The 101887-nt window shown below is 38.6% G+C and overlaps 2 protein-coding genes across 14 annotated transcripts; one reads left to right on the top strand and one right to left on the bottom strand.

Moving 5' to 3' along the window:
* Window positions 1–6308: 6308 nt before the first annotated feature.
* On the bottom strand, window positions 6309–81959 carry LOC129765401 (uncharacterized). 11 transcript variants are annotated; one of them, XM_055765697.1, is made up of 17 exons: window positions 81822–81959; window positions 50017–50297; window positions 30320–30529; window positions 30134–30256; window positions 29785–30063; window positions 29520–29726; window positions 29346–29456; window positions 29181–29284; window positions 28685–29064; window positions 28303–28445; window positions 22766–22859; window positions 14185–14360; window positions 13741–14050; window positions 7692–7956; window positions 7479–7631; window positions 7326–7400; window positions 6309–7138 (listed from the first exon to the last, which is right to left on the bottom strand). In XM_055765697.1, the coding sequence occupies exons 2-16, from the start codon at window positions 50278–50280 to the stop codon at window positions 7373–7375; spliced, it is 2847 nt and encodes a 948-aa protein (XP_055621672.1). In that variant the 5' UTR covers window positions 50281–50297; window positions 81822–81959; the 3' UTR covers window positions 6309–7138; window positions 7326–7372. The 11 variants fall into 11 exon arrangements, with proteins under 11 accessions (XP_055621672.1, XP_055621667.1, XP_055621674.1 ...); XM_055765692.1 differs by having other exon boundaries at window positions 50017–50610; window positions 81822–81935; XM_055765699.1 differs by having other exon boundaries at window positions 81760–81829.
* LOC129765406 (uncharacterized) lies at window positions 65875–68369 on the top strand. 3 transcript variants are annotated; one of them, XM_055765712.1, is made up of 6 exons: window positions 65875–66038; window positions 66096–66155; window positions 66210–66592; window positions 66647–68114; window positions 68172–68231; window positions 68286–68369. In XM_055765712.1, exons 3-4 carry the CDS (start codon window positions 66346–66348, stop codon window positions 67855–67857), a joined length of 1458 nt encoding a protein of 485 aa, XP_055621687.1. In that variant the 5' UTR covers window positions 65875–66038; window positions 66096–66155; window positions 66210–66345; the 3' UTR covers window positions 67858–68114; window positions 68172–68231; window positions 68286–68369. The 3 variants fall into 3 exon arrangements, with proteins under 3 accessions (XP_055621687.1, XP_055621685.1, XP_055621686.1); XM_055765710.1 differs by having other exon boundaries at window positions 66210–68114; XM_055765711.1 differs by lacking the exons at window positions 68172–68231; window positions 68286–68369 and having other exon boundaries at window positions 66210–68164.
* Window positions 81960–101887: the final 19928 nt, after the last annotated feature.

Consider the following 101887-nt stretch of genomic DNA (forward strand, 5'->3'; position numbering starts at 1 on the left):
AGATTATTAATTGATGATCTATTCTTGCCCTCGCCAGAGCAATACGCAAGAAAATTGGTATCGTTATTATTGAGTTATGGTACTTCTCATCATTGAGCTGGAATATTCACCTACCCCCGGGCTTCTTGAATGCCAGGGGGGATTAGGCTCTGTGGTATCATTTTTTTTAAATTTTATTTATTTATTTTTTCTTCGTAATAGTGTCTGCAAAATCATCATTTTTTAATTGTGGTGATTCAAGAACCATCGCACTATATTACATGTTCCAAGAATCACCACTTTCTGCAGAACCGCAAACTGATCTGTTACTTGCAGCTCCTCCAAAGACTGCGTGAGAGAGTGGGGAACTAAACCAGTTGCTGAGATTTCCACTGGTATAATGTGGATGCCCTGTAAATGCCACATTTGTCTTAGTTCTTCTGAAAAGAGTTCACCTCGCACCAGCCACGTGTTCGATAATGTTTTGTTGATATGCGCTTGCTCTAAACGATGGGGGTGCGTCCCATGAAGTTCGTTTTGCTTCCACGACGTTATTTTTTCTTCAGTAGTCTGCATATTGCCGCTTAGCTCGTACTGCTCATGCGCCAGATGCAGGGCGCTGAATTCGTGGTCCGCCTCACAAACAGCGCGATAGATATCGTGACGGGTCTGACTTTCTTCGAAGTATCTCCGCAACTGCAGGATCTGGGAAACGCAAAGCGCTTTGATGTCAATGACACCTCTTCCTCCTTCAACACGTGGCAAGGTGAATCTGTCTATGGACGACTTTGGATGGTGCATGTGGTGCTTAGTGAACGTTACGCTCATCGTTCTTTCAATGGCTTCTAAATCGGTTTTTGTCCACTTCAGCACTCCAAAAACTGTACGTGAGTAAGGGAACGGCAAACGTGTTGACGGCTTGATCTTTTTGCCGCCGCAGAGGTTTGTTCTCAAAACCTGGTTGATTCTTATCAAGAATTGTTCCTGGAGTTCCTTCTTGATTTTTGTATGACAAATCCCAGGTATTTATAGGATTCGCCCTCCACCAAATTTTGAATCACCTCACTCTCGTTTATGCGGAATCCTCCAGTCTCCACCAATCGTTCACGATGGAGCTGTACTGATTTACACTTTTCTATTCCGATTTTTTGTTGTGTTTGTCGTTATTATTATTATATAGAGTTATGGCACTTCTCAGCATTGAGCTGGAATATTCACCTACCCCCGGGCTTCTTAAATGCCAACGGGGGATTAGGCTCTGTGGTATCTTTTTTTTTTCTTTTTTTCTCTTTATAATAGTGTCTGCACAATCATCGTGTTCTAATTATGGTGATTCAGGAACCGTCGCACTATGTTACATGTTCCAAGAATCACCGCTTTCTGCATAACCGCAAGCTGCTCTGTTACTTGCAGCTCCTCCAATGACTGCGTGAGAGAGTGTGGAACTAAACCAGTAGCAGAGATCACTACTGGTATAATACGGATGCCTTTCAAATGCCACATTTGTTTTAGTTCTTCTGCCAAGTCGTGATACTTGGTTATCTTGGCAGCAAACGTAGATTGTAGATTGTGATCTAACGGTACAGCAATGTCTATTATCAGCACTTCTTTCTTATTTTTATCGTAGACCACAATATCAGGGCGATTAGCTGGTATTCGGACATCCGTAATAATCTCGCGATCCCAGTACAACTTGTAGCAGCTATTTTCCAAAACCGGATCCGGAATATACTTGTAGTAGGGTACCAACTGATTTACCAAGTTGCGTTTTGATGCTAGCTGTTGATGAACAATCTTGGCAACCGAGTTGTGACGATTGAGATAAGCTGATTCGGCTAGCGCTCCACAGCCGGCTATGACGTGTTCTATCGTCTCTCCTACTTTATTGCACTTTCTGCAACAGTCAACAACGTTTTCGTGCAAGATGTACTTCCGGTAGTTTTTGGTCGCTATTATCCGGTCCTGGATGGCTACCATAAACCCTTCTGTTTCAGAAAAGAGTTCACCTCGCACCAGCCACGTGTTCGATAATACTTTGTCGATATGCGCTTGCTCTAAACGATGGGGGTGTGTCCCATGAAGTTCCTTTTGCTTCCATGATGTTATTTTTTCTTCTATGGTCTGCAAATTGCAGCTAAGTTCGTACTGCTCCTGCGCCAGATGCAGGGCACTGAATCCACGGTCCGCTTCACAGACAGCGCGATAGATATCGTGACGGGTCTGACTTTCCACGAAGTAACTCCGCAACTGCTGGATCTGGGAACTGCAAAGCGCTCTAATGTCAGTGACACCTCTTCCTCCTTCAACACGTGGCAAGGTGAATCTTTCTATGGACGACTTTGGATGGTGCATACGGTGCTTTGTGAACGTCACTCTCATTGCTCTTTCTATTGTTTCTAAATCGGTTTTCGTCCACTTCAGCACCCCGAAACTGTACGTGAGTAAAGGAACGGCAAACGTATTGACGGCTTTGATTTTTTTGCCGCCGCAGAGGTTTGTTTTCAAAACCTGGTTGATTCTGATCAAGAATTGTTCCTGGAGTTCCTTCTTGATTTTTGTGTGACAAATCCCTTTCAATTGCAGAAATCCCAGGTACTTATAGGATTCGCCTTCCACCAAATCTTGAATCACTTCACTCTCGTTAATGCGGCATCCTTCAGTCTCCACCAATCGTCCACGGTGGAGCTGTACTGCCTTACACTTTTCGATTCCGAGTTCCATCCGCACATCGGAACTAAAGTCGCTAACACACTGTAGAAGACTATGTAGCGCTTCTGTTGATTCCGCAAACAGTTTCAAGTCGTCCATATAGAAGGTATGGTTTATTGTCGTTGTTCTGTTGATATGGTAGCCATGGCTGCTTCGGTTGAGTGCTCTGCTCAAGGGGTTCATCGCAAGGCAAAACCACAAAGGACTGAATGTGTCACCTTGGAATATTCCCCTGCGAATATTGAGAGTTCTGGATCTCAACATAGTTGTTCCGTCGGTGATACTAAGCGAGGTGCTCCAGTTTACCATTGCGTGTTCCATAAACCTGATGACGCCATCATGTATCTTGTACATTTTTAGTACCTTTATCAGGTACGTATGCGGTACTGAGTCGTATGCTTTTTTATAGTCAATGTACGCCATACTCAGGTTCCTTCTGTTTCGGCTTGCTTGTCCGACGATGACTGCATCGATAACGACTTGATCTTTGCAGCCCCGCGTGTTCTGTTTACAGCCTTTCTGTTCTTCTGTTAATATTTCGTTAACTTCGCAATGGTTTTGTATCTTTTTATTAATCACCGACGTAAGTAGCTTGTACAGGCTCGTTAGACATGTTATTGGCCTGTACTTCGCCGCATTCGCTGTGTCTTGATCCTTTGGCATCAGATGAGTAATTCCCCTGGTCACGAACTCCGGTGTTGTTTGGGGATTTTCTAATACCTTATTGAAGCACTCTGCCATTCGCCCATGAGTTGAAGAAAACTTTATGTACCAGAAATTGTGCACGAAATCTGGTCCTGGCGCAGCCCAATTCCTGGAATATCGAATGGCTTCGTTGATATCATGGGCGGTTACCATAACGGCAGGCATTGCTTCAAGTCCGTTTCCATATTCCTCTTCTTCTGCCAGCCACATCCTGTTACTTCGGTGTTGAATAGGGTTCTCCCATAAGCCTGACCAAAACTGGGTAACTTCGTCAATCTCAGGAAGACCACCATCGTAATTATTGCGTTTCTTTTTGATGCGGCTGTAGAACTCCCTTTCGTTCATACTGAACATACGATTATCCGCATGCCTTTTCGTACATTCCGTATAACGTCTTAACCTTTTTGATAGAGCACTCAACCGTTGTACATGGGTGTCGAGGATCTCAATGATGCGGTTTTCATTAAGATCAGAGAGCTCTGCCGGCTTCACAATTTCAGCAACTCCACGAATCAGCTTTCGCGATCGACTTCCCCTCTTGTACTGCGTTAGTCGACCGATTTTTACTCGGAGCGTTTGGATACGACCTTCCAGGCGTCTCATCCAAGCAGGTTTCGGTTTTTTGGAGAGTACGCGGTTCTGTCTATCGTCTTGGTGAAAGGTGCGCATTCCTAACGTCCGTACAACAGCTACAGTTCCACAATAAACGATAAATTGCAGCTCCTCTAGATTCTGTACCACTTCCAGGTACACAGGTAGTACTTCCTGGTCGAGTACTTGGACGGCACTCGTTAGTCGGTGGGAATACTGCAACTTCGGAATCTTGTGTCGGGCTAAGGGGTCCGTTCCGTAAAACTGGGTCACTGCTGCATCCATGTGGAAAGCCAATTCGTTCTTTAATTGACCTCGTTGTTGATCCTCTGCCGGCTCTTGTCCTCTAGGCTCATCCACTGGATCCGGTGGTGGTGCAATAGATTCGCGTCTTTCACTAGCGAACGATGCACTCAGCCTAGCAGAGCTCCTTCTCGACATATCGCTCAATCTTCCACTCTCTCTACGCAGTTCTCGTTGCACTTCCAACTTGATGGCCTCTATTTCAGCCGGGGACAGCATGTTGTGTGACAAAATCGCTCGTCTCCGTGTGTAGAGCTTATTCCGATCTAGTTGGCCGGCAAATCGTGGGAACTGCTCGTTGAACATTTCCAGCATTCTTGGTCTGCCGGACATGTCCGTCTCCAATCTTGTGCAGACATAATAGCAACGAATCACGAATTCATTCATCTCTCTCGTCCACATGATTCGTTGCCGTTGGCGGCCTGTCAATGTGAGCGACTGACGTCGTCCAATCGCAGCATCATTTGCAGGTGCAGCATTGCCATTGTGATTTCTTGTGCTGCGGGTTCTGTTTAGCGTTCGGTTTACGGGCTGAGCCCGATGACTAGGGGTCCGCTCTTGCACCAATTCCTCTAGCCGCTGGCCGCTCGCATGTACGCCCGTTCCAGGACCAGCTCCAGTCCGGGGGCCCTCCTCAGGCGATCGCATTACTATAATTCTCCGATTTCTCAATTGCATTATTGGTAGTTTTCCTTTTCCCGGGAAAACACGGGTTGGCACAGGTTGCTTCTTAGAGTCCTCAACCTGCCTGAAGGACGGTATCTCAGCCGTTCCTAACCTGGAATACAGACGCTGTTGTGGGCCGCTCCTAACATGGAGAACAGACGCTACACTAGTCCCCCTTCCCTGTTTGCATACGACCCAAGGTCCCACCGGGGTTGGTTACCCGATCTTTCCAAGGGTTGCTCGCATCTCAGCTAGTACCTCGTGAAGGTAGGGATCGGAGTTCCTGGGCAGAGGCTGAAGGTCGCAATGGGAACTACGATACACGTGCACCAGGCTTAACTAACCTTATTATTATTATTATTATTATTATTATTATCATTTATTGGAGGGAAAAGCCCACAAAGTGGACGCAAAACCTCATCTTTTAGGTATCAACAAACTACATAAAATCCTACAGATATATTTACTTAAACCTAATCTTAAACTAAACGCGAACACATTAAAAAAGGTCTGGATAAAAAAACAAGCAATTAATTAGAAGAATACCGTAAAACAAATTCTTAAGCCTAACACGGAACACATTGAAATCGAAACAATTGCAACACTTATTGAACGCCTTGCACATGCCGGTTATCGGCTCATTTGCACCGTAGTACGTACGAAAGACTGGGACGTTTAAAAAATAGTAAGAACGTAGATTCACGCGTCTGATGTTGAAGTTTAGTTGTTGCAATAATGCACCACAATGAATATCAGACCGCAACAGACGAGCGATAAATATAGATTGCGAAACGTCGTGGCGAACGCTTAGTAACTGTAGGTCCATTAAAATGCATCATTTAGGATCGAGTGATCTCGGATCGATTCTTAGAAGATCGATCTTTTCCATTCCGGTTTCCGATTTTTTGATCGATCTTTTGTACTCGAGAAAATCGCAGCACTCGTATCGGGAAAATGTGCTTCCATTTGTCTTCTTCTTCTTCTTCTTTGTTTTTAGGAGGCTTTAAACTTTGTAGTTCATTCGCCTCTATTCCATTTGTAAAACAGAATATGATACATGATCGTGTTTCTACAAATTTAGCCAGTGTTGTTTGTTTGACACAAAGACTGAATACTCATAAACTACTATTCAAATATTGAAAATTTATTCCACCAAATGTCGATAGTCATTGTACTCAACACAATAATAGTCCTTTGAATATCTCAAGAGTGGTATTTTTCAGGGATTAGTTTTCAGAGCACGTTCTAGACAGAGAGTAAGCTGGATTGGCATCAACTGGATGGAAAATTATCCGGATAATTATCAAATCTCACCACTCGTGATTTCTTTCATTCTACTTCTAACAAAAGATCAATTTTGAATAATATTACCAATTGCACTTTGTTTTTGAAATCATAACTTAGATACATTGTTGACTTTTCGCAAATACGACTTTTTCAGCCACAATTTCGTGAAAGACTTTCTCTTGGAGAGTTGCGTTCTTACCTAATGACTTAACATCGATATATGCTTTAATTTTTTTTTCCATTTTATTTATAGTAAGTGTAGTAGAAGAGCAGCGCGGAAGCTTCAGTAGATGTTGAAATACCTAACAATGAAACACAACATGAATGCGTATGTTTTGCGCTATGCCTGTTCGTCTCACAACCTTGTCCAGAGAGATTTCTTGTGTGGGTTTCCCCCTCACGTTATATCCTATTGACGAGAATAAATAGAATTTTCAGCTGCAGAAGGCTTGTTTGTATCACCAAGTCATCTTTCCAGAGGACTTTTTTTTCTCTCTTATGTACATAACTTTCTGGAGCGATTAGAATTAACTTCGATCTTTTCATGTAAGCATATATTGTATAAAGGCAACTTTTTTTCTTTTTATAACTTTTAATTTTTTTTTTGTAATATTTTGATTCAAAGACTGGTCGGTGATTAAAATTGTACGATGCGCAAAATTTCGAAAGTTCTCATAATGTTAAAATTCGGATTTGTCTAGCTATTATGCTGCATAATAAGGTTTGTTCATGAATATGCAGCAGCTTCTCCACATTTCTTTTTTTTTTTTGATTGCGTGTTAACAGCTGTTCCTGTGATGATGCGCTCTGTTTCGCGATTTTGCAGCTTTTTTAAATGCTTATTGTGTGTGGCTGTAGGCAAACGTCTATTTTGATTTAGTGAAAAGGCCATTTCAACCTAAAAATAAAACGATCAAGTAAGACAATGTTGGAATAAAGCGGCGAAATTGCAATAACGCAAACGAAACAATCAGCTTGCTGTAAGATTAACTGCTTTGCTTTAAACAACTGTGTTAGAAATATTTCCATGCAAAAACGCAACGACCTAAATGAAAAAAAAACAGCAAACCACGCTCAAAACTTACTTGGAAATCGGTTCAGTTCGATAAAAGAATGAAAATCTAAGAAAAATCTACTCTCTAAGAACGGGCAACGCTGATCTTGGGTGTCGAAAAAGATAGTGATTGGGAACGGAAAAATTTTAGTCCATATCTAGGAGATCTGAGGAAAATACTTACAGCTGCACAGAGAGAATCTTCGGATTCGGGCAGGCTTGGGGCGTCCGCACATGACATGGCTTGTGGCACTGGATCAGGCAATCGCGACACTCGTATCCTTGTTTACCAGGGCGGCGTGCGATACCACGATTGCACACATGGCACAGCACTCCTCTGGAAGGCAAAATCGAAGTTAAGTCAAATGCGTCATTCTAACACGTTTGAATTACTCACCCCTTAATGTGCTTGGCGATGAACGTATGGTCGTTGTACACGTGTAGTTTAGTACCCTTGCGCTTCCACGCCTTCTGCCGAAGGGCAACCTCTATTGGAACCAGATAATGTCTCACTACATTATTTTCCAACGTCTCCAGCAGCAGGGTTGACTCCTCGTGCAGGAAAGTTCGGCCACTGGAATTCGATAGGCCCGATATAGCGGAGGAGTCCGAGATTGACGACTTCCGTGAGAGATTCTTGATGTTGGGGAAGATGTTGGATCCTGCAGATGAACGCTAATGAGATTATTCAAGTTTGATTATCGAGTTGAACGTAATGTCAAGCCCAGAATGAATTGATTCATCTTGGCTTATTTCGTAGTTTCGTCTAGGCTCAGCTTTTTAGTTGTAAAAGGTACACACCTTAGGGTCACTACTTATGTTGTATGTTAAACTTAACATTAAAAAAGCATTTAACAAATCACAATATAGTTAGGCTGACCAAATAGTTCAGGTATGAAAACGGGACACATAAACCAAAAAAATATCTTTTGATAATTTTCGAAGAATTTAACTGAGTTGAATCTTCAAAGAAATATCTAACATTCTTAGATGTACCTCATTGTTCTCTACAATGACGGAATATTTACATGATGAAGCGACGTTGTGAAGAAGAATCATAAAATTTGTTACGTTCCCGATCGATGTCCTTTTTAAACGGATTTATTTAGCTTGCCCTGTAACATGTTTGTATGTTTGTATGTTTGTATTTTTGTATGTTTGTATGTTTGTATGTTTGTATGTTTGTATGTTTGTATGTTTGTATGTTTGTATGTTTGTATGTTTGTATGTTTGTATGTTTGTATGTTTGTATGTTTGTATGTTTGTATGTTTGTATGTTTGTATGTTTGTATGTTTGTATGTTTGTATGTTTGTATGTTTGTATGTTTGTATGTTTGTATGTTTGTATGTTTGTATGTTTGTATGTTTGTATGTTTGTATGTTTGTATGTTTGTATGTTTGTATGTTTGTATGTTTGTATGTTTGTATGTTTGTATGTTTGTATGTTTGTATGTTTGTATGTTTGTATGTTTGTATGTTTGTATGTTTGTATGTTTGTATGTTTGTATGTTTGTATGTTTGTATGTTTGTATGTTTGTATGTTTGTATGTTTGTATGTTTGTATGTTTGTATGTTTGTATGTTTGTATGTTTGTATGTTTGTATGTTTGTATGTTTGTATGTTTGTATGTTTGTATGTTTGTATGTTTGTATGTTTGTATGTTTGTATGTTTGTATGTTTGTATGTTTGTATGTTTGTATGTTTGTATGTTTGTATGTTTGTATGTTTGTATGTTTGTATGTTTGTATGTTTGTATGTTTGTATGTTTGGATCACATATTTCATAAAAACCTCATCAATATGGTTATCAAATGAGAGGAATTGACTAGTTGAATACAGTTATAATTTATGGAAAATGCAAATCCGAGATGGTTTCCACTACAAAATGTCGGACTACATATTTTCTCAAAACTCCATTAATATGGGTATCAAATGAAAGGGCTTGACTAGTAGAATAACTGTGTTCTGAAATTTGGAACACACCTTTATCTCTGTAGTCCTTATAAAACTGCGTATTTCATGATCTCGAAAATCCAAGATGGCTGCCACTACTGCCACTAGAGGGGTGATAACTGCTAACTGCTACTTGCCTAATTATTTTCTAGCTATAATAAGTTATTAATTTATTTGGGTTCACGTGCTAGTTGCAAAACTCCCTTCAACTAGTATTGCATTTGCTTTAATCTTGATTATGATGAAGCAGTGCTACTTTTTTCGAGGTTGTTGAAATTAACAGAAAGAGTTTATTTCGTTTATTTAGTCATCAAGAAAGTAAATGTCGTTCTGTAATTTTGTATGTGATTTGGTTTCACTTGCCATAGCAAAACTTTCTCCACTAAGGATGATAACTAAGGAAAATGGTAGAATGGTTATTTCTAAAATTTCATAGCAATATAAATATTCGCAGTTATAAACAAGCGACTTGAAATAAACTACAGCGTAGTTCTATGTCAACAATGCGGTTGTCTCTTATATTTTTTCATGTAGGACTATGTCTTTCATTAAGGGGGCCAAATCAGAAAGCAGATTACGATATTTTGGAATAAAATCAACGTTAATAACTACTTTCGCTACGAATGAATTTTAATGATTTGCACACCAATCGAATCGGAAATTTTGTTTTTGGATTTTTTTTTTTGAAATTTGTTTGGAAAGATTTGGTTGATGTAAAAAATAGTGATTCTCTAATCCTAGGTAATGAATTACCGAAACTTGGAAGCACACTTTTCTTTTTGTTGAGAGGTTTTACACGATACATAGGAAGAAAGGAAGAAAAAGTGAACAGTGCAATTTTGTTCGATAGGTGAATTCGAGCGTTGTTTTCGGGTTAAAATTGGCGCCAAACTGCAGCGTATTTCAAATCGGATGCTTTTAGCAACCAGTTTTCGCATGTGTTTTATTGGGAACCTCATCGAGAAGGGTCTAAGTGCTTTCGATTATGCTTTGCGCTTCAAACTTATTTCGTAGTAAGCTGAAGGGATGCAGAAGAAAATGCTTAAACTACGGTAGGCAACACTTTAGACTTCTCGGAGTTGGAAGAAATTTTCTAAGTTTCTGGTGCAATAAGATATTGCCACATGGAAAATGAAAAACGCAGAGAAAGCTGTGCATTGTTTCCACGTTAAAGTGGCTTCAAAGTCCAGCGTGTTTAAAGCCGGATATAATAAAGCTGTTCTTCGGCGAAAACTAAAGATGAAAGTTTGTTCCGCAACGCTTGTTCTCGCCGGTAATAATTTTGTAATCTTGAACACCACCCTTCTAAACTTTTTTTAACCTTGTGGCAACTATTTAAAATCACAATTTTCATTATCAATTTTCATTGCGATTGATTGGTAAAAGGGCATATCCAATCTTTTCTCGAAATTGTTGAGAAATCAATTAACTATTTAGGAAAAATAACGCACACCGTTAAAAAATCTTACTCAAAAATTTAAGTTTTCGTAGTGTAAAACATGACCGCATGTTATTTCTCCAAAATAGTCCATTTATTTCCCAACAACTTTGCCGTACATCATGTTTTGAGCAGACATCTGGCAAAAAATGGTCAATGGTTCTAGACACGAAGAGTGTCGGGGCAGCAGTCGGCTGATTTGGCGTGGAATTGCTCTATAATCTGTTAGCTTCACGAATTTTTACACTTTAAAAATTTGTTTTCCATTTCTGTAAACATTTGCATCTTCCGATTTGCAACTGGCAGGGATTCTTTGTTTCATATTTTTATCTCAAAAATTATAATTCCTTCAACCATCGTCGACTTATTAATCAAAATATGTTGATCTATTTGAACCGGTTTTTTTTACTAATGCTACTTTGAACATCTGACCATTTAGAAATGAACTTTTTCATAATCCATATATTCTATTGAGATTCTCCAAGATTAGCCTTCTATTATCCAATGCATTCCAACGCAGTATAATTTTTTTTATATTAAAAAAAATAGCATACTATGTTTGTCCTGAATCAACTAGAGTTTTAAGAACAATTTGTACCTTACTAGTCAAATTGCATAAATTGTTCTCTTTATACTCAAAATACGGTACAGACTGATAAAAAGACGGGACAATACGAAATGGTCGAAAAAATGGTACTGTCCCGTTAAAAACGGTACGTTTGGTCAGCCTAAATATAGTATAGCCGTTATGAATTAAAGCTCGAAACGTTTAAAATCCGGTATCACTGTTCATTTAATAGTAGTGGACTTAAAACAGACTAAATTGAACGATGACGGACTTGCACTGTTATTGTTTTGTTTATATTCTAATAGCGAATTCGTTTTTGAAACTGAAACTGTTTAGTGCCGAACTGACTCTGTAATAAAAAAAAAGTTTTCAGGTTCACGAATGAGGAGGTTTGTTGGTTTGCGTTATATAGTCTGATTTGTTTATATTTGCGATGACAAATGTACAGTGTCGACGTCTGGTGGCGATATTAGTGCTTGAGAGGTAAATTATTCTCTATCAGATCAGAAGTGCAGTACAGTGTAAAAATATATAAAGTTTGAATGAACATTTCTACTTCATATTGTTTGATTACCTAAAACATGTAGTCCTGACACTCACTTAACTATTTGTCGATGCATTTCCTGTTTGTTTCACAAATAATTACTATTATAATATAAAATCATCATCAGACACAGTTTTCGTTCAATATGTTTTTGCAATTTCGGAAAAAAACCTCTTATTTCATCGCAAAAAATAAATATTCGATACGTTAAAGTAAATTTTCATTCATAATATTGATTTCAAAAGCATGTTCATTTCACCTGAATATCCATCATTATTTTCGTCTCCCACGAAGCTTAATGCCGTCTACGCGAATATACTCTTCAAAATCCGAATCTGAATTGGAATATGATTCCAATTCTACAAAAGCAAAAGCAGCAGGTTTTCCATTTTCATAGTCTTTATTTTTAAATTTTCCAAAACAATACTCGGAACTTGACAGTTCAGTATAGTTGTATTGGTGAACCCCAGTGCCAACACGTAAAACATCTCAGTGCGAAACTAACAGCTTTCGGGTTGAACCTAGTGCGAAACTAGGTTGAAATTGAGTAAAAAACCGTTTTGACAGCAGTTAGTTTGGCACTGGGGTTGAAACTGAACAAAAACGAATTCGCTATAATGCTGTTGCGCGCATCTACGGGTGATAGCTTAGCTACCACCAGTGAGCACAGCGGTGTTTGAGTTGCCGCGGTCGTTAAAGATGTCCATGGTCCCAACACGAATTGTTTGGAAACCCTGTATCTTTCGACGGTAAGAAATTCGATTACATTGCTCGGTTTTGTTCTGGAAAAGTTGTGCAGAATGGAAGCCGAGAGAAGAAATTTGATTTTGAACATCCACATTAAAAATTCGGCGTGGTCAGGTACTAAAATCGCGAAATTGCTGAAAGTGGGTAAATCGACCGTGTATGATGTGCTGACACGCCTCCGTTTCCTGTTGTACTCGGATGGATCAGAGGACGCGTCGTAGTGGAAGCTGGGGTTGAAGGTAATTAAGGCAAACTCGGAACTCCCGGATACTGACATCGCCAAAAAGCATAACCTTAACCAAAGTACCATCCGAAGAGTCCTTATGCGAGAAGGTTATCGTAATTTCCTTGCATTCAAACAGGACGATGGAGCAAAAATTGGTGGCCAAAAAACGCGCTCGAAAGTTGTACAACATAGTTCCGACGAATTACGAAGGATGCATGTTGACGGATGAAGAAATGTACGTGGAGATGGATTTTGGACAGCTTCCGGGCCTGAAATTCAATAATACAACTGTCAGAGGATATGTCACCAGTAAATTCAAGTTCACTTTCGCTGATAAATTTTCCAGGAAGTTCTTGATTTGGCAAGGGATTTGCAGCTGAGGACAGAAAACCAAGGTTCTCGTCACAAACAAAACTCCAAAATGTATAGAGAAGAGTGCCTGTAGAAATGTCTTCTCCCGTTTATTAATGTTCACAAAGGTCCGGTGAAGTTTTGCCCACATTCAGCGAGCTGCCACTACAGTTGAGAGGTGCTTCAGTGGTAGCGTGACAATGGGGTCGATTACATTGAAAAAGACCTCAATCCTCCCAATCACCCCCATTTCCACCCAATCGGGTAATTGTCAGGTGGAAATTGAAGAAGAATGCCAAAGTGGCTCGGGATGCTGCAGACATGAAGAGATCGTCAAATGGCCGCTGAGGTTGATAAACAGAGAGTCCTAATTTTTATGGAGGGTATCCGAAGAAAAGTACGAAAACTTATCAAAGCTGTAACAGAATAATTTTTCCAATATTTTTTCTCTGAAGAGAACAATAAATTATCTGTCTTTTGTTATAAAAAACACTTTTTTTGTACCTTTAACCAATCCCGTGATACTACTAGTTTAAAAATTCCGGATCCTAAATGTGTCAAGCCTTACATGGGAAGCATTTGGAAATCTATGCGCACTGCCATATCATTGTGAACCTTACGTTGATCTGCTGATGATCCACGACTCAGCGTCGACGAAGCACTGTGGATTTGCCCGGGATAGGAGGGGTTGTACTGTGGGTTATCCATCGATTTGGACTTCTTGGACAGTGAGAGTTTGTTCTTGAGCGTGCCGAAGATGGTGCGTGGCTTCGCCTTGCTGACGTTCTCCGGGACACTGCTGCTGAAGCTGGAGTTGAAGGTTTGCGAAGCGGATGACAGCGCTGGCGATACCGGTGTGGACTCGGATTGCTGCTTAGTGCCGTTCAAGCCATAGTCGGATACTGGAGGGGGCTTCAGGAAGGATTTGTTCTGGGGATGACATGAGAAAGAAGTTCGGCTGGTGTTACTGCGCATCATTAGCACACTCATGCTGTTGTGTGGTAAGGGTTTTTGTTTTTCGTTTGGATCGATTGCCAATATACTGCCCTACACCAAACACATACCAATCGATTAGTATCCGCCGCCAGGAAACGTTTGTTACGATCGCTGAAGCTGACGCTGCTAGTGAGGCCGGGTTTGGCTGGTGATGTCGGTGCCGATGCAATTTGCTTTCCAGCACTCGGTAGGGTGGCATATTGGGGATGGTTGGTGGTCGCAGTGCCGGTGTTTTCGGTTCCATCTGTGAATTGGAAGAAATGAGATAACAACCATTAATAGTTCAGGGGATTTCAGCAGATGTCTGCTAGGAACAAGCACGGGAATCAATGCAAACAGTTTATAGCTTTGGATAAAACAAGCAAAAATGAATGCCATGTAAGATATCTATGTAAAGCACTAACTTAAATCCTGAAGTGGTTCGAATATACAAAATACTTTTAACTCTTTGCAAACCCTGGGTATCCAACAAGATTTTCTTTGTATGTTCGAAAATGTTTATGTGGCAAAAAATGAAGGAAACAACGTATTTTGTAGTGAGTTTTTGTCCTTTTGTGATAGGAAACTTAAGCGAACGGAACTTGACACACAGTATGCTCGATCGGTAGAGAATCATCCCAAAATCCACGTTTATTCGAAAATACGCGTAAGAAAATAATGCGGCTTGGAGAGAAGAAGAAGAGAAGCCCAACTAGCGAGGTGGTTGGACCAGGTGGATCAAGACTTGAGAAGAATTTGTGCCGCCATAAATTGGAGAACTGGACCGAGTTTATTGGCGGAACATTTTGAAGAAAATCTGATCCCTCAATAGGATGTAGTATCATTATAAATAAATAAAAATACTCAAGTTGTGCTCCTGGATGCGATCAAAACATGTGGCATGCAGAGGCGGTGAAGTTGAGTTATACACTGACTGGAAGATAAGTGATTCCATTGTACTTCGTTGTATCGGTGATGCGATTACATGAGCGATGCGAATTCATCCAAACATCCAAAACGCCGATGGGTTTCGCTTCAGATTTGCTTGAGCTCGTTGAACGTATTCTTCGTAGCTGAACAACAACAATACGTTGTAGTTCGATTTCATTAATCTGAGACACGGTACTCTTGTGCTAAAAAGATGAAGCCAGTCGGTAGTAGACAGTACGTTGTTCAGCGAATCAAAGCTGCTTAACCTGAAATTCAGTTCAGGAGGAAGAGACACATAGTTAGAGATGGCCAAACTGTAGAGGGCATCCAGGTTTGGGATCAAGGGTCTATGATGATGATCGACTCCAATAACGGGACCGGAGACTCAAAGATTGTTGATGAAAGCCAGAATCGAGAAGTCTGCCGTTCAAATTTGAAAGTGAAATCATTTGATTTGATCATCAAATCCGCTTCGCAAACTCTGTAGCGCGTGAATATGCGACATGTATAGATCCGGACTGGAGAGGAGGCGCAAATCAATAGATTCTATATGTAGCGATCAGTGCAGCAGATTGATGCGCCCAGCCACTTGTTCAAGATGGTCATAGTCCGCGAGCGGTTCTACAGCACATGATTATCTGGATTTGACTGCAATAAGTACACTACCTCCTCTGGAAAACATGCGGATAGCTCGATTGTGGTCACAACGAAAGAACTGAAAACCTGACGAGGGTTCACAACCCGGAAGGTCCGCTCGGAGCCAGGTTTTGATGAGAACTAAATAGTGCGTCGTAGTCACTAGTCGAGAGCATCAATCGATGAACAATTGTCTATTGTCTATTTGTCAAGTGTTTTTCAGTAAACTTTTGCTATGAACTCCTATAGTAATTGGTTTATTTGTGAGGACCCAAGAAATAAAAATTCAATTTTTAATAGACTGCTTTTTGAAAACAAAGAAGATTGCTCGTTTCATTTCCTGCCCTTAGGAGGTAGGTCATTAAGGGTGCCGAATCAGAAAACATATCACGGTTTTATGAAATAGATTTAACATTATTAACGCATTCAAAAGCTTCAAAATTATTTCCATCAGCATCCTTTTAGACTTTCAGACTTCAGAGATTTCAGACTTTCATATCAGACTTTTTAGCACGTCCCCTGATTTCCTGACAAACACTAAATTTTACCTAATTTTTCAGAAATGATCGTGATTTTTCCTGATCTCTGCACTTTTTCCTTCATCAGAATGATAATTATCCGAAATACTGGGATCCACGTCAAATTTTTCCTGATCGGGAATGAAATTTTCATAATAGCTCCTCGGACCGCACATGTGTAATGCTTACATTAAATCAAATTCTTCAGTTACAAAACTGTACCTAGGTTCTTTATCAGTATGTATGATTGTAATAAATCGACTGAAGAAGCTTCTCCACAGTGAAAATCACACAAATACGTACAAACTTTTCGAGACTTTACAAAACAGTGTTAGATAATTTCATGAAACCATTAAGTTTGAGGAACAAAATCCTTGTATGATATGTATGTTCGAGGAGCCGAGATATTAATGAAGGAATAAGTTTCAGAGTGCAATATCACTGAAGAGAAACTTTTTCAATTTAAAGTCAAAATAATGAGGTTGTATAAAGTATTTGTTCGTCATATTTAGAGTAGAATCAACTTCAATTGTGAGATTATAGTAAATATATCTATAATTGAATCAAGATTAAGAGTAGAATCAATATCAATGGTGAGACTATAGTAAATATATCAAGTCAAAATAATGAGGTTGTATAAAGTATTTGTTCGTCATATTTAGAGTAGAATCAACTTCAATTGTGAGATTATAGTAAATATATCTATAATTGAATCAAGATTAAGAGTAGAATCAATATCAATGGTGAGACTATAGTAAATATATCAATATCAAACAACATGAAAATTGAAAAAAATCTATAATTCATGCACTGCTGATATGCTTCCCTCATTTGGTGAGTGAAGATTCATCCCAAAGTATGGACGACGAATTCAAAGAGATTCTGATAACTGATTTCTCTGAAATTCATTGTAGTGATGCTTTAGGTTTTTGGGAGAGAATATAAACGATCAAAAGAACTCTGCGAAATTCTCTTATTGCCAAAAACTTTATCTCTATGTTCGGCCTAAAATATACATTGAACAGTTTTCGACGAGAAAACAAACATGTTCTCGAAATATAGATCTTTTGAGCTGAGTGAAAGATGACGATAGATTGTAGAACAAAATAATAAGATTGTAGAATGTGGAATAAAATTGAATAAAATTAAGTCTATCTATAAAAATGGTACTTTTATTTTTCCATAAATCGGCACGAGCTTTCCGGACAACTATGAGCTATCCTGATTTTTTGCTGTTCTTATTTTCATTCTTCCTGATTTTCAAAAATTATAGTTGACAACCCTGCTCACAACATGTGTATCGGGTGCGAGTATAAAAAAAATTTAATTAGCCATTTTCCGTGAGTTCAGCGTGTAAAAAAAAATTATTCGAATTTCCATTCTAAAAAAAATATTCGCGATTGCAGAGCAGAAATTGGTTAACATGAAACCAATAATTGCATACAATGTACTCTTGGAAGTGAACTTTAGTTTTGTTTTTCTTCCAGAATCAAAACAAAAATGTAGGGGGAACTTAGGGTAAGATGCACCGTGTCGGTAAAACGCATCACCATGGAAAATCATGGAAAGAACAGTAATTGGCAGAATATTTCTGTGTTTATAACATTCATATTTTCATTATAAATACTATTATAAATACCGAAAACCTCGTCTAGTTTCATAAAATAGCAATGTATAAAAATTTACATGATTTCATGCAACTTTGGTCGCTTCTAAGACTTTTGAAGCGTGATAAAACTAATTTGAATTATGCAAACTTCAATTCTTTCTCAAATGTTACCAGAACTATCGATTGAATAAACAAAAGTTAAAAACTTATTTTTTATATTAAAATGCGACTTTCTGATCATTCTCATAATGGGGCACATCGCTTCAGTATGGAGATTGAAAAAGAGCTTGTTATTGTCAGTGTTACTATATCACTCAGATAGTCTCTGCAATATTTTTATGACTATATGCTTTTTGAAAAGCATAAAACCTTTTTCTTTTTTTTTTATCCAAATGAAAGGCTTCGATGTCATTTCATTAGCTTAATCCTTTATAAGGCCGTGGAAACTGGGCAACGAATCGACTCCAACTTCAGAGAACATAATTTGTACATAAGGAAAAACATATATTTACCTTTGATAAAAAAATAAACTAAAAAAACAGTTGAAAAATTGGTGGCAATATAGTTGCTACTGCCCGTTAATCCCAAAAACACTGTTTGCCGTTGCCTTGTGAACTCAATTTATTACGCCTTTGATTATGCAAAAATCAAAACAATATTTCTAGTGCAGCGAAAAATATTTTTTTTATATACATTTACTAAGAAAAAAAAAATTTTATTAATCATCAAATACTCCATTTATTGACGTAGAACTACGTCTTTGATTTCTATATAAGGGGGTCACTCCACGAAATTGAAAATGAGGCATGTAACGATTCATTAAGGGATTTCAAACGCATATTACGCGAAATCGTTATTGCGATGTGTTATGTTATATACAACAGTAAGTTACATTTAATGCGACATTTAGCTTATTGGACAGACCTGTAATGCGACACGTTTAATTGGACATTTTGACCTCTATTTGGACATTTTTGGACAGGAAATTTACCCAGCAATTATTTTGTTGAAACCATGAATAGTTAAAGAAAATGTTAACAATTTGACGATTGAAATGGGTATGTTATTTCGATGTTACTTGCCACACGTTCTCCCCCACAACGTAACGAGTCGGCCGGCTACGCACCATCTTTTTGCCTACATTCGGGCGTTAGCTCACAATGTGAATCGATGCGCATTATGAATTATTCTCCATATGCCGATAACAGGCATCTATCAGTTGGCAGAGTCAGTGAAGGGATGATCTTGGAAATATCTTGGGGATGATCTTGGATGATTTTACTCTATTCTCCTCAAAAATTTGATGAGGGCCTGACTCAAAAAGTTGAACGTTGATAGAAATTTTATTAGATTGATATTAAGGGTGTTGTCCAATCAATTCGCGATCAATTCACTTTTCATCATTGCTACTATGAATAAGCAGAACTTAACAACCGATGAAATCACTTCAGTACAGCAGCTACATGAATTTCCCAAAAATTAATCATGTTCATAGGATACTAAATATACATCACCTGACTATGAAGTTATAGCAACTCTCTACCAACAATGTTCCGGATAACATGGCAACGTAGGAGGAAATGCTATTTTCATCCATACTATATTTCTGTACTTTTAGATTTATTAGAGCTAGGTTTATATCTATGTAATTCTAACCTATTTAGACTTGTGTTCAAAAATGCACTGATAAATGATGACTCGCTTTCCTTTTCTGCATAATTAAATGAATAGAATAAAGGGTGATAATAGCTTTAATGGTATTCTGTGTACATTTTTGAACATCGATATAAAAAAAAAAGTGTCGAGTTCCTCGAGTCCATGTTAGTATGTGGCATCAGATTCTACCTCATCCTACCCGTTTAAAGGATATAAGTTAATAATATAAGGTCCAGACCCATCGACTTTTTTGTTGAAAACCTGCATGATCTTACACAGTAGATCCTAAATAGAACGTTTCCATTAAAAAACCTATGAACTTGTTGCTTTTCTAACGAATTTCAACAGAATTTTCCGCCGGTGCGGTTTTGTTACATTAAAATGACTCCCACATTATTATCGTAGATTTTTAGCAGCCCTAAAAAAATGGAGTATTCCCAGATACCTTTAGAAGTCTTAGGTTAAACAAAATATTGAAATAATAGTTCAAGTGCAACGGAAAAAATATTTTTTTCTGGGTGGCAATATAGTTTGCCACGGTCTAATGAAAGGTTAAGAGACGTTTCGGTACAATAAATTTTGTTTGCAACACAAAATTTCCTACAATAATTTGACCAATAGAATTATTCATATGGAAAATCGCAGAGCAAAAAAAAGTTAACTTGTTCCTAATGACTCTGTAAATGAGCTAAATGACAAACGTGACATCAAGACCACTGATAAGATTACCCATTTAAAAATAAATTGAAAAATATTAGGCGGGATTGGTCAGTTTCTTCATTTGGGAAGCGAAGTGTTGTTGTTGTGTCACTGGTTGGCCGAATTTGAATAGTGAAAACTTTCCAAATAGGAACAGAAAAGCCAATTAATCACATGCTGCTCCAGAAAAAGGCAGCAATCTCTTCTGAAGGCACCTCTTTTGATAAATTTTTCTGGTTCATGTTGCCAGAACTTATTATTATTTATTATTATAGTTATTTTTGCAGTCGTCACAAGCAATCGGTGTTGAACTCAACTTTTGCTCTAGGAATATGTAAAAAGTAGCCCAAAAATGACTGATTCCCGAGCGAAACTGCAGTTTTTGTATATTCGAGACGTTTGTGCACATCTAACAGTATTTGAAGATTTGGTACAGAGATCGGGTTTCACAGTTCGTCACAGTTTGACTCCTCTGCTGTTCTTTGAAATACTCATGATAAATGACGAAGTGAACAATTTTGCTGGGCGTTGGCAATAAAGTTTGACAGAAGCTGAATGCAATGGCGTTCATTTGACAGAATAAGAAAAAAATCAACAAGTGCGTCAGAAGAAGACAAACGCATTCGATGCCACGGCAAGTAGAATACTTGTGTAGCCGTTTGATTACGAAGTTGGAGAGTATTGATCATTCGAATTTCGCATTCTCTCTATCATTTGAGTGATGTTCAGCTGCTGAAAGTAATTTATTCGGAGATATGCGTTTTGCGTACAGGAGAGACGAAACGTTTGGACTCTATTCAATACAACTCATTAAACAGAGTTTACACACCATACACAAACTTAATGTGTTTTGTTTACAAACAAAATCCAATAGACTTTCAAGATGGCGGCTGAGCGGTATTGGCTCGTATTGTCTTGAAGCGAAGCTGAGAAAACACGAACCTTTACCAAGAACAAAAACAACATCCAAACCGAGCGTACAACAACGAGAGGGTGATATTACATCAGGTTGACTGATCGTCTTTTGAAAGAATCAGAATTGAACAGAGCGTTGAGTTATAACCAGCAATATTTAAAAAAATTGACATAATTTTATATCGATCAGAAATGGAATGTTAGTTGTGAAAGCGTTAGAAATTCAACAACAAAAAAATACACACAAAACAGAAAAAGAAATGCGCCGTGTTAGGTATAATTAGTGCCCAAGCTGTGCTTTTAAAGAAATATCTTTACTCACATATCGCAACATAACGAGCACATCATTTAATTCAGAGCAATGGGAATAATGACCTGCTATCAAATACCATTTAGAATGAAAACAACCTGTAGCTTTGTTTTTTCTTCAAGCAACTATCAAAGATCATATGTATTTGTATTCTTTGGTTCTGGCGGTTACAAATTATTCATTCGCCGTAAAATTACAACAATTTCTAATCCAACATCTAAAGAAATGTACAACTCAGGTCCAGGAAAGTTCGAGTCATTTTATACTACAATAGAAATATTAAATATTAGAGTAGTTGCACAACACATTGAAACTGTCAAAAAAATTGCTTCTCGAAGACTAATTGGAGAAGTAACCAAAGTCCACTTCTCTCCAACTGGCCATTGAAAAGCCTCAGATCACGAATAATACACAATGAATCATACGTTGCTTTTCTCTGTTAATAACAAGATACGGCTGATTTCTTCCAAAAAATAAAAAAAAACAAAATCTCGCCATATAAAACAAATAAATACCTCCCAAGTCGTCGGCGCTTCGCACTTTCTTTTACAATCATTATGTCTTTTTTTTTAGATAATTATGGAAAGTTTACAAAAAAAAAAACGAACAAACAAAATCTGTGAATAACATTTTCGTTCTTCTGTTTTTGTTTTCTCATTGCCGTTAGCTACAATCATTCTAACAAATCATGGCATTTTTAGTATTCTGAAACAATAATAGAAAGATAAGAAGAAAATTATATGAGGATTATGTGAGAAAATATAATTTCTTAGCATTTGTTTTCCAGTGCAATGAGGTGCTAACAGAGGCAGATTGGAACATAAAACTGCTACACTAGGATGCTATCATATGATATCAGGGGGAAACACCATCGGTGAACATGATGATTGCGGGCTGTTACGAACGACAGATAGGATGAGTTTTCATTAATTAATTGCATGCGCTAGCTGCGAGCTGTTGCAAAATCGCGTTCCGGATCGTGTACGTGTTCAGGAAAATACGTTTCACCTTTAAAATTGGTTAGATTTAATATCTAAAACTTTATGTTTAGCGTGATTTTCAAATTATTTTTTTTAGAACTAAAAAAAAACGTAAAATTAAATATATTTAGAAATCCGTGAAACAACAAATAATAATTATAACTCATTCGATGCATCCGATAGCTTCGTCGGTTGAATATCGCGATATAAATATAAATGGAGTAAAAAGAAGTATGTTTTATTCGTCTTTTAGTGAAATTTGAATGTATGGAAAACTGTTGTACAGAGTAAAATTTTCCTCGAGATATTCTTTTTGACTAATTGATATATTGTTTGTCTACCATTGTCGTCCGAAAGCGGATGGCGCGTTTGTTAGGAAGATGATGCTGTTACATAAGAGTTAAACCTGCGACTTACCTCTGGCGAAGTTTGTTTCCCCATTGGTTCGGAAGGACTGCTGCATGAATTGTCGTCGAGGAGCCGGTGCTGGAGGAGCGTCGATGAACACAAACTAGAGAAAGAAATTTAAGTTAGTTAAAAGTTGGACCATAATTGTTCATTTTCTTGGAATGTTACTTCCCAATACGCGGTTCGATTTCGATCGTGATTATATATTTTTTGCGAATAATTGTATCTAGACGCTAACTTTTGTATGACAACATCATCAGAAACAAAATAGAGAATAAGTTTGCTTCGATTTCAGGGCAACATCCTGAAACAGATGTTTGGAGAAAGCCGGACAAAAGGTGAAGGCAACGATTGGATTGAGTATCGAGCAGAGTCAATAGCACCTAATGAAGGAATGTATCAGCGATAGAAGTCTGGGATGCACTTAAGACGTATCAAGAAAAAAACAATAGTTTCATCACAGTTGGCGTTTTTAGAGGCGAATGAACTTCCAAGTTTAAAGCCTCTTAAAAACAAAGAAAGAAAGAAGAACAGTTGGTGTTACTGATTCGACTTAGTGATTCGAAGCTGGGAAAATCGGGAAATATTAAGAAACAATTACTGGTAATGGATGTGTTATTCGACAAATTGCAAACTGCTAGCGTAGATCTGACGGGTAAACTGGAAATCACCATGCTGCTGCGGAGCAAGTTTGGATGCTCGACCGGACGCTAATATTACTATGGAGTTGGTTGGATCAAAGATCATAAACGGTTGGAGCGGAGTAGAAAGTCGCCGTCGAAAGAACAGGTACCCAAGATGAAGAAAGTGAACGGGGAAAAACTTGCTAATGGGTGTTCAATTAAAAATGAGAATGATTTCACTAACTTTCTGTAAAAAAAAGTAAAGAGCGTAAATTTTTTTTTCTCACCGAGAGAATTGCTCTCTGGACTCCCTAGAAACGGGTTGCTCGTTTTTTTCGCTCGCATGTTGTCAGTTCGATCAAAGACAAGTGGCGGTGTACACTTCTTCGAAACGCATGAAAGTTTTTTTTGATGAACTTGGGATCAGAATTTGATCGTTCAGATTGTCTTCAGCCATTTGATTGCGATTAAATTTTCGAAGAAAATTGAACTTTCTGCACTAGTCGTGCTACGACTTTTTCATGCCCTAAAAAATAACCAAAATAAAATTCGCCTGCGAATAACGGATCTATAAGGTAGCATGTCCGAAAAAGAACCTGGAACTATTGAGAAGCAGAGCAGAGGGTCCAAAGCCCCTAAGAAGGATGGTTGCTGTTATCTATGGTTCTTATGCAAAGAAAGAAATCTATGAACCACTAAAAGAGGAATTCTTCCTGTGACCTTCTCGGATTGAAAAATATATCGTCTATTCGAGGAATATTTAAGGGGCTTCTCGGCAACTTTCTCAAGTTGTCAATACTAACCTCGGTAGCCACGATTGGATTTTTTTTGTTTTTGGAATGTTACAATAGTGATGAATAAAAATATCTAGTTCAAGAGTTTTTAAAGGAGTGAGTTTTTCTCAGTGACCTTCTCAGGTCAAAATGGATATAATTTTAAAATATCGTTCGCCGAATAGTTGAAAGTTCGCGTTTGCAGAATCGCATCATTCACCACAGTGAATCATGATTCTTCTTACCCATTCTCACAATGAGTAAGATTTTTCCTTCCATGATAATGGCAAGGGAACTACGCTGTAGAGGCGACCCTACTGGCCGCGAATATCATACTAACATTCCTTCCCTTTCATTGGTGACTGTAAGGACGTGGCCGGCGTCGGGCTCTCTCAAACTTGAATGACGATTTTCGAGCATTCCTTTTATTTTGTAGATTTTTTCGTCAGTTGAAGAGTAGGATGGTCGTCTTGACGTGGCAAATCGTTCATCTTTTCTCGGTCGTCTTTGAATGCATTATACCATTCATACACTCGTGTTTTTAACATAGTTGAGTCACCAAAAGTATTCTGCAACATTGTTAACGTATAGGTACAATAAATTTAGTTGGCAACGCAAAATTTCACACAAAATCTTTGACCAATAGAAGTATCCATATAAAAAAATATTTCTATTTAATATTTTGGTTGTTCAATACTAATTTCTCGATATACAAATACAATCGATAAACATTCGAAAAACAAACGTGGAACTTCGTGACTCTCGTATTCTATAGAGAAATATCAGTGCTATTTTTTTTTATCCCATTTATTTATTTTAAGGCTCATTAGCATTTTAGCTGTAACAGAGCCGAATTTTAATCGTGTACATGTCACATGGTTATCATATATCTATAATTAGCACATTACACAGTTGCCATTCACCAGTATTCCTTCTATACCATTACATATGGTACATTCACACAGTAGCCATTTAGGCGTAAGAGTATTCTTTCTGTTCTTCCATTAGCCAGTTGGACCACCGGACAGCGGAGACAGTTGAATGATCATTGTTGAGTTATTTATAGAACAGCAGCCCGATGTGTCTTGCAGAGCAGAGCAGTTGTATGGATGAATCGATCTTATTTCGACCGTGGATCGATCTCCATCGCTGATGATTGTTGCGTGGACGTAGCTATTCTGTAACAACACAAAGATGGTCAATGAGGGTCCTGAGTTTTGAACTCACGATCGATCGCTTACTAAGCGAACGCGCAACCAATGTGGCTACGGAGACCCCCTAGCTATCTATATCAGTGCTATCAACACAGTGATATTTTGAATTTAAAACACAGATATATCGCCTCATTTAATCACGGACTGGCAGATCACGCTTAACTCTTCAATAGGGCTTATCTGTTTTGAACGATTCTCTTCAACGACATTCTCTACCGTTAATAACTCAACGGTAAGAGCTTTTTTTTTGTGTTTGACATTCAGGAGTGTAGAGAGAAACCACATTTATCAAACTATATGGGAAAACTGGCACAAAATCTGTTTGTAAGGCCGCGGTTATTGAAAGAGAAAGTCAATGAAGTGAATGATCAAAACAGATAGGTTCTTTTTGAAAAGTTAAGCGTGAAATGTACTTATAGCTCCTCACCGAATTGCAGAATTCAAAAATAATATGATGAAAATTGATGAAATCTTTGCACATTTTCCATCATATAGATCATGAACCATGTTGAACCAATTGAACCATGTCTGTGTTAACCGTTCAGATTTCACGATTCAATCAGAATCGACTTTTGCATTCTGAGACCCGTTCGAACCAAATTTAACCTTCCCTTGACGCAAAACAAACGTGAAAATAATTCATCCTTATTTGTGAAGCAATTTACTCTCTAGCAGATTAACAGACTGTAAATAATTTTTTTTGTGCACTCGTGGCCGAGTGGTTAGCGTCTCACATTATCATGCCGGGTGTTCGGGTTCGATTCCCGTTCTGGCCGGGGGATTTTTCGTCAAAGAAATTTTCTCGACTTGCACTATGGTCATGCGTATTCTAGAGCTTGCCTCTCGGAATACATTCAAGGCGTGTTATTTGGCATAAGAAATCTCAATTAAGCATTTATAAATTACGCTACTTAATGCATACGTTGAGACGGCAAAAGTTCCACAGGGAACGTTAACTCCATTCAAGAGAATAAGAAGAATAAGAATAAGAAGAAGAAATAAATTTTAAATTACTAAAATTTGAACGAAAATTATTACTCGATTTTATTTGAATACTTAGAAGACATAGTCCTGATCCTAACCGTAACTGACCCTTTTATTGAAAAAATCCTGGCATTACCGCTAAAACTTTATCCATAATATGAAATCATTATCAGACACAGTTTTCATTCAAGGTTCGTTCCCACTTGCAGAGAATGTGTTACTCTGTTACATATGCTAAATTTCATTTACAAGTGTGTTTATTCCATCTATAGAGGCGAACTACAAAGTTCAAAGCCTTTTAAAAACAAAGAAAAAGAAAAAAGGAGGAAGAGAAAAACCGGGTTCTTTCCATCCAAAAATCTGTTAATATTTTTGCTTCACGAAAACGATGCTCAATTTCGTCTATGTCGAATTGCGTGGCAAGGTTGCCACATTTGTATCTCGATTGGACTTGAGTCTAAAGGATTACAGAATGCAAAAATGTAAGTAGTTTATCAGATAGACAGATCTGAAATTTGTCGACTAATCAAACTTAAAATGCGTGTATGGGGTTTTCCACACTTTTGCCGTTCAACCGATTACATTACAGTAATGTTCATTAATGTACAGTTCATAACAGCTCATTTAAGACTTCTTTTTTGTTTAAACACACGCACTGTAATATCATGACAATGCGTTGCGTATTAGCTTGTTAATAGCAAAGAATGTGTCGACGTTGCTCATGATACCGTCTCGCAAGTGACTGTATTCTTCCTCACGCCACTTTAGTTGATTGTGCCGCAGGAATCGCCGCCGTCCACTCTCTACCTTCGCGTATATGTCGACCATAAATTATTGGCACGGACGAAGAATGGCGTTGCCCTGACCATGTCAAATCATCATATGATACATATGAAAATCCATCGAGCGCACTATCTTGTTTGTTTCGTCTCCTCCAACCGCATGTTCTTAAATATTAATTCAAAAAGAGACATAAATAAAATACCTGTGGCGGGGTCTCGTTGTTTAATGTTCATGCAATATCTGTCTTGTTCCCTCAGTACGGCAGGGTGATTTTTCGGTTTCTCTTCGACTTTCACTATAGTCACACGTATTCTAGAGTATATCTCTGAATATACCAAAAAAAGCGTGCAGCTCACCGGCTGGCTTTAGGCGAATTGAGGTAACTTGCGCATGAATAGATGAAAGTTCGATGAAGCTGACGTAGCGCCATCTGTCATTTAGCAACGTAAACAAAATTGTTCTGTTTGAAAAACGTACGACGGTTAAATTATTTGAATATTGTTTGAATAATGTTTGTAACATTATATTAATGTATGACCAACTTCAAGAAAAAAAAATTCAGATTTTTCTTTGCATTGGGCCTAATCGGTAATCAGTATATGGTGATCGGAACCCTAGCGGTATTATATAGTTTATGACCTATTCTAATGCCTACCAAGTTTTTTGTGCATAATTTCATCAAAATCGGTCGAGCCGTTTTAGAGGAGTTCGAGAACAAAGACTGTGACACGAGATTTGTTTTATATATATACAGCCATTCCATATCAAACCGATATAGTGGTTCTCAGATTTTCATGGAAAGTGGTAATTTTGTTCTTCCTCGCAAAGCATTAGACCAGTATTTTTTTATTTTTTCATCAGGGGTCACCCCTGATGAAAAAATAAAAAAATACTGTTTCCATTTTATGGTGGTCCGAAAAATCAACTTTTTTGTTTTTTGAAAAAACTTATTTAAAAACTTTTTTCAAAAAATCATTACTTTCGAAGTTAGAACATAATCAGTGTGCACTTAATCCTTCATCATTCAGGCCAAAAACTAGTAGCTTATCGAAACAGGGAGTAACAGCTTCAAGTATATGTATATGGCATGCAAACGTTCAATTTATTATTTGATGACAAATGGATTTCAATACTACAGGTTGAAAATCATAGATAAAGAACAAACGTACCTCAACTGTCAATGTACCGGTAATATTTTCCGTCTCATATGGTCTTGGTTGAAGCTCTAAAGTTTGCGTCGAAGCCGGCCCATCCGCTAGCTCATCGATACCGACCAGTCCGAGGCCCAGAAATTTTTGGAAACCGCCAGATGCTGCAAATAAATATTTTCTTTTCAGTATCGAAACGATGATTTCAAGTGTACGCGTAGTTGTACATAAGCAATGTATTACGAAAATCATGCATTTTAAGTGTTCTATTTACGCTTATACGAAGTACTTTTTACATTGCAATGCGATTAGTGAATAATTAATAGAGAATTTAAATGGGTTAACGTTATTTCTAGATTAAAACAGCAAAAAAGGAAGTTAGAACAAACATCAATCCACTCACACTTAATGCGTTTTTTCTTAGGGTTATCAACAACAGTAGTAGCTGGATCAGTATGTTCATTAGTTTTATCAGTTTGTGCGTTGCTCTCGGGCTGACTACTAGCGTCATCGCCGGCTAGCGTCTCAGGGCTGTTGGAGCTTCGCTCTGGGTTAAGGTCGGTCATGTTTAGGTTGTTATCTTTAGAAGGGGTATTATTTTCATCATGCAACTCGGAAATCTGATCATCAGCAGCACTCTCGATAGCATCTAACGATGACGCCACAGGGGCGTCCACTACGGATGGCTCTAATAATGCACCAACGATAGGATTATTATCATTACCTACGGCTACAGTGTCATACACTTCGAACAGAAGCTCGGAAGAATGGTTCGACAAGTCACTACAATGATCGATAAAAAGAAAGAAAATAGTATTGGTAGAGGGAATACTGGCGCAATGGAATGGATCTTTAACTAACATGAAACGATCGAGCGATTCATTTCAACGGTTACTTACAAAAGGAAGGTCTCGTCCCAAAATGGATTCGGTCCCATTTTCCCAACCGTTTGGTGTTTTTGTGCTGGTTCGTCCATTTCAACAACACAGCATGGTTGAGAGCACTACATAATCGTAAACAATTGGTGTTTGGGTTCAGATACAATACACAAATGTTATAGATACCTGCAAGAGTCTTTCGGCTTTCACAATTTTGACTAGAAGTTTCTTTGGTGATGTAATTGTATTAGAGCTAAACGCATCATCTTGATACGAACGATAATTGTCGTTATATTGCTGAAAAAAAGACCACATCGAATGGGGTTGCTTTCCGAGAGAAGAAAAAAAACAGTAACTTACCGAATAACCTGAGTAATCGAGTGGCATCATTTCCTCTGGTTCCTCACCCATCAATCGTGGACAGGTTGAGTAGATAGAGAAATCGATCGGATATACGACGTCCCTAATGGAGGATGTCAGCAGTTCGATTATTGTATCGTTTTGCTTTTTCTCATCTTGTGCATTGGCCGTTTTCAGTGGCCCGATGGTATTGAGATGGATTTTAATCTACAAAATTTTATATACACTCATTTCACCAAACATGTCAGGTAAAGTTGCGACTCACGTCAGGGAATCCTTCCACCTTCATTTCACCCTTGAGCGCGAAAAAGTTAATGATCACGCTCATACGGGTCTTCAATCGAGAGACGGTCGCTTTGTAGTGCGAAACGTCTGTCTTCTGATTGGTCGACTTAAACGCCTTGATCTGCAGAACTGGAGTGGTTTCAAGGTCAAACATGAGTTCCACCTCATTCGGCTGCTCTGCTGGTTCACATAGAATGCTGGACATTTGAGGGGGCAGACTCTCCGGTAGTACACGAACCACTTCCACGATCATTTCATGCTGTAAAACAGTGTGATAGAGAGTCGAGTTAGTGTTGCAAGATGTCGATGGAATGCGTGTTTGCAATTACCTTTTCAACATAGGACAATAAAGCCGTATTGACAGTACCAATCCAGTCCTGCAGCAGTTTGTTTACGACGACCAGATCAGAGTAGAGCCACCTGAACAGATGAATGGCCCATTGCACTGATTGCTGTTACAACACAAATAGCTCATTATTTTCTTAGCTTCATTTTCATTAAAGCATTGTCATTACCATATCCGATCCGTTGATGTTGGACGGAGGAATTATCGTTCGTTTTTTCTGCGTTAGCTCGGGACCGGGACTTTTACGGGAAATTCGTTTCCGAGCAATTGTAGCACCACCGACACCTGATTTCTGGGCAAAGGCTGCACCTCCACTGCCACCACCAACGCGGGCGCCACCACCCAAGGCGCCATTTTTAGCTTGTGCGAGGAGAATATCCTGAAATGAAATACGTGGAATGTGAATTTATGTCGAACAAACTGTGTTTCAAATATTTTCATTGTTTTCGAGTGTTATTTTCATTACTCAAATATTATGTTTTAAATAATAGTTCTTTTTGTCATAAGACAGCATAGCACATATTTTTTTACACTTTCATGCTAGATGAATTCTTCCTCGAGTGTAATATAATTTGTATTTTCAAAGCAAATAAGTGTGGAGTACATGTTTGTCGATTTCGTAAGAAGAAAAGAAAATATATCGAAAAGATAAATAGAAAAAGATAAAATTTTACACATAAGTTTGGTCACCAAAATTACACCTTTTCATCGGATTCGCTTAGAACATTCAGAAAATAAAGCACTAGTAATTAGTGATGAATTGCTTTATTATTATTATTATCTATTAAATTTCCTCTCTCAATTCAAATACTCGCATTTTCCTTTTCTCCCCACCTATCAAATTTTGTGCAAAAAACGTTCCAAGTATCTATCCAAACTTTTTTACTCGAAAAAGTCCTACAAAAAGTGATCAATGTAAGAGTTTTAAGAAAATAATTGAATTTTCAGAAAAAAATTCTGAAAAAATATTTTTTGAAATTCTACACTGAAAAAATCCATTTCAAAAACTAAAAGTCTAATTTTTTTAAAATGGACATCTCAAATTTTAATGAAATGGTAGATAAATATTTGCCCCACAAATCTTCCATACATCGCAACTTGTGCATATTTAAGGCAAAAAAGTTTATCCAACCAAAACTTTTTCATGATTTTTTGTCGAAAATTTTCAATCTTTTTTTGGGTGTACAGTTATAGAAAAAATCAGAAAACAGGTAGAAATGGTCTGATGGTGACTCTTGGATGCAAAAGTACAGTTTTCAGCCTGTTTTTGTAGTCAAATACAATGTGTTTCAATTCAGAGAGCAACGACAGCTCTCAAACAATAGCCATCTGCCAAAAATCTCTTGATCGGTCGGTCAGGTATCGAATAGTTGTTGTAGATTTAGGTATCTATTAAGAGTTACTGTAAGTCACTATAGATATGATAATAATAAATGGATTGTAGAGATACCTAACGGATGAATAAAATGGCTCTGCAGTTGTTTGAAAATTACCAGTCGTGACCATAAATGTAAAGTGGCGGAAAAGAAATAGCATTTATTCGTTTCTGCGTAAACATCAGAATTCAACAAAGAAAAGCGTGACATTATTTAGCAACATGAGTCAAGCCGAGATCTCCAGGATTTGCAAGGATTGCAAATGCAGTGCTGGTATTAACAACCCCAAGTGTAACCGTAATAAACTACGTCGGTTAACATCAACAGTAATAGAGACGATACGTTTACTGGGATATACCCATCCGTTGGATGCTACAATGCGAATTTGTGAATCTTGTTTGGCAATGATTTGGCACAATAGGTGTGCTCCAAAGAAAAAACGAGGTATAGATGAGGATAACACCAACTAAAGCTACAGAATCCCAGTTTGCTTTGAAATATCTTTTGCATTCCGCCGTTTTTTACGTCATCGTTAAGTTCTGTTTGACGATGGTCCAATATCTTTCTATGGGGTTGATGGGAGTGTTGTGATCATTTGACACCACCATCACGTTATTCTCGGCATATCATTCCATCCCCTTTTTGACGTAGAACTACGTCTTTCATTAAGGTTGCCAAATCAGAAAACAGGTCACGTTTTTATGAAATAAAGTTAACGTTAATAACTATTTTTGCCGCGAACGGATTTTGGCGATTTACATACCAAACGAATCGGAAATTCCCTAAGATTTGTTTGATATGCTATACATTACAATCCCATGGTGTGTGAATGGTCAAAATTCATGAATACTATAAGCATTTCCTTTTTCCCATACATTTGTTCTGTCTTTTTGTGTGCTTTCCCGAACAGAGCTGTCCATAACAGGCAACTTATCGACGAGCAACGAAGGGGAAATCTTCCTAGAGGCGAATGAACTGAAAAGTTTAAACTCTCTTAAAGTCAAAAAAGAAGAAGAAGAAGGGGAAATCGTAAGACTTGAAGTCTCCGTGAAGAAAGGAAAAGAAGAAGAACGAAGAGGAATATTTGCCTAGAGTATAAACAGTGGATCTCGCTGAGGCAAAATTTCATTCGTTTCAACATCGTTGCTGGGCGAGCTGGACGGTGAGGGATCGAATGCCTTTTCAAGGCAATGGGGGTGGAGGAGTAATACGAGGAAAAAGTAAAGTTTTCCAAGGGCCTTTTTGAAGGTTAGAGACGAATGAACTGAAGAAGTTTAAATTCTCACATGTCTTAGTTTCGGATTAAGCTGTGGACGCGACCAAATTACTGGCTCGCTGATGTCTCTAGCATGTGCATCAAACTGACGCCATTGCATTAATGTTTTGAGCTATACAATTGTGTGGGGAATTGTCAAGCTAGTGATTTGGTTTCGCATGACGCTTGCAAAACTCTCTCCACAAAGGATGACAGCTAAGCTAATCTAGACTGACAATATTAACAGACAGGGCTTCTGTTGAGAAGAGCGCAAAACGGAGATAAGTGTGTGTATATTTAATTGCTTCGATAGCGGGAGAAAATTATTCACCCTAGGGTATTAATAATGAATCCCTGCTGAGGCAAATATTCAGCCTTTTCCAAGCAGTTAACATTGTTTGTTTTCTATCATCATAAAGGCTTAGTTGATGCCTTTGACATTGTATCAATGCATTGAACTGACGCTATGGTGAAGCAGGTGTTAAGGTTGTGTACCAAAAAACTATTTGGGGAAAACTAAGTTATTCAACATGTTATTATAAGTTATTAATTTATTTAGGTTCTTGTGCCAGTTGTAAAACTCCCTTCAACTAGGATTGCATTTGCGCTAACTTGGTCATAATGAAGCAATGCTACTCTTTTCGAGGTTGTTGAGATTGACAGAAAGAGTTTATTTGGTTTATTTAGTCACCAAGAAAGTAAATGTCGTTCTGGAATTTTGTATGTGATTTGGTTTCGCTTGTCAGTAGCAAAACTTTCTCCACTAAGGATGATAACTGCGCTTATCTCGAACATGTATTATTCTGCGAGGACAAGAATGAATCATCAAACAATAATCATCAAATGATTCTACAATAAAAAAATATTTCAGGGCGACCAAACTGGTAGAATGGTTATTTCTAAAATTTCGTAGCATTATAAAATAATATTCTCAGTTATAAACAAGCGACTTGAATTAAACTACAGCGTAATTCTACGTCAACGATGCGGTCGTGTCTTGGACACAAACTCCTATATTTTTCTATAATAACAGAATGCACTAACAGAATGGGTTTGTCGTGTTTGATGAGAAAAGATAACCGGCGTTTCGCCAGGTATTCCTTGACGTCTATATCCTGGTTCCGGTCGCAATGAAAATATCGCTTCCAACCGCAGATGGCCTACCAAATCAGTTATTTTTTAGGGGAACTTGGGTGGTTTCATGGTCTGGGAGATGACTGCCACCTTTGTTATTCCAGTTTCCTTGTAAAACTCCGGTCCCGCAAGCTGCTTGAAGTCCAATTTTGCCAACTTCGCTTTGTTTTTTTTTTGTTTTGCAACCATATTTTCAAGCGTTGCTCATCTTTCTTGGACGCCATTTTGAGAACTGAACCATTTTGCCATTTTGAGAGCGCCATTATCTGAACTGAGCAAACGTCAAATTCAAATAAAGAAGAATCATTCTACACGCACTTACCTACAAAATGAGTGGTGTTCATGATCTTTAAAAGCACATACAAAAGAAACGCGTCAAATTCAACGTGACTAAATTTTGATTTGTGCTCCCTTGGCCGAGTGGTTAGCGTCATAACTAACATGCCGGGTGTTCGGGTTCGATTCCCGTTCTGGTCGGGGGAATTTTTCGTCAAAGAAATTTCCTCCGACTTGCACTGTGATCACGCGTATTCTAGAGCTTGCCACTCAGAATGCATTCAAGGCGTGTTATTTGGCATAGAAATCTCAACTAAGTACTAATAAAAATTACGCAAGTAATACTACGTTGAGACGGCGAAGTTCCTCTAGGAACGTTAGTGCCATTGAAGAAGAAGAAGAAGAAATTTTGATCATTCCACTCTTTATTTTGCTCTTCATTCTCAAATGGCCTACAATTTTACGAAGCGCAGAATTGATGTCTTCTGCACTTTGTAAAAATGTAGTCCAGAACGTTTCATAGTTTTCTGAACAAAACAGGCATCTTATGTTCGGTATGCGCTAGAATTATGCCTAAACATTTATGAGTATTGTAACCGTTTGTTACAGTTGAGTTAGTTTTTTTTTACTAAATATTATGTTTTTTTTAATATTGTCACTTTTTTTTGTAAATTTGTTTAGTAAGGAATATTTTTGTAAAGTAGGGAAGTAAATACAATTAATGTCTAATTTTTGTAAAATCGGGCTTGATAGGATACAGCAAGGATTACGAGAGAGGATCGGCGATAGCGAAGGAGAAAATGGATCCCTTCTTTTCCATTCAATTGGGTATCCATGAATTGTGCCACTCTTTAAAAGGGGCAAGGGGTTTTGAAACTTTGAGACAAATTATGCGTCAGGTTTAGGGAAAACGTGATAAACGTGATAGAGGGGCTACTCTCACTCATTTTTACGTGACATATTTGAACTTGTTTGTGTTAAAGAGGCTTTAAACATTGCGATTCATTCGCCTTAACGTGTCATAATCAATTATTTGTGTTTTTAATTGTTCCCCATTGTACCCCGAAAATGTGAATGTTTTGACATAGGACTACATCTTTCATTTTTGTAAAGGGGTGTAAGTTCAAAGTTTTAAAAACGAGAGCGGAACTACTCACTAATACCAATGTGCACTTCGAGCAGTTTATTTATATTTAGAAGGCAGGAAATGTTATTACCAGCTTCGCTTATTCTCCAGTCAAATATTTGCATTGTGTGCTTTAACTGAAGCAAAATTTGCATCTAAATCAAGGTATGCTAGCAATTCTTTCTCGATCGAAAGAATTGCCAAGCCATTGGGTCGGTCTTGGTTCTTTTCAGAACGTAATTAATTTTTATTCCTTTTAAGTTGGCTGAAACTGGTGCGTACGCAGTTTCAGCCAACTTAAAAGGAATAAAAATTAATTGCCACTGTAATTGAAAGCGTCAGGAAAATTCGTACCGCCGTCTCGATGTAAGGATAAACTGCGTCGGGAGAATATCTGAGAATAATGTTCAAGATGCCTAAAGATGCCGAAGGTGTCAGGGAATAGATCTGCGTCTTGAACACTTTCACCTCTGCTACAAGTGCCTCTGTATCAACGTCTAAAGAATAATGGGTTGTGCAGTTTCCAGTTTTTTTTCGTTTTCCATGATTGAGTAGCTTTAAAATTGTCCGGGATATCAAGTTGAATACACTTATCATTTGGGTACTGAACGGCATGTTTAGATGATTCCTTCATCTCTACAGGAAATGAAATGAACTAGATTGTTACCCAGGATCCGCTTGTGAACAATTTTTCCTCCCCGTCATATTGGCACCATTGTTATAAGATTGCCCACGACAGTCAACTATATTTTGTTGTAAAGATTAATTGTTGGGATTGTTGATTCTCACAATGATTTTCTTTTTAAATTTCGTTGGGAGCATGCAATGCCTCACAGGTAGGTACGTAGTTATGGGACTTGGGCATGTATGAGTATGATTATAGGATTGAATTTACTTTCAAATTACATTCTTACGATAGATGGTTCTATTTTGTTGTGACTTTTTCTAAACCGTAACAGCGTAAAGAATTGACTCCTTCGCTCTCTGAGAAACGCGACGATAATCGATATGAATGAGCTCGAAAAATATAACAGGTCGATTCTCACTGGTCCGAACGGTGCACGGTTAGTGCAATTTTAACGATTGGTGTAAACCAGACTAGCCGTCTCTTTCATTCCAGTAAAATATGGCTCAGCTTGGCCACGGTGGGTGTTCAAGCACTGATTGCCGCAGTACACTTTATCAATTGCGGCACCTTCTTTTCTCCGGTATTTTAACCACTTTTAGCAAACGCGAAACCGACTCGAAACACCTCCACAGAATTTTCAAATAACTTATTTTTCGCGATTAAAACCACTAAAATTCTTCCATTCGCTTTCACTTCAGTTCTGATTCGTTTTTATTTGTCTACTCATTTTGTTTTCTCTTGTGTTCTGTGAGTCCTTGCGTTCGCACAGTGTGTGCGGCATGTAAAAAAATTATTGGAGCTACACTGTTATTTTATTTAAGACGCTTGTTAATAACTTCGGATATTATTTTACACATACACACTTATCTCCGCTTTGCGCTCTTCTCAACAGATTCCCCTCTCTATTATTATTTCCGGTCTCGATCAGCTTAGCTGTCATCCCTGGTGGAGATAGTTTTGGTACTGTCAAGCGAAACCAAATCACACACAACATTCATGAACAATAATTTTCTCGGTGAGCCGATGATAGCTTAGTTTGATGATTTCCCCCCACAATTGTTTAGTTCAGAACCTTGATGAATAGCGTTAGTTTAATGATTGCAATGCCAGAGACATCAGCGAGTGAGTGATTCGGTCGCGTCCACCGCTGAATCCGGTCATTACGTAAAATATGGATGACGCAAAACAAAGAAAAACAAGCGATATTCATTGCGTCGTATCTAGAACGATACTGATGTTCTTGGCAAATATTCCCGTTTGTTCTTAATCTTCTTCTTTTCTTTGTTCACCGTTTACCATTACCCTTCGTTGCTCGTTATTGACGGCAAGGATTGGGAAGCTCACAAATCGGCAGAACAAATGTATGGGGAAATGGAAATGCTTCTATTTTTCATCAATTTAAACCGTTTACACACCAGGGAATTGTAATTTATAGCATAACAAACAAATCTTAGGGAATTTCCGATTCGTTCGGTATGTAAACCGCCAAAATCCGTTAGCGGCAAAAATAGTTATTAACGTTAACTTTATTCCATAAAAACGTGACCTGTTTTCTGATTTGATACCCTTAATGAAAGTTGTGGTTCTACGTCAAAACTGGTAAGTATTTCATTTAGTGTATCTTATATTTTAGGTGTGGTGAGTGCGTCGGGTAGGTGAGTATTTACATTTTTATATAAATTTAATTTCAGGTTTCGGGTGAATATTGAAAAGTGCGCGGGAAGTGGAGGCGATTTGGCGTAGTGGTAGCATACATACCTCTCACGCAGAGATCACGAGTTCAATTCTCACTCCCGACATTCTTCCAAAATGGAAGTAAAAGTGACGAACCAGCCGAAATGTGTTAAAAGTCACTATAATAGAGAAAAAATAGTGGGCGGGAAGAAGAAGTATGCGTTCTCATAATGCAGCTTAAGAAATAACTGTCAAATATCGCATAGCATGGAGGGGCGCCCAGGCCGAGATGGAATATGAAAGGTGGGAAGATTTTTAAATCTGTGACGTCACAGATTTTGTGTATGTATGCTACTTTTCTTATAATAGTCCACTACACAGGAAAGTGTTGTTATTAAAAGTACAAATAAGCAAATGACATGAACGAACTAGTTTTTTCTCTTAAATCAATGTTCAAAGTCATAAGGGCCCAACTGACTTTTTAGCAGAAACTGAAATATCTGTATTTTTGAGGTGTGCTAAACTTAATTTCAATTCAATTTTACTTCTCGTTACGTCGACCAGAAACGTAAATGAACAAAGTCAGAGTCACAGATACTTTTGTTCCTTTGACGGATAAACATTTGACAGTGCATGGGAAAAAAGGTTGCAAGTTTTTTTTCGTGTAAAATGCACTTGAAAAATAAATTTAATTGACTCCGTATGACCTGGATTGAGACAAGTTTTCTGCTTGCTCTTAGTTTTAGACGAATGAAGTTTTCAGCACCCTCATTATGAAAAAAGTAATTACAATTGCTGACAAGAGATAAACTTCCATGAAGTTGCTCAAAAATCCAAACATAGCAGACATTAGAATACTATTTATGATATAAGGAGAAATTAAAGAAAAAATTAAACATTTTAGTGACATATTCTGTTTCTTTTTCATAATGCGAAAAATATGTTTTGGAAATATGTAATTAGTTTCTGTATATCCTTTTTCAACGTTATTCGTTGACACATTCAATTTTGAACCATTTGAGGTACTGACTGGTATGTGAACTTCCTATCTTCCTGGCTACTAATACAATCAAAGTTTAACACAACCAAAACCCGTGAACCTTCCCACCTTCTTTTCTTCATTTCGCGCCCAGGCATGTGTAGCGAAAAATCAAAAGGGTATTGATGTAGGGGAGGACGGGGTACGACGGCCACCTTAAGCATGGCGTACAATCAAACACAATGTATACTAAATTGAAGCATTTCATTGTATCAGCATCGACATTTAGGATGTTTTCCACAATCACGTTGATTTTCAGGATGTTTACTTTTTGTTTCATAATGTTGTATGATAAATGAAAAAAGATATAACAATGGTGATACTTAAATCATGTGGGGTAACGTTGGTCAGCGCTAAGGATACAAAGCCCACACGATTCTACCGTATAGAGGGTTATTGTTTCCGACAAAATTATACTACAGATCAAGTGTGACTAGAGTGGGAAGTGTTATTTCCCCTGAATTACCTATAATGTGCTTAATGCGCAACCCTTATCATAACAAAACATTATTATATGTGGCATCTGAAAACAAATCAAATTTATCATGAATGCGCCTTGGGTTCTGTAACTACCAATACAAGAAGTGTGATTTTCTCAATGAGTTCGTCAGTTACGTGCGTTCAAATGGTATCTTTCATGACAAATCACATCTCTTACAATAGTGGCCGTCTTGACCAAGGTATGAGTCGAGTAAAAGTTCCTCAATACTTCTATGAAATACTTAAAAAACCATGCCGTTTTCTATATACACACACTTAACATATGAAGGACCGCACTTTTTGGGGCAAACTTGAACGCTTCATTTGTTCGTATTCCGGGAATGTTCGGGAATGAAATCGTTTCCTTCAGTGTGGATGAGATGAAGGCGAGCCATCAGTAGGCCTTGTTAGATTCTTGGCACACCAAGGATTTTACCATCAAGTGTAGAAAACACGGTTTATTTCGCGATCCATCCGCAATAGACGGATCGCGAAACACGAGAAATCTCGTGAGCAGTCCGCAAAGTGTTAACAGACCTGTGTGTTTACTATTAGAACATTGGTTTCACGAGGCATGTACACATTCACCACTAAAACACAAAATTTCTTTTTTTTTCATACGTACATTTTATGAATCTTCCTGATGTGGAAATAACAATATTTGGTTATGCGTTCAGTTCTAACATAATAATGTATTACGTTTGTTATCAATTCTTACAGTTAAAATTTGACATGTGTGCTGGAGCACAACACTAACGTTTGACCATGTTCAAATAATTAAGGTTTTATTCTTCAGAAGTGTTACCATAGGTTGACCGAGTCGCCTTGCTAGTGGATTTGGATGATTCTTCACCTTTTCCGCATATTTCCTCCTCGTTTTATGAAGTTCTTCTTTAACCGTCGCCATACCTAAGTCTCGATGTATGACACTATTGTGGATGTACCAAGGGGCGCCAGTAATTTGTATTAGCAGTTTATTTTGCACTCTTTCGATTATTTCGATATTACTTGCTGAAGCTGTTTGCCAAAGTTGACAGCCATAATACCAAATAGGCTTCAGCATGGATTTGTATAGAAGTAGTTTGAACTCTAGTTTTAATTTCGACTTCCTCCCGATGAGCCAATGCATTTGATTTTCTCGCAACTTCAATTGCGTTTTCTTTGCTTCTATGTGTTTTTTCCAGGTTAGACGGCGGTCTAGGTGTACACCGAGATATTTAATATCAGTCGATTGAGGTACTGCAGTTCCATTGAACTTGATTTGTGGGCATGTGTCCTGATTAAGCGTGAACGTAACATGGACACATTTTGTTTCATTTACTTTTATTCTCCATTTTTGAAGCCACTTTTCCACGACCGTTATGTGTTCCTGGAGATCCCGTGAAGCAATCGTTCTTTTTTGTGACTGCTGAGAATAGCTGTGTCATCTGCGAATGTTGTAGTCATTAAGTTCCGCGCGGTCGGGAGATCAGCTGTGTAGATGAGATAGAGAACTGGTCCAAGAACACTGCCCTGAGGAACGCCAGCATATATTACTCACTCTTTCGATAGTGTTTGGTTATACCGAACATGAAACTTTCTTCCCAGTAGGTAAGAACGCATAATTTCATATACTTGTAGTAGCATATTTTTAATTTTATAGAGCAGTCCTTCGTGCCAGACTTTATCGAATGCTTGAGCTACATCAAGAAAAAGCGCTGAGCAATATCCGCGGTCTTCATATACTTTACGAATTTCTTCTATCAATCGGTGCACTTGTTCAATAGTGTCGTGTTTTGCTCGGAATCCGAATTGGTGATTCGGGATTAATCTTTCAATCTCGGGCGCTGATTTTATTAGGATAATTTTTTCAAACACTTTTGAGAAGATTGGAAGAATGCTGATAGGTCTATAAGATTCCACTTTCTGTGCGTCTTTACCTGGCTTTCCATGGTCGAAATTTTCCATGCTTGTGAGAAATATCCTATATGGGTCATTGCGTTGAAAATTCTCGTGAGATGTTGATTGCTAGGTCAGGTAGTTCCTTGATCATTTTCCGTTGATGTGGTCGATGCAAGGTGACTTTTTCACATTGATATGATTTTTGATAATATGTCTCACCAGCCGATGTTCGATTTTCATTTTGTTTTGGTTTGTAGCACCAGAAAATTCGAGCGTTTCTTGATTGGGTCCCGATTGATTCGGAGTGAAAACTTTTTGAAGATGGTTTGCAAAAGTTGCTGCTTTCTCATCGTCACTTCTGGCCCAATTAACAAAGGGCATTCCAACCGGCGGGACCTGTAACTGAGGTCGTTTTAGATTCTTAGTTGCCTTCCATAGTGAATAATTAGTATCTTGATTTGCTACAATTCAGTCAAGTAATTCTGAAATTTTTCATCTTTCTCGTCTTGTAATAGCTTTCTTAATTTACGTTGTGCCATATTGAATTGGTTTTTGGATTCTGGCGATCGTTTATTTTGCCAGATACGTCTTAGTCGTCGCTTTTCTACAACTACTGCTTTTATGTGGGAGACAGTAATAATTTGTTTTGTGTTTCTGGGTCTTTATAGGTGGGGTAGCTATCTCCGCAGCATTCTTCATGAGTACACTGAGCTGGATTAACTGGGTCCTCGATATGATGTTCGTTATCCAGAGGTAGATCGTAAATTTCTAGCGAGCAAAATAATAAATCGGTGCTCGTCGCCCTCTGAAAAGTTTATTTTTGTTGTTTTATCATAACATTCCTCCTATACACACGCCAAAACAGGTGTACATAATTACGGGTAATGCAATGAACTAAGATAATGTATTATAACTGTCCAATAGCTGATTGTTTAAATAATCTAGAAAGTGGCCATCCCCCTGGGTGGCCGTCCCCCCGTCTACTTTCTTTTCTCGTTCTATGAAGAAAAGAAGATTTTTTTCGGATTTTATTTTGCAATAGCTGTGCGAACATCTTGTACCACGACCAAGGTACAGCTCATTCAATTCGGCGAACATCCAGTCTCACATAACACTTGCGAATATCCTGTCTCGCTATCACAAGACACCTACGGATATCCTTTCTTGCTGTCGCTATTACCGGAATTTAGCACACAATCTTCTTTATAATGACTGACTCAAAGCGTGTATTTGGGAGATTTCCTTCTTTTCCAAAGGTTTATTCAAAAGAATTGATAGTCCAAATAAACAAAACACCGTATTTTCAATTAACCGATCTGACAAAATCGCCAATGTGAATTTCCGTCTAGAACAGAAATCTCCCGACGCTGAGTGAACACGTCTTTTCTATTCAAAGCAGTGTTTGGATTTCGATCAAAATCGAATGATACACAATGTGTTATGCAAGTAAACTCTCACGAACATATAACCAAATATGAGAGGATCATTCAGATACTTGTATGAATGTTAGTAATCACTTGTGTAACATTTAATGATTAAACTAAGAGAGGAACGAAGACTGTTGATTGCATATCCGATCTGTATCAAAAATCGCATACCATTTTCGAAGCCTGCATACAAGTTTGAACCGCATATATCGTCCCATTTTACTGTAGCGAAACCCACTGCACAGAAAAGTGCAAAACAATAAAAGATACAAGAAAAATTACGTCATCATTCAGTCACCATTTGCGGAGAGCAGCGAATGGGAAAAGAGATAAAACGCGAGAGTTTTTGCTTCTCACTGGAGCGGTGTTGCTAGTAAAACTATGCGGTCTATATGAATATGCATATTTCAAGGGATAGCGGCGTTAAAAATGGAAAATATAATCTGACTACCCTCCCTTAGCCTCTATCGAGCTAAATAATCATATAGTTTGCACTCTCTGAGACTTAAAAATCAGGATCTGCTATATTAGCTGAATATGAATCTTTCGCTTTGTGTGGTCCGTACGATCCTGCTGTTTCATGATGCATGGAGAGGTCGATATGCATATGTTATGGCGGGTTTACATTAGGGAGATCTATAGCTATAGATGGATTTATTCACGTGAAAATAGGTGTAAACGGGTGAGAATAAATATGATACACTTATTCGAGGTATATATAACTTGAATAAATTCAGCATATGTAAACGCTTGGGAATTTCTCACTGGTGAGAAATCACTAAAGTTGGATGCAGTTCTACTTCAGGTGAATAAATTCACCGAAGATATGAATATATTCATTATAGAAGTTCACGCTAGTGTAAACGGTTGATGCGATTTCTATAAATCTCATCATATTTATTCACATGAATATATCCCTAGTCTAAACCTTTGGATAGTTTGGGGATCATCAAGTCCGAAAAACCAATAATCAGCCGTGACGACGAGCGTGCTTTATACATGATGCGCTCGTTAACCACGCTAGAAGAAGACCGCTACCGGATAGGCATGCTATGGAAGTATGACGACGTGAGGATGCCGAACAGTAAGAGCATGGCGATGAAACGACTTCTTTGCTTAGAGCGGAGGATGGCACGGGAGCCAGAGCTAGCTAAGGCGCTCCGTCATAAGATGAACGACTATGTGGAAAAGGGATACGCTCGAAAGTTGACCCTTGAAGAACTGGAGCAGCCACGCGATCGGATTCGGTAGTTACCGGTCTTTCCGGTGTTCAACCCGAACAAGCCCGGCAAGTTGCGGATAGTTTGGGACGCGGCAGCAGAGGTAAACGGTGTATCGCTGAATGCGTTTCTTCTTAAAGGTCCCGATCAGTCGACCGGATCCCATCAGTATTGTATAAGTTTCGCGAGCACCTGGTGGCCATTGGTGGGGACATCCGAGAGATGTTCCACCAGGTGCAGATGATTGAAGACGATCAACATTGTCTACGCTTTCTCTGGCGCACCGAGGATGCGCAAGATGAGCCTGATGTTTACGTTCTAGCCGTGATGTCGTTCGGAGCCACATGTTCTCCAAGCTGTGCTCAGTTCGTTAAGAACGTGAATGCCGAGAGGTTTCGATCGCAGTTCCCAGCAGCAGTTGATGTTATCCAGAAAGCCCATTACGTGGATGACATGCTTACCAGCGTAGAGACGGAAGATGACGCAATCGAACTGGCCCAACAAGTGAAACAAATTCACTCTCATGCGGGTTTCGAAATGCGAAACTGGGTTTCTAACTCCCGCAAAGTACTCAAAGCCATGGGCGAAGAGCAAGTTTCGGAGAAATCCATGGATATCGCCTCTGAGATGGCCAACGAAAAGGTCTTGGGTATGTGGTGGTCAACGAGCTCAGATACTTTCACATACAAAATGTTTACACAACGCAATGAGAAAATTCTTCTGGAAGGAAAGCGTCCAACGAAGCGTGAATTGCTGCGGACCATGATGTCAATTTATGATCCCCTGGGAATAATTGCACATTACCTAATGTTCGTGAAAGTACTCCTTCAGGACGTGTGGAGATCAGGCGTGTCCTGGGACGAGTGTATAGCGGATCGAGAATGGGAAAAGTGGCAAACTTGGCTGCGCTTCCTCCCGAACCTGGAATCGTTGCAGATCCCACGCTGCTATCGGCTGTCTCTCTCAATTGGTCTTTGCACCAAAATCCAACTCCACACTTTCGTAGATGCCAGTGAAGAAGGCTACGCTGCAGTGTGCTACTTCCGGTTCGAGGAACGCGGTCAAGTGGAATGTGCTCTAATTGGAGCAAAAAGTCGAGTCGCTCCTCTTAAATTTACCTCCATTCCGCGTCTCGAGCTCCAGGCAGCTGTTGTTGGTTCCCGATTGGCGAGCAATATCCAACAAGGTCACACGTATAATATCAACAAACGCTATTTTTGGACGGATGCTCGCGATGTCCTATGCTGGCTCAAGTCCGACCATCGACGATACAGTCCGTTTGTGGCCTTCCGCGTTAGTGAGCTGCTAGAGTCAACTGAATTTTCCGAATGGCGGTGGGTTCCCACTCGTTTGAATGTGGCAGATGAAGCCACGAAGTGGAAGCGAGTGCCAAATTTGGACTTCGACAGCCGGTGGTTTAAAGCACCAGATTTTCTGTGGCAATCTGAAGACCGATGGCCAGAATTTCCATCGTTGGGACCCACAAATGAAGAACTTCGTCCGAAGCTGCTTCATCACACAGAAAAAAAACAATGCATTGTGACGCTGAATGATTACACTCAATGGAAAACGCTTTTACAGGTTACTGCTCGTGCGCTACGATCTTCCAAAGGCACAGTAGCAGTACGTAGTCCGGAGAGCGTTCCGCTAACACGTGATGATCTACGTGAAGCAGCAAACTATCTCTATCGGAAAGCGCAGGAAGACATCTATCCGGAAGAACGGAAGCTACTCACATACTCTAAACCAGATAATGCTAAAAAAGTTCTCCCTAAGAAAAGTCCACTGTTCAAGCTAGAACCATTTGTCGACGATGAAGGTGTATTACGGCTTCGAGGTCGCCTGAGCGCGTGCAACCTCATTGATGAAACCCAGAAACATCCCATCATTCTACCACGGCAGCATCTGGTTACTCATCTGGTGGTTAGACAGGTACATGAGGATTTCCACCACCAATGCCATCAAACCGTGCTCAATGAAATTAGAAGCAAGTTTTACGTCCCTCGTCTACGCGTAGTCTACGGAAAAGTGCGACGAAACTGTCAGGACTGCCAGATACTTCTCGCCAAGCCGGATCCACCAGCGATGGCCGACTTACCGAGAGCTCGTTTAGCAGCGTTCATCAGGCCATTCTCATACAAGGGCCTTGACTATTTCGGACCCATGCAAGTCACTGTCGGACGCCGTGTGGAAAAGCGTTGGGGTGTTTTAGCCACTTGCCTCACAACCCGTGCAGTGCACATTGAGTTAGCACATACTCTGACGACGGCTTCTTGCATTATGATTTTGCGGAACATCATGTCTCGACGCGGAGTCCCAATCGAAATAATTAGTGACCGTGGGACAAATCTGGTCGGGACGAGCAAAGAGCTAAAGAAAGCATTGGAACAGGTGGACGAAAATCACCTAATGTCCGAATTCACGACCGAAGAAACGAAATGGTCGTTTAATCCCCCAGCTTCCCCCCATATGGGAGGGAGTTGGGAAAGATTGATTCAGTCCGTAAAGAAGATCCTGATTCAAATCCTTCCAACATCGCATCACCCAACAGATGAAGTTCTCCGAAACACCCTGGTCGAGATCGAAAATATCATAAACTTTCGTCCGCTGACGTACGTTGCCGTCGACAATGAAAGTTCCCCTGCCTTAACGCCCAATGACATCCTAGTAGGTTCATCAAACGGATTAAAACCATTGGTAACCTACGACGACAGTGGATCGGCCCTTCGAGCAGCGTGGAAATCATCACAAGTGTTAGCCAATATCTTCTGGAAGAGATGGTTAGCTGAGTATCTCCCCGAAATTACGCGACGGTCAAAGTGGTTCAAACCAGCACGCCCAATTCAGGTAGGCGATGAAGTAATCATCGTTGATTCGAACTTTCCAAGGAATTGCTGGCCAAGAGGTCGCGTGATCGGTACGAAACCTTCCAATGACGGTCAGGTAAGGTCCGCTACGGTACAAACCAATTCCGGAGTGTACGAACGACCAGCGGTTAGATTAGCTGTGTTCGACGTCAGCACAGAGAAGAGTGAACCGGATAAGGATCCGGCCACCGGGGGGGCTGTTGCGTACATCCCTGATGAGAAGCAACGCGCTGACGTTTGAACTGCGAGAGCTTTGAGATCCACCTTGTTCAGGTTCTTGAAAAGCCTTTTTTGACGTTTCCTAAAACAGCTCAACTTCTTCTTCTTTTGATCGGAAAAGGACAATGCAAGTTGAACTATCCTGAAGAAACGTTATCTCTACTCACTTGATAAACTCTGTGCAATCTAATCTAACTTTGTACTATATATATGAATACGCTGAAAGGTAGTTCATGTAGATATCACGATTGAAGGCCATACTTATATAATATTTGTATTTAGGAAATATTAAGGGATCGCGGTAATTATATTATCCAGTTTGGGTACGAAGTCACGAGAAACCCACAAACGTGAGTCCTGATACAAACTATTAATTCAATGTAACCTAACCTATTATTGTAAACCTGCAGGAAAATTTTAATTATCCGTGAATAAATATTAAAATTTCGGAAATCTGTTTCATCTGTTGCTTCGCAACACACCCTTAGAGGCAAAGAAGAAAATAAGCTTTCTGACCAAAAGCGTATATGATAGCTTTGCTTGCATGCTGGTGTGCAATAAAGTGCGAGTAGTGATTCCCAATTTTTGGAATTAATCGTTCATCAGCTAATCGAATAGTTTTCAGCAGTTTGTTATTCGATACGATTAATCGACCCAAATAATCGATTAATCGATTAATCGCAACACTGAGAGAAATAATCCGTTAGACTAATATTTCTCATTTGCTAGAAAGTCATATGGGTTCGAAAAAATGTTCATTCCGCCTGAAAATCAATTATTATCCTTTACGCTCCCCTAAAGTCGTAAAGAAAGCTCAATTCGCGTTGACGGCAGTGAGCTTCGTTTATGAACTTAAGGGAGCGTCAAAGATAATGATTGATTTTCAGGATAAAACTGCAGCGGTCGTACGTTTTTTTCTCTCTGCGTTTGGATCGATTAATCGACGTAAATTATTCGTTCGCTTCGATTATTGGTTGTGCAGTATTCGTTCGATTAATAATCGATTTCTGTAGGAAGTATTCGATTAATCGATTAATCGAACGATTATCAGGGATCACTAAGTGCGAGCCGATGCAGAGTTGTCTCGTTCTCTTTTGTGTCGTGATTTGCAACACATAACAACAAAAGAATATCGCTGGGGGAAATGTTTCCTGATAGATCATATTTGAACGAACGAAAGCGATTTTTTCAATGAGTGGATCATTTGGCAAACACTGATTCAAAGTCTACATACCGAAAAAGGTCGGTATTGGTTTATCATGCTTGTTGTTCAACATCGCCCCTGAGGGTGTTGTATGAAGAGTGGGCATCGAAACGAGGGACAAAATTTTCACAAGCGTCGTTCAGTTGCTCCGCCGGCGACATCGGCATTATTGTGTGCAACTTCGGAAGAATGACGGAAATGTTCGCCAGACTAAATACTGAGACGAAGCTGATCGACCTGGAGATTTTTTATTTTTTTTTATTAAATTCGTTTATTTTTACAGGCTCAGTTACATAAGTTTAAAGGAGCCGAATTCTTAATTATATTTTTATTACTATACATAAACATTTTCTAAATCTAAGGTAAGTAAGGTAGAAAACCGATTACTCGCGGTCTACTCGAGTTTAGTAGGGTGACATATTTGTTCAGGAAAAGGATGGGATATAAGGAAATTGTTACAATAATGATAATCTCACACACTCAATTCTTAAATATATTCGTATATCTATTGTGTATTTACATTTCAACTTATTCTACTGTTTGTAGCAAGGGGACCAATTGCACGCAAAGGATATAAGGATATAAGGATAATCACACACGAACATCGATAGCTTTAAGGAAAATATAGATTTGGGACATGTAATCAAGGTCTAACCGAGCCAACACATCTCTCACCGGCACATTGGGCTGTCTTCCTCTAGCCCTGAGGGAGTTTTCTAAATTCGATCTGGCGACAAGATACAACTCGCACGACCAAACAACGTGCTCGATGTCGTGGTAACCGTGGCCACAAACACAAAGATTGCTGTCGGCAAGATTAATACGAAAGAGTAGCGCGTCTAACGAACAGTGGTTGGACATGAGTCGGGAGAAGGTGCGAATAAAGTCTCGACTCAAGTCCAGACTTTTAAACCATGGTTTGAAGCTAACCTTAGGGATAAGACCTGGAGATGAATGAGGCAAAAACCAAATGCAAGAGAGGAAGAGGCTCCAAAGACGAAAATCTATGTCTCCCACCTTCTGTTATCGTAGTCGGAAAGTGGTAACGATACACTTTTTTGCACGATTTCCCGATTTTTTTTCGACTTCTCCAAATCCTACGGTCAAATCGAGAGCGTTACCGCACAAAGGTGACCCAGTACAAGACGTTGATAAGACCGGTTGTTCTCGACGGGCATCAAACGTGGACATTGCTGGTAGAGAACCATCCAGTGTACAAACCATAAAAGTCGTAAGATCGCGGTGGGTGAGATATGCTATCAAGCTGCCAGACGTTAGCTCCGTTGAAACGGTTCTCCTCAACAACCCAGATGACGTCCGAGGGAGAGGAGCACAGCGCGTTAGATTGTTCAACCAGTCTGTGGGAGACCTTGGGATACTAAGTTACCTAAACAATTGACGGAATATATCCCATGAATGAGAAAAAGGAGGCGATTCGTGAATGCAGTACGAGAGCTCTAGTTTGCTGAAGGTTAGTTAGTAAGGTGTCGATTTTTCCCCTAATTTGGCGACGTTGAATTCCTGTCCTGGGAGATGATGACCTAGATTTCGTCATTCAACACGATACAACATGATTTGGTTAGAAGCGGTGTCTCCGTTTCCGGGCACGAATTTTCGCGATGTCATTTTGCTTTTCATTCCGGTTCGGTGTCTCCTACACTTTGTGAAGATACAGTGCAGTATGTTTTAGAAATTTCAGTACAAAACAGACTGACACCTTGCAATTTCAAGCTACTTTCCAGATATATATGTTCGACTGACATCCGAATTCTGCCTAAACTTTCTGAACCACATTGGACTACTTTTGCGACCACTCCTTTGTTTCGTTTTTATCATTACATAGGGTTACAGAAATTTTGACGATATGATTGTAAGTACTCTATGAACTGCTATGAAAATTGATAGATGAAAACAATACACTTTCAACTAGTTTTACTCACAATTTCTAATATTGTACTCACACAATTGAAAAGATAAAGTCGAATAAAGTCAAATAAGTTCATTTTTTTAATCGAATATTCCTTTCTATAGCACAAAAATAGTAACAGAAGTTTACCAACCTTTTTCGATGCGAGCACCTCCTTCGGTTCCGACAGGCGGGCTCCGACCACGGCGCCATCCTTGCTTACAGCAGCTCCTCCTCCTATTCCACCCAGCAGAAGCGCGCTTCCCGCCGTTGCCGCTCCAGCAGCTCCCGTCGTCGCGGCACTATCGGCCGTAACGGAGCTCTTTTTCACATATTTATCGTACAGAAGCTTCGAGAGGAAAACTAGCGCTATCACGACAATGATTAACGCGAATAGTATCATGACGAATGTGTCCATCGTTAGATCACCGGCTCCTTCAAAAACACAGATATAATCATCAATTTGATCGGCCAAATCTTCAGCCATAGTGGCGGGAGGACAACGACGACGTTCGCCGTTTAGTAGTGGTGGTGGTGGTAGTGGTGAATGATGTTTTTTTATAGATTTTTTTTTGTTTGAGTTTGGGTGATTCTTTATGCTTGGTTGTGGTTTTTGGGAGGATTTCTATTTTGTATGGTTACAAATGCGGGAGAAGACACGAGCTTCTTCCAGCTCGATGAATAACTTAAACTTTGCACATTATGATGATGAGGCGTTTTACTTGCTATCTAGCATTCCCTATTGAATCTAATGTTCGATAGTAATTAGTCAGAAACAAAAATAGAGCATTGTTTTTTTTTTATTCTGCAAAAACTTAATAAAGAATATTTAGCCTTACTTCCTAGGTTTGTCGCACACATACGTAACCCATTCATTCATCGCCATTTCACATTTCTAATAATTGAGCGAGGTTACTAATTGCCACTGGAATGCTTTGATTTTGTATCGATGATAGTTCAGAGGAGCGAAAGAATTAGAGTAAATTTCTTAAGTATTACGAGCATCACAAATTCAGAGAGGGTTATAATTAGCAATAACAAATGTGCCGGGAGGGAAAATGTGTGTGTGCGTATGTTTAGCTAACAGGTGCTCAAACTCTACATGCTCTCTTTATGTGTCAGCCACTGATTATAGTGCATGTTACTCATTGCTTGAGCAAATAGCGAACCCATTGTGGTGAGGTATTAAACTATTTCGAACATCGCAGTGCCACTGCACATAAGACAAGACATTCTCGGTTTTTTTTAGTGAATGGCAAAACTACAATATATATTAGATGCGTTCCGACTGTGTTGTGGTCTGTCAAATTTCGAGTTACCACTTTTCGTACACAAGACAGCTCAACTAAATTTTGCTTATCCAATAATCTTCAATCTAGTTTGCAGTTGGCATGAGTCCTCTATGGTATCCATCCCACATACATTATTCGATATTCCATGATAACGCCCACTACTCATGGTAACTGTGTGACCTTTAACTTTTTTTTTGGAAAAGTAATAGATGGAACGTTGAAAATTTGGTCAACTTAAGTTTGACGTATTTTTTTGAGTGTGCATTTGAAGAACATGAACACCCACTTTGTATCACTAAGTTGGCAAACCCGGACTTCAAGCAGCTGCCGAGACAGGAGTTTTTCCACGAAAAAAACTACGACAAATATCCTTAAAAATGATCTGTTTTTTGCTGTCTTTTGTTCTGATAGTTTCTTCTGCTGCCGCTTTTCAAATTATCTTCAATTTTAATAGTGTTGCACATTGAACAAAGTTAGATTCCTCGTAAATATTAGTGAGAAAGGTTGGATATAAATTTTTTTTGCTCTTCATTCTGGATCGTGAATATACACCCAAAGTTAATTTTCAGCACATGTTATGGCATCCCAATTTATTACATTAAATGAGCTGAAAAATAACAGAAAATGTTCTACTCCCCAAGACATGTATATCATTTGTATAATATATATGCTAGAGCCAGCGGAGCGAGCGGAACAGAAGACACATTTAAATGAAAGCATATGAAAGCTTTTCGTATAGTTTGCCAAATACACGGCCCAGACAGAGAAAGATATATTCTCGTTCATGTTCTTCATTATCCTCTTAGAAAACTCTTTCCAACTTCATTTTATGATGAGGTGTAATATTATCTCGCTTCCATATAACAGCATTGGCAGCTATATGGATAGCGTGGTCGTGTGAAATAGCTTTGCATTTCAGCCGGCCTTGGTTCGATCCTCATTGACGTCGCAAGGACTTTTTTTGGCACAATCCCAAATGAAATGAGAAAAGAAAACAGAAATAGATGTCTGCTCGCATACATACAAACCATTTTTAAGCTTTTAAAACAGCACATTATTTGCGCATTTGACTCTCCAGCACACGAAATGGCATCATTTCTGCCAATGCTAGTTTGGGTGTAGAGTTTACAGCATGGAACAAACGATTCAATCTATTGATGTGGGGCAAAACATACTCCAACAAAGCAATAGAGGATTAATCACTAAATCGTTGAGGGTAGTAAATATTCTGCAGGCAGTCCGATTTCTGTCACATTCATTCTAAATGGTGAGAACAAAATTAACTGTGGAAATCGTGAAATGCATCTCTTCACCACCGCCGCTAACAAAAGCCAGTGGGTGGCCGAAGGGTGTAGGATTTTAAGTGGCTTGAGTTCCAAAATTTCCTTAAAAAAAATCCTCAATAAATGCGGCGTTAAAATGGTCAGGTACCCTAATGTCGCTTTATTGAAATGTAAGAAATTTTACACGCGGAGAAAATCTGTACCAATCTGTACTTGTTGACGAAAATCTGTAATCTGTACCGTAAGAATCTGTACCGAAAATAACGAAAAAATCTGTGCCTTTCCAGATACATATGTACGTGTGGTTGGTACTACTGTCAGTGGTCTTAATGCCAATTTTGTGCGCGATCTGTCATTCAGAACAACAATATTTTTTCGGTGGTTTAGTGAATCACCTCACTCTGGAAAGCCAAAAGAGGCTACGAATCAAGAAATCGTAAAACAAGTGCATCGACTCGTTTTGAGCGTAAAGTGAAGTTACGCGAGATAGCTGAAGCTGTATGAATGTCAAAAGAACGAGTGGGATAGATTTTGCACGACATTGGAACTGAACATTTGGAACTGAAAAAGCTACCCGCGCGATGGGTGCTGTGTTTGCTGACCGTCGACCAAAAACAGTGGCACGTTGATGATTCAACTGCTGGTTTGGCGTTGTTGAAGCGTATGATTCTTTACCACATTTCTTCGTAGCTAAATTGGTTGCGCGTTCGCTTAGTAAGCGATCGATCGGTAGTTCAAAACTCAGGGCCCTCAATTGACCATCTATGTGTTGTTACAAAATAATTATGTCCACGCAACAATCATCAGCGATGGAGATCGATCCACGGTCGAAATAGGATCGATTCATACATACAACTGCTCTGCTCTACAAGAAACAACGGGCTGTCGTTCTATTAATAACACAACAATGATGATGTCAACGGTCTCCGCTGTCCAGTCTAACTGAACAATGGAAGAACAGAAGGAATACTCTTACGCCTAAATGGTTACTGTGTAATGTACTATTTATAGATACGACAAATACATGTGACATATACACGATTAAAATCCGGCTCTGTAACGGCTGAAATGCTAATGAACATAAATAAATAAAAAAACCATTTGGGGAACAACTCCAAATTACGAGTACTGGAATTCCTCCACTGTGACGAAGACATGAATGGTCAGCCCGCTACTACCTCGTTAGGGGAAGACTACAAGTGGCAGAACTGTTCTACCATGGGTTGCATGAAGATTATCAGTAAGTAAATGATACGTCTGAAAAAAGTATCAATTAAACAGCAGCGTTGGTAGAAATTTAATGCTTCATATTAAACTGCAGATTGACTTGAATGATGGCATATTTGAAACTTGTTGTCAGAAACAAGGATTTAATTTTCACCTAGTTCAACATGTATTTTTCAATAAACAAGGATTAATCAATGCAGTTTATTAATGCAGAACTTTGGTTTCTAAGGAGTAATAACATGAGCGTTTTTTTAATTATATGTAAATATCTTAAGTAGGCGATATTAAAAAAAGGTACTGATGCACATCGGTCTTGTAAATCCGTTGCATTAATACATTTTACTTCGCAGTAACGCATTGAAACTTAAGATTACGAGTCATATATTAATTATGAGCGCTACTCTAGAGATGCGGATCGGGACGACCGTACGATGAAACGATAGAATAACAGAGGACAAGCAGGCATCGGGACGACCGTATGGATGATAGAAAGATAATGATGAGCACGTGAATCGGGACTACCACACAAAACAAAAAAAAGATGAATTAAAATTATTTCAATGGAAGTGCGGATTGGGACGACCGTGCTGAAACGACCATAAATAGAAAGAGCAAAAAATTAAGGCTTGAGACAAAAAACTAAAAAAATAATGTTAATGTATTGAAAATTTATTTTATAAATTCAAAAAAAAACCACAATATATCATCACAGGATTGTTCCTTCTTCTCTTCAATGACGCTCTCTCCGAAATAATAAATATTTCGGAACAAATACCTCCATTAGCAAAACATAACTTGTTTCGATATTCTGTTAGTTAAACGTCATCAATTAGCTTATACACCCGAAAGGTAGTTTCCTACTACGTTGTGTGTTTCCTACTACGTTTTTGTACGTATGAGCAAAATTTCAATAACGACTCTAGGTAAATAGGCCTAGGTCATTTCATACATGTACCCACTATTTCAATAATGATTTAAACAAATTTGTACATGAGGTGTGCATGTGCAGGTGCGAGTGGCCACTTTTCCCCCCACAGGTGATCACTTTACCTCCTCACTAAAAAAATGTTAGATTTTTCAACTTTTTCAACAACTATCTTGAACAATAAGAAGTTTAGCTACAGTATTCTTTGAAAAACGGATTGTAGTGGTATGTGGACACAAGAAATGGGCATGTTCCTGCGGGTGACCACTTTTCCCCCACTTCACCTAGTTGTTAGTAGGGAGAGGTAAGAGTCAGGATTCACTGAGGTAAGAAATGTGATCATGTAAACGCGACCTATCGACCACTCAACGAAACGAAATTATATCTTCAATCAAATATGTTCAGGAAACCATAGAAAGGAAATCTGTAAAGTTCATTGAACCTGCTAAATATTCTAAATATTATTTTCGTACTTGCTTTTTATCGCGATCGAATCGCGACAGCGGAGTATTATCATTGGGAATCCTGAGAGGGTAACCGAGAGAATTCCTGTAACATTAATAAGACCGGAGGCGGAGCTATAGGAAATTCAAGAAGGTAATCAAGAGAATTCCTGTAAAGCTGCAGAAATAGCTACAATAATAGAAGGTATAAATGTCTGCCTCAGAATAAATTGTAGACATTCTAACATTCTAACTAACACTGCAGACAGTCAAGCGGTGCTTAAAGCTCTCAATGTTTTCCCGTGCTCATCACAATTTTTTTTTTGGGAATGCAAAGTTAGATAAGTTCGGTACAACTGTACTGGATTCCTGACCATTGCGGTATAGGGTCACTCTTCACTGGCCCAGAACCATTCTGTAGAATTTCTGACTGTGTTTTGAAGAGTGAACTGAAGTAATGGGCAGACCGAGAAGTGATGGCCAATTGGATGGCTGTACAATTTAACCTGTCAAAAAAAATATCACTCCGAATATTAAAGTTACTCTTTAATTGCTACGTTTTAATAAAAAAAAACTCAGCAGATCTACTGGGCTTATAACAGAGCACTGTCCGAGCAAATATATTAATTTGCCTCTAATTGCACATACCGAGGCACCACTCAGTGTCGTATTGGAGGCGATTGTGACCTGTAATTGGACACATCAACAAACGCAACACAATGCGCAAACAGAGTTTTTGATTAGAAATATAATTAGAAAAGTGTGCAAAATACATAATCCAGTAAAATGGTCGAAAACACTCCAAAAAATTGGAGAGAGCGAAACCTCGAAACATTTGCTCTGCAATTGCGGAGCTCTAACAAGACCCAAACTTCAACATCTTGAAAAAGCTACTCTGGAGTCTAAGAAGGTTTGATTAAGGCCGATCAGTATTATAAATTTCATCACACAAGTTATTCCTGATTAGCACCTATCTCACTATGGCTAAAACTTTAATCCTTCACAAATGAGCAGTAGATGAACTTGAAGCGCAGTAGAAGAAAAGGGGCATATACCATAGGGTAGAGCGGGGCTATTTGGTAATTTTTGAATAAATTTAGCTATAACTTTGTAGTACTAAGTTTTGCGTTAGAATGTTATGTACCACAATGAAATTTACCTTTTACCCTTTCAATGAAAAATAACCAGGGAATCATTTATTTGACATTTTACTTTTATTCAACGTTTAAAAAAAACAAATTAATGTAAATTTTAAATTCTCATCGTTGTGGGAAATTAGTCAGGCAATATTTTCTAGCGATGTCGTCTCTCTTCCACTATGCGGCGCACCAGAAATGCCATGTTAGAAGACATGTTTTCATTTTGAAGACATTTGATTTTGTGAAGACATTTTGAAGACATTATGAAACATGTGAAGACATTTCAGTATCATAGCGTACGTGGATTTTTAAAAGATATTATTTCCATGAAATTCTAACTATTGGCCGAAAATATCGTCAAAAAAGTAGGGCTTTAATCTCAGCGAACGAAGTGGTCTGAATACATATTGTCTCTAGAAGACATTAGTTAATTTGCGCTCGAAAATTCGAATGATTGTGTCATTGAATTTCTATTATTTTGGGCCTATACTATACATTAGATTAACCTAGATCTTTCAAACGACCACTTCACAAATCGAAGGTTTTCCGGGTACATACCTTTTCTACAATTAGTTTCATGGATATGGTTTGAGTTACAACAAAGCTGAAATAAACAAATAGAGTTATCACAGTTCCGTTTTTGTGTGAAGAACTTTCGTTCGATATTCTGGTGAAGACATTTGAAGACATTTTCTCGTACCACGTGAAGACATTTGAACTTTGTGTGAAGATCTTTCCTGCGATATTCTGGTGAAGACATTTGAAGACATTTTCTCGTACCATGTGAAGACATTTGAAAAAAATCACCTGGCATCCCTGCGGCGCACAGCCGGTTTCTTGATTGCATTTGTCTTGATGACATTTGTACCGTTCGCCCCAAAGTATATTGAAATAAACTTCTGGTATGCTACATTACTCGATGCATTATAATGAGTTCTGATATTCAATGTTCGCGTTTATTATATTTAATGAAAATGTTACAGCAAAAAAATATAAATATGACAATTATATTGCAAGTGGTTTGTGAGGTGATTGGTATCAAGTTGTCTCGTTTCAAAAACACTGGGTTTAGCAGTAAAACATATGCTTATTTGTTATACCATACCTGAAAATTTAATATGCGTTGCTCGCAAACGAGCAATTTGTGTGACCAACTAGCCCCTCTAAAGAAGAATATTCTTGAAAATTCTATAAAAATAATTAAAATCGATTTTCATTAACATTTAAAACTAATACATACAATAAAATTTTGTTTTACGTTAGAACCGGTTTTTTTCGTGACTATTAACAATTTTCAGAACCAATTTTATAATGCGCAAACAGTTAGTAAAAAGTTTTTCCAATTTGCTTATTTTAATGCATCAGCAATTCGCTAATTTCCATCCATAGATCGATAATTTTTTGGCTCAGATTCCAAGATATCGTCACTAACCAACTTACCCCTATGACCCCCGCCCTACCCTAATAGTTCAAAACAATGGACGCAATGGACCCAACAGGGGAAAAACGCACTTATGGAGGGGGTAAGACAAACAGATAATGTGATGAACGAATCGTAGAAGTTAATTGATCGCGATAGGAATAATTTTATCGAACAATATTATAAGATTATTTCGAATGTTCGTCAAATGTGGAAAAACGAAACTCGTCAAGATAATCAATTATAACTTCTGTTTTTATTCGCCTTTTCCACTTCTATACCAGGACGTCCATGTTAGAGGGTGGTTCAAATATCATAGCATAATGTGAGGGAGGTGTAATCGTAGCTGAACGAAATTTAAATGATGTATCCAAAACCTTTCATGCCGCCTTAGAAGTTCAACCAACCATCCTTTGTGGCATACCCAGTTCTGGCAACATGGACATCTTCAGTTTAGCGATCAAGTGGGCTGAGCACCCGGCACATCTTTCGCCATCTTATCAGCAGGCAGTCATCGTTCGGCTTCGGGCGGTCTCTGATTTACCCGTGGACGCTCATGGGCACACATTTTGGCGATCCTACCAGGAGCGAAGATTAAACGGGATAATCAAAGACCGCCTATGTTTTGAGAAGTGATCCTCCAGACGTTCTGCGTGAGAGTTGGGTATGACAAAAGTTGCACGATTCCCAAGTGCATCTAGTGTGATTCCAACTGTTCGTTTTTGTTTTTCATCATAAAAGTTTGTGTGCAAAGGGGCAGTGGAACCTTTCAGAGGAACAATATGAAATTGCGAGCACCGGAATTCCACCGCTGCGACGAAGTCATGGTGAGCTCGGAACTCGCTAACAGAAGACTCCAAATAGCAGAACTTTCTTACCCTGCGAGGCATGAAGTAGAGATGTGCCATCCGCTCATGAGCTGTTCCGAAGAATCGACTCTTTGAAGTGAGTTGACACGGAACAGCTCGCAAAAAAAATCAAACAGCTCTTCAGCTCACTTTGATGATGATGAAGGAGAGAAAAGAGCTGTAGAATTGAAGAGAGTGTGTGAGCTGTAAGATTCAAATGAACTGACCGTCTCTCGCTCTTCGTGTTAAGACATCAGTTTAGTTTCATTTGTCCCTCGTCTTTTCAACTGTTATATTCGCGTTGACGGCATTGAGCTTTGTTTACCAGTTTAGGGGGCGCCAAAAATAATAATTGGCTCTCAGGCAGAATGAACACGTTTTTAAAATTCAAATTATTAATGAAAATTAACTTCTGTGTATCAAATGAGTATTCTATTTCAATGAAAAACACTTTGTTTGCAGGCGGTGCAAAAATCTCATAAGATTTTTTTTTTTGAAGAAAACTTTCTATTGTAATGTAAAGCCTCAGTAAAAATGTCGGAAATGTTGTACTCGCCGAGTCTGTTGTAAACAATAGTCTGGAATACGTGTTTCAAGTAATTAATAATATGGTGTGAAAAATTTCATTTGAATTTTAACATTTTCAAACTGGCTTCGTGGCTATCGAGTTTGGGACCCAAATTGAAAGTCGGCTCTGACAACTGAGCTGAAGAGCTGTTCATAAAGAACAGCTCATTTAGATGAGCTGATATGATCAGAGCTGTTCATCATGATGAGCTGATTTGCACACCTCTAGCATGAAGACTGTCAGTAAGTAAATAATACATTCGAAGAGGTATATATTAAACAGCAGGGTTGGCAGAAATACTAATGCTCCATGTTAAACTGTACACTGAGGAAAATAATTAGTAAATGTAACGATGTTTTTTTTTTGGTAAATACTACCAATCTATAAACATTTGCTACCGTACGTACATATATGTCAAGTAGAACCATGATGTGTAAGCCCAAATATTTTTCCTGGCGAAAATGCACGTATTAGAATTATATCCTTGTTATACCTCCGTATTGCCTTATGTCAACAGTAAAAATTGTTAATACGCTCACTAGTCTTCAGAGATGACAATATTCAACTTTATTAATGTGATCGAGTGAAATATGCCAACCTCTAGTAGGGATATGGGATAGTTGGCAACATGTACAAAAAAAATTATACATTCTACTTATATTTGCTATCAAAGGTATTTGGTAATTTTCTACGGTAAAAAAGAAAATGATAAGTTAGAAAAACCGTTAGAAAAAATGAAAATTATAATTGAAATTGGAAGTAAAAATATTTGCGGATCGGAACGACCGTATGAAAAAATGAAAGTGATAAGAGTGCGGATCGGGACGACCGTGCTGCTTCAAAATGGAAGTATAATCTGGAACCCACGCTGCTTAGAAATGGAAGTAAAAATATTTGCGGATCGGGACGACCGTAAGAAAAAAATGAAAATGATAAGAGTGCGGATCAGGACGACCATGCTGTGTGAAAAAGGAAGTAAAAATATTTGCGGATCGAGACGACCGAATGAAAAAATGAAAGTGATAAGAGTGCGGATCAGAACGATCGTGATGTGTAAGAATGGAAGTAAAATTATCTGCGGATCGGAACGACCGCGCAGAACAAGCACGGGCTCGGGACGACTCTATGGAGAACAGAACTTGACTCGTTATTTTGTTAGTTAAATGTTATTGTTAAAGGTGGTTCGAATGTCTAATGTGAAGGAAAATACACTGAAAAGAAATCCACATGTATTTGTTTTTTTTTGGCTTTTTTATTCGATTCTTTTTTCGGAGAAGAGAGAAGATGTGTGGCATACACAGTTCTGGCAACACGAACATCTTCAGTTTAGCGATCAAGTGGCTGAGCATCCTGCACATCTTCTGCCATCTCATCAGCAGGCAGTCATCGTTCGGTTTCGGGCGGTCCATGATTATCCCGCGGACGCTCATGAGCACACACATCCAACCAACAAAAAAGTGGCTTACGCAATAGAGCAAAAAAAAAAACTCTTTTATCTTCAAATAGTCACAGTTGAATTCCGAACGAGTACGAGATAGGTTCCAATATTATGTCCAATCAATTTATATAAGTGTGAACAGTAGTGGGAAAAAGGTTGAAATTGTGTAAAATCCAAAAGGTGTTCTTTGAATGAAATTCTATCGCTGAAGGTGAAATTAATAAAACTACCAGTGAATTAGCGCATTTATAAAATCATTGCTACAATTTATAAAAGGTGTCCGAAGATAGCGAGAATTGCGGAGATTTTAAATAGTCTCAGATCGTAGCTGAGATCGTAAGCTGGAAAATTTTAATTCGATCTATTGGGCCGCTCTAGGAAGCCCCCATCATTTTCCAATAACATTAAATTAAAAGTGTAACTATTCAAATCAACTATTTGTTCATTTTACCCCCACTGTCCTGAGTCTGAATCGGCGGATCCTGCAGAGTCATTTGAAATTTAAAAATGATTCGATGTGAAAGAATTCTGTGAATCAACTATATCCATCTTATTCGCCAAAACGATGACTGTAACAAAAAAAGTTAATTCAATGAACTAATTAAAATTTGAATTTAATCGCACGATTGAGTGCGCTGGAGAAGAAAATATTGGAACCGAAACGAACGATACGATCTTGCGTTGTTATACTGTGATCGAACAATAGACAGCTTCTGATGCGCTACTTAAAACATTGGAATCATCTCAACCATATCGAATTGTAACCTTCAAATATGGGAGTCACATGCACAACATAAGCCCCTCGAGCGTAAATTTTAATGTTTCTCGTATGCATATCATCTTCGGTCGTTCAATAAGATTCACCCCAGATGTTAAGACGGGAATAACAACAGATGCACGGAAATAACTATCTATCGTATGACAAAAATAGATGTCTACATATATTCTTACAATAACATCTAGATCACCCACCCAAATTGACATAACCAGCGTGCTCCACTCAGACCGAGATCGATACCAATTAGCAGCTTCGATATCGGCGTCATCATCATTACCTCATTGTCGGTAGTGGCTTCGAATAGCAAAACAGCATCATACCATCTGTCGGTGGAACCGCTGGGAGTTATTTTTAAATCACACATCATCGCGCGTCACCCAGTCTGAAGTCATAAGGTCAAACACCATCGTGATTTACATACAATGGAAAGAGTGTCGTCTCGTAGCTGCCATCGATTTTTTTGGGGTTCGTTTTCATTTGTGCTAAGTGCCAACATTTGGGTTGGATGCTGCAAACGGGTCAGAATGGGGTTAAATACAAATTAGCAAAGGTCTCTATTTTTGTGTATTATGATGGCTTTTATTGATAGGGTGAGCCTCGAATCAACTTCGTCAACATATGTTCTCCTGTCGCGCTCAAAGATTCGAGGGAAACAAGTCGCACATGATAATAGTACAGTATAAACCCGATGATCCATTAATGGTAAGATCAAGCGCTAAGGTAAGGTCAGCGCTTATGCAAACACGAAAATTTTCAGCATGAAAACTATTTTTGAACAATGCAGTCATCATGAAACCACCATCTGTCAGGCCGTTAACACTAGTGGTCAGATAATGAAAGCCATGATCAAAACAAAAGAACTAGAGCCTTCCATCAATGACGAATTTAGGGAAGAATTACTATGGAACTCGCTATCGCGGATAATCGAGGTTCTGCTGTATTTGCAAAATGCTTCATCATCTGGGTTTGGAGCAATGCTCACCAAAAGCATAAGGCACTGTTGAGAGATAAAAAAGCTCATCATCGGGAAGCTCAGTACAATGCATTGATTCAACACAGCAGACAGAAGTTCGCCCTGAACAGCATTGATAGATATAATGAGCAAAGAAGCAGCATTGTCACGGCTGTTGCTGTCTTCCGGTTACTGTCAGCTTTAAAGGTTTACCACATCTCACGCGGAAACCAGTTTTCTCAATGAAGAGAGTAGTAAATGTCATACTTGATAACAAAAACAATAACATTTCCTGTCAAACATCCAAGTTAGAAAGATATATTATAAGGTGAAATAACGAATGCTGAATGTTACCATGTTGCCAACAACGGAAAGATGAAGACTTTTTTCCTTACTCAAATTACAGTATGACTTAGCAGTTCTCTGAGTCAAGGCTGAAAAACTCAACGCATGTGGACTCTTGCAAAGTTGGTATTATTACGCCACTTCAGTAACTTTTATGTCAGCCATTCCATGCCAAACCGATATGGTGGTTCTGAGATTTTCGTCAAAAGTGGTAATTTTGTTCTTTATCGCGAAATATTAAACTCGTTTTTTTTTATTTTTTCATTAGGGTACCCATTCCCATTTTAGGGTGGTCCGAAAAGTATGTTATTCAACTTTTCCCAAAAAATGACTTTTTTCAAAAATTCATAACTTTTGAACCACTGAACTGATTTAGATGATCGATATATCAAATTGAAGCCAAGAAGCTAGCTATTAAAAAATATTGAACTTAAAAAAAATGGATTTTATTTTCGTAATTATTGATTATAGTCGTTTTTTTATTGTTTTCATTGCTTTGGACTAGAGGGCGCTATATTTTTTAATATTTTTCCTTGAAAGCTGAGAAGTTTTTACATAACATATCTCGATATCAGAGATGCTTTTTTTTCATTTTTCAGTTATGATTTTTCGAAGTTAACCGGTGATCCGAAAAATCATTTTTCCCCTTTTATCCAAAAATTGCTTATTGCAAAAATTCATAACATTTGAAATACTGAACTGATTTAGATGATCGATATATTAAATTAAAGCCAATAACCTTCTTTGAAAAACATATCACACTTGCGGGAAGATTGGATTCTAGTCGCATAGGTCTGGTCAAGTCACATAAGAATATTGAACGAAGACTTAAAACATGTTAAATTTGCAAAATAATAACTCAAAAACAAAAAATTACATGTCTCTGGTTTTCGGATATATTATGTCAAAAGACTTCAGCTTTCCAGAAAAATATAAAAATATATAGCGCCCTCTAACTTTCACCGAGAAAACTACGAAAAACTAACTCAATCAATAATTATAAAAACTAAAATTTTCCGCAAAAGTAATATGTTTTCAAAGAAAACTGACTCGTAAGCTTCAATTTAATATGTCGATCATATAAATCAGTCCAGTAGTTCAAAAGTTATGAATTTTTGTGGTGGAAAAATTGTATTTTCGAACCATTGGTTAACTTTGAAAAATCATAACTCAAAAACAAAAAAAAAGCATCTTTGATATCGATATATGCTATGTAAAAAATTCTCAGCTTTCAAGAAAAAATATAAAACATATAGCGCCCCCTAGTCCAAAGCAATGAAAACAATAAAAAAACGAATACAATCAATGATTACGAAAATAAAATCCATTCATTTTGCTATTTCAATATTTTTCAATAAAAGGCTAGCACATTGGCTTCAATTTGTTATATAGATCATCTAAATCGGTTCAGTGGTTCGAAAGTTATGAGTTTTTGAAAAAATCATTTTTTGGGAAAATGTGGAAAAATTTTATTTTTCCGATTACCCTAAAATGGAAATGGGCCCTCTAATATAAAAAAAAATCGAGGGGTTGTATTCGAGACACGACCGCTTAGGACGTAGGACTAGGCCTTTTTTTTTCGTTGGTTTATCATTTTGGATATTATTTGCGAATACGTCGAAATTTCATAAATAACTCTTCAGTGAAAAGTTCCGAGGACTCTGAAAAGGTTTAATGGCTTGCGTGGTTTTGTAGAATCATTTCGAGAAGCAACGATTCTTTCTGGCTTTTGCGAGTACTATACACTAATTGGCCATATGTCTCAATTTCTTTCTTTATATCAATGCACGCATTGCACTAAGTAATTAACGAGAGGCACCTTCCGTGCATCGCCATTCAACAAGCATCAAACACGTGTCTAACAGATGCACACAGTTGGAGCGATAAGAATGAAACATCGCGAGAATGACCGTTTATGAAAAATCGTTTCTTGACTCTCGGTCAAAACTGTCAACAAAGCTAGGAGCTTGTTGCATCAGAACAGAGCCGATGCACACGAAATATTCGCTAGCGTTCACAACTCGAGGGAAAACATGAAACACAAAACGAGCAAAATAAGCGAAATAAGCGTATAAGTATTGCATCCTTCTGTGCCCGGATGCAATACTTATACGCTAGCGACAGCTTACTCACTATGCAAACGTGGAGTTTACTTCGCAAATATTCTCTTTTCGCTCTCCCCCTTCGTTGTTTCTATTCTAGCGGCTGCATAAGTTGTCCGTTATTGATAGCTCTGTTCGGGAAAGAACACAAATGGACAGAACAAAGGTATGGGGAAATGAGAATGCTTCCAATTTTCATCAATTTAAACCAAATACAGACTATGTGATTGTAATGTATAGCATATCAAACAAATCTTAGAAAATTCCCGATTCGATTGTTATGCAAATCGTTTAAATCCTCTGGAAGCAAAAATAGTTATTAACATTAACTTTATTTCATAAAAACATTTCCTGATTTTGCACCCTTAATGTAAGACGTAGTCCTACGTCAAAAAAATACGGGTCTAATGTTTTGCGATAAAGAACAAATTTACCTCTTTTGACGAAAATCTGAGAACCACTATATCGGCTTGGCATGGAATGGCTGATGGAAGAGATGTCAAATAAAATGTTTAGCATTTTTTGACATATTTTTTTATTCTATTTTCATTGAATAGATTGAATAAACTTTAATGAAAGGCAATTTATATTTGAAATTTTGTTCATCTGAGATAATGAATAATTTCAGATACAAAACATTGGTTCAAGGAATATGTAAAACGCAGGTTACTAATTTCAATTCCCAAACTCTGAATCCGGATTTTTCAGAATATATTTTTCAATTGTTTTCGAGATATTGTTTCTAAAAATTAGGCGCTTACATAAGTTAGAAAGCAAAACGTAATCTAGAATAGATCAACGTTTATGATAATATAAAAAACGAGGAATATTTAATATTTCAATATAGGACAGTAGATTCGAAGATGTATTAGCGAGAGTGCATCAAAAAGTGCATTCTCCCATGGACTAAAGCACACGAAAGATCTGTAAAAAGTTTGCCAAATTTGACGAGCTGTCATTAAGGCTGAACGGTACTTTAGGGTGATTATGTCAAATTTACCTGAAAGACAGGTACCCAAACGACATTCACCCGAATTCCAATCACCAGAATGTAACAAATACCCGAATATACTATTTACAGCTATATTGAATTAAAAACTATATTGAATTATATTTAAGCGTTATTAAAATGATCACATTTATACATTAACTTGTATCCAACAATTCGTGTATTTCGTGTGTAGTTCAAAAACGAGAGAAAATGACATTGTGTACCTTTTCTGCCATTTCATGCTAAACTGATTGCATGGAAAGCTCGAGAACCGAGAACTGTCAGCGGTACACAAACAGAAAACAAAGCGAAGGTGTATAGCAGAATAGCGGAGAAATTATTAGATTATTTGGAAAGTATAGTAGAATAGTTAGTAGAGATTGAAATTGATTTGATTAGATAGGGATTATTGAGTGACTGGCACAGTAAGTACATATAAATAAGATTTGGAAGCTGACAATAATGAATTGTAATTTGAATAGGATTGTCAGCCGAAGCATTGCCGTCACGTATTTGAATTCAAAGATAGAAGACCGAAAAATGTAAGATGAAAATGCATATTGTTATTACATGAAATAAATATTTGAAAATTGCAGTTTAAAGCTGCTTCGCAACCACAAAAAGAGTTTTTAACTCGCACTGCGATCAGCTCGGAAAATCGGCCATTGTTCTCGCTAACAAATCTTTAAAATTTTTCGGTCTTCTATCTTTGAATTCAAATACGTGACGGCAATGCTTCGGCATCGAACCATGAAGACGTGGGAACCAGTGATCGACTGCCATCGTTTTTCGAAGTGGGAGCGGTTGTTGAGAAGTACGGCATACGTTTGGCGCTTCATTGCCAACCGAAAGCGAGAGCAGAAGAAATGCGGTATCCTATCCAGTGAAGAGCTTCAGAAAGCAGAAATAACCTTGCTAAGAATGGCGCAGTGGCAGGTGTTTCCTGATGAAATAGCTCTATTGGAAGATGGTCATCAAAGTCAGAAACGGTTAGACGGTAATAGTAGTATATTCCACCTTACACCTTTTTTAGACGAAGCAGGCGTCTTACGAATGGACGGTCGAATTGGAGCGGCAATCCATGCTCCCGAAGAAATGAAGTTTCCGGTAATTTTGCCAAGGAACCACCGAATCACTTTGCTACTTGTGAACGAATTCCATCGAAGATTCCGACACGCAAACGCAGAAACCGTAGTGAACGAACTTCGTCAACGTTTCTATATACCACAAATAAGGTCAGTCGTGAGGAAGGAAACAAAAAATTGCCAGTGGTGTAAAATAAGGAATGCCACCCCAAGGATGCCTCGAATGGCTCCTCTACCATCCGCTAGATTGGCTTCATGTGTTCGACCGTTTACCTACACAGGGTTAGATTTCTTTGGACCATTAATGGTGAAGGTCGGCCGAAGTAGCGTCAAGAGATGGATTGCGTTATTCACCTGTCTCACCGTTCGTGCAGTGCACGTTGAAGTTGCCCACAGCCTTTCTACAGATTCGTGTGTGAAGTGCGTTCGACGATTCCTGTGTCGGCGGGGATTCCCCGCAGAAATTTACAGTGACAATGGGACGAACTTCCAAGGAGCGGAACGAATATTAAAAGAACAACTCCGAGCAGTGCACGAAGGATTAGCAGCCACATTTACCAGTACAACAACCAAGTGGATATTCATTCCACCCGCTGCGCCTCATATGGGTGGGGCATGGGAGAGAATGGTGAGATCCGTCAAAACCGCCATGATAACTGCTTATAATAATGATAGAAAACTCGACGAGGAATCGTTGCAAACATTCGTGATTGAAGCTGAGTCCATAGTAAACAGTCGACCGTTAACATACTTGCCGTTAGATTCCGGAGAGAGTGAAGCTCTGACTCCGAATCATTTGCTCTTGGGAAGCTCGACTGGTGTACGTCAACCTTCGATACTGCCGACAGATTCTGCAGCTGCCATTAGGAACACATGGAACCAGATTCAACATCAACTGGATATTTTTTGGAGAAGGTGGATTCGGGAGTATCTTCCCACATTGACCAAGCGAACTAAATGGTTCGGAGATACTAGACCATTGGCCGTAGGAGATCTAGTTCTTGTGGTGGATGAGGCAAAAAGGAATAGCTGGGAACGTGGGCGTGTGTTGGAGATTGTAACAGCTAGCGATGGAAGGGTACGACAGGCTACAATCCAAACATTGAGAGGGCTCTTGAGAAGACCAGTGTCCAAGCTTGCGGTTCTAGATGTTGCATGAGGTAAAACTGCACCAGTGAGCAGTGTTACGGGGGGGAGGATGTTGCCACTGGGAGCACTGTTTGGGAAACGAGCGAAAAAGCTCAGCATGGAAAGCTCGAGAACCGAGAACTGTCAGCGGTACACAAACAGAAAACAAAGCGAAGGTGTATAGCAGAATAGCGGAGAAATTATTAGATTATTTGGAAAGTATAGTAGAATAGTTAGTAGAGATTGAAATTGATTTGATTAGATAGGGATTATTGAGTGACTGGCACAGTAAGTACATATAAATAAGATTTGGAAGCTGACAATAATGAATTGTAATTTGAATAGGATTGTCAGCCGAAGCATTGCCGTCACGTATTTGAATTCAAAGATAGAAGACCGAAAAATGTAAGTTGAAAATGCATATTGTTATTACATGAAATAAATATTTGAAAATTGCAGTTTAAAGCTGCTTCGCAACCACAAAAAGAGTTTTTAACTCGCACTGCGATCAGCTCGGAAAATCGGCCATTGTTCTCGCTAACACTGATATTGTGGTTCTAAGATTTCCGTTAAATTTGGTAGTTTTGTTCCTCATCGCAAAATATTAGTCTTTTTTTATTTTTTCAATAGGGTGCTCATTTCTATTTCAAAGTGCTCCGAGTATTTACCTCTTGACTCTTTTCTGAACTTCATAACTTTTGAACTACTTGACCGATTCAGATGGTCAGTATATCCAATTAAATCCAATTAGTTATTCAATATTGAAATTGCAGAAAATTTGGATTTTGTTTTCGTAATTATTGATTGTATTTGTTTTTGTTGTTTTCGTGGCTTTGGACTAGAAGGCGCTATATCTTTTTATATTTTTTCTTGAAATGAGTTTTTTTACATAACTTATCCAAAAATCAGAGATGTTTTTTTTCGTTTTGAAGATATGATTTTTCTAAATTTTCCCCTTTTCTCCAAAAATGGCGTTTTTGAAAAAAATCATATTTTTTGAACAATTGAACCGAATTGATCGACATATCAAATTGAAGCCTATGAATGGTGTTTTTCGAAAAAAATACCAAACTAGCAGAAACATAGATTTTATTTTCGTAATTATTTTCTGTATTTAGGTTTTTATAGTTTACATGGTTAAAGATAGAGAGCGCTATATTTTTTATATTTTTTTCTTGAAAGCTGAGATTCTTTTACATAACATATCAAAAATCAAGTATGTGTTCTATTTCGTTTTTGAGTTATGATTTTTCAAAATTAAATTGTTTCCAATCTTTGTTCAATATTCCTATGCAACTAGATTAGATCTATGCAACTAGAATCCAGTCTTTCAGGAAGTGTAATATTACTTCAAAGAAGACTAGTTCATTGGCTTCAATTTTATACGTCGATTATCTAAATCGGTCCAGTAGTACAGTAATGAATTTTTAAAAAAGTCATTTTTAAAAAAAATATTTTTTGGACCCGCGGCTGACTTTGAAAAATCATAACTTAACAACGAAAAACCTTCGCATGAAAAATTTGGCATTTTCTTGATTATTTTTCGATTTATGCAGAAATTTCTCTTTCATTTGTATGGCAGCTCCACCTTAAAAAGGGGGTTGAAGTGTCTAACCACCGTGAAAACATTTATTGCGCCCTAAAACCTCCATATACCTAATTTGGTTTCGTTTGCTTGATTAATTCTCGAGTACTGCAGAAATTTGTGTTTCATTTGTATGGCAGCCCCCCTAAGAGAGGGAGGAGGAGTATCTAGCCACCGTAAAAACATTTATTGTACCATAAAACCTTCGCATGCCAAATTCGGTTTCGTTTACTTGATTAGTTCTCGAGAAATGTGTTTCATTTGTTTTTAAAAGTTAAAGCTGGGCTGATGGAGCTAAGAATCAATGGCAGGAGTCGTAGGTGAAAAGGGTGTCCCTCTCGGTAGTAACAGGTAATAAGGTCGTTGAGTTCATCTTCCTTGACTTGTTAATAACAATAGCCCAAAAATGACTGTGAATTGAAAGTCTACTATGCAATCCCTCGAGGTGCAACAATCATGAGTCTCGAAAGAGCCACCACACCGATATATCTATACGAGCAAGAAGCAAGATGAAGATAAATGAAATTGAACCAACAATTTTTCGTACATGTTATTTGGCTGTGTTCAAAAAGTACCTTATGACTAATAAGCAGCAACCAGACCTATGCAGAGTCATTTGCTAGACATACTGTACCAAGTCGATAGGTAGCTGACCCTCCACCAGAGAAATGAGATAATCACAGTCATGCAATTTCGAAATTATGCGGAGCAACATGTGCTATTCTCTAGCTGCACTCATCAAGTGAAAATTCTTGGCCCAACGAATTTGCTAATACAATAGTGCACGATATTCTCGCCATTCATATGAAACACCAAAGAAGAATTAAAGCGTGACTCACCCGAGCGAAATCTGTATATGTTATATTTATTTTATTATATTTTCAACGATGCATGGTGCCAAGATTCAACTATATACATTAACAGCACTATAATGAATGAATAGGCAATTAAGAGCTGGTTCCTCATTTAACCCTGTCGCCTATGGCGACCTCTTGTGTGGTTTTAAGACGCTCGTTTGACAAAAAGGTGACCAATATGCCCTGCCTTCGAATCAATTTCAACGAAGTGTGCAAACATTTACACAAATCTGCAACCGATGACGTCTTTCCACAATCAACTCCAAATACGATTACTACCCTCATATATACCTGTGTCTATTTATAGTCGTTACTTCGAGAGCGCAGGTTTAAGATGCACTAGTTGTTTACATACGATTTACTGCAAGTAGGTTCCGGCGAGACACGCGCAGTGGCTATTCAATCATGCGAATATTGTTATAACACATCTTCGCTAAGTTATCCCTCTGCTTTGCGAGATCAACGAAATTCTCATAAACACAAACTCTGCGATGGGTTTCCGGTCTGGTGTAATATTCGATTCGGAATCATTGGGTTTGTGGGAGCGATAAAACGACAGATAAAGCTTCTTTTCGATGGCGTTTGCATATAAGTAATGTTCCTTGTATGTTCAAGGTGTGCCGCCTGGTTATGGATTATTATTATTGTTATTAACATAAGGGCTAAGGACTTAAGGCTAAAAACATTTGAACGAAAAATGTAGACAAAGGAATGCAGCAACAGTCAGCAACAAGCAACAACAATCTGGCATATTATGATATTCGTGAAGTAACCGATTTCCTTCACGAATCGTAAAAGTTAGGTGGTTCTTCGTGCTATTTTCGTCGTTTTTCTTCCGTCAATCCGAGGAACTGTGAAAATCGTGAATACACATGAACCGAGTTGGGACGAGAGAGAGCGCTGAAAAAACGGCGCATCAAATCGAAGGAGTTCACACATTGATAACACATTGTGTTGATAAATAGGGTCATTCGTCAGGTTTTTATTCCGCCTTGTGATAGAAGAATGATACTTTTTTGTTGCCAATAAGTTCAAGGTTTACAGAATACAATGAATTATAAAAAGTCGAGACACAGGAAAATCATAGTTAGATACGGATCCAAACATATAGACACGTGTTTAATTTATCAAACTAACCAATTTTAGGAATATTACTTATTCCTTATTATTTCCTGAAGAAGCTCAGGTCTTGGACCGTGTGGTATAATTGATGATTGGAAGAAGCCATGCACCTATGAATTCTGAAAGTTTTCATATCTTTTTCAGAATGCGGTCAGACCTTGACGAGTTGAAAAATTACTGCGATGTGTCTATTTACCCATTCTGGAATAATTTTCGCAAGCATTAGCCCTAGGACGACACGTGTCAAAATTTCATGACGAATTGACGCTCAATTTACATGCTACAGTAGTTTAATTTATGTTATATTTGTTATCAGTCAACCATTCCATGCCAAACCGATTCTCAGATTTCCGTTGAAAGTGGTAGTTTTGTTCCTTTTCGCAAAATATTTGACCCGTATTTTTTATTTTTTCATTAGAAAAATGAGTCCTTTCCATGTTAAGGTGGTCCAGAAAATCAAGTTTTTACCCTTTTTCCAAAAATGACTTGATTCAAAAATTCATAACTTTTGGACTACTGTACCGATTCAGTTGATCGAAATATCAAATTGAAGCCATTGAGCTAGTCTGTGTTATGATTTTTCAAAGTAAACAATGTTTACTTTGGTTTCAGAATTATGAACTTTTGAAAAAAAAGTAATTTAATGAAAAAATGGGGAAAAACAAAAAATTGATTATATCTGTGATATAACCGCAAGGTAGACGTAGGACTACCGTTGGACATTTATTTGAAATTGGATCTGAATCAATTCTTAATGCATGAATAAATGAATATTTTGAAAGATTGCTGAAACTTTTTCTTGTTAGTGTGTGGAAGGATGAGTAAAAGTATGGAATTGTTATTAACATAAAATTCAACTCTTTCGAACTTGTTGATGGTCCCAAAACGAACCGATAAAATGATTCATTTTTGTTTTCGTGAGAATGACACGAGATACGCAGAATAGAAATTGAGGGCGCCATTTCACTGTAAAAACGAAATAAAGTCTATGTAACCTTGCATAAAATTCATTTCGTTTTTATCGTGATGTGGCAATTTTTCATGACTGTTCCATGCGAAAGCAGAACAGAAACTGAAGCGAGTGGAAGTACTCACGCCATGCGTGTGTCCGCTATGGTTTCCCAAACACTAATGCAAGCGAGCAAAACAAATCACAGCTCGCATGTAATCGCTATGACGGTTTCTTCAGGTGCCTAGATTTTGCGTCCGTGTTCGGGAACACATTGCGATCACCAATCATCATCAATGTGCTGGATTGTTATGATTTTAATAGCTTGCTTTCAAAACAATTTTTAGCGATTTTTTGGTTTAATAAGTGACACTCATATAATTCGTTGACATTTTATCTTTCGGATGAAGTGATTATTATACCACTCCATTCAACCGGTAAAGAGGTATTAACGTTCGAAACCATGCAGCCCAGCATCACTCTCTCGTTTTCGAAATTTTGAACTTACACCCCGGTACAGAAATGAAAGACGTAGTCCTACGTCAAAATTGAATTTCCGAACCACCCTAAAATAGAAATGGACAAACCAATGAAAAAATAAATAAATAAAAAATACGGGTCTCATATTCTGCCACAAAAAAACAGTAGAAAACCTTTCCGTTCCGTGTGTCGGTAAAGCAACGATTTTTGTTGGGAAAATAGAGTTTAAAGAAATCAAATAGTTAATTATATGTTACACGAATTCTCCCCGAAGAAGGGTTGGTCCGATTTTAGCCTTCTATATTTTGTTGCATTCGTCTCTTTCCGTAGATCAATATAGTGGAGAGAAAAACCGGAAAATTCTTTGAAACCTCTGAAGGAAGGTCGGAAAATTCGGAAAATTTAATTCCCACATGTTCGAAAATTACATCATAATAAGCGTTGTTAGTCCATTCGATATTTGCGCAATCGAAATTGATCTTTGTTCGTAAGTGGAAATGGATTTTCAGGCGAAATAACGCATTTCCATATCCTATATCTTAAAATGAAAATAGAAGGCCAAATGTGTTGGTAAGCGCTAAACCCGAGGAAGGAAGGGTTCAATTAGAGTCATCTATATTTCGTTGTATTCGTCTCTTCCCGTAGATCAATATAGCGGAGAGAAAAGCGGAAAATTCGGAAAATTGAATTCCCATATGTACTACAATTAGCTAAGCGTTGTTAGTCCATTTGATGTTGGCGCTAACGATATAGATTTTTGTTCGAAAGTGGAAAAGCATTTTCAGACGGAATAACGCACTCCTATATCTTCTATCTATATAAACAAAAATGAAAGGCCAAATGTGTTGATGTGCCCTAAACCCGAGGAAGGAATGGCCCGATTTGAGCTGTCTTTATTTTGTAATATTCTCTGTATCAAACATGTATTCCATGCAACGGAGAAACATGTTATTTCCAAACGCTTGAAGAATCTTGAACGAGAATTGTGTCTGAAAATAATTTTATATTATAAGGACAAATTTTTGTAGAAGTACTAGACAATTTATAGTAAAAGGAAATTGTAAAGGGTCAAAGGGTAATCAATCAATGAAGAGTTCAATGATTGGACTCACTAACGTTCACTTAGTAAGAAAACGTGGATGTTTGAAAGTATTCAAATCAAAAATTCTATTTTGGGCGGGACGAAGTTCGTCGGGTCATATATTAGAAGGCAGTGTAGAGATATGTTTGCACAACCATTACTGCCATGAGAAAACTATATTTGAATATATGTTTAATATGTTAAAATTTTGGGATGAATACGCTATTTGTTCCTCTATTTACTCGAGAAAGGAAAAACTTGTAATATTAAATATTATATGGCGTCATAATGGCGTCTAATGGAATAAACTGCTAACGACGACATTAAATGAAAAAAGCTGTTCTTTCATCAAGACAATAAACAGTTCTATTGGCCAATTGCAAAAAAAAATGTTCATACTATACTTTGAGTTATTACCACCTGTTTGTGAACATCCAATAAAACAAAAGATTCTAGAGAGGTTCCCGAGAGAAAAGTATTGGATCAATACCCAAGCACGACCCTACACATGTCATCGAAGGTATGAATAATCGCCGTAATGACATAGATCATTTTGGGCATGTCGACTAACATCATAAGCACATCATATTGTGCAAAAATTCCAGAATTTGAAGTGTCTTTGGATTCACAAGCACTATGTTTCAAACTAGAAAGCTACATTCACCCGCCAATAGAAGTCTCCAACTTCACTCTTGAAATACGAATTATGTGCTCAACTACTCGGCTAAAATAAAGTGATTTCAAGAAAGAGAGATTGGGTCAAGATTAGGGTTATTAGTTAGCTATAGCCGAAAGAGGAAGATATATTTATTTTCCGTAAAACTGCCATACAATACAAATCACCAAAGTATACGTCGATAACATTCTAATCAAAACTGTTAAAATGTTGAATATTAATGCGCAGCAAAAGGGTTTACCCATCCGTGTTTATGCTTCGAACCTGTATCCGATTCTTTCCTCAGAGAGCCTGTAGAGAGCCTCGATTGACGATCGCAAGCTTGGAAATGGAGTTAACCCCAATGAAAATGTGGGTAACCTCAACCAAAACATACTGCAATCAGAAGGTATTCGTGCCGAGAGAGATTGCGATATGTACTGTAGCAGTATCAAAGTAAGAGCAAATCATTTCCCTAGCGACTCGTGGGATGCATATGGTGGAAGAAATACAAAAATGAAACAGAAGAGCGGAAGAATTGAGCGAAACCCAAATGTTAATCGTTCTAGACAAAAAATTGAAGGCAAGTCGGATGTCTCATCAGCTATTGCCAACACATTAGGTAGCTTTAAGCCCGCTGAGTATGATTCAATGGTAGAATCCCATCTGAACCTCGCGTTCTGATTGAACCGCTACAAGCATGTCAGTTACTGTCAACATCTCAGGTAGCCGCTGGATATGACACAATGGAGACGCATCCTCTCATTGTCTGACTGTGCTGTGGACTGTGTTGAAACCGTTGATAATCTGGGCCCAAGGGCAAGTAGGTTATCTACTCAACCACTAACAGATACTCAAGTGGCCTTAGATCGGGTAGATAGAAATATTTTTACCCGCAAGATCAGATCGAACAAACGAACATAGATCTGCGGCCTAGTTTGACTGGAAATTATATAAAAATTATTATTCGATATTACTTTGACTCGAATCATACGACGGTGAATGAAGCCGTCCCTATAATCCGCATGTTTTTTGAGTCAATTATTGATATGAAAACCTGCAGGAAGTGGTATTCTAGGTTCCGGAAAGATAAGAGTTTCATGGATTTATCGATGTTCAGCTACCACTATGATTGAAGCGCTTCATTCCCTTGGATACGCATTTCGTTTGATGAATATTCACCCATTTGAAGCATACGCGAGGATATTACTGAAGCTTGTTGAAATGTCTAAAGTAATGTTGGAAAGAAGTTAGCATAAAAACATGCTTTCCAGTCTGGTGATCAGTAATGAATCGAAAATGTCGACTTATGTCTTATGTATAGACGACATCACTGGATAAGAAGTGGTATGCCATCAAAGTCTATTTAAAAAAAAAGTAATTATCGAACCGTATGTAATGCGTGTTTTGGAAGCGTGATCAATTGAGATACCTTCCGAGATAGTAGATCGCCTCCGGTATCAGCTGAGAAAAGAGGCCTAGAATTAGACGAATTCCTTATTCCAGTAAAACACCCACATCTCTGTTACGTGCACCGTATAGTGCCCGAAAGGCAGCAGCGAAGGCTCAGGAATGAAGTTTTTGGGTGTTACGTCCGACGTAAACCCTACAGACTATAAATTATTCATGTATATGCACAATCGTACAAGGAATAGGGAATTCGTCCTTTGCTGTGTAACAAAGTAACACATTTTCTGCAATTGGTAAAAATCGTGGACGAAAATTGTGGTTCATAATGAGTTTGAATAATAGAAAAAGAGAAAAAAAAAGTAGATGGGTCTGGGCCTTGGACGGGAACTTGACGTAGGACTGTGATTGTTTGTAGTAATTACATTTAAATTGAGTTTTCTCATTGTTCAGAAATCTGTAAATTTTAAACTTTCGATACATCAAATGAAGGTCCTGGAAAAACAGTTTCTTATATCCTTCAAACGGGTAGGATGAGATAGAATCCGGAATGACATTCTAACTTGGACACGAGTAACTCGACACTATTTGATAGTTTTTATATCGATGTTCAAAAAAAAAATACATCAAAGTAATTACCACACTTTTTTTTTCTATCTAATTAATTATGCAGAAGAAGACAAAGAGTCATCATTCACAGTGCATTCTAAAGCTAAAAGTCTAAAAAGCTTAGATATTTTAGCCAGCTTAGCCAGCTGATGTATATTAAGTATTTTATGGCCATGAATGCTCTCTTTGGAAGTTCGTGTAACTGCTGTAGTAAACTGATCTCATCTGGTGTCAAGTTCTTCTTATTTATAGTGAAGGGAATGGAATACGGAAAAGTGAATTCGGCAAGTGGGCAAAATAATAATATAATTACTTCTAAGAAAGACATATATGGGTAACATAATATAAGGATCGTAACTATTTAGGCGATCATGATCTGACATGTGAGAGTATACATTTTCCAACCTCTAAATCAGCAATCAGTTAAATTCTTCAATTACATTTTTTACATTACCGAACAACATGCTCGATTAAAAGAATGATATCCTGGACTACAATTACATAAATTGTTAGTATCAAGACCTACTCGATAAAAACGTGAATTGAGTACGAATTGATTGGACAACAACCTGAACATCAACCTAATAAAATCTCCTTTTGAGCCATGCTCTCGTCAAATCTTTGTAGAAAATAGAATGAAACGATCATCTCCAAAATAATACCAAGATCTCCATTGATTCTGCTAACTGATAAATAATTCAAAATACGCCTCGACTTACATTGCGAACTAACGCCCGTATGTAGGCAACAATATGACTCGTTTCTTTATGGGGGAAACGAGTGGTTAGTAAAATCGAAATAACATATCCAATTTAATCGTCAATTTGTTTATTTTTTTACTATTTTCACTGTTCATGTTTTACGCAAAAACATGGCTGGATAAATTTCCTGTCTAATGGTATACAATATAGCATATATCACAATAACAATATTTCGTAATATGCGTTTGAAATCTCCTAATGAATCGTTACATGCCACATTTTCAATTTCGTAGGGTGACCCCCCTATATAGAAATCAAAGATGTAGTCCTACGTCAAAATATGATTTTGTATTAAAAGGATGAAGTTTTACCAGATGAAGTAAGTTTTTAGGAAAAAAACTGAATTTTAAATTCTCGTTCATATTTTTTATATTTCTAAAGAACTGTCTTCAAGTCTGTTAATTTGATTTCTTCACGCAAACGATTGTATTATCTTGACGTTTGTTTTGCATCAAGGCAATGTTGCCACATTCGCACTGCTAAATTGGGTTTGAATTAAACGGATTGCAGAATGCAAAAATACAACGAGTTCGATCGGATCGTGAAATCCGATTGAATTTCAAATCTGATCGAGTTCCAGAAAAGGGTGTTTATAGATTGAGATTTTGTCATGAAACGGAGCTTGCTTGTATCATTACAAAATAACGGATTGTTTTCACCTCAGCTCAGTAACTCACTCATGATTTTTTTTTAGGAGCCGTGAAAGTCGGGAAGTGGAATATCGACATGAAAGCGATCCTTCCTAAAAGTCATTGGCTTTTCATTGGAGACGAGACTTGGATTTTATGCCAAAATGTACATCTAAAACGCACTTGGTCTAAAGCAGATAGAATTTCAACTGTTGCGAAGTCTGAACTTCATACGAAAAAGTTTTTTTTTGTGCATTTAACCCATTAGTGCCCAGTGTATGAAATTTAATACGCAAAAATGTCCGTTTTTGAACAACTGTTTTTGATGAAACTAAAGTGTTAAGCGCATTTTAAATGATACCACATGACAATTTAAGAGTGTTTTTTGTGTCAGTGTCATTTTATCTGTCATTTTTGTTGTTTTGTTGTGTATTGAAGCTTGCAAAGTTCGAGTTTAATGGAGTCGCAAAAGTAAACATAAATTTATCAAAGTTTTACTTCTTAAAGGATTTTTTTCTCAATAGGATATATCAGCTTCCCGATAATCCGGAGGAGCTGTACAATTATCTGATTGATTTGGACGAAGACGCTTTCGAATTAAGGCTGAGAAAAAAAGAGGATCAATATTCCAACCCCATCTTTGCAAAATGTACAATAAAGGAATGGGTGGTGTTGATCTCTTTGACGCTCAACGAGGGCTATACCGCTGCACTTTTTGGCCCTTGGCCCTTTTTCCGATTTGTGCTGAACGGTGGGGTTGTCAATCTTTGGCATATCTACAGAAAGAATCATGGAAATGGACCTTTGATTAATTTCGTCAGAGCTATCTGTGAAGGACTTCTAAGTGACATAAATCCAGCAAGGATCGAGTTCATGCAGATCAAGCCTAAACACTCGAAATCATCGGAAGTTAGGTTTGACGGAATAAATCTTTTTATTAATACGAATCCAACTGGTACCCAACGAAGGTGTGCGTATTGCAATCGATGTACGATGTATATTTGCTTGAAGTGTGATGTGGGTTTGCACTCTTCGGATTGATTTTTCCGGTACCATACTCAGTGATACTAAGTCCGATACACTGCCTGCCTACGCATAACTGTACTATGTTCTATGCAATCCCTATGAACCGAGGGACAATTATGCGTAGAACGGCAGTACACGAAAGTGCTAATAAACCATGAAAGTGATTGTTGAAGTAAAATTTTTATGAAATAAAACCGTTTTGTTCGATATTCAAATGATTTCCATTTATCGTACTGTATCGGCTCAGCGAATGAAATTTCATACGTCAAATATCTCAACTTCCAAAGAACTCCAAACCAAAATATTGCGTTTCCCCTCCGTTTTGGGACAAACCTAGATGGACTAGAAAGTTTCATGCCATTTGGATCAAGTTCTTGTACACCTGGGCAGTAATGGGTTAATGGGACTGAAAAGGTGTAGTGTTCTACGAGCCGCAGGGTGATACGACCAATGCTGACAAATATTAGAATCGAATGCCGCCATGGCAGAAAACCAGCCGGAATTGACGAAACGACGAGACATCGTTTTCCATCGCGACAACGTAAGACCGCATGTTACATTGGCCGTAAGGTTAGAATTATTGCAGTTTGAGTGACCTTATCCTTTGTACTTCCCAGACCTTACCCCATCCAATTATTACTCGTTCCTCTCCTTTGAAAATTCTGGTAAATTTATCAAACCCATAAGCGCAATAAAAATTCACCTGGATGATTTTTTCTCAAATAAGCTTCAACAATTTTGGAAAAGGGGAAAAATGAGGCTTGCTGATAGATGAACGAAGGCTATAGAACAGAACGGTTCATATATAACAGAATAAATTCACATGAAGCAACAATTATCGTATATTCGTTTCGCGTCAAGAAAGTGAAGAAACCTATAGGATACCTTAATAAATGTCACACCTTGTTATGGTTGGATAAGTCGACATTCAATGTTTCTGTTTCAAATGGAAGACAATTAGTGAGGAGACCGATATGTATATATATATATATATATATATATATATATATATATATATATATATATATATATATATATATATATAATACTACGATACTTCAATGTATCAAAAATAGTGAAATTTGAAGGAACGAAATCGACCTGTGGTCTTAAAACTGCTATAAAGCATAACAAAAATATTGCTTCTACAATTCAATTGTGAAATCATCAAAAATAAATTTCTCAGGTGCTTGAAAGCATTCACAGTTCAGCGGGTCGCCTATAATTCTAGTCCATTCTGATTAATAATTTAAAATCTACAATAAATGCATCGAAGCAAATACTGTTAACCGTGTCTACGGTTACCGACTCTATTATAACTACATTCCCATGGATGAGAGAGAGGTTCTTTCCTCTCTGTCCCTCTTCGGCATAGCATGGTATCAGTAGCGTGCGACCATCGGTCTTTTAGCGTTGAGGTCAAACTGAAACTCAATAATAAACAAACAGCGTGATACGCACACACAAACGAATGGCAGGTTCGATCCGGTGATGAGCTGTTATTAAAAATGCGTTTGATTAACCATATTGAGCCACAACACAGGTTGGTGTGTTGTTCAAAATGAAACGGGAAAGTTTAACACACATTTGGCGGGTGAGGGGTTATAAAGAACATCCAAACAACGTTTTTGTTTTTGAACCTCGTTTCTTCATCTTGACTTCAGGGTAGGCTGCAGCTTATCACCAATTTTACCGGTTTCGCGAACTATTTCGTAGTGTAAACAATAACCTACGGTGGTTTCGACTGATAGTGTGTTTCAGTGGGAGCTAAACATTTTTTGATGCATTCCACTGATAAGAAAATATCATGCCAACAAAACCGTTTCAATCGATTCTCGAATGTTTATGTTTTCACTGTATCCAAAATTCCATGTGTTCGCATGTGCAACAATAATTGGGTGGTTTTTCAACCAAATAAACTTGGTTTCGACATTCGTTGCTTCACTTTTGTTGTTTGTGCTTTTCTTCATTCCATTGCGTCGAACGAGAAAACTTCGCTACACGACTGTATGCGTGCCACAATTCTTCGGTTGAGTTTTTCTTCTCGAATTAATAATAGTTGATACTCGTATTTCTTCTGGTCGTTTTCCGGCCACACACAGTTTCCCTCTCCCCCACGTTTTCCATATCATCAAACACCACGCGCTCTCACTCTCACTTCAAATGTTGCTCATTTTCCTCAATTGCTGTTGTTGCGGCGGCGGCGGCTGCTTCGTGTTTTACGCTTTCCCACCCTCCGCGCTATTGCCGGGGGGAAATTTTTCGTACCAAGACATATTTTTAACTTTTTCACACATATTTTCGCTCGGCCACACAGTAGATCGAAGAAAAAATCACACTTCCTCCGAGACAGAGACGTTTTGTTCGAACACTAGATGGTTCGATAATCGCCCCCAGCCGAAATATCATCGACAAAAATCAAAACCACTTCCAAAAATTGCTCGCATTGCTCCACAGAGACACAGAATACTGAAACGGATTCACACACTGAACACAATCAAAGAACTATTGATACAGCAGTTGAATGACGAAAGCCAGGTCCAGCAGCGCTCCAAGTAGCAGAGAACACAAAAAAAACTTCACGAGCTCCAGCTGATCGGTGGTAGCCTTCCACGTGAAGGCTGCGTCCGGTTTCGAATGGTGTTCTTCCGTGTTTCGCTAAAGCACACCTTTCGCGAGAGGAGCAAATAAGGGAAAAATTCGAGTTCTGCCACTGCCGATGAAAATGTGGAAAAATTCGCGACTACCAAACTAAGTATGAAAGTAACCAACAAAACAGAAGTAGAAAAAAAGAATCCCGAAGCTCTCGAATGGTCGCAAAATCTTTTTCTCACATGTTGTGTTGCTGGTGGCGATGGGAAAAAGAAACTAAGCTCCAAGCCAACAGCCACCACACAAAAATAGCCCCCACGAGAGAAGAAGGTAAGGTCTCTCAGCTCACAATATTCTCCGCGGCATTGGCTCAACGAGGAGCCACTGACTGTTGCTTGGCTTATTTTGTTCGTTCGCTCTCGTCTCGTGCGTCCGAGAGGAGGCGCGCGCGCGCAAGCTCGATCGAAAGCCGATGCGCTACGCGCGGAATCGCTTTTGCCACAGTGGGAACGGCGCGTGTTGGTCATGATATAATTTCTTAATTGTAATACAGGTCGGACTCGATTATATACAATTTTAGACTCGATTATATATGAGGGACTCAGAAGGAAAGGGGTGTAAGTGATTTGATCGATTTCTCTACATCGACTCTCTCTTTTGGTCATAACCTAGCTGCAAATACATTCCCAGCTGTATTTTACAATGTGGAAGATAGGTCAGAACCCCGTCTATAGGATTTTATAGCAAACTTGAATTGGAACGTTTTTGCAATTGAGTTATTAACTAAAGAAAAAGTTGATGAAGAGAAATCGATCAAGTCACTTACACCCAATGCATTCTAAGCCCCTCATATATGAGGGGCTCAGAAGGAAAGGGGTGTTAGTGACTTGATCGATTTCCCTTCTGAGCCCCTCATATAGTGTGATTTTTTTTTAATTTCAAATATGGCTTATTTCTAGAAAAAAAATATTTCAACGTTAAGGCGAAAGTTAATTATCTAAAATCAGAACAGTGGGTAAAAATCGTTATTATTGAAGATATTAAATGAAGACTCACTAGGAATTGTTTAAAATTATATTGCAGCAAATTAATAAAGATAGGAGTTGGTTGTTGAAGGACAAATTGTAGAGCTGTTAGCGAGCTTCAATTCAGTTAATAGAAACGATCAAGCTTATTATGCATTGTTCGAAGCAACATAATCGTCATACGTAGCGTACTTTCAGAAAAAGAGACAGTTACAGGCAAATAGAGCTCGAAACAGAGAAAAAGTTCAATAACTCTGTCATTGTTGAAATTCGAACAAATGCATAGAAGGATTTTTGATGTAGGACTACGTCTTTCATTTCTATACCGGGGTGTAAAACCAAAGTTTCGAGAACGAAAGCGTTACGCTGGAGACCGAGATTTTGAGCGTTAATAGCTCTTAAACAACTGAACGAAATGGTATGATAAACACTTCATTCGAAAGATAAAATGTCTACGCGTTATATACTTGTTACTTTTCCATCCAAAAACTTGTTTCAATAGCCTTAAAATTGATTTCAAAACAGGCTATTGAAATCACCAATCGGTATATAAGCGAGCGCCGCTCGTAAACCCACTCAGTTATGATTGAACAGCGATTGGATCATGTTGTCGCTGTTGTTGTGAAGCTAATTTCGTTTATCATGAAAGCGCTGATGAACGGTGTCACCAAGAGCCTGTTTGTGCACCTAAGGCCAAAAGGGAATCCATCAGGAGGAGAGTGATGCCACGGTTCCGCTTGAAACATCGGAGCAACCGCCACACACACACATACACATACACGCGCGGAATTCTCGTTGCTATCATCGTTGCTGAAAAATAATCTGCCAGTTCCCCTGGGAATTGAAAAATACATTCATGCGAAATAGTTTATTTTAATGTTTTCTATCCATATAACACTGCAACCAAATACATTTGGTTTTGTTATTTTTCAATCAATCGCAATTAACAGGAAAGCTTCTGAATATTTTTTTCCCCATCAGTGGAAATTTTCGTATCCAATATTGGATGCATAACATGAAAAACGGAAAATGTTTCACATCGCGAAAATCAAGTCATTTTCGAGCGATTATTTGCTTTCTACTCATATAATGCTTCGACCAAATACATTTCGTTTTGGATTTTTTCAATCAAGTGCGATCAACGTAAGACCACGTCTTTCGGCAATTTATTAGAGGTGCAATGAATCTTTAGGAATTCCCGCTCTACGCGCACTGGCAAACAATGTTTACTCAACAATTTCTCAAACTAGAAATGGGTGTTGTGAGAAAGGATTAGCGAACGCGAAAACGACAAACGGGAGAAAGATATTTGGAGGTTGAAGCATATTGGCAGAAAACTTCTTCATTCTATCATTCAAATAATGTGATTCATACCACATCGTTTTGCCAGAAAGAGATTATTAATGCTCAAAGGAGGAATCGAGTCCTCCGAGGAAATTACCCAGCGCAAATTAGAGTCGACTATCGATTGCGGCATTCGTACACAAATAATTTTATAATGCAGTTTCACCAAAGTGATTTCTTCGGATATATTCACTACATCATGTCATGTATTTCATATTCTTCATAAGGAAATCCATATCCATGGCACCTATCGGTAACGAATTATTATCGAAACCACGATTTTCGCTAAATGCTCCTTTCAGTTCGGCCTGTAAAAAACTTTTCTGTACTCTAATCCATCAAATTTGGAGCCCTGAAAAGGGCCGTTGATTATATGCTAAGCTAATATAGCACGCTCTCCTCGGATACGATGGGCCAGCTGGATGTCCTTGGGCATGATGTGAAGCGTTTTGCATGGATAGCACACAAATTGGTATCTTCGAATAAGCCTCCTGCAGCGTCATAACCGCGGAGCGCAAGTCGGTTTTGAAGTCCTGAGCAATTCCACGAACCAAATGCTGCAAAGGTAGCTTGCGGATCAGCAATTCGGTCGATATCTGATAGCGACGAATTTCATGCGAAGTTCCCGGTCGATAGCGATGTGGCTTCTCCACCTATCCTGCTACGGGTGCGCTTATCCGAGCTGACTTCGTGTGCCTTACCACCGAATGACTAACGAGCTGTCTGCGAAAGACTAACGAGCTCGAGTCCTCACGGTGCGAGAGTAGAGTAAGAAATGAACGAAAGCAAAGGAAGCGTCATTTTATAAACCATAAAAGTATAGAATCTAAATCCCACCCTTATTATATTCGTGAGTATACAGTAAGCTTATACAATAAAGAGGGTGGGGTTTACATTCGATTCTTTTATGTTTTATAAAACGACACTTCCCTTGCTTTCGTTCATTTCTTACTCTACTCTCGCACCGTGAGGACTCGTTTCATCGGGACTAAGCAGACAGCTCGTTAGTCTTTCGGTGGTAAGGCACCACGAAAGCAGCTCGGATAAGCGCATCAGCCGCAGGAAGCGTGAAGAAGCCACATCGCTATCGACCGGGAACTTCGCATGAAATTCGTCGCTATCAGAAGTCGACCGAATTGCTGATCCGCAAGCTACCTTTGCAGCATTTGGTTCGTGGAATTGCTCAGGACTTCAAAACCGACTTGCGCTTCCAAAGTTCCGCGGTTATGACGCTGCAGGAGGCTTATTAGAAGATACCAACTTGTGTGCTATCCATGCAAAACGCGTCACATCATGCCCAAGGACATCCAGCTGGCCCATCGTATCCGAGGAGAGCGTGCTATATTAGCTTAGCATATAATCAACGGCCCTTTTCAGGGCTCCAAATTTGATGGATTAGAGTACAGAAAAGTTTTTTACAGGCCGAACTGAAAGGAGCATTTAGCGAAAATCGTGGTTTCGATAATAATTCGATACCGATAGGTGCCATGGATATGGATTTCCTTATGAAGAATATGAAATACATGACATGATGTAGTGAATATATCCCCATATCGAAGAAATCACTTTGATGAAACTGTTTACCGTTTGTCGTTTTTAATTGTTGGGAAAGGGCATTATTTCTGCTGACTAAATTCCAAGAAAAAATCCATTCCTTCTTTAAGCGTGATTCATTCTGCTTCGGATCAACGGAACAGTATGATAATCATTTCATACAAAAGATAAAATGTCCAAGAGTTATATGATTGCTATTTATTGAGTCGGAAAATTGTTTCAATAGCTTAATGATAGCTTCGAAAACAGGTTATTGAAATCATTCGTATCCGTATGTAGCGCGCCCGCTTGGAAACCCATTAATCTTATTGGAATGTGAGATGGGGAAGCTCATACTTACGTCTATGCATTATGCTGTACACTACAGACTTTTTTTCTCCGTACTGATTAAGAAGCCGACCGAACTATCGGTCGACAAGTCAGTCTGCAGTCGGCGGGGGCTCTTAATTTCGTTTTTGCAGGCCGAACCGAAAAAATTTCAGTCGAGTTAACTCTTTTTTACAGTAATGCTTTTGAATCCGGACACTTTGCATTACATTCAATATCATACCACAGCCATAACATTTTTTTCATGTTGAATTTATGCGATTAATAGTTGCTAATATAGTTACTGATAGTTTCTTGATAGTTACTTATCAATCGCATTAATTCAACATGCAGAAAATGTTGTGGCTGCGGTATGGTATTAAATGTAACGCAAAGTATCCGGATGCAAATACATTACTGTATACTTACTTCGATGTTATTCGTTTCTCTCTCTCAGGGTAAGCAACGAATATAATAAGGGTGGGGTTTAGATTCTATACTTTTATGGTTTATAAAATGACGCTTCCTTTGCTTTCGTTCTTAGAGACGAATGAACTCTCAGAGTTTAAAGTCTCTCTAATTCAATACCTTCCTTCCTTTCGTTCATTTCTTACTCTACTCTCGCACCGTGACGACTCGTTTGTTTGGGACCAAGCAGATAGATAGTTAGTCTTTCAGTGGTAGGGCACACGAAAGCAGCTCGGATAAGCGCACCAGCCGCAGGATAGGTGAAGAAGCCACATCGCTATCGACCGGGAACTTTGCGTGAAATTCATCGCTATCGGAAGTCGACCGAATTGCTGATCCGCAAGCTACCTTTGCAGCTTTTGGATCGTGGAATTGCTCAGGACTTCAAAACCGACTTGCGCTTCCAAAGTTCCGCGGTTATGACGCTGCAGGAGGCTTATTCGAAGATACAAATTTGTGTGCTATCCACGCAAAACGCGTCACATCATGCCCAAGGACATTCAGCTGGCCCATCGAATCCAAGGAGAGGGTGCTATATTAGCTTAGCATATAATCATCGGCCCTTTTCAGGGCTCCAAATTTGATGGATTAGAGTTTAGAAAAGTTTTTTGCAGGCCAAACTGAAACGAGAATTTTCGTTTGGATGCCATACAGCATCGAGAAAATTCCGGAAAGATCTAATCATTGCTGAAAAATAATCTGCCAGTTCCCTGGGAATTGAAGAATACATCCATGCGAAAGAGTTTATTTTAATGTTTTCTAATTATATGGCGAACACAGCGACCAAATACATTTGATTTCGTAATTTTTCAATCAAGTGTAATTAGCTGGAAAGCTTCTGAAGATTATTCTTTCCCATCAGTAGGATATTTTCGTATTCAATATTGGATGCATAACATGAAAAACGGAAAATGTTTCGTATCGCGAAAATTATATAATTTTCAATCGATTATTGCTCAGTCGCCGAAATTTTCATACTCAGAGAGTTCATTCTCCTCTAGTTTGCCTCCCAAATTGCCATCGTAAACCACACCTTCTCTCGATTCAATCACGCACGAAAAGCAAACTGAAATGATATTCTGGTGGTGAAACCGATTCATTTTTCGTGAGGCGTCGTGCACAAATTACGTAACGCGATAAGGGGGAGGGGGTAGATGTTGCGTTACTTTCTGTTTATTAGAGATATGAAATTGCGTTACGAAAGGGGGGGGGGAGAGGTGGTTCAAAATTCGGATTTTTAGCGTTACGTAATTTGTGCACGACGCCTGAGGACATCGACAAGACAACATAGTTACTGAACGAGCTGAACGGCGAGGGATCGAGGGATTCATTACCTGGCCTGACCTGACCTGAAATGCAATCAGTTTGTTTTAACTGTGAGGGAGCGCAGAAAAGCCGATGCTGATACTCTCGTGACCAAGAGAGTATCAGCATCGAAATACGGTTCCTCGGGAAGACATAGAAGCAGCCGCCACACACACACATACACGCGTGCAACTCTTTTCGTTTGCTGGTTATCGAGAGGAAACCTGGAAAGAAATGATCGTTGCTGAAAAATAATCTGCCAGTTCCCCTTGGAATTGAAAATTACATTCAAGCGAGTTTATTTTAATGTTTTCTATCCATATAATACTGCGACCACATACATTTGGTTTTGTGATTTGTCAATCAAGTGCAGTTAACAGGAAAGCTTCTGAAGATTATTCTTCAGAACAAGGTTTGTTGTATCCAATATTGGATGCATAAAACCTTGAGTCTCCAACGTAACACTCTCGTTTTTGAAGTCACCCAAATATTTATTTATTCATTCATTCAGGATGGATTTAGATTCAACTTCAAACAAATGATCTCTAAATCAACGATAGTCCTACGTCACCCTAGCGGTTATATTATAGATATAACCCACTTCCTGTTTTTTCATCAAATATGACCCTTATTACCTTTCGAAAGAATTCGGACAGTTATGTGAGAAAATAATTTTCTGACTTTAAAGGTATAAAGCAGAAATTAAATTCTTCTTTTATATTCTGAAAACAAAAAAAAATAAAGGATCATCTATTAGGGACTTGACAGTTTTGTGTCTTCGGGTGAACGAACCCTTAAAATGTCAATGTCGAAGTAAGTGGTTTTTTTCGATTGCTCGTTGCGTCTAGCAAGAGGTGTGAATTAAATTGCGTTGTGGTTTCGATTTTTAGTTTCACTTCAGAAATCACCTGCTCCCTCTCCTTCTCCTTCTCTTTCTAGACAGTGAGAGAGAGCTTGTGTGAATTTAGGAGTATTTTTGGACTTAACGTTGACTTTTACGACCGTGGCGTCAATGTGAAGCTGTGATAGCTGTGTTTTTCGGTTGAAAACTGATTGTAAAAACTTGTTCCGCTGCGGTTCGTGTCGCCGCCACCGAAATACAAAATCGAAATATAGTGTTCGTTCTACATTGCAACTTTTACTCTGCTCCAGTGGCGTAGTGTGACCGGGTGACACACGGGGCGGGTTCCTTGGGTGTCACCCCTCCAGTTAAATCTTCTTATCAAGCCTTTGTTTTCATACTCTAATGAAAAATCAAATTTACTGATCCAAGAAACCTAGATTTGAGGTTAATTATAATTAATAAAACTTGCAATTTTTTACCCGTTTGATTTTTAATTAACAAAAATTGAAAATCACCGCACAAGAGCGATCACCATTGTCAGCAACATTGTTGTCATCTTCATCTTTAAAAAAGTACGAGCCAATGATTCCTCCGGACCGCAAATCGCATCAAACAATATATTTTTCGGGATACATTGACAGCTCTCGTATTATTTGGTCAAATGAATAGCCAAATACGACAATTTTGTTTATCAACGTATCCGTTTAACCAAAAATGTGATTCATCGCTTAAGCATTTTTAACAGAGCATTGATTCTGATAACAAAATTCAATTGTTTGTAAATTTATTAATGAAATGTCAATGAGCACTTGCAATTTTAGTTTTGACACATGGCACGAATTACTTGTGCACTGTTTTGGCGCTGAGAAACTAAACAGAAAAAAATCACGAACAACAAATCGTAAAATCATTACACGTCTCGACTTAACAGCAGCAAATTGTCTGAACACATCGTCAAAGTCAACAGAGTTAGTCAATTTACTTTCGATCGACAACAAAGCCAATTCATTCAAGCATGCCGGTCCCATCGTTGACCGCAAATAATTTTTAATTAATTTCAACTTTGATAAGCTTCTCCCACTAGGTGCCATAAAAACGCAAATCGTTAGTAACAGCTTCAAACTCACTGTAAGATTTGGAAGTGTGTAACTGGATTTATTCGGCAGATGTGAAAAGTGTTTGAATTCAGTGTATTTTAATCCGTATAGTAATAACTAATCTAATTAATTTAGTAAACTAGTTGGTCACATGCGAAGCACTTGCGGATTTCTTTTATTCGTTCTATCTCTCTTATTCGAAAGCAGCTCGCGTTGTCGGTAGAGCTATGAGGGCAGGGCGGGTCTGCAACGAAAAGAGAGAATGTCACGGTGACACAACGTTCACCCGTCAAATACAGGAACTGATTGCACCTAATCGCTCCTCGCACGCTCGGTGAGGACGCTGATTCAGGTAACAATCAGGTTCAGGCTTACCTCCACCGACCGCTCCCGTCGGTTCAGGATACGTCTTGAAGGAAGCTGCTTCCACTTGTGGGGACTCGATGGCTCCTTTGCGGTTATCCTCGCTGTCCACCCACGACCTCTTCGGTTGGCTCGTCTGTCTTAGCGATGCTCCTCCTTTGTTCCCGAATCACACTCGCAAGAACTCGCGGAACTACAATGAAGAAGACAAATTCCGACAATCTTAGATTGAAGGTTGTCGATTAACGTGTTGACTCGCTCACGGCTCAATCCAGAAGAACTCGTCACTCGTCGCTTATCCACCATCAGTCTCCTCGCCCCGTCATGGCTGTCGTTTAGGGCTTTCGCCGAGGAGAGCCATTTCACAAATGACAGCTGATGTAGGGATAGGACTGTGAAGTTTGGTTTTAGGGAATAAAAGGATAAGGAAATGGATCGAGAACAGTGGGATTCAGCTTACCATCACCGTCATGATTACTTCCTCGTTATCCTTTTGGATTGTGTTCCTAGCGACAGGATACAACAGTCCAAGCAAGTGACGTGCTAATAATCAAGTGTTTAAGTGTTTCTTAGAAGTTCCATTTCATGATGAACTGTATCATTTTCAACGTACACTAATGATTGGCATCGTCTAGGTTAATTCCAGCGGCCTTTAAATATCCACGGTATCTTGAAATCTCTAGTAACTACTCGCTTTCCGAACTTCGTCGTAAAAATTTGCAAATTTGGGAATCATCGTTTCAGATAACCAGAAGGGCTGGAATCATTTAGGCCATGGCACAATATTTTTTAAAGCGGACCGTCCCCTCCGCCCCCCCCCTACACTACGCCACTGCTCCGCTCGCTGGAGAAAGCTGGAAAAATTTTGAAAAAACTGGAAAAAAGCTGGAACAATTATTTTTTTATTCTCTCAATTTTTTATATTACAATACAGATTAGGGTATACAGTGACAGTGTCAGTATTTAGCACCGCCTAAGGAGCGTTATTTTGATTATGAATTTATTTTTTCGTAATGAAATTTATTGTGAGGCCAATGTGATGGGAGCGAAATTCTCATTCAACAATTGGTGGAAACAGGTTTGCTTGCGAGAGGCTGCCGCTTCTGACAGCGGGTCGGCAGTCGAGGTCAGCTACTGAGCCATAGGTTTTGAGCTTTGCCCAAGGTTTGGTTACCGCTGCATCCAATCTTTTCACCAATCTTACGATGTGGTTCACCTTTCTTGATGTCACGAATAACAAGTTTTCGGATCTGCAAGGGAATATTTTTGCTTGCCGTCGTATTATCCATGGCTATTAATGAATCTTTCTGACCGAAAAATGAAACCAGCAACGAGTGCAACCTACACTTGGTAATGTTTAAACAATGATGTGATTCAATGAGAAATTACATGAACATGAAATAATATTTTTATGTGGGCACTTTAAAATGACACACATATCTAACAACACACATTGTACCTCAAAATCGCTTATGCTAATAAAGCAATTCTTGAATTTAAATGTTTCCCGGGAGACAATTAGTCAAGATTTGGTAAAAAGTTCTTACATAAAGAGGACTAAAAAGATTAAAGCTCCTAATCTTACACCATCTCACATTGAAAGACGTCTATGTTTTGCCAATGCTCACATGAACCGACAGTGGGACATGGTATGTTATGACAATTAATTTTTTCAAAAGAATACACTTTGCTATTTACCATAACGAAAAGTTCTTCAATGTGAAACGGCATTTTTTTCTCTTTTGACTTTGCTAGGTTGTCTTCAATGACAAAAAAGTTCATGTTGGATTGCCCTGATATTTTCCAGGGCTTTACGGAAGGAGGAACAGTAACAGTACAATTGTGTAGCTCAGAGACTTAATGGAATGGCGTCAGTTTGATGCAATGATTGCAATGCCAGAGACATCAGCGAGTTAGTAATTTGGTCGCGTCCTCAGCTCAATCCGAAATAAAGACATGTGATGACGCAAAACTACGAAGAACAAGCGATGTTCATTGCTTCTCAAACAGAACGAGACTGAAAGTTTGCCTAGGCCAGGTAATGAATTATAGAGACTTTTAACCTTTTCAGATCATTCATCTCTGGCTTTGAAAAAGGCCATTGGAAAACTTTACTCTTCCAGCACTGCACCTCCACCCTCATTGCCTTGAGAAAGCCACTCGATCCCTCGCCGTCCAGCTCGTCCAGCAACGATGTTGTCCAGTCGGTGTCCTCACGTAGAATCAAAGTTTGCCTCAGCGGATCCACTGTTTATATTCCAGGCAAATCTTCCACTTCGTCCTTCTTCTTTTCCTTTGTTCCCGGAGACTTCAAACCTTACGATTTACCCTTTGTTGCTCGTCGATAAGTTGCTCGTTATTGACGGCACGGGTAAAAAGCTTATAGTTTTCATGAATTTCAACCATTTACACACCAGGGTATTGTTATGTATAGCATATCAAACAAATCTTAAGGATTTTCCGATTCGTTTGGTATGTAAATCGCCAAAATCCGTTCGCGGCAAAAATAGTTATCAACGTTAACTTTATTTCATAAAAACGTGAGTTTTCTGATTTGGCACCCTTAATGAAAGAAGTAGTGCTACGTCAAAAGTTCAAATAACATAATTCTAGGGGAAATGGAATGATGGAAAGCGCAGCAAGAAAAATTTGGAGCTCAACGTGTTAAGAGTCAACTATTAATAATCTTCACAATCATACTAATTTATCAACTGACGAATAGTCTCATTGTACAAGCCAAAAATGAAGGGCTCTGGGACACGATCTTGTAGAGGTTGGTATGAATGAGCAATAAAATTGGTGTATTAGACAAAACGACAGCGGATTCTTGTTGTAGGCTTGGGAATGTCCCAGACTGTAGAGGGCATAAAAAGACCTGACTGATTTTATTCTACCATCATCACACCTCAAGAATAATACATATCTCCTTCGGTTTTAATAGATAGCATGTAGAAACACTTATCGAATAATATTTTTCCTACTTTCAATACATCTCTTCCACGTACCTTAGTCGTCGAAATTCTTGTAGTTTTGTTTGATTAATTCAATGTACACTAAACTTAATTGATTAAACTAAACTACATTCCCGCGTTGACCTTACAAAAAGTGCATGAAATGATTCATTGTTTGCTTCAAGTTCCCCCAGGCGGCAATCGATTTACAACTATCTTTATCTGTGGTGTGCGTTTTTTCAGCTTAATACAAATGCACAGTGCCCACAAACTCGCAACCAAACATTCGCTGAATTCTGCGGCGAAAAGGAATCCGAAAAAGCATGATGTCATGTTTTGATGGATTTGGTGCGACCTTGTTTTTTTTTGTGTGTGAATGGGTTGGGTTTTACTACTAGGGGAGCGTAACCTATAACCGGCAATGACAACAACATAGATTAACTCTAACGAGTTGCTTTTGATTCCAGTAAATAAGAAAGCTCCGCATCACCACAATTAATATTTCATTTACCCCACAACAACTGTATAAATGACACCTTTCCAAACAATTTCTTCGAAGTGCAGCCATCAAATAATATAAAGCAAATAAATGGAACCAATAAAATTAATTGCCAGAAAAATACTTTGAATGAAAAATACAAGGGGAGGGCAATACTACTACAATTTATCATTATCATTGCAATGTTGTTTCAGATGTATTTTTATGTTGCTTTTGCCACAATACCATAAAAATTTGAATGTCAAACAATGTCAAGCTTTACATTGATTGAACACAGTCTTATTGCATTATAATTTCTTATTTCTAATAGAGTGCAAAAACAGTCAACCACCTCACCTCAAATTTAAACTTTTATTTATATGCTTTCTAATTGTTAATCAATTTCATTCACAACAATGTGGGTCCTACATTTTAATTAATTTTATGGGTTGCGGCTTTTTTTTGGTTAGAATGTGTTCTATTCAATGTCGTCGACCTGTCCCCAGCATATGGATTCTACGTTGAAAAAGTATTATTGTTCTGAGAGGATTCGCGAATCGACTCAGGTTGCTCGGCCAGACCATGAGTCATCGAAGAGGACGAAATGCAATCGGAGCGGACAATCCCGTCTATTCCGCGCGGCGGATGAGGTGTGATGACTCGAGTCACAATATTCCCGAAGGCGAATGGCGTGACTATAGTATGTCATTAGATGGGATTTGAAGTCGTGTCCTCATATTTTGTCGATTCGGGTGTCAAGTAAGGTGGCTTCCAGGGTGAACTGAGAAACATTGTTTTCTTGCGTCGCTCGTGAGGCAGTGAAAAGCGCACTGTCTGTAGCAAATATAATTCTGGTTGGGTAATTATATTTCTGTTTGGGTAAAAATTTCATCGAAGTACATCCAGAGTTCACTTGACGACTTTTGCCACAGGTGGCTAAACAATGCCCTGCAGAATGATAGCGTTTGAGTTTCGACGATTGATAAATTTGATTAGTCTGGAGTAGTTCATAGAGGATCACTCCGAACAGACTTACAGTATGCAAAAAGAAGTTTATCCACCCATGCTCTTAATTCGCACATGTAATGTTTCCGTTTGAAAAACTAGGATAATTATTCGGCTATTTGCATCTGTTTCATAATTTTTCTAGTACTTATCATTGTATAATCAAATGCTTAAGGAATAATTTCGTGAGAAACTAAAAACAGAATCAATACACGCAAAAGAAGATTATCCCCCCAAACATACCCAAATACGAGGTATGTTCAAAATGTATCGCCACTTTCGAATTTACGCGGGTTACGTATTTCGAATCTAGATTTTTTTTGTAATTTTTGCCTATTGCAAAAATGGATCAGAGGATCTGTATCAATTTTTGTGTGAAAAGCAAAATTAAGTGCGCGAACACATTCCGAGTGTTGATTGTGACATCTGGTTCCGAAAAAAAGACGGGTGGGTAATGTCGGGGACATAACCGGAGTGACGTAGGACTATACAAAGGGGACAGCTTTTGTTAAATATATATTTTAAATATATTGTTTTATTTTCTTCTCCTACGTGAATACCTACCTATCTACCTGAAAAATGGATTTGTTTACTTTTTACTCTTTATGAATATGTTGATGGTTCTGAAAAGAACCTTTGGTGTTGTGTTTTTGTTATCACTCGATATTCCCATCTTGTTCGGTTAAACCTTCCTGTTTAGCTATTGCGTTTGCCATTCGCCACAGCTTTCACAGTTGGAAAATTTCTTCCCATCCAGCTTGTGACATGTTGTTCAGTAAATTACATTTAATGCGACGTGCCGGAGAAACACTTTGCCACTCACTGAATCTAATTGTTGCCTTGATGAGCGCCGAACCGAAGCTGCTCTGTTCTTGATGCGGGTTTTCTGATTGTCGTGAGCAGCTTTGCAAGCTAACTCGAGCACTCCGACAGCCGAAACTCTATAATCGCTGTTAGGTATACTGGTGCTCCGGCACCAATCCGTTCGGCCTAGTTACCCTTGCGGAGCAATCAGTGAATGCGACCAACAGGGAACTGGAGACCTGCACGGTTCGAGTGAGACTTTGCCTTTCCCTTAACTTGTCCTCCTTTGTTACGTCCTCGATGCCGATGCCGTACCACCACACGGGTTTACGGTTTGAAACAAAATAAGATATTTTTTTGGGGTCCGCGTGTTTTAAACTCTAGCGGTACACACTCACAGGATAGAGACAAATCGGCAGACTCAGCCAGAGGGGCGAGTCCAACGAGACGAACGAATGAGCGTTAAAAGGGAGCGATGGCAAAAAAAATACATTCATTACGATTTGTTCCCTCGTTGGATTCACATGCAGGCTAAAAAGGGTCCTTTTCAGGATCACAAAATTATCTTCAATCTAATAAGTTTATTGTTTTGTTATTACTCGATATCCCCATCTTGTTCGGCTAAACCTTTCTGTTTAGCGATTGCATTTGCCACTCGCCACAGCTTTCACAGTTGGAAAATTTCTTCCCATCCAGCTTGTGACATTTTTTTTTTACAGTAAATTACATTCAATGGCACGTCGCATTACCACCACTCAGTATCGGATTGGAGGTAATTTTAACCTGTAATTGATCATTTGCGATGACAGTGGTACAGTGTCGACTTTCAACGTGGGGTCATAATATGGACCCCGAACTCTATGTTTACAAAAATGTCCAACTAAATATGTCGCATTACAGGTCCGTCCAATTAGCTAAATGTCGAGATAAGTGTAAATTACTGTACTTTCAATCTAGAAACAATTTAAGAATTGGTGAAAATCAATAAGCTCAGAACAACTGCCAAATTCACATACTCATCAGATCCTGGCAAACAAATTATGAAAAAATCAATTTGTGTTTTATTGTTATTTTGGATATTGTTTTAGAAAGCATTGAACTGTATTTCCTAAACTCTTTTTTGGAAGGTTTAATGGCCCTGAAAAGCGCCTTGTTTTATGGAATGGTTCCAATTTAGAAAACTTAGTACTCGTGGTTTTAAGAAAAACCATTTCGAACGCCCTCGATGCCGCCTTGTTCTGGTTTTGCCATCAAAGCAGATTGTATAAAGAACAAACTTTTTTCTTCCGCTACCTGCTGTCGTTTTGCGATTGCGTTTGCCACTCGCTGCAACTGCCTGTTGTTGTCTTGATGTCCACCGAACCGAATGTGGTCTGTTCTGAATGCGAGTTTTCTTATCGTCGCGAGCAGCTTTTCCACTTCGGCGGCCGAAACTATATAACGCCGGCTAGGTGGACTGATGCACTGATACTAACGCGCTCGGCCTAGCTACCCTTGCGGGGAACTCCAGAACAACACGGTTCGAGCGGGATTTTGCCTTTCCCTTCACTTTTCCTCCTTTACCATGACCAGACATGGCTGCTTGGGTTGGTTTGTTGATGTGTTGTGATGCGAACCGATGTGGTGTACGGTTTGAATGAGAATGATCGTTACGGCAGCGGAGCGGGGATTTTTAAGCTGACTGGCTGGCTCGAGAATTACGCATGTGTGAGACTGCGACCAATGTTTTGTTCATTTTTTTCTTTTTCCTTTCCAATCGTGCTTCATTCTATTTCGCTGCTGCTCTGGTTGCCCGTTTTGGTCGGTACGATTTGAGGAGCACAAAATGGACCAATCAAAAATGGGCACATAGTGCATTTTGACAACGCTTGATATTTCACAATTATTCAATTATTTATCTCAAGAAAAATGAAATGTTATTCGTTATGATAGATGCGTAGATATATTTCCTATCAATTGATGCAAAAACCTTTGCGATCTATTGAGAAATGCTCAAGTTATAAGCGTTTCAAATCTTGCATTTTTTCCTACTTGTTCAGTGCCTAGATTTCCATTTCACCCCCTATATCTTCCGGTTAGACGTAGTCCTACGTCAAAAAAGTTTTTAGAAGATCATTAACATTACTATCAAAACTATATGAAAGGTATCTTCTTTTTTTACTGTGAAATTTGTTTTTCTCGTAAAACCGCCCGAACTATATGTATCTTGAAGATTCTGCTATACAAAACTTATGGCATCCTGTTTTATAGCAACAGAAATAAACTAAATCCCCGTATCATCTTTGTTCATGTTTACGCTTCATTTCCAATCCTGTTTGTTTCGATCTAATCGAAGCAGCAATGATATACAATGCATTCATCTTTTGTTATTTTTATACGTAAAATCAGATGTTAATATCACATTACAGCTTTTTCACACGATGACCTTGGCTAATTCCGATCAAACCTTTTAATTGTTGACCAAGATCTCCTTCGACCCAGCCTCTACTATTCTACTCGGGAACTGAACATTTTACAATTAAAACCTCACGGGGTGATGGTCTTGGGTTTTCCCTTACTCAACGTTTTAAACGTTGGCCTTGGTCTTCCACCGGCTTAAGTTTTTTTTGTTCTTGAGCTTTTCCAAGATCAATCGATAACACATTCTTGGCTCTGGTATATCACCGGCTTAACTTTCTTTTTACATTATTGTTGGCCATGGTCTTTCACCGGCTCAAATTTCTTTTAACATTGTTGGCCATGGTCTTTCACCAGCTCATCTTTTGATCCCATTTTGGTCCCGCGCATAGCCTGACTCGCCTTTTTTTCTTTCAGCTTCCATCTCACTCCGCGCCATGAAATCAAAACAAATGTATGTTCCTTACCTCAAGTGCTTTCCGGTCTTTCCTCCCGCAATATTCACAACATAAGTAAACAAACATAATTACTGATATCTGGCAGGATCGCCATTGTGATATCCTGCTATCTATAGCTCATCAGACTGAAAACAACTTTCCAAAACAAACCCTCTTTGGCTTGTCAAACTAGCACTTTCTGGCCGATTTTTTTTCACCGAAACTGTCGCATCCGGTACAACTGTCGGTCGGTACTCTTCTCAACTGACTTCATGTAAAACTGCAACGCTCCAACGAGTGCTTTCCCGGCGACTTTTGTTTTGACGTAGGACTACGTCTTTCATTTCTATACCGGGGTGTAAAATCAAAGTTTCGAAAGCGTTACGCCGGAGACCGAGATTTTAAGCGTTAATAGCTCCTAAACAACTGAACGAAATGGTATGATAAACACTTCATTCGAAAGATAAAATGTCTACGCGTTATATACTTGTTACTTTTTGATCCAAAAACTTGTTTCAATAGCCTTAAAATTGTTCTCAAAACAGGCTATTGAAATCACCAATCGGTATATAAGCGAACGCCGCTCGGAAATCCACTCAGTTCTAATTGAACATCGATTGGAGCATGTTGTCGCTGTTGTGGTGAAGCTCTTCATGTTTATCATGAAAGCGCGGATGAACGGTGTCACCAAGAGCCTGTTTGTGCACCTTAGGCCAGAAGGGAATCCATCAGGAGGAGAGTGATGCCACAAACGGTTCCCCGGGAAGACATCGCTACACACACACATACACGCGCGGAATTCTTTCCGTTTGGATGCCATTCAGCATCGAGAATGTTCCGGAAAGATCTAATCACTTCTGGAATATAATCTGCCAGTTCCTCTGGGAATTTAAAAATACATTCATGTGAAAGAGTTTATTTTAATGTTTTCTAACCAAATAACACAGCGACCAAATACATTTGATTTTGTAATTTTTCAACTAAGTGTAAGCTTCTGAAGATTATTCTTCCCCATCAGTAGGATATTTCCGTATCCAATATTGTATGCGCACGCAATCGATTACTGCTCAGTCGCCGAAAGTTTCCAGCTCAGAGAGTTCATCGCCCTCTAGTTTGCCTTCCAAATTGCCATCGTAAACCACACCTTCTGTCGATTCAATCACACACAAAAAAACATACTTAAGCGATATTATGGTGGTGAGACGCATTTATTTTTCGTGAGGACATCGACAAGACAACATCGTTGCCTAACGTGCTGGAGGAGGTGGACGGCTAAGGATCGACACATACACGCGCGGAATTCTTTCCGCGCGTGTATGTGATTCAGCATCGAGAAAGTTCCGGAAAGATCTAATCATTGCTGGGAAATAATCTGCCAGTTCCTCTGGGAATTTAAAAATACATTCATGTGAAAGAGTTTATTTTAATGTTTTCTATCCATGTAACACTGACCAAATATTTTTCAATAAAGTGCTATTAACAGGTGGTTATCGAGTTAGTATTAACTACTGGTAGGCTTCCAGTATCGAGGAAAATGTGGAAATATCTAATCGTTGCTGGAAAATAATCTGCCAGTTCCCCTTGGAATTGAAAATTACATTCAAGCGAAAGAGTTTATTTTAATGTTTTCTATCCATAAAATATCCATATAATACCTTTGGTTTTGTGATTTGTCAATCAAGTGCAGTTAGCAGAGAAGCTTTTGAAGACTATTCTTCAGAGCAAGGGTTTTCGTATCCTATATTGGATGCATAAAACCTTGTGCCTCCACCGTAACGCTCTAGTTTTCGAAGTCCCCCAAATATTCATTTATTCATTTATTCAGAATGGATTTAGATTCAACTTCAAACAAATGATCTCTAAATCAACGATAGTCCTACGTCACCCTTGAGGTTATACCATAGATATAACCCACTTCCTGTTTTTCTTCATGGATGGCACTAACGTTCTCAGTGGAACTTATGCCCTCTCAACGTGGGTATTACTTGTGTAATTTTTATTAGTAGTACTTAGTTGAGATTTTTATGCCGAATAACACACTTTGAATGTATTCTGGAGTGGCAAGTTCTAGAAAACGCGGAACCACAGTACAAGTCCAAAAAAAAACTTTGACGTACACTCTTCCGGCCAGAACGGGAATCGGACCCGAACCCCCGGCATGTTAATGTGTGACGCAAACCACTCGGCCACGGGAGCACCGTGCTCCTCTATAGTATCTCTATAGTTGTGTTTGTCCTGCACGAAGTTATCGGGTTCTGCGACCCTCGCAAGATCGTATTCAAGGTGGAATCTCATGTCAGCGATACTTCTTGGGCTTAGCTACTGTTGAACTTACATCTCATACATTCCTCCAGAGGGATTGCTGCCGCTGGAACCAGCTATTTCATTGGGTTGAGTATTGGCGATTGGGTTTTGGGTCTGGGTCTTTGTGGCCAGAAATCGCTTTGCCCACAATGGTTGGTCAGTTTCTCAGACTGCTAAGAACCACCCAAGGTGCTCACTGACACGTCATTGTAAAACGGTGTGAACTTTTGCCCCACCTGATATTTTGACGTAGGACGACGCCTTACATTTAGAGTGCTAAATCAGAAAACAGGTCACGTTTTTAGGAAATAAAGTTAACGTTGATAACTTTTTTTGCTGCGAGCGTATTTTGATGATTTACATACCAATCGAATCGTAAATTTTCTATGATTTGTTTGATTTGGTATACATTACAATCCCATAGTCCGTATATGGTTTAAATTGATTGGGAGCATTCCCATTTCCCAATACATTTGTTCTGTCCATTTGTATGCTTTTCCGAACAGAGCTGTCAATAACGGGTAACTTATGCAACCGTTAGAATAGAAACAACGAAGGGGGATAGCGAAACGAAAATATTTGCATTTGGCTTCGTGTATGTTGCTTGTTTCCGTTGCACGAAACTTAGAACTTGATCATTGTACATGTGAATAGCACACCTTTGATACTTTTAATTGCCATTCGCATTTATCTCTTGCGCATTGGCTCCGTTCTGATGCAACAAGCTCCTAGCTTTGTTGACGGTTTTGATCGAAAGTCGAGAAACGATTTTCCATAAACGGTAATTCTCGTGATGTTTCATTTCTATCGCTCGAACTGTGTGCATCTGTTTGACACTTGTTTGATGCTAGTTGAATGGTGATGCACGAAAGATGCCTCTCGTTAAATACTCAGTGCAATGCGTGCATTAATATATAGACACAAATTGCGACATATGACCAATTAGTGTATTGAAAGCAAGAAAGAATCATTGCTTTTCGAAATAGTTCTACAAAACCACGCAAGCCATTGAACCTTTTCAGGGTCACCGAAAATTTTTACTAAAGAATTATTTATGAAATTTCGACGTATTCGCAAATAATATCCGAAATGATAAACCAACAAATTTAAAAAAAAAAGAAGACAAGCGGTCGTGTCTCGGATACAACCCATCGATTTTTTGAAGTAGGATTACGTCTTTCGGGAACATATTGGGGTACAAATTGAAAATCGAAAATCGAGCACTTCGTGAAAATTGTCCAATTTCAAACGCTTATTGCTCAGTCATTTCATGATGGATTGATGAATTTTTCGCATCAATCGATTTCGGCACTCCATAACAATTTTTTATATTGAAACAAATAATATATATCATGAAACTAACTATCGAACAATTGAAAAATCTTAACCCTTATCCTAACGGAAATACCCACTTCTAATTGGTCGAAATTGACGACACATACGGCGGGTCCCTAACAGAGACATCAAAACCAAGGTGCCTGGGGGAAATCAACATTGCGAATACATGAAAGTAGGGGAAACTTTTGTTTCTACCGAGATGTGTTCCCTAATAGGGACATCAAAACCAAGGTGCCCAGGGGAAATCGGCATTGCAAATATATGTAAGTCGGGGGCATTTTTATATTG

The sequence above is a fragment of the Toxorhynchites rutilus genome, chromosome 2 (genome assembly GCF_029784135.1).
Source record: "Toxorhynchites rutilus septentrionalis strain SRP chromosome 2, ASM2978413v1, whole genome shotgun sequence".
In the NCBI taxonomy this organism is placed as follows: Eukaryota; Metazoa; Arthropoda; class Insecta; order Diptera; family Culicidae; genus Toxorhynchites; species Toxorhynchites rutilus.

What these genes read in the sequence shown, in the direction of transcription:
- LOC129765401 (XM_055765692.1), bottom strand. Translation starts at nt 50,349, where the DNA reads ATGGCTGAAGATTTGGCCGATCAAATTGATGATTATATCTGTGTTTTT. An exon ending in AAGCCGAAAGACTCTTGCAG is followed by an intron (nt 29,285 to 29,345) that starts GTATCTATAACA and finishes ACGATTATGTAG; the next exon opens with TGCTCTCAACCATGCTGTGT. An exon ending in TAAGAAAAAACGCATTAAGT is followed by an intron (nt 28,446 to 28,684) that starts GTGAGTGGATTG and finishes ATTTATTTGCAG; the next exon opens with CATCTGGCGGTTTCCAAAAA.
- LOC129765406 (XM_055765710.1), top strand. Translation starts at nt 66,346, where the DNA reads ATGCTTCGGCATCGAACCATGAAGACGTGGGAACCAGTGATCGACTGC.